The sequence below is a fragment of the Anas acuta genome, chromosome 2, assembly GCF_963932015.1.
Source record: "Anas acuta chromosome 2, bAnaAcu1.1, whole genome shotgun sequence".
Taxonomy (NCBI): Eukaryota; Metazoa; Chordata; class Aves; order Anseriformes; family Anatidae; genus Anas; species Anas acuta.
This window is the reverse complement of record NC_088980.1, coordinates 47,524,337-47,668,515: the sequence shown is the minus strand read 5'-3', so window position 1 is coordinate 47,668,515 and position 144,179 is coordinate 47,524,337. Positions and strand designations below refer to the sequence as shown.

Below are 144,179 nucleotides of genomic sequence, written 5' to 3'. Positions count from 1 at the left end.
AGTATTTTTAAACCCTGACAAGCTGAGAAGTATGACTATTTTTTTATACTGTAGATAGAAGATTTTTCTGTAGATTTTTGTTGATTGCTCACCAGCCACATTGTTGAAGCACCCCTGCACTACATGCGTAGTCTGACAAGTTGTTCCCCTGAGTTGCCCGGTCCCAGCTGCATGTCACTGCTGCATGGTCTCATGCTTCTACATCACTGCCCAGCCTCAGCCCTTGTGCTGCAGATGAGAGGAAGCCAGCAGGTCTTTCCTCAACCTGTCAAACCCTATTTGAAGATGACTTCTCCCAGTGAAGGGTGACTCCACCGCTAAGGTGGCCATGGGGCTCCTTCCAACATGTTGTGCACTGTTTTGTGCATCTGCCAACCTCCTCTGCCTCCAGGGGTAAAGGAGGATGGAAAAACAATAAGGTGTGAATAAGAGTTTGGTTCTTGCAGCTGCAAGATTGCATTGCAATTTAAAGAACAGAGCATACTATGATTTGGTGATATTATGGTAGTGCTGGGTAGGCTGGCTTGTGGGTTGTACTCGTACACATGTTGAGTGAGGAAGACCATTATTTAGCCACGGAGCTTAAATTTTCAGCAACTGAAAAGGTAAAATGGGAGACCAAAACAAACAACTAGGCTAGACTAGAGAAGAACTAGAGAACAGAGAAACAAAAACCAGTTGATTAGGAAATCAAAACTGTAGTTCACAAACCAGATCAGGATTTAATATTTCTGCTTCCTTGATTATTATAATTTAGAGAGATACAAAAATGTTGAAATAAGTTCTTATATTGCAAGAGCTATGGCTCTGTTGCAGGAGAGACCCTGGTAGCTGCAGTACCTGATGCTGCTGTGTCTGGGATACCTGAAAGGATGGCAAGGAGGCACCCTGGGAATCCCCTGCTGCTGCTTTGGCAGTGGTGAATGCGGAGCACTGCCCTTTTCCATTTCAGTCTCTTACTGTCAAAATTCTCTTACTGTCAGTGAAGGGAAGGGAAATGTTCTGTCTTCCTCACAAGGCTACACCACGTTCACAGTGCTCTTTCCAGGCTTTAACACCCCTTCCCAAAACAACTGCTCTTGCAACTTGGTTTAAGCACAGATCCCTCATTTGCTGGCCTTCCTTTTCTGGTCTCCAGATAACTCTTATGGCTTAGTTTTAAGTTAATCTGAGTCAGTGCTCAGGATCCCAGGAGTGCACAAGGGTTACACAGCTGAGTTTGCTACATCGCTCAATGGACTGCATAACCTGGGAAATCTAATTCATAGCTGATCTTTGGGAACACCCTTACATTCAAAATGCATTAATCATGTCTTGATAAGTCGTGGGACTTAATGATCATGAGATTTAATAAAAAGATAACATAGTTTTCTTTTTATTTGTTTTTAAAAATTATTTTACTTTCAGAAGCTCTTAGATCAAAGTTCTTCTTCATATCCATGAGGGCTGCAAGCAGATGTAAATCCATGACATGGAGTTTTAATTAAAAAATAATAATAATAATAATAAATAATACTGTGAGATTTGTAGTTAAAACGGGAGCACTGGCAGCCTTGAAATCACAACAATTTACATTGCTTCACACATCCCAGGTTTAAAGCAGTGCAATTTGGTGCCACCTTCTTTGGTGTTCCTATTAAAGAGTGCAAAGCCAGATCACACTACTCCCATATACCCTGAATGTGTGGTGCTTGCTGCTCAGTGAACATTTATTTCTGACAAGTCTACACTTCCAGCCTGATACTGTCTCTGCAATGTGAAGAACCCATTTAATATCTAAAATGCAGTGAACGCTGGTGTCATTCTGGGATCGCATGTCCCAGGCAGGGTATATGAAGTGTAAAATTCATTTGTTTCTGTAACTTTGAGGGAATGGACAAAAGCAAAGGCAACACAACAGAAAAACAACAGAAAACCAGAACGTTTTAAAGGGAAGGCCTCTCCCCCCCCCCCTTTGGATAGACATCTGTACCCAGAGGAACTGGAAGTCTCAGTGGTCTGGATCCATCACTGGCAGTAAGACAGGCTGGCTTATGAATCTTACTTCTGAGGTTTTGTACAAGTTAAAATTCAGCCAGGCCTTCAAATATAGCCTAATTGGGAGTTTGAATTTATGTAAAGCAACTGAATTTGGGCAGACAAGTTTCCTGGAAATTAGAAATGAGTTCAAACTCCACCATTGCAAGCCAATTTTTAAGCAGTCCAAAGTCTAGCCTAGTTGATCAGCTTCTCTTCTTCCCCCTTCCTGCCAATCTATTAAAGATTTGGCCTCTGCAAGGATGTTGTTAAAGGTAGGAGAAAACTGAGAAATGCACATTTGGAATCAGTTTTGGCTTTTGGAAACCCTGAGGTACTGAAATACTTAAACTCTCCTTGCTGAATACTGTTCACAAAACTGAGGTTTCTGATATTGGTCTGAGCCTGAAGGTTATGCTGGTGACACAGAAATATGAGCCCTTCACGTTGTTTCATCTGTGCTATTATAGTCTTGTGAACACTGGGCAGACCTTGAAGTGCTGACTCTAAAAGAGCAAATGTTGTGTATTTTGAAGTTTGTGGAGTGATGCAGAAGTTATAGGTGAAAAAATCATTTTTAAGTACTGCCCTAATGCAGGTACAAAGACTGAGATTAATTCACATGAGGAAAACAACTCATATTGAAGTGTTAGATCTGTTGTTCTGGGTTTTTTGTTGTTATTGTTGTGTTGTGTTTTTTTTTTTTTCCCCCATGGTCATTTCCATAATTGGTTAAAAAAATCAGCTTTGATCAAGGAGCATTTTTATTTGTTTTAACTATGTCCTACTTAGTGGAGATGTAATAATTCAGAACAATTACATTAAAGTAATTATATTTTAATAAACATAAGCTTGGAACTTCAGGCTTAGAACCTGTACCCTGAGCCAATTAGCAGCTGTGAGGTGAATAGGAGACAGTCGATCACTGTTGGTGGAGTGCATTTATTAAAACAGTAACAAAAAATCTATTAATCTTTCTCCAAACATCAACAACATAAAAGAGTTCCTCACCTCAAAGTCAGATGCATTAAATAATTTCACACAAACAAAATGAGACGCCAGGAGTTTGCATGTCAGGATATGATTTATAGCATGAAATTAGCTACTTTCGTTTGATTAAAGGTACAATTAAATTCCAGTGGCAGCATGTCACCACACCGAATGGCTTGGCAGAAAGCTGATCCTCAGAGCCCAGCTCACAGGCAGAAGCCTTCCTGTTGCTCGTGGCACAGGCAGGTCGGCAGCACAGCCTGGTCATTGGATAGGCTCCTTCCTACCTTTGTTATGCACAAGGGAAATGCATGGGTTTACCACAAGCAAGGCAAGCCAGAAGGTACTGTACATGCCCAGCAAGCAAAATACAATAGCCTTTGTAAAAACTGAAATATTGAACAGAAGCCATCTGGCTCAGACCGTAGAAGTATTACATGTGAAAAATGTAAAGGCAAGCAATCAGCTCAAAAAATGGCATTACTTTCTGAGAATGTCCTGCTGGTGTTACAGGAAAGGGGCTGTGTATTTTCCTTTTGTTTGTTTTCCTTCACAGCCCTTTTACTACAGCCAGATCTCCCAGTTCTCCCTGTTGCACTTGTTTTGGATGCTACAAAGGAGAGAAAAGCATCTAAAAAGCTGTGATGATCTGTAGATGACATGGAGACACAGGAAAATCCAGAGGCACTTGGCATGTCACATTTCAGAAACTACTTCTCATGTTCCCTTCCTGTTGGGCAGCATTTTGCAGTAGCTGGGGGTCATCTCTCAGGGCCCCAATGCTCAAGCTCCCAGGCTTAGAGCAGCAGTGTATTCAGACAGCCAAGGTACATATGTGAAGCTATCAAATGTTCTTATTTGCAATCTAGCTGTAAAAGTGTGATTTGTTCATCCACTTAGCATGGTGCAAGGACACAGCACTGCTACTGCTGTTAGTATTTTTAAGATTTTTATACTGATTGTTTTTAGCTCAGTAAGACTCTTAAGCTCTTTTTGCTCAGTAAGATTCACTAAGCTCTTTCATATGGCAGGCAAAAGGAAAATACCTTAAGATTGGTGATGGTGAATCATTAGTTTCCAATTTATCTGAGGAAAAAAAGAAACAAGCTAACAATAAACAACAGAAAAAAAAATGCTGGATTTATATATATGCAAGCCATATTCACTGCCATTTTCACTGGCAGCATCACTGCAAGTGATAGAGCTAAACTTCAAATTTGTTATGTAAGTAACTTTCCTACCTACATCGATTCTCTGTCTTCACCTTTCCTTCCCTAAATCCACATGCCTGTTTGATTTTCTTTTGCTCTGTTGTGCTACATAGTCTTTAATGTCTTAATTAACAATCTTACCATGTTTTTTAGGGTCTCCCTAAAAATCTATCTATTGCCCAAAGGGGTGATTCAGCAGATATGAAGTTGATTTTTAACAACCAATGTTATGGGATGTAATAATGTATGTATCTTAACCAGGAACTGGATTTGGTATGTCTTGGAAGTTAATAAAGCCCTTATTTCTGTCCTTATTAAAGTCCTTAATTCTGTGATTGTCTTATGCCTGTGTGCCATTGAATAGGGGTTGCTGGAAGAACAACTACAGCCTGTCGTACCTTCAGATGCTGATGCTAATGCATGAAATGCATGAAAGGGTAGCAAGAGAAGCTGGACAGCTACATAACGTTTTGGTTTTTGTTTGGTTGTTTGGTTGTTGTTGTTGTTTTTTTTGATTCCTGCCAAAATTCACAGCATGGATTGCTTAGTTGGGAACCTAGATTTTGAAATGTTGCTGAATATTTAACAACCTTCTCTTGGGAGGTGGAGGGGGAGACAGTTGCTGAAGAGTTTTAGGGGCTGACACGTCTTGTTGAAAGATTTGGGGCTCCCTTCAGGTTCAAGGAACGAGAAAGCACCTGGAAAAGGCAGATATGCATGTAGATTGTACGGATATGTTGTGACACACTGGTTTTCTCATATTTTTGTTTTTGAGTATCTCTGGTTTAAAAAGTCAGTTAGGTTTCTTGTCTGCCATTGTCATTGCACCTAAAACCACAGATGCTGAAGGTAAGTCAGGCACCTAAGGCTGAATCATGTAATGAAAAGGGAATACAAGCCTGTCTACATCTCAAGGGAATAGCCATCTGAGCAAATGCTGTTGAAAGGCCAGAAAGGATAAGAGGTAAAGTTAGCCCAGGAACTGTGACCAAGGCTCTCTTAATTATATACTCAAATTACAAGCCTACTGGCTTCTGGTATGAGTTGCTGGTGCCTCGTGCAAGGAAATGGCTTTGTTAAAAATGGTTGGTTTCAATGGGCAGCCAAGAACTCCACGACACAGTTTCCAAAAGGGATGATCTGCAAGCAGGAAAGAGAAGGGTTCGTTATCAAAACTGTGTGATTTTCATCTCTCTCTTTTAGGTATCATCACTTACTGGTTAAGACTTTAAAGAGTGTATAACTCAGCACTCATTGCCAGAGCTCCAAATACAAACATTACTTCTATTTTTTTAACCACAGAGGGTAAATCTTTCAAAGTTCTTTCCCCAGCAGCCTGACACTCACACACACACACACGCACCCATCACTCCTACAGTAGGGTACCTCTGCCAACTTTACTGCTGTAACTTGTAGCATAACGCTGAACCAGGCCTCTTCATCCCCAGCAGCTGCGAGCGTGGCAGCAACCATGGGGCACTGTGTCTCTGCTGTGGTTTCCACATAAGGCAAGTACACGCCAGCCTCAACAACACTCTAGGGAAAACAGGCTCACCCCGTGGCACAGTAATGAGGCCAGCAGGTCTCCATCAGTGCACTTTCTCCTTCCTCATAGTGCATGAGCTAATAGTGAACTTTTTAACCTCAAAGTTTATCAAACATTCAGCACGCTTAAAGATATTACCACAATATAACCCTTAGATCATAATGAGCAATCTAATACAAGTTACCTGTCATACATGAATCAACAAAACAGTTTAATTGGCAACCAAGCACTTTATTTGTTTACTGCTTGGGAGCAAGTCCCTCCTGATTGAGAGGCACAAGACAATGATGCCATATACGTCAATCAATATTCCAGCAAAATCCTCTGTGAAATATGAATTCTGGTGGCCTGTTACATAGAGTTTCCATCTTCTGAACTGTCAGGACTACAAGTTGCCATGAGAGGCTTCCCATGATGAAGAAAGCCAGACTTAGAATAGCACATCAACAATGCCTCATCCCATGGAAACTTTAGAGGGAAAGAGTGGTTTTAAAAATACACTTTTAAAGATTTTTGTTTTCCCCTTGCACAAAGTTTCTAATGTATTTGAATCAGACATCTGCATGGACACTTTAGCTACACAAAAAGAGTAATGTGTTAAGACTCCAGGCAATAAGAATTTTATTTCTAGGTCTGTGTCACCAGTGATAAGGAACTCTCTGCAGCTCAATTATAAACAGCATCCAATTCCCTCTGACTGCAAAATGATCTAAAGACAAGTACATACATAGTATTTACTATCTTGCAAGTTTAAATCATGTAACCAAGTTGCTTTTTGGTATTTGCTCCGGGGATTTGCTCCTAGCAGATTAAAGAGGGGTTCTTGCTACCTGAATCTGCTAATAGTAGAACAAACAAAGCATCAAACCAACCCAAAGATGATCAGAATCCAATGGCTGCTTTCCCAAATATTGCCTCTTTTTTTTCCCCAGCAGCTAGAGTTCATCATGGTGATATGGAATAAAAATCTTGCTCTGCTTTCTGGGAAGTTGAATGGCAAATCATTTAGCTGGTGAACTGTGCGGACTACGGTGATGAATGCAGTGTAAAAGCCAATGATTGACCATTTAGTGTTAGTATTGTTCTGCATCTGATTATTTCAGTTCCAGAAATTCTGACAATTTGTTTTAATTTGGACTGTTTGGAGTTTTTTTGTGTGTGTGTTTGTTTGTTTTCCACTTTACTACTTAATATTTACATCAGGTAGACACTGCTCTCTCCCTGCAATATAAACAATTAATGCAGTGCTATATTTGCATACTTTCATATACCTCTAACAAGGTTGCTGATCTCATGCCAGTGCAGTAACCTTCTTTATGTGAAATATCATCGGAAGCATCTTTTCTGTCTGTGAGCTGTTACAACCAATTAAAAGATTAAGGAATCTACGGTTGAATAAGTATCAGTGGAAATATAAGAAGAACAGAATGGTAGTTTTCAGACGGTTTCACAGAAAGTCAATAGATATCTAAAGGTCCAATTACAGAAAATGATTTTGCAGTTTGAAATAAAATTATAAGAAATAGAGAAGTAAATGAGGATGTTACAGGCACCTAGCATGCTTTTGGTCCTGGCATAATGAAGTAATTAGGAAGAATCGGCATTAAGTAAAAAAGATGAAACTCTGCCATGAGTTGCACTTCCTTAAATCTGGCATAATTTCTAAGACTTCACAGAAATCACACTGTATATATGTGAGGAACACAGAAGACTCTCAGACTTTCAAGCCAAAACGTATCATCTCTTTTGACCTAAAGCCCACCACACCCTGCCTATTTAGTGCAGTTCAGGGTCTGTTGCAGAAGCCAATGCCCCAAGTTCACACTGAACAGAGAGATAAAGGACAACATATTCCCACTAAGCTACTTCAGGGTGTCTGAGCAATGAACCAGCTTCTTTCTTTAACTGTGTTTAAAAGAAAAAAAAAAAAAAAAAAAAAAAAAAAAAAAAAAAAAGCAAGGAGGAAGCCTGCTGTTCCTCTCCTAAATTCATTTTGGGCCATATAATCTTCCTGGCTTTATGCTTCTGCACTTTCCTCTGTTTTCTTGCAGACCATGTGCCAAAAAGCCCAGCACATCTGGGACTGTAGGGTCACCCTGCCTCTCTACCTGCTGTTTCCCTCATCAGCACCATAAGTGCTGTTTGCTGTTCAGTCTCTGAGTTGCACACTTCTAGTGCTGCCAAATGTGCTTGGTAAAACCTACGGAGCCATTCATTTAAATACTTGTTAAACAGGAAACTGCTGCTGGAAAGTTGAGCACTGTTTCATATTTAAACAACTAGTAGGAACAGGCATGGGTGTCATTTTGTGATGTAGTGGAAAATTTGAATGGCTAGCATATCTCACAAGTATCCCCTTGAAAACAAGCCTGAGGGGCTGTTAAGGACCTGCTCCAATCTGTAAACTGATGGGGCTTTTGCATTGGTAACAGCAGTGACAGGGTTAACTCGTGCGGCGTTTTCACTGCAAATGTAGGCGTTAAGGAAAAGTGCTGCACACAATGGTGTAGCCTTAGTGTTTCCCTTGTGATTGAAAGCAAGTACTTAAGGTCAGCTATGCTTATTTTTGGCTGATGTGGAGACCTTTTCAGCCTGAACACTCCTAAGGAGTGTACCTAAGGTCAAGAAAGTTGCATATTTTGCAAGTGAACTAAACAAGGGAAGCAATGGTGGTGTGTTAGGTACCTCATTTATATTGGCTTTATAAGGCTAAAGCTCAAGATTTTGGTTTAGCCTCTCTCTCCTGCAAAGCTGGTTACAGGTATCATGAAGGATGCCAGCAGGATCTGCCAGCAAGATCAGCTACAGCTGTGATGTCTCCAGAAAGTCTGCAGCAGCCACTAAGATGCCAGCTTACAGAGTTAGGAAGCTCAGAGATGCAGCTGAATGGACTGTGGGTAGGAATTGTTTGGGTCTTCAAGCAGACCTTTTCCTCCTCAGTTTCCAGTGATGGTGTGATAGCAATTCCAGCGATACCAGCAGCTCTTGGGCTGTGGGGACTCCCTGGAGAGCTGTAGCCTACTGTCATTCCAGTCCCCAGTCCATGCACAGTCACTTGTGAAGCAATACATCTCTTGGTGGGCAGAAACTATTGAAACGACTGGCAGAGCAATCCTCCTGAAATTGGACTGGAAGAGGCAGAACAGTCATGTAGCTTGCTGCACTTCTGGCAAAGGGGCAAGCATAACACGCAGGCATCAGACAGGCTGAACACCTTTGTGATATGTGGTACTGCCTTTCCTCGCTCTCTTTCAGCTGTCAGAATAGAGAACTATCCCAGAATGTGGTGTTCAGCCTCAGAGTCAAAGCTGAGTGCTTACTCCTTGACAGTGATGGTCACACTATTTTGCACAGCTGATGGCATCTACTGAACTTACAGTTCTTCTAAGAATGTATCCGGACACATGCATTAGGCTATCATGGAAGCACATTTTAAAGGTCAAAGTGGGAGACAGCCTTACATGTTTCTCAAGCAACCAGCATGACTAGCAGTTCTAGTCAGTTTCCAAGATATATCACAGTATTTTTCAAGTTGTCATCATGCTCCATTTTTCATAATCTCCTTATTTGCCTCTGTCACTTCTTGCTGGCAATTGCCACATAAGCTATCTTACTATTAATAGAAATATATATGTGTGTGTATTTTTATAATGCACATATTATATAATTTATATATATTGCATATAAATTTCTATTTATAATTTAAGCTCCACAAATGAAGATGGTTATTGATGGTTCAATGCCAAGAAAATAATTTCAATTCTAATCAATTCTATTCTTCCCATTTTTTTTCCAATCATTACCTTTTGCACTTGGGCATGCATTATGATATTTTGGAAGTATGCCCTTTTCCTTCTGCCTTAAAAGTATTCATTTGACATTTCATGTATTCTTTCTTGCCTTTCTTTTTACCATGTTAGCCTGAGTTCAGAAATGCATTGCAAACTACAGGCTGAGATATTTCATAGAATCATAGAAATAGAAACATAGAACCATAGAATGGCTTAGGTTGGAAGGGACCTTAAAGATCATCCAGTTCCACCCCCCCTGCCATAGGCAGGGATGCCACCCTCTATATCAGGTTGCCCAGGGCCTTGTCAAACCTAGCCATGAACACCTTCAGGGATGGGGCATCCACAACGTCTCTGGGCAACTTGTTCCAGTGCCTCACGACTCTCTGAGTGAAGAATTTCCTCCTAACTTCTAATCTAACCCACCCGCCTCTTTTAGATTAAAACCATCCCCCCTTGTCCTGTCATTATCTGACTGAGCAAAGAGTTGTTCTCCATCTTTTTTACAAGTCCCCTTTAAGTACTGAAAGGCTGCAGTGAGGTCACCCCTCAGCCTTCTCTTCTCCAGGCTGAACAGCCCCAGCTCTCTCAGCCTTTCTTCATGGAGGAGGTACACCAGCCCTCTGGTCATCTTTGTGGCCCTCCCCTGGACCCTCTCTAACAGATCCACATCCTTCTTGTGCTGGGGCCCCCAGACCTGGATGCAGCACTCCAGGTGGGGCCTCACAAGGGCAGAGCAGAGGGGCACAATCACCTCCCTCCCCTGCTGGCCACCCCTCTGTTGATGCAGCCCAGGATGCAGTTGGCCTTCAGGGCTGCAAGCATGCACTGCTGGCTCGTGTCGAGCTTCTCATCTGCCAGAACCCCCAAGTCCTTCTCTGCAGGGCTGCTCAGTGAGTTCTTCTCCCAGTTTGTTCTCCTATCTTGGATTGCACCAATCCAGGTGCAACACCTTGCACTTGGGCTTGTTGAACCTCATTCAGTTCACATGGGCCCACTTTTCTAATTTGTCCAGGTCCTTTCAGATGGCTTCCCTTCCTTCTGTTGTATCAACTGCACCACTCAGCTCGGTGTCATCTGCAAATTTGCTGAAGATGCACTTGATCCCACTGTCTGTGTCACTGATAAAGATAATAAACTGTACCAGTCCCAGGACAGAGACTTGAGGGACACCGCTCATCACCAACCTCCATTTGGACATGGAACTATTGACCACCACTCCCTGGGTGTGACCTTCAAGCCAATTTCTCCCATTATTATTTTTCCCATTAGTGCTTTACAGCACAAAAAAATATTTTTCTGATCTTGAAAATCTGGCCTGAAAAGGGTGCAAAATGTTCCTTCATGGAGCAGGAAAGATGTAAAAGCTCGCTGGTGGCATGCTTCTGCCCGGCAGCCTGAGCAAGTGCTGATTACTTTCTACTTCAGAGCCCACCCTGGTTCCGAGATAGTCAGGTGAGATGACGCAGCTGCATTTCATGACTGACCCACAAAGGTTAGTCACTTGGTTTTTGTTGTTGTTGTTGTGTGTGTGTTGTTGTTTTTTTTCCTAAGATTTTGCCAGAACACAAAGTCAGAATTAGTGCATACAAAACACATCTGAACAATGGAACACATACAAATTAGAGTACCCACCCACAGCGCCTAATGCATAACCAGTGAGTCATGCCCTGAGCCCAGTGTGAGAAATCTGTGTAGGTGGGTTTTATTTAGTTTTCTTTTTGATTGCAGTTAAGTTTCTCTCCAGCTAATAATTATTGCACTCTAAACTAATAAACATAAGGATCTGAGCTTTCCAACATGTTCAAGTGGTAAATATTTCATTTGTGAGGCTTAAAATTTGACCCAAATGGAAATGCAGATAAATTATGTCTTAGGACCCTAAACAGACAAAACAAGTTTGACACTGACAAAAACTCTCCTCTTCTCTTTACACCTGGCATAAACACCTGAAGGCATAGCCTTGCTGAATGTTTGAGTTGAGGGATTAAAAGTGAGATATTAAACTGCAGGAATGGACTCAGTCCAAGGCAGTAGTGACTGAAACAGTCACCACTAGGAAGTTGTTCAATAACATATGCAAAATGCAAAATGAAATTAATGGTGATAGTCTCCCATGGATAAAAGTACACATCAGAAATATCACCAGCAGCACTGGCTTCTTTTTTATTCGATTCAGCAAAGATGCCAAAGTTTTCAAGAGGTGTGGAGCGTGAGCTGCCTTCTCACGCCCGGCAATGGCCCCTCCAGGTCAGGGCTGGGGCTGGCTGGCAGGGCAGCACGGGAAGCACACGTCGCCACTCCCTCCTCTCTGATCAGCCTCCGATAAACAAGGAGAAGCCCAGTCTGCAGAGACACAAATTTGGATGCACTTAGGAAACCAGAATAATGAAAGGGTGCATATAAGCTTAAGCTGTTTTCAACTGCAATTTGACTTTTAGTGATTTCATTAGAATTATTCTCAGAAACCAATTTTTCTAAGCTCCACAATAAAGTTTTGTGGGTTTGTTGTTGTTGTTTTACAATATTTAAAACAAGTAAGTCTTCTAACCAGGCCTCAAAAACTTTCTGTGTTGTAATTGTCACTGGGCACCCTATTGCCACAGATGTGAAGATTTCCAGGACATATAGTAGACTATCACTATAATTTAGTAGCCACAAGTATTGCTTGACATCATTGTTCCAGGAGAAGTTATAAGAAAGCAATGCAATTCTAAGGTGAGATTTTTTTGTTAAAGTGCTCATTACTAGCCTAACTCTGTTATTTCTACTTAATAGCAGTACTTGTTGCCATCATCAATGGGAAAGTAACTACACCTTTTTGTGGCAGTGAGGCACTTGTGAAAATACTGCCCTTAATTTACTGCTTCTGCAGTGCTTCCACTTCATTTTTCCACTTTCTTCTTTACTTCTGGTGTTTCATAAACATTCACTCCATCTCCACTTTGATATCTTCCTTGCCTTTGATCTTGCTGTCTCCGTATTTTTTACTGTCTCTCGTAGTACTGTCCCAGGGCAGTTCTCCTATTGCACTTGTTATTGTCCACAGACAATAAGGTGACTCATTCTGACCCATCATCACGTTGTGACAAGCCACAAAAACCAATACTTCCCCCCTCTCTTTGAGCCTCTTTTCACATCCTCACTTAACCTTATATTTCTGGTCTTATTAATTGTTCATGTACCCATTAGCAAAGCCAGAAAAAGCAATGCATAGCAAAGATGAAATTTTAGAATAATATGAAAAGCTGCTTTCTCAAACACTGTGCACTCCAAGGAAACTTCAGTGAATGGATGGAGTCACAGCAATTCAATACTTAATGAGATCAGACTAAGTTCAATGCTTTCTGACCTATGGAAATGCTCATGCAAGGCACACAGATAGTGTTTAGGACCCCCACAGTTCATGTTTAACATGTGGGTGAAAACAGACAAACTTAACTGCTAGTATGGCAGATGCTGAATGGTATGAGTCACTTGGTCCATGCTCCCCACCCCCAGCCCGACACTGCAAAAATGCACATTAGAGGGAAACCTTTATTTAGTTATTCAGTCTCTTGGACTTGTGTAGCTTTCCTTTCTTCCATTCTGAATAGGAACACAGCCAGGGCTGACTAGTGTTTCCGTGCAGAGTTTCCTTAAGTCGTGGTCTAGACTCACTAGTTTAGGAATGAATTGTAAATTATCCTTTACTACTCAGCCCAAAGAGGACACCACAGAAAAGAACTTGGACTTGGGAGTTTTAGTTCCAGCTGAAATTTTGATATTCCAGGACAAAAATTATTCCAGAGCAGACATCTTGCATAGCCATAGCTCTGTACTTTTTTCATTTTTTTTAACAGAGCATATGAGTTCAGTGGAAATCTGATAACTCATTTCAAGCTACAGAAGCTCCCTCTCATTGGGACACCTTTTGTGGCCAGTCTGTAACACTTTCTTCAAAGGGCAAATGCATTTTCTTCCCCTATTCCACTGTAGCTGTTGTACACCTTCCAGTCTTTTCTTGGAGTGGAAGTGTCAGGTGAAGGAAGATAAATGCTTGGCAACTTTCTCTCAGGCCGTGAGAGAGAGCACTTCTGTGGACTCATACAGCTTTTTTATTTGTGACCTGATGCACGCTGTGCATTCATAGCTCTGTCTGTTGTAAAAGCAGAAAAGCAACATATCTATTGTACTGAAAATGTCTGTTTTTTGTTTGTTTTCGTTTGTTTGTTTGTGGTTTGTTTGTTTGTTTGTTGTTTTGTTTTTGAGAGGAGAAGATATTAGTGCTGTCTGGAAATCAGAAAGGCATAGAACCAAAAAAAAAACAACGTGTATGACTACATATACCAGGTGTAGTCCACAAGTACATCCTTTATTATCGGTTGTCCTTTCAGTAACCTCTCCCTCTTGTGCACAGAGGAGTGCACACAGCACCTGCTGCTCTGAAAACAGCAGGTAATTTAGCCTCCGTGGTAGTTTTATGAAGCTCTACAGCCAATAGGAAGAGACTTACAGTCCCTAGAGTCAATGTCATCTGGAGCACAAGTCACCTTAAAACGAGGTGATAAGTGTAATGCACTGTGTATTAGACACACACACACACACACGCACACATGTGTCTTTTGCCCCACATCAGATGTTTTCCAACTGACCGCAGGAGCAAATGAAAGCAACAGGCCCCAGTGAGATTATGGAGTGCTACCAAACTCTTACGGTGAAGTGTTTTCCAGATGTGCTGAATGAGACTTTCTTTGCCACAAGCTGATGACGCAGAGTTCAGCAAGTTGTTTAGGTTCTGATGCTGCAAATGCAAAAGTCAATGGCAGTTTTGCCATTGATATACAGGGAAACAAAGTAGGTCCATATTTTCAGACCACATTCAGCTTTCAATCTGCCTTGCAACATTACTGGGTTTTAGAAGTAGTATGTCACCTGAATAATGCTCCGTCTAAATCCAGCCCACGGGGACGGGGTAGACCTGAGTCGCATTTAGGAAGAAAAAAGTAGAAGCAGTAAGTTCAGAGAATAAACCACAAGATGCCAGTGAGGGCTAGTAAGAGCTACTGCTGTGGCAAAAATGTAAGAGGAGGCAAGTAGAGGAGAATGAGCGTATCTCTAATTGTGGGTGTCTGTATCATGCAGTGACTAGTGGCAGGAGTAGTGGTGGATACACGTAGCTCTTCTGGTGCAGGACTCAGCAAAACCAGAAAATGGAAAGAGCTATAAAGGTGGGTGTTGGTATAATGTCATGTATGTGAGCACTAGTGAGGCACAGCGCCCCGAGTCCAGTAGTGCTACACAGGATGTTTGCTGTGGGTGACACTGATGTGGCATAGCTTCTCAAAAAGGCACCAAATAAAAGGTAATAAGCAGCACCAAGTACGTCTGGACTGCAGTTATCTGAAAATTAGATGCTCAGAAAAGGATCCATGGTTTTAGTAATGTCACTAGGGATATGTGATCGAACCTCTCTGTGGACAAATGCGGTTGGACAGTTCATGCACAGTTTCAGTCTGTCCTCTACCAAACCATCTTCTGATCTCTTGCACCCTTTCCAAAATTTTCTGTAGGCTGCTCTTCACTGCTGTTCTCACCTCTGCTATTTTAACCTTCACAAATCGTGCTTGGAGCCAGTGGTTTCCACTGTGATAGCTGCTGGGAGGGACCAGCAGAGCTTTTTTAACCTCTCTTCACTCATGCTCTCCCGGATGGCAGGTTTGGCCATATATGTTGCTAAGGCTGTGGGACCAAAAAAGGCTTCCCATAGTGGTTCACTGGCTGCAGAACTGATGCTGCTCAGGTGTTTCAAGCATTTTAACATTTAGCTAGGGGAAATCCTATACTCTGCCACTGTAGTCTGTCACTTTCTGTGACAGCCTGAGGTCACTTTTATTTATTTTTTTTAATCACATGAATGCCCTGCAAAATCAATAAATAAATTAATTAATTAAAAGTTATTACTTAATACTAAATGATGTAAGCTTTCCAAGAGACAGTGGCATAAAGTGAAAAGTCAAATAATGTTACTCTGCAATCTGTCCCTTTTTAGTGTTTAGGTGATCTAGGTAGCACAGTAAACAGTGATCAGTCCAGTAGGGTTATTTAGATCGTGTCTGTCTGGGGCTGCCCTTAGAGGGAGCTGTTCCGAAGAATCAGCCCCAACCATGGTGTTGAGGCAGTCTCTCGTCTGTGATCCAGTGATGTTCAAGGTTGGCGTCTGAGCTAGATGGCTGTCATAGTTAGCTACAGGAAAAACAAAACAAAACAAAATAAAATAAACAAGCAAAAACTCATATAGTCCAGAACTTTGGTAAGTCAAGATGTCAAGATGATACTCTTCCTGATGATCCTTAGAGAGAGGTTGTTGCCTCCTTGTTGTGCTTCATCCCATGACCCTGCAGAAGCAATTTTCCTAAAATTATGGAAGAAGTCACTGATATTCTATCAGTGTTGACAGACAGTCTCAGCAGCTAGCAAAGGCTGGTAAATCTGTAATGTGTAATGTGTTCACAGCACATTATTTGAGCAAGGTCACCCCTTTGGAGCCTCTAAACCTGTTGCCTCTACCAAAGGGAAAGCTACAGAGAAATTCTGAGTTAAGTTTCTTTGATTTTTCAGCCTGCTGCCCCTACCTTAGAGAAATACCACTCCTTAGTTTAGCCCTGATGGAGCAAAATTGGAGTTAGACCTTAGGGCTTAATATGTCACTTGAACACGTTTACCTGAAAACACAGGACCCTTTTATAATGTTCTTCCAGCTGTTAGTGACCATACTCAGACTTAGCTGATCCTGTGCAGAGGAACCCCCTATTTATCTGGTCACTTCCCTTCCAGGGTCCAACCAGGAGAAGTTCAGTATGAGATGTGGAAAGAGCTGGGATGAGGGAGAATTTAAATATGTCAGTGTTCTACATGTACATTTTCAAGAAGACTCTCAAGAGCCACTGAGACACCTAGACTTCATAGGAGGGAAGGATTTGCATTTGCTATTGTAGTGCAAGAAAGGAATAAGAAATAGACAAAAACTAAGGTGTGATCACTCAGTGAGAAAGTTTGGTGTCCATTGTCAGTCAAGTGAAGACTAAGAGAAAATCCTGCCACCTTTCTTGTCCTAAATCAACATTGCACATCAGGCTACCTCAGCCAGCTACATTTGCCCATGTCATGGGCATGAGGTGGCATGTCTTGGTTTTTCTCTTCTCTTTAAACATCTCAGAGGTTTTAGAAAATACAGCATTTTCTAGGTTTTCTACTGATAAAAAATGTTTTTCTTCTGCTGCAAATTAAGTAAACTTCTTGTTTCTTCTACAACCCAAGTCAAAATATTAAACAAGTCAGATGCTTCCTGGAAATTTTAGCTTGCATTTTGCTTTCAGCTGCACTGTGTCCTCCACAGGCTACTTCAATGTCATTTCTTCTAGACTATGACTCTCAGGTGGTGGCGAAACATCTTCAGTTAAGTGCCACAGAATTGGTTGCTTTTTAACCTATTTTATTTCTTTGTTTTCATGGCTGTTATTTTTCCAAAATGATTATTATTCTAGAAAATGACAATTCGTGTAACCACTGAGGGCTGGAAGCTTCTTATTTGGACAGAGTTCCTGTTCTTCATATTTAATGGAACTTTATTTAATCATGAAATATAGGATCAGGCCTGCAAAGAAATGTGTCTCTACTGTAAATATGGACTCAATTCTCCATTTAGGACAAAACTAATATTTGCCTGAGATGATTTTCACCTACAGAGAAGCTGTAGGGTTGTATTTTCTGTGTAAAATACATTAAAAGCCCCTTTTCCCTCTTATTTAATTAAAATTATTACAGTAGTCTACATTCCTTTTATCTGTCTGTTCCTCCATTGAAGGTCACTTTTTATACATTTTTCAGCTGAAATACTTGAAACTACTCTAGATAAACCTCCAATATTTTACTGATGATATGAAAAGTATCTCAAAGATGTTTTGGTTGTTAGAACTATAATCAGATAAAAAAAAAAATAAAAAAAAAATAAAAATGTAAAGAAACAGTTGCTAAATATAAAAGAATGGGTAGTACCCTGTTTGGTAGCCATGCAGTGACATATGATTTATTATTAACAAGACAAGTACAAGAGGAGACTGTCATCCCAAGTAGTTTCAGGCCAAAGTCTCTGTCATGAGATTTATTTGTTGCTTCTTTCATGTTCCGAAGGGGTGTGCAGCCTCAAGTCCTGTAGGCATTTTGCTTGCACCATGATGAGGTGACCAAAGTGCCCCAGGAATGTAGAGTAGAGAGCTTCTTCCTGCCACAGCCCTGCTCAGATTGTTTTTCTCTCAAAAATTACTAACTAGCACTTCTTAATAGCATGACTGTATGCAAGGAGTATGGAAGGGGGCTTTCCATGATATATTATTTCCTCCTGCACACCATATAGGAGAATTCAGTCCATCCTCACATTAGATAAAGTGGTCTTATTAAAATTCCTGCTAATATTTATAGTAAACTTCATACTGATTTTATGGGATATGGATCAAGTATCAGAGGCACAAGGACCTCGAACTAGCAGTAATATGACCATACCCTATTTTTGTGGTTTTGTGCATGTGTGTAGATATAAGACAGCAGAGACGACTGTTAGTCATAGCAGATTAATTCAGTCTTTACTGACACATGAAATACAGAAGTGTAGTCCTATGGTGGTGAAGGTTATTGAAAACTCCAAGACAGGCAAAATGAAAGAAAACACAAATGTAGAAAAATAAAGTCCTGGTCTGCGAGATGACTGAATGTGCATTAAGAACAACCACAGAGCACTGGAGAGCAGAACTTCCCTAAAGCTGAGGAGCAAAACACACAAAAGCATGGACAAATGCCATAAATCACTCTGACAGGCCTATCATTAGATTTGTAGGAAAGACCACCTAGAAGGCCAGAGGGAGGGACTCAACAGGGCTGCATCTTCTGCTGGAAAGCATTATGGCTGGAGCTACACTCCTTGCTGTAGAACTGCAGCTATTTTGAAAAGTGATAATAATGTTTCTTTACAGTTAGTATAAAGTGGGAATTGTTTCACATGTGAGAGTAGAACTATTTCATTTATTAGAATGGCCTCATTTATTAGAATTGGCTTTTGAAAATTCTGTTTATTAGAATAACCCAAGTACAAAGATTTATGAAGTCATTTCGTTATCACTTCAGTATCAAACTATCTTGATTATCCAGTAAAAATTATTCAATGTTTTTTCTCACAGCTTGAAAACATTATGTTTATTTTCTTTTCAAGGAGTTGGTTTGGCCTAGAGTAGAGATAAGAGTTTTCCCTGATGAGGATAAAACAGCTTTGTTAAGTCATGTATCACAGCAGCTTTCCAGCTGAATATTTAAACAGTACACTTTGGCAGAGAGAGATTCTGCCTTTTTCTTCTAGTGGCAAAGAGTGTATCTGACAAATATGTAATCCTCTTTTCCTTTTGTGTTTCATAAGGACATCTATTCTAAGTTCAGTTTGTTTATTTTCTTGCTTCTTTACTTACTTCACTAGTAGGAGTCATTTATCAAAATGTTCATTTAGGAAAATTAAAACTCTTGTAACTTGTTTATAAATGATCTATTGACAAATGGTCCTGCTTAAATTTCATGAATCATCCTAACACACTATAAATGACATGCTAGAGTGTGCCAGGAGACTATCAAGCATGAGCCGTCTTTTTTTCTTGAGGCATTTCATAAACCTTGTATTGGTTTCTCATGGTTCTTGTTAGTGGACCATGCCTGCTTATGGACACCTTGCCTCTCTCTGAAGAAGAAAACAAACTGCAAAATTAAGCCAAAGGAAATTTAATGTTAATCTGATCACTGAAAACACTAACATCATTCTTTGTGCATGGGTCATTCCTGATGCCTGGCAATAAAATTCCCCAGACCAGACTCTATATGGCTGTGCTGAATTACACCCAACATTGATGCACAGCAGAGGATGAGGCAGTGCTGAGTATTTCCAGCATCCTAACAAGTGCATTACTCAGCAATGTCTTGTCCTAGAGCCTTGTACTAATGATGAACTGAAAGAAGGGGTAAGGTAGCGTATGTTGGCTTTCTGAAGCATCAGCCTACTGGTTTAACTGATGTTTTTCCATTGTGCTAACTTCTACATTTCCAGAATAAAACAGGAATTGCATGTGACATATGTATCAAGCAGTTTCATCTAACAGTTTTAAGCATAACAAGATTTTAAGGACAGTGCTTCATAATAAAGAAAGGCTACTTTTATATTTCTTTCACCACGAGTATTGAGGGTTCTGTTTAATACCGGACATAAGCTTCCCAGCCAGTGCTGAGCCCCACGCTGCTGCAGTTCAAGTGCTAATGCTGTCACACCTATCTAATTTAAAGCTGTCTCAGGTGTTGCTGTGTTACACCAGACATCCATAGAGAGGTTAAGCGGCTGGCAGCTTTTCATGCAGGAAGAGAACTGCATCCTGCAGTCTGTAACAATCCATTTAACACCGGTATTGTGTTTGCCACTGGTTTCTGCTAAAACCGGGACACTGGGTTAGATGAAAATTTTTGTCAATAGACTAAAAAAGAAACAAAAGACACTGAATGGTTGAGTAAAACAATTTCCAGTTTAAAAAGAAAATCAATATGTGAAATAACCTCTGTTGTTGTCCCTCAGTGCTTAAAATAATGAGAATACTTGTAATGTTAGTATCATGTTGGAGAAAAATGGGCAAAATATACTAGCTTTAAGGATGTAATACCATGAAAGAAAAAAAAACAGGACAGAGCAGCTTAGACTTGGAGATCAGTGGACCAAGATGTGTCTTTTTTCATCTCTGCCACTAATCTATTACATATACCTAAACAAAACACTTATGTGAGCTATCTGCTTTTAAAAAAGAATTGATAAAACTCTCATTTGAGACACATAGAATGCATTAAAAGGAGCTCTGCACACCATAATGATAATTTCTTGAAAGTATTTTAAAGTTGCTACCCAGTTTGATGCTGTGTAAGGTTAGTTGTGTCTGTCTCAAGCACTAAAAGATGCCATTTCTTTTGATCAAAGATGAAAATGTTTCTCCTTATGACATATGCTGAATTTATTCAGGCAGATTTTTTTATTTTTTTTTCCCCCCATCTATTTGTATTCTTTCAAAATTAATGGTGGGTCTTGTATGTTCCATACTTTATATCCATTCCTATTTATCAAAGCAATAATTCGAGCTGGGGAAGGGCTGCTCTGACTTGGGCAACCTATAACACTTTTCCATAGCACATGATTCCTTGAATCAGATGAACCCCTCCTTTTGTTCCATTAAACTTGTACCTTAAGCCAAATTCTGCACATGATTAATCTCTTGTCATATGGACAATGGTTCAGATTTTCCTCCGAGCTTCACAGATGGAAGGAAGATAGGATATATCTATTTGGCATGTTTGAGGGCAACAGGGTTGAACGTGGCTGACCTGTGCAGCAGTACTGCCCTACCAGTGTCATCAGCCCTGTGTCTACCCAGAAAGGAGCTCCTTACATGCCAAATTCAATCACCTCTTTCTGTAGTGTCAACCTCTCATAATACGTTCAACAAATTCACCTGTCTTGGACAGTTGCAAAATGGCAGTAGAATGTAGGGGTTGCTACTTTGAAGTAAAGGGCAGGGCAATATTAGAAGCTGAGTGTTCATTGCTTTAAATTGCAGGGAAGCAGCTGAAACTTCTTTAAAAAAAAAAAAAAAAAAAAAAAAAAACAAAACAAAACAAAAAAAAAAAAAAAAAACTTTACTTCAGAGAGCTATCGTTGTGGGGGTTTTGTACTCCAGAGAATATCTGTTGCCAGCCACCACTTCCTATGTGTATAAAGTTAAGCTGAAATTGTCCACAGCTGCAAAAATGTGTGTTAGTGTCAGCAGGTAAGGGGAAAAAAAGAAGGAAGGAAGGAAGGAAGGAAGGAAGGAAGGAAGGAAGGAAGGAAGGAAGGAAGGAAGGAAGGAAGGAAGGAAGGAAGGAAGGAAGGAAGGAAGGAAGGAAGGAAGGAAGGAAGGAAGGAAGGAAGGAAGGAAGGAAGGAAGGAAGGAAGGAAGTGAATTGGCAGGGATGTTCTGCTTGTGACTGCAGTGGCCATCAGTTCATGCAGACCGAATTCAGAGACTTCAGAACAGCATTGAACAGCACATTCTTCTTTCCTCCAATCAGCCTGTTGCAAGAAGTGTCCTTCTTCTCTGTATTTAAAATTTTCTTCATCAAAATAAGAGCAATTTGAGATTTGCATTGTGCAGCACTAAAAAAATGGAGAATGTCAAATTTAAGACCTGCTGTCACAAAATGAACAGTAGCTGGTGAAAAATATTTCTAGCAAGTACGTAGCAAAGCTTCCCTTTCCATGCAAACACAAAGCATTTTGTTCTCTTTCTAGACCAGACCTCAATCGCACAGGGAGAATTTTTATTCCCCTCTTTTGCTCTCAGGGAGCTTTATGGCACATGTTCCACCTTTGCTCCCTGGATGTTAGATTTAGCACATTAACCCTATAGCTCAATTTCCAGTTCTGGGAAGCCAGAAGGACGCGCAGTGATGTGGCATTTGGGCGTAGTAGGCTCTCCTGCCTAAACTATTTGTGGCTCCAGCATTCTTGAACAGCGTGGGCTTTCCCAAAGTCCTGCCAGGAGTCTTCCCACCATCCATCCCTTCCTGGATGCGCGCTCACGCTTTCTGTTCCTGCTTTCCCCCACAGCACTCCAGTTCTATATGCTATAGGGCTGGCAGCCGAAAGTGTTTATCTTTGCGTACTGATCGCGGCTCTCCTCGCATCATTTTACCGCTTTCCTATCTCCGGAGCCTGTTACCCGTTGGGTGCCGGAGTGCCGCGGAGCGCAGCGGGGCCGCGGTGCGCGCAGGGCCCCTGGCGGCCGCCCCCCGCCGCTGCCACCGCCTCGGCGGCCGCTGAATCTCTGCTGCGGGAACTCAGAGATTCAGAAATCACCTCCCGACAGTTTGTTTTTTATCTTTTTTTTTTTTTTTTTTCGTTAGGTCTGATCTGCAGAAAGACATCAAAGCCGACAATGAGGGAAACCGAGAGCAGAAGGTAACGCGGTGCCCAGCAAAACGGTAAAATTCACTGCCGCCCAGCCGAGATGTGCTTCTGATAGGGAACGGCAGACACAAAACCTCACAGCTTTTCATTTCAACAGTTTTTGAACAGCCAAAGGGTACAACGTTTGAACCCGAAGCCCATCTTCCTTGAAGTTAAGAAGTGGCCGGTTAAAGCCCGTCTTTGATGTCTGAAGCCTCGCTGATGTTTTGTTCAAAAAGTTTGGTTTAATCTCATCAGCTGCTGATCGCTGCAGCCAGACCCAGCAAATCGTGTAAGTGTGTATATGCTTAACTGCAGGCACATACGCTGACCCACAGCTGGCAGCAAGAGTTTTAGAGCACACTGCAGGTTTGACACATTGGTGCATCAGCAGGCTTATTGCAGAAGTGGTGAAAGACAGGAAAAGAAAGCTAGAAAAAGGTACTGGAAATTATTATGCAGTGAGAGACAGTATTAAACTATTTTGTTTCCTCGTACCATAGGTTTTAACTGCTAACACTGTAAACATTTGGACATATCCTCAGGTGAAGGACACAAAAGGACAGAGATCAGACAGTTTGTACCAATGGAGATTATACATTTCCTGTAAATATATAATCTGCATCTTGTTTTCTGTTAACTGGAAAGCAAACTTCAGAATGAGAGGTAGCACCACAGGAGAGTGTATTGAACTTTGAGGTTGTCAATAGCAGTTTAGTTGTCTAGAAGTCTTGCTCTGGCTCATCCCACTATTTCCTTCTCTGGTTGGGCTTTTCTTTTTTTTTTTTTTTTTCCCCCTGACATATTTACTTATCAACTCTATTCTGAATCCCTGATCCAGACAGATGTTCCTGTAGACAACAAACTGGAAGCCCTGAAAAAAAAAAAAAAGAAAAAAAAAAAAAAAGAAAAAAAATTATTCCTCCTAAACAAAGTATTTAAGTACAGAATTGATACTGAATGTGTTACTAATTTCATGGGAATCAATACATCAATTTAGAAGTCATGGCCATGATTCAGCAATGTTTCTGTCTTCAGCAAAACATTTAAACACATTCTTTAAATTATATGGACTTCAATGATATTTAACTAGCTACCTAGGAACCTAGACATTTAGATAGGTTTTTCCTTCTTTCATAGCAGGAAAGACTGATGTAGCCTTTTAGCAATTTAAGATGGAAAAGGCTGTATGGTTATCACAATCCATCCCCACATGGGCATACAAGAGATTAAACTGGTAGGTGACACAGAGCTAGGATCTAGAGTGAACTCACTTTTATTTCACTGTGCTCCAGGGACAGGAATCTGAAACATCCCGAGTCTTTGTCATCTCTTTATCACCAAAACACCCCCATTTATCAAAAGGTTTCATGTGTCTCCTAAGACCTTGTAAGCAGAATTTTATTGTCAAAGCCATTTAAAGTTGAAGAAAAAATATCTCTCACTTTTTTTTATTATTATTATTTTTAAGAGGTAGATCTAATCTTTATATGAATAAAAGCAAAAAGTATTTTCCCTAGATACTTTTGAAGTTTCTAAAAATGGTCCTAACTCTTGGCAAAAGTTACTGTTGCTTAGCTTCCCCAGGAGAGCATCAAGACATGGTACTGCTATGTCAAATACTCTCACTGGCACTTACATTGGTGAGAAACCACAACATCATAGAATCAGTAAGGTTGGAAGAGACCTTCAAGAACATGTGATCCTACCATCCCCCTATTACCAATGTCACCCACTAAACCATGTCCCTAAGCAACATGTCCAAGCTTTTCTTTAACACAGGGACAGTGATGCCACCACCTAATCATATTTTCGTGGTTTTGTTGTAAAATATTTTGTGGCTTGGCCCCTAATCCTTACCTTATTTTTAAAGAAAAGGGTGTTAGGGTGAAGTGAGTTCACACAACCCCCCCTTTTTGGTATTTATTAATTTTGTTATTCTTTTTATGTTAGAAGGATCTATATTTTGAAGTTGCTTCTGCCTTCCTCACATACCTGAATAATGCCACAGAGCAACCAGGTAACAGAGTAAAATCCATAGTGATGGATTTCATATTTTTGACATAGTTAGTCGTAACTAGATAGGAGAGTCATTCTTACAAATGCTAAGGACCAGGGGATGCATTCGGTAATATCTGCTTATGATTTTCTGTAATGGAGAAACTATTTACAAGACAAGCAGTCTTTAATGCTGAGTATTATAATGTGGAAAAATATTAAGTAAATCAATACAGTAAAAGAAAAGGAGATCTCCCAGGCACTAGTATCACTGCCATCAATTTCTTTTGAATAATGTAACTTCTAATAGTAGGTAATCATTGGGAAAACTACCTCTCTGTGGCTTTATTTTCAGATATCATACTTATCCACTCCAAAAAAGTAACTTTATGAATCCGTGCTTGCATGTGAACATATAGTTATTTTTTAAGCAGGTTTTTTAAGCAATTAACATTCTAGTGTTTTTAAAGCATGTCTTTAACATAACATACTCATATAAGCTTCTGTGAATATGTAAAAATAACTTTGATTATTTGTCCATTTATTTCACCTTCACTAAGCCTCAGAGCAAAGTAAAGAACAGCAGTGTTTCCTCTTTATAGAAAATTCATGATTATTTTTTCACAGACATGATGGTCACTTAGGTAGGAGTCAGAACAAGGACTGCATATCTCCTTAGTCTTCTCAACACACAACCTGAGACAATGCAACTCATCTCCTTCAAACCATCTATACATCTTCTGAAATTGTTTCACTCTTCAATTCTGCTTCATTACAAATAGGATTTTGTTGCTTCCATGTCCTGGTTTAAGCTGGACTAGAATTAATTTTCACTTGCTTTGTATATTCTTTTATTATTATTATTATTATTATCCCTCCTTATACGCCCTATTAAGCTGTCTTTACCTCAACCCACAAGCTTTTACCTTTTCTTTTTTTCATGATTCTCTCCCCCATCCCTTTTTTTGGGGGGAATGGTGGTATTTAACTGCCTGCTGGGTTAAACCACAACAAGCTGCACCATCATAACTAGGTGCCACTGCATGCTGCAGCATGCAACTGCTACTGCTCTTTGTCTTTGAAGAAAAGCAACTTTTAGGGGGTAGAAATCCCCATTATTGCTGTCAGTTCCTGCCCTGTACAATGGCCTGAGAATTGTTTTTAACTCTGTTGCTACTTCATATTCAGGACTTTCCTTCAGTAATATGCATCAGTGCATTTTCTATTAGCACTGTGGATGGTAAAATCTAGTAGTATAGCTCGGGTCACTTTACTGCCAACATACAGATGCTTGAGTGTTCAGCCATTTCTCGTACCCAGGAGAAAACACAACGTTATTACTGGACTTTACGTTAACTAGCTTAGGTTCTGTTTTTCCACAGGCCAGGTTTGGAACAAGCACTCAGTGCTTGTCTCTTGTGTCCTGTTGACTTGATACAGACATTTCTCACTGAAGCACAGTAATTAGATTTGCTTTTTAGTACTTTGTAAGGTAAAACAGAGGTTCCACTTAAATTAATGTGTCAAGCCTCCAAGTACACTAAGCCTGCATCTCAGGTGCTGTCTGTAGGCGTATTCTAATCTCTTTCAACTATTGCAAGCTTATTTATTAAACATGGGGAAATGAGGCACACCTATACTAAGCTTTGGAATTAGCTCATAAAAGAGAAAGACAGTCCATCCCTTGGATCACCTTTCTTCAAATTCTCAAGAGAAAAAAATAAAATACCACCTTAGCAGCATGTCTGGCAATTTGTCGCAGTGAACTGCTGAGCCAGGGTGAAATTGGCAAACCATGCCCTGCTGTCCATCTTTGCTGTCCGTTGAGCTCCCACCCAAATGCCTCTGCTGATGGCTGCCTGGTAGCATGCATTATGGAGAAAGCCTGCATCCAGAGCTTTAAATGTCAAAACCAATACCTTGGATCCTGCTGGCTTCCACCACAGGTCAGAGAGTGCTGGTGTTACGTGCGACCAGATAAGCTCTGATTAAAATGTGACTGCTGCGTCCTGGGCTTGCTTTGGATTCTGAATGATCTCAAGCATATTACAGGAGACTAGTCTTGAGGTGACAAGATGGTGAAGAATCATAGCAAGTTCTGTTTAGGAGGATTTTTTATTATTCCAGTTGTATCACAAATTGTGGGGCGGAAATTAAAATAGGCACACACCTTTTGACCAGCAGCATGTGATGGCAGTTTTTGTGCATCGACATGGTCTGATGTTAGACATGCTGTGGTTGAAATGAGTAGCCTTTAGTCCTTTAGTTTTACAATAATTTGTACAAGTTAGCCCTGACCGTATGTGTCTACAGTTTCTTCCTCTGACTTTCTGATTCAGTGTCAAAGAGATTCTGATTCATGCTCAGGATGATTTGTGAATGTATTGTTTTATCTTTCCTGTCTGCAAGATGAGTATACAGAGATTTTGTTTGTATCCCAATAGCAGACTGCTACTATTGTTCCAACTAGTTAGAATAGATGCTCAGAAAACGTATTAAGTCCACTCTAATAGTCTTTCATATTTCTCACAGCAGTAGATGAGTTGCATATAAAAATGTGCATCTTATGTTACACGCAGCTTTTTTGGAATATAATATCCCACTGACGTTGGCTCAACTCCCATATTCATCAAAGGCCCCTGACTTTTACAAGATAAATGGGGATTTAAATTGTAGGAAGCAATTTGCTGTGTTGCATGAAAATTAATGAAAATCTCACTGTCACTTGCTTCAGCAGTGGTAGGAAGAGTGGTGGAAAAATATTTAGCTCTGGGACTAATTAATAAACCAAGGGATTTGAATGCATTGGGTAGAACTGAGCCAGAGATTAATATGGCCAACGTTACACAAATGAAGTGTGCATACTTTGTGTAATGAAGGACATTAAAATCCCTTAAAATACAGTGATGTAGGATTCCTACACACTCAATATACAGCTGCACCAGTTTCCAGTTCTCAAACTTGAGCCTTTTGCAGAGCTCACAGCAGAGGTATGGCACATCAATTTTGCTTTGTATTGAATTTTGTCTATGGTTTTATTTTCCACTATAACATAATACTTTATGGCCAGAATCTGCTATTCTTTCTAACAATGAGCAGTGTCTTGCTTTACTGCTTTCAACAGAACATTACACACAGCTATCACTTGAAGGCAGCATTGGTGACAGAATGTAGCCCTTAAAAAGGAACTCCAGTTAATCATAACTTAAATGTTGTTAGAAAAATTGGCAAAATGCCATTGCCAGTGTTCTTTGTCTTGTTAGAAGTGAGTTGGCGGGATAGTAACATGTTTGTTTGCTCTCAAGACCGGCCACAGTGGCAACATATCCTAGCTGAGTTGGAGAGGGAGAGGATCAGAGGCATAAAAGGAAGGGGAAGTTTTCACAAAAGCAAAAGATGATGCCAAAAATGAAGTACAGCGTTATAAGCCAAGCTCTGCAATGTAGCAGTTGCATGGCCTTAGGCAAGATCCTTTGGTTACGTCTGTGCTCATAAACTATGGGCCAAAGCATAATGCAAAATTATCTGTGGCACTTTTGGACCTGTGCCAACTAACACTCTCCCAAGCAATTTGTAAGCATGTTTTGGATATAAAAGGCTAGGAACAGTTCTTAGCAAGTAATATGAAAGTGTCCACCTTGTTTTGGCTCAAGTCTCTTACCATCTGTATGGATGCAAGATATGTTGTGTCAGTCATCCTGGGGCCAAGAAATGGGCAATGGCACATTTTGTCATCATTTTCTATTAGTATTAGTATTATTGTATACTAGTCATTCTAAGTCTATATTAATTGAATAATTAGTATGAGCATAGCCTCAAAGTCCATTCTGTCTCACTTCATTCATCCTGTAATGTAGGAATAATATTGTTTGTGTACCTAACAAGGATGCTGTAGGAATTTGTACTCTTATTAAGGGTAAACCATGTGGGGAGGAGAGGAGGACAACCCACATGGCAGGTAGGTACAACATCAAGTAGAAATTACTGCTTTTCATTAAACTTTGGCATTGCTTAAAAGTATGCTAACAGCATCCCTTCCTGCCTAACACCCAGTAATTTTTGTTTTTCAATATTAGGTGAAGGGGAAGAGCTGTGCTTAATCTTAAATGAGGGGCAATCCATTTAAGAATTAGCATTTTCACCCTGCTGCACAGCTCCTACAGAAATGACTGTCTCCAAAAAAATAAGGTTGTATGGCGGATCTGCCTCTATGAAGGATCTAAGACGTCCCATGGGCAGAGGGATAGACACATAGATATTTCAATATGCAGAAAGACCTGCTCATGGAAAGGTCAAATAACAAATATTAGCTATACAAAATAACAAGTTGGCTATCAACTGTCCCTAGAGTCTACATTCTCCAAGACCTTATGAAATCAAGTTGGCAGGATATGAAAGGTACATTGTTGCTCCCACACATCTCATGCAAAACTTCAGGAAATTGCATTCATGTTTCTTACACCAACACTCACAAATGAGATTCACTTTTTCAGTGCAAGGACACTCAGAAATACATATGAAAGAGCTGCTATCCTCATACACTCTGAGATTTTGTATTATGAAGCATAGTCTTGAACAGTAAAACCAAGAATATTGGAAAAACACCAGGAAGAAGAAGAGGAGAGGGCAATCTGTCTGCTGAAGATGAGAGAATAAGAAGAGGAGTGAGGCAGTAGGTCAGACACTCCACAGGGACTATGCAGACAGGCCCAGAAGAAAAGCCCTGACATTGTGCTTTGTTAAAGAAGAACAGGGCAGGGCCTCTCCAGGAAAAAGAAGGAAGGAATCCTAATAAGAGAAATGGTAAGTGTGTGTGCTTTGTGTAGAAGCTGTGAGGGGAGAAAAAACAAGATGGTAACATTCTAGAAAAGGCATCTTAATTTCCTATTATCATAGGAGTGCTTGAATGTGCTGTGGGCTTTGTGGGTTTTGGTTTTGGTTTTGTTGTTGTTGTTTTCCCTTTACAACATCTTATATCTACACATACTAGAGCTTCAAGGAAGAGCAAGTTGAACATTTCCCCTTCCCTACCCCCACAGATATCGCAGACAGTGTGGGGAAGAATCCCATGCGTGTACAGGATTATGTAGAATGGAGGATGCATGAAATCTGATGTGTGTCCCTTCTTTCAGGGAATCAATGCTTTCATTAATTTAATAACCATAATTTATCAAATTATCTAATGCTGATGCCACTTTGCTTATGTTTTTTATTTTGCTCTTCTAATCTAACCTCTCTAGGTAACTTTGATGGTCCAATAAGTGAGTCATATATACTCCATTTTTGGAAAGCACTGTCTGGAAATTATTAATGTTATGATTTTGTTCAGCTATGGTGTTTTTTTGTTTGTTTGTTTTTTGTTGTTGTTGTGTGTGTGTGTTTTTTTTTTCTTTCATACTGAAGAAGACTCAGAGTCCTCACATTGCCAGTGATGATACTCAGATGAGGAGCAAATGGGTGTAGAAGTTACAAACAGGTGAAGCAGGGAGGAGAGGTTAACTTAAACTGCTCAGCTGGTAAAGTACATACACTTAAACTGTGTGAAAAAAAAAGCTGAGTTTTCCACGTGAAGGTTGGTTAGAATATGGTTAGCATGTACTCAACCGAAACCGCTGTCCCAGTCCAAGGCCAACTTATACACAAGAGAATTTTATGTCTGCGACTGTCTTCTGATGTTGAGGTGGCAGCAGCTGTCAGAGTGTGATCTGGAGCATGATGTGTTCTCCTGCTGATGCTTGGAGATCTCTACATACTAGAGATGAGGTCCTAACAGTAAATGGATACTCAAGTTCAACTTGACAACATGGAGCGTAGATGAAATCTGAGATGAGATGATGACGATTGTTCCATTTACCCTTCAAAAATCTATGAACTGTAAAATTTTTCAAGCCCCTAGAAATGCTTTAAGAGATTGATTTGTCATGCAGACTCTGTTTAATGCACATGAAGTAACACACACCTCCCTTTGCTGCCATATGTTGATTGCTCAGCTCAGTCTATTGAATTGCCCGTGTCCTAAGAGAGTGCACTTCTTGTCCAGAGCATGGGTGCTGGGACAGCCATGCCCAGAAATTATGTGTTTTTTGGTGGTGGTTTTGATTTGTGGAGTTTCTGTTTGGTTCGTTGGTTGTTTTTTGGTTAATTAAAAAAAAAAAAATAATAATCTTACTGATTCAAATGCCAGGTTTCAAGTGTCACGCAGACACCTGGTGAAAAAAAAAAAAAAAAAAAAAAAAAAGAAAACACTGCTTTATACTTGTCATTTGCTGATGTGAAAGCTCTGAAACAAAGTGACAATGCTGGGTGTTCAGCCAACTGCTAACTACAGCCACGCTAAAAAGAGGCTGAACCACAAGAGCCAGGCTTAATTTGCACACTGAAGGAGACAACTGAGTAGGGTCTGAGTGGAAATCAAGAAAACAAAACTCTATGATTTCATTTCACAGCCTCATTGTAAAAGAAGTTTAAGAAGTCACTGCTGACAGTCAGCTTCACCTAGTGATTTTTTTGTTGGTGAACCACGGGCATATGTAGCATAGGGCCTGAGTGACAGGAAGAGGAAGGTTTGAAAGGTGACTCACTATCTTGTTTGTGAGCAGAGGCAAGCACTCCGTAATTATGGGGAATATGAAATTAATACCTAGACAGCCTAGTTGCTGCCTTTTAATAATAAATAAGGGTTATCTTCTTGTGGTATAATACTGTATATAGAAATAAGCTGTCCTATAAGGAGTCTACGCATTTCCCTGGTGTTGCAAAGACACTGTATAATGACCATGTAGCAATCCATGCTCTGAGCCTCTGTGCTTCCTGCTCACAATAGACACAAAAAGTACCAACGTGGACTAATTATTACTGCTAGGAATGATGAGATTCATGCCTAAAGGCTTCTGAGTGCTTAGCTCAAATATTATTAAAACAAAATTTAAAGGAAAAAAAAAAATCAGTCTAGTACAGTAAATAGAACGATCACAAATTTATTCTGTACATCTAGGTAGACAAAACTTTTCCAGAGTATCTGGGTATGCTTAAAATAACACCCTAGTAGCCTTACTACTCACAAACACCCTGCATCTCTCATAGGGAAGGAGAAAGGAATCTGGCTGCTCGTACATGTTTGAAAATGCACAGTTAAAAATTACTGGAAGTCAACTGTGTGGCTTCAGCCTCCTGTCTTCTTAGGGTGACAAGGTTCCAGGGCTGGTTCATCTTTCAACATAGCTGATCTTAATCATCACAGCAAGAAGTAGGTCAATGGCAACACCGCAGATTCACTGGACATCATTTTTGGTTTTACATGCTAAAATGGCCATGAACTGTGTTGGCTGGCAACACTATTGACAGCAGCTAGTTAGCACAGCTTTCCAAGCAGTGTTGGCATTGCTGATTCATGGCCAATGTGCTGCATATCATCATCCAGCCATGCTCTGCACTACCCATGGTCTGCAAAGACATCTCTATACCCAGTGCATTGTTCACATACTTTTGAAATTATTTACCTTCTGCCACTTGATTGCAAAAGTAAGAAATAGTTAGCACTTTCAAACCTGGTCATGGATTCTATAGTAATAAGTGACAATTAGCATGCTTTAGATAATCTGACATTTTTTCCTATCCAAAGAAAACGTGGTTTGATAGATTTTAAATTTCCAAAATATTGGAATAGTACAGAGACTTTGTAAAGTCTTTGTAAAGACTTTGTGAAGGTTCCTAACTGTGATCTTTAAAGTGCATATTTGCACTGTTGGAGTATTTGCCTACCATGACTAACATCTTGTGGCCCTATCAAAAGCTATGGAGGGTTTGGTGCAATATTGTGAATACATTTCCTTGGAAAAATCTCTTTTCTGGTTCTTCCAAAGTCCTTTTCAAGAACCTGTCAGAAATATGTGAGAAAATTAGATGGTGCTATAAGAGAGATCTCCCAATAGCATTATTGACATTGTACTGTACTGTGCATAAACAAAAGATCAGTCTTTAATGCTGTTAGCTTTAGTCATTAAAATGTTATCTAGAGGAAATTAATGTAATTGGGGAAAATATTTTTAAGAAAGAAATTTCTTGCAAATGATCAGTTCATCTGCTGGCTTATATACATGTATGTGTCTTCATTTCCTGTGATTAAGCACACCAAACGATGTAAAATTATACACCCAAATAATCACCTGCATAGCTGTTCTCCTTGCCTGATTAATACAGTTTCAGATAACTCAGCTCCACGTAAAAATGTTTCCTTTAGAATGTACATTCGCAAACTACTTTACACATCTCCATAGACTAGACTAACATGTGACATCTATGTAGTCATTAGATCTTTCTCTTTTTTTTTAATTAAAAAAAAATAATAATAAAAGGGTGTTTAAAAACCACCAGGGACTTTCCTTGTCTGAGTATTGTTTCTTCTTTTACAAAGATGTTTCAGCAACCACATAGAAAGCTATTTAAAGAAAAAAAGGAAACAGCACGTTTAAAGCAAACTGCAAATAAGCATGATTGATCTGAACTTCTCTTTTTTTTCTATTCAAGTTTGTCCTTCCCTTATTGTTCAGGAAAACAGGCCTGGGTGCTAAAGTATATGATGCCTAATTGTTTCTGAAAGTGGAGTTCATCTGTAAACACTTCAGTGGGAGAACACAATGACAAATCTCTCCCGTTACTCATCAGGAAAGAGCTCTTGCTGATCATTAGTGCACAGTTTCCTGAGGTATCACAGTTCTGTTAGTTAAAGCTGTATTTCCAGAGTACTAGGTATCTGGCTGTTTTTTTCCTTAATTTAGTCCAGAATATTTACTGCCAGTGGACGAGTATAGTCTGAGAGTGCATTTTCTTCTGCTGGCACAAAATTAGGAAAACACGGTTAATGAAAATAACTATAGCATTTAAAATTATCTAAAGAAAGCAGACAATGATATCTTTCAAATACTCTGGAAAGGCAACAGGGTTGCAGTATGTATCTCAGCCATTTTGGAGGTAATTCTGTTCTAATAGGTTTTATTATAACTCAGGCTCTCTCATTTTCCCCACGTTCACCAGAAGGAGATTAGTCTGGGTAGTGCAAGGGAGCTGACAGATGAAGATTGGCCCTGTATTAAGTTCAACTCAAGGAAAAATTGTGTGATCCAAGCTCTTGTCTGTCTAAAGATGGCTCTTACATCCAAACTTTCTCCCAAAACTCTAATTAGTGTCATAACTTGGGGGTAATATGAGTACAAGAAGGGTGGCTTCTTTCCATCTTTCCTTTGGAAATGTTCCATTTCATATAAATTATTAACTACCACTGGTCCAGAAATGGAAGTAGAGGGAAGAGAGAGGGGAGAGACAAGATGCCCTGACTCTCTAGCCCATTAGTTGGGAAATACAGCAGAGTTCAGAGTTCAAATACCTTCTCAAATAAGTACTTAATTATTGATATTAAGTGGAACACCCTTCACAGGAGAAGATAGGAGATTTATCCCCTATTAGCCAGTAGCCTGTGCACCTACACTACAAGAGATCAAGTTCAATGCCCTATCTGAGGCCAAAGATATGAGACTGTGTGGGTGAGAGGGTCCACATTCACCTAACTTCAGTTACCTAAGTTAGGAGGCTAAGTCAGGATCTAAGGGCTCTAAGTTAAGACTAAATGAGAAGTACCTAGGTTAGCAGGCACCCTTGAGAAGCTCAGCTGTTGGCTTGGTTTAAGATAGGTCTTGGTGTTATACTAGATCCTTAGCAACTAAGTAAAAGATTACTTAGACAAATACACTGTGCAGTACTAGAAACCCACTTTTTAAAACACATACCGCATGAAACATATGCAACATTAAAAATGTTAAAATGAATGTTAAATAGTACTAACTACTATGGAAGAAAAAAAAAAAAAAAAGAAGGTTCAATGGGTCAGCCAATTTTCCTGCAACTGACATCTACTAATGCTGTTCTGGGTATTCCCCTGGCATGAGGATGTAACTGTCATCTTGCTACTAAGGACATATTCATCATCCTCACTGACCACAGAAGTAAGAGTAAGACATCACTTGGTTGCCTTCATAAGGAATCTGTCTGGAACAACAACTGTATATGTATATATGTGTGTGTATGCATGTGTGTGTGTATACTTTTTTCACAGTGATTACAGAATAAACATCTATTGAAATACTTCCAAGACATGGTACTTAATAGATGCAAAAATTCAGACAACTGCATGCAGATTTTAACCTGTGAATATCTATGAGTAAGGTCTGTTCAATTGCCAACCAGTGTTCTTCTGTTAAAATATCTTTATTAAAAAAAAAAAAAAAAAAAAAAACGTAAATGTAAAAGAGGTTGATGGGATGATGTATGAATTTCTGCTCAATCCCAGTACTGAAAAAAAATGATAGTTACAAAAACCTCTTACCTTTCTCCTCAATGTGTTTGAAATTTAAGGTTAATGTAAAGAATCGGATTGCTATTGGAAGGAGACAAGAGATATACATGTTTCAGCTGATCTACGCTTGCACATAAGAAGAAAGATGAGCCAATGATAGGGAAGAGAATGAAGCTATTAGTGGATTGTCAAAGGAAAGGAAGTGCTGGAGAAGAGGTTTTGGAATTAGGAGACTGATAAACATAAATTCTGGTCAGAAAATTTGGAGAAGGGATTTCCCAGAGGAAAATTGTCATCTTTCAGCAGAGTGACAACTTCAAAATTGTGATCTACAAACATGAATGCACAAACTCATTACATGTCAGAACTACCACTTTTTCAATTCTAATCAACATTTTCCATGGCAAGCAGATACTTTTTTCAGGTCTATGCAGCATATACACAAAAAACAATTTTCCACTGAAAACAGACTTGAAATTTTTCAACCAACAATCAGGTCTAAAAATTAAACTTGATAAGAAATTATGAAGTACTTCTATTTTTCAGATAATGTGAAATTTTAGTTACACAGTCAGAAGACCTCCTCAGGAGTTGAATCAATGACATTTCTTGACTTTGTAAAAAGCAACAATCTTCATAATGACTCCTTCAGATTAGTCAGTGAAACCAACTTTTCACTTTCTGATTATCTTTCTGCCTGGCACAGAGAGAGGACAATCCAGAATCTGTCCTTTAAGTTCTTTTGTAAATTGTGTGCTTATCCCCTAACCATCACTCTAATTACTTTAGAGCAACTATGAAAGAAACGGTAAAGAAAAGGCACACCTTTTTTTTTTTTTTTTTTCAATAACTGAAGCATTTGTATATATCTCACCTATACGTTTAATATCATAAACTTGCCATTGGATCATTTAAACTTATACTTGTTTTTCATGATTTGGAGCTTTGAAAGTCTCAGTGAGAAAAATTATTATCTCAGAAGTAAGCCTTACCATTGAATCAGTACATGTTGCATGGCATGTTTTGCAAAAATGTGGCTAATGTGGGGGTGGCAGGAAGGGGAAGCAAAGCTGATATTGGTTTCTTTAATTTCTAACACAGCTCCATCAAAAAAGCCATCTTGCTCTAAAGTTTCCCCTGATGTTAATCTCCTAATAGCTTGGTTTCCCTCCCCCCCACTAATTCATTGGTCCAATCTTTCTTCAGATTTGTACAAAGAAAAAAAAATAAATACATGTTTTCTCATCTGCAGTAGAAATTCCTATGTTGGTTCTCTGCCTCTTACTATCTGAGGCCTATGGGTTAATACTTGACAAAATGGAAGAGGTAGGTATTTGTCTCTTGCCTGGAGAGAAATTCTTTGCCTCTTTGCCAGGGAAAACATCTGATCCTGTTGCAATGATTTTTCTTTTAATTGGAATGCAAAGATCTTATCTTTTTATTACCCCTTTATTGTTGATAACCACTCCACTTGCTCACTCTCCACAAATGTCCAGCTTATATACAACCAGGGAAGCAGTTCATTTTTTCTCCTTTTTAGCTTTAATCATTTGCCTAACAGCCGAATTGTGCCGGAGTGGTTCATATATCCCTTCCTGTGAAGCAGACTCTTTCTCAAATGCCTGTTCTGTGTCTGCCTCTCTCTAATTTCCAGGCACAGATCAGCCTGGTGACTACCTTTCTCTAATAACTGCCTGAAGTGTGAGAGACCACTTTATGGGAATTCAGTCACATAGGTCTATGCAAAAATAACAGTAAATGAGAAATTTGCAGTGAAAAGGGAAACATTACACGCAAGTCATACGCCCACTACTCTCTGAATTTAGTTTCTTTGTGGCTTTGCATTGCCATACCTTCTGTAATGTCAGATTATTGCATGAGGAAGTGATGGGCTTGTGGATAGACTGAGCACAGGAAATCCAGATTTTATTCTCAGCTCTGCCTGGCTCCTGCAGATGAGCTGCCCAACTCACCTGCTTGCCATCAGCCACAGAGATCTTCACCAGCAACCACTCTCCTGCTGCTCCGTGTTGGTGCTGCAGCTGAAGGAAGCTCCAGGAGTGCAGCTGTGGACACCTCCAGAGCCTCTGTGTTAAAGTATCATCTCCACAGGGCGCAGATCACAAGGTATTTGGGGCCTTCTTGTAACCAGGATGGCCACAGATGTTTTAACCCTGCCTCTTGCTCTGTGAGATAGCCTCCCTCCCTCTAACATCCATTTTCCATCAATTCTGAGATGTGTGTGAACAAGTGATTGTGAACAGGTAATACCACTTGGTCTGATGCTCTTTGATGATTGTTTTTCTTCAAGACCCATCCCCATCACTTATAGGTCTTCTGTCAATATCTTATCTCCATATAATCTATGTTTCCTGCCTTCCTCCATTCCCTTTCTTCCTCCTTTCTATTTTCCTCTTCCCTTTGCCCATTTTCAGTTTTACTTTCAACCATCTCTTCCAAACCCCTATCCAGCCCCTAGCTGCAGCTGCCAAAGGAAAACATTAGGAGATAGGCACTGCTACCTTGCTTCTTTCTTCTGTAGCACCCTCCCTTCCAAAGGGGGACAACTCAGCTCCAGCTTAAGTAATTAAAAGCATTAGAGACAATTGGCAGTGTTTGCCCATAGTTGCGGTCTGCCTCCATCTTCACTGTTTACTATCTGCACCTTTCTGACCTGGTGCTGCTGGCTCATCTGTACTGCTGATACCTATGTTGCAGCCCCCACCTGCACTACTGATCTGGGCTCTTTTGTATTTCAAATTCTCCAGAGGTAGAATAACTACTTGCACGTATGTTTGCAGGACATCATGCCTAGGGGGATCCCTTATCCTAACAGTGATTTACAAGGAGGCTGCCCCATTCCTCTGCTGCCCCCAACTCTTCCATGTAGCACCCCACATCTCCACACATCCTGCAGTGGTGACTATTTGTGCAGTGGTTTGCATGCGGCAGAACAGCTCCCTGCTTCCCTGCTCCTATGGTTTCTGCAGCCAGCCGTGTTCGGCTGCTATGGAAATACAAATCATTGCCACCAGGAGTCAAAATATTTCCGTGTGCCACAGGTTTTTGATGAAGCATACTTCCTTACGGGCTGTGTGACATGCTGAGGGTCTGTGTAGTTGTGAAACTACAGTGTCTCTGTTTTGGGAAACTGCATCTTGAAACATATGAGAGTATTAGCTGTACCACCAAAGGTTACAGTTATCTCTATATCATTAGAAAAGATGGAAAGAAAGGTCCTGAAGGAAAAAAAAAAAATCTTCTTTATAGAGATTTTACTTAAAGTTACCCTGCAGAGAAAAATACTGTATTTCAGAGATGTTTCTGATATGAGATAAAGTGTAAGACTGACAGTGTAAGAGTAGCTCTTCTATCAGATATAGCTAAGAGTGCTGGGAGCTACTAGCTATAGAAAATGTATTTTTCCTCCATTAAGTTTTCCAGTGTACACTCCCACTGCATACAGCCTGGTACTGGAGACAGCAAGATCATATCAGTCATCCCAGAAACTCTCTGAAACATAAAACTGCCCATTACTGAGAAGGGGAGAAAGCAGAAGTGCTGCCCTGCTGCAGTTATGTGAAGACGTTATTACACTTCAAACAGCACTGCTGAACTATACATTATGTTTATCTTTCAGGGGACTATTGGGACCACTAAACACATGTACATAGGCTTTAAAAAGTGGCAACACTGACACTTGAAGAGCCCCTTAACATCAAAACAAAAGCTCAAACTGTCTCCCTCCAGCAACAGCCTGAGCAAATAGGTGACAAAAGCCCATTCCCCCACTTGTGCCTTGCAGAGCTTTTGCCGAATAGAGACCAGAGCTGAGAGTGCATGGCCTTCTTTTGTCTGTGTTCAAACTGAGATCCATATGTGCCAAGGGCAAGAAAGAAGACCCTGACAACTACAGGCCTGTCAGTCTCACATCAGTGCCTGGTAGAAATATGGAGAAGATTATCCTGGGATTTATTGAAGCACACCTGGGGACAATGCAGTCATTGGTCCCAGCCAACATGGGTTCACAAGGGGTAGGTCCTGTTTGACAAATTTGATTTTGTTTTCTGATAAGATCACCCATCCAGTCGATCAAGAGAAACCAGCTGATGTGATCTTTTTGGATTTCAGTAAAGCTTTTGACACAGTATCCCATAGGATCCTACTGGACAAAATGTCCAGCATACAGCTAGACAAAAACATCATCCGATGGGTGAGCAATTGGCTGATGGGCAGGGCTCAAAGGCTTGTGGTAAATGGGGCAACATCAGGTTGGCGGCTGGTCACCAGTGGGGTCCCCCAAGGCTCCGTTTCAGGGCCAGTGCTCTTCAGTGTTTTTATAAATGATTTGGATGTAGGAATAGAAGGTGTTTTGAGCAAATTTGCTGAAGACACAAAACTTGGAGTTGTTGACTTTGTTGAGGGTGGAAAGGCGTTGCAGAGAGATCTGGACAGATTGGAGAGCTGGGCGATCACCAACCTCATGAAGTTTAACAAGAGCAAGTGCCAGGTCCTACACATGGGACAGGGCAACCCCGTCTTTACATACAGATTGGGGGATGAGACGCTGGAGAGCAGCCCTGCAGAGACGGATCTGGGGGTTGTGGTTGACAGCAAGCTGAATTTGAGCCAGCAGTGTGCCCTGGCAGCCAGGAGGGCCAACCGTACCCTGGGATACATCAAGTACAGCATCGCTAGTCAGTCAAGGGAGGTGATTTTCCAGCTCTACTCTGTGCTGGTGCGGCCTCACCTCAAGTACTGTGTGCAGTTCTGGGCACCACAGTACAAAAAAAGACATGAAACTGTTGGAGAGTATCTAGAGCAGGGCTACGAGGATGGTGAAGGTGGTGAAGGGCCTAGACAGGAAGATGTATGAGGAGTGGCTGAGGGCACCGGGCCTGTTCAGCCTGGAAAAGAGGAGGCTGAGGGGAGACCTCATTGCAGCCTACAGCTTCCTCTCCTGGGGGAGTGGAGGGGCAGGCACCGACTTATTCTCTTTAGTGACCAGTGATAGGACCTGAGGGAATAGCTTGAAGCTGTATCAGGGGATATTCAGGTTCCACATGCTTTGGAGTCTTACTGGCAGAGTGTACATTGGCACACAGGCCAAGGATGCAATTAGGACAGTAGGTCCCTGAATTCAGAAGACATTCAGGATACATCATCTTTGGAATACAAGTTGTACACTGAAAAGTAAAAAAAAAAAAAAAAAAAAAAAGTGTAAATTGATTAAATGCGTAGTCAGCATAGAAACAAAGCTGATGTGCATTTATGAAATGTGGTATTTATGGCAATACCTCACGCACAGCATTGTTTTCATATTGGCTTTGTGTTTTCATAATCCAGTTCTAGTTGACAGGAAACTACTACATCTTTGTTTTCAAAATGGAAAAAAGCACTACTGTTTTTAATTTTCTGCCTAACTATGCTGTCACACGCACAAGGCGTGCACACACAACAGCAACAGAGGCTGAAAATTAAAATCTTGCACTGCCACCATGTGTTGAAAGTTAGGAGAACATGAATTTGTCCAGCTCATGGATTGCAAGTTATCTTCTGTGAAATCTGACAGCTGTGCAGCAGAGCTGGCAACAGCTCAAGTACCAGCTCTGCGGTAATGGTACTTGGCGTCTCACTTTCTAGGAGAGGTAGAAAATTCTGTAAAGATGACGACACCCTTAGCTTGATGGTTGTGTTCCTAACAAGCAGTGCCTCCCAGGCCTTTCCACATCTTCGCTAGGGTTACAATTTTTCTGATCTCAGGGAGATTGCTGTGAGAACCTTCCATATACCGCAGGCTTTTACTGACACCCTCTTTTCACTGCTGTGCCAGAAGTCTGCTGGCTTTCTCAGACTTACACCAGGAATTGCCCCAAGAAGCAGAAAGTAAAATATCAAATACTGTTCTTTTGCATCCAGTATCTTCTACAGACCTTTCAGAAGACACGTTGTCCATCTCCAGGAATGTAGGTTCTTAAACAAAAGAAAGGGAAAATAGTCTGGGTGGTCAAATGGTGAATAATAGTAGCTGTGGTATGGCAAGCCAGGTGAGGAAAGTACAGATAGCCTGGAGCTGAGTCCTTGGGGACCACTTGGAACTAATGGTCAGCTAAAAGACAGTCTGGGGACTCTCCTGATGTTGATTTGGGCCTATGAAAAGTATAGCGAAGTTCACTTGTAAATAGGTCATAAATTCCTGCTCACTGGCTAAATGGATTTTTTTCCAGTGAATCACCACTAGGCATAAAAAGGAAAAAATGGACAAGCCAAAAGGGCATGAAGTCAGCCAACAAGGGAAAGAGAGAGATTTCATGCAAATAGTGTGCAAAATATGCAGTTGAAAAGTAAAATGTTTGCTAGAAAGTCTTGATTGTACTTGAACTCTGCATGAGGATGGTTCTGATAGGTGCTTTCACGTTCAACGCTTGCTCTTTTTACTAGACTGTGATTTCACTACAATAAAAAAAAAAAAAGTGAAGTTGGTATACTGAGCACTGTCTTCATCCTCAGCAGACACATACCCTATTCACTTGCATCTCTAAAACAGAGACTTTTTGTCAGACTGAGATGCATACAATACATACATTTGTCTAAAAACCAGTGACAGGGTACCCTGGGATACTGTGGGTTCTTAGCTCTCAGTATGTCTCCCTTAGGAAACACATAGGAGTCTTGTAAAAGACTGCATGATCTAGGACTGTGTTAATTCAGAGCTGGCTTCTCCATCTGTGTAATGTATCAAAAGCTGTAAGAAATTGGCCCATAGAGCAATGTATACTGACTGAGGCTCCTGCCTGGATCACTAAGACCTTTTTTTTTTTCTATTTAAAAACTCTATCAGCAGCATCAGGGTGAGTCCAAATTTTGCCATAAAGAGGATAGAGTATCTCTCCCACAAGATATTCCTGAAATAATGAAAAAGAAAGATCTCAGCACTATGTAGAAAGTTTTCAGATAAAGAGGGAAGAAGGACTTAACCCTCATTTTGCACACCCACATTGTTTCTGAGTGTCTCAACATATGATTATGGGTTCCTTAGCCATGAGCATGGAACTGCACTTCCACCAATCCAGGTACTTACACCTAATGTTACTGCCATAATTTATGGTTGGTTAAGCTACCACGCTTGTCTCTTATGCTAATGCAGCATATGGTATGTCTTCTTTGATTGTTTATGTGGCTGTACCATCTTCTCCCCTCCATTTCAGATGTACTTGTTTTCATCCCTGCTTTGAAAAAAAAAAAAAAAAAAAAAAAAAAAAAAAAAAAGTGGTGCTTGCCTCACCCTGTTCTCACCTGTTTGTGGCTGTTCTGTTGCCAGGCACATCTTTCCTCAGCAATGCACTATACCAAATGACTTTTTGTTATCACTTCTATTGGCAGCTCTGTTCTAGGTCACTTTTGATTTGGCCTATCTCCTTTGCCATGCTATTTTCTTTTTCCTTTGATTAAAGATCACTGCATACAGCTTATTCTGGTTTTTTACCCCTTTATCCCTTCTTGCTTTTTTGAACTTTGCTTGATCCACCACAAGCACGAATGTGTTACCTTCAATCCTCTTCTGAACTGGTTTGAACTCTACCTGATCCGTTTTACCTGCTCCTATGCAGATGAAAAAATACACTTCTTATTTCCCAGCTGAGTGGATTCTTCCCTAGTGTTCTAAATAGGCTTGTGGAGATTTTTTCTCGCAGAAATAAGAACTGTTACACTCAGTATTTTCAACTTTATTTCTCAAAGAACACGGCGGCATTTTGCTTAAGGGACAGTACAGACAAATGTATGCCACTACCGCTGCAGAAAGCAGTCCGGCTGTGCCACCTTGTGGGCACGGTGCACAGCACAAGCCGCGCTATCCAGCCTCATTGCTGCCACCTGCCCGTCTCCAAAAGATGTTCAAAACCTTTTTTTTTCTTGGGCTGAAGAGTCGTGGCAGTGGTTTTAAAGGGAAGGGAAAGGTAAAAGGTTTTGGTCACAAAACATTTCTCACATCTGTTAAAAAGGGATTTTCAACGACTTGCTGTTTTTCATCTCTGTACATTTTCCAGTGGAGGTGGGGACCCCCTAGGACATTCACACCTGTAGATTATTAGGCAGCAAAGTGTCTTTCTTAACCACTACCAGTGGACCTCAACAGGTCACAGGAGTCTGCTGAACACAGGCTGGAAATAACTGTTCTAAAGTTTTGCAGTCACAAACAGCTTCAACTGCCTGACAATTCATCTGTCCTTTCTGGCTGATGGTCTGCTCTAGAGCTTGAATGAATTTCTGATCTTACGGCACAAGAATTTCTGCTATTAGCTTCTATTCACTTTTGTCCCAAATGAATCAACAAGAAAATGCCTTGATATATTGTCCTTCTGCCGAGGAGGGAAGGGATATTGAGTTTTACATATCCCTGCTAAGGACGGGGAGAAATGATTCCAAGTCACATATTTCAAAAATCTGTGAGCTCCAAGATGTGAAGCCTGACTGTCATGGCACCAGATGAGTAGCCTCAACAAAGTAAATTATGGTTTACATTATGACTAAGGACAAATACCTGAAGGGTTTTCAAGGGCAGGACCAAAAGGATGTGTCTGTGCTGAGGTACGTATGGGTAGCCCCACTCATGTAGGTGTGTATGTGATAATCTCTCGTATGGATGAGCTGGCCTGAGCCAGTTTGTATACTGACATATAGGGCCATGCAAAAAATTTCTGCACTCCTAAAAATATACCTATGCAGATTCATCAGTGTAAAACTAACTCCTGTTGTAGAGAAGGGGCAGAGGGAGAGGAAAGTAATGAACTTTTCTTTTTTTATATCCTTTTCTTTCAGGTTGCCCAAGAAAAACAAAAATTGAGAAGCTAAATTAGCCTCTTCTATATTTCCACTGAAGAGCATAGAGCTTTGCCAAATGTATTTGCCAGAAATATCTGAGCATGAAGATTGCATTTTTCAAAAAAGAGCCAGGTGATGTAAAAGTTGGTGAAACCACACATTTAAGCTGCCTGCAAATTGATTATTGTGGTGTCAATAATTTGTATTTTCTCCTTTTGAAGGCAATTAACAATATTCATGATAGTTCAGTGTGAGTGAGATCAAGCCCCAGATGTGCATTTTATTGTATTCTTTGTGTTAAATTCATTCCTGTAGTTGCATCTGCAAAAGCCAGCAGAAAACCTGGCAGAAGGTCCTTGGCTGAGCAGTCAAGAAACTAGAAACAGGAAAGGATTGCCACAATGGAAGCTACCCAAACCTCTTTTACACAGGGTGTTCACATGGAGCAAAAGCTGCTGTGGCTTCTGATGATAAGTCCTCCAGGCTTTTCAGGAGGTTAAAGCTTAACTTTCTACTGGAAACTCTCAAAAAATAGGATGACGTTATTTCACTTCCCCAAGTGAAATCTGCCACTGGTTATCACAGTGGGTGCAATGAGGTGTCTGGATGTATATAGCACAGAAGAACTGTGAGAGCTTTTAAATATCTCCATAATTTCTTGAAATATATCAAAATGCAATACCACCTTACAAACTTCTTGCATTTAGGATGTAAATGACTATTAACTCCCTGCCATAGGGACTGGCTGATCTGTGACTCTTGAACAACGTCTGTGTAACTGCTGAGTAGTCCAGGAGTTAGTCCAATCGTGTAATTGGCAATGGGATTGTCTAGCACCAGGGTAGCTGGTTCATGCAAATCCTCACCTACAGGCAAATGAGGAGAGTGACTTTGCTCAGACACCCTGCATTGCAGCTGCATACCCCGGCTTTGGGATGGAGTGGGGTCCTCAGATTGCTGGCAAGCTGCTGTCACATCCTTCTGCAAAGCAAGCCACAGCTCTCCTAGGAACAGTGAGGTATACACTGTGTGCTTTGTGGCTCTTACCCATTTGCAGATTTCACTAAGTACATAGAATCATCGAATATCCCAAGTTTAAGGGACCCATACAGATCAATAAGTCCAACACCTGGCACCACAAAGGTCTACCCAAAAATTCAGACCATATGACTAAGAGCACGGTCCAAACGCTTCTCAAACTCTGACAGGCTCGGTGCCGTGACTACATCCCTGGGGAGCCTGTTCCAGTGTGCAACAACCCTCTCAGTGAAGAACCTCTTTCTGATATCCAGCCTGAACCTTCCCTGCCTCAGCTTGACACCATTCCCGTGGGTCCTATCACTGGTCACTAAAGAGAATAAGTCGGTGCCTGCCCCTCCACTCCCCCTGCTGAGGAAGCTGTATGCTGCGATGAGGTCCCCCCTCAGCCTCCTCTTTTCCAGGCTGAACAGGCCAAGTGAGCTCAGCCACTCCTCATACGTCTTCCTGTCTAGGCCCTTCACCACCTTTGTAGCCCTTCTCTGGACACTCTCCAATAGTTTCATGTCCTTTTTGTACTGTGGTGCCCAGAACTGCACACAGTACTCGAGGTGAGGCCACACCAGTGCAGAGTAGAGCGGGACAATCACCTCCCTCGACCGACTAGCGATGCTGTACTTGATGCACCCCAGGGTACGGTTGGCCCTCCTGGCTGCCAGGGCGCACTGCTGGCTCATATTCAACTTGCTGTCAACCACAACCCCCAGATCCCTCCCTGCAGGGCTGCTCTCCAGCGTCTCATCCCCCAGTCTGTACGTAAAGACAGGGTTGCCCTGTCCCAAGTGCAGGACCTGGCACTTGCTCTTCATGAGGTTGGTGATCGCCCAGCTCTCCAATCTGTCCAGATCTCTCTGCAAGGCCTTTCCACCCTCAGAAGAGTCAACAACTCCTCCCAGGTTAGTATCATCAGCAAACTTACTCAAAATACCTTCTATTCCTACATCCAAATTGTTTATGAAAACATTGAAGAGCACTGACCCTGAAATGGAGCCTTGGGGGACCCCTCTGGTGATTGATCATCAGCCTGATACGGCCCTATTTACCACAAGCCTTTGAGCCCTGCCCATCAGCCAATTGCTCACCCATCGGATGATGTTTTTGTCTAGCTGTATGCTGGACATTTTGTCCAGTAGGATCCTATGGGATACTGTGTCAAAAGCTTTACTGAAATCCAAAAAGATCACATCAGCTGGTTTCTCTTGATCGACTGGATGGGTGATCTTATCATAAAATGAAATCAAATTTGTCAAACAGGACCTACCCCTTGTGAACCCATGTCGGCTGGGACCAATGACTGCATTGTCCCCCAGGTGTGCTTCAGTAACTCCCAGGACAATCTTCTCCATATTTCTACCAGGCACTGATGTGAAACTGACAGGCCTGTAGTTGTCAGGGTCTTCTTTCTTACCTTTCTTGAAAATTGCTGCATGTTGCTTGTAAACTTCAGGAGGCTGGCCAACTTGTACTTTACATCCTCCCAAAGTTACTATATAACAGATATTAGTGTGGTTTAAAGATGCTGTGACAGGATTACAGCATCAAAATCTGAGTATGAAAATATTCAGCCAAGTCATCTTTAAGAGGCATTATATAATGCATTTTGAATATTTATAGCAAGAACACCCAAAGTAAGGTAACATGTTTTTTAAGAGAAATTTAGCTAAGCATGTTTCAAACATAGAATCACAGAATGGTTTGGGTTGGAAAGGACCTTAAAGATCACCCAGTTCCAACCCCCCCTGCCACGGGCACAGATGCCATCCACTAGACAGGGTTGCTCAGGGGCTCATCTAACCTGGTCTTGAATACCTCCAGGGATGGGGTATCCACAACTACTCTGGGCAATCTGCAACAGTGCCTCACCACCCTCTGAGTGAAGAATTTCCTCCTAACCTCTAACCTAAATCTCCCCTCTTTTAGTTTAAAACCATTACCCTTTGTGATAGGTCACTACACTGTCTGGTAGAGTCCCTCAACAGTTTCCTGTAGGCCCCCTTTATGTACTGGAAGGCTGCTATAAGGTCTCCCTGGAGCCTTCTCTTCTCCAGGCTGAACAGCCCCAAGTCCCTCAGCATGCCTTCAGAGGAGAAGTGCTCCAGCCTTCTGATCATGCTCATGGCCCTCCTCTGGACTCACTCTAATAGGTCATTGTCCTTCTTTTGCTGGGGGCCACAGAGCTCAATGCAGTGGTCCAGGTGGGTTCTCACAAGAGCAGAGCAGAGGGGGAGAATCACCTCCCTTGACCTGCTGGCCATGCTTCTTTTGATGGAGCCCAGGGTACGGTTGGCCTTCTGGGCTGCAAGCACACATTGCCAGCTCATGTTGAGCTTCTCATAAAGCAACACCTCCCAGGTCCTTCTCATCAGGTCTGCACTCAAACCATTCTCCATCCAGCCTCTATTTGTGTTTGGGACTGCCCTGACCCAAATGAAGGACCTTGCACTCGGTCTTGTTGAACTTCATGAGGTTCACACAGGTCTAGCTCTCAGGCCTATCCAGGTCCCTCTTGATGGCATCCCTTCCCTCTAGCACATGAGCCACACCATATCGCTTGTTGTCATTGGCAAATACGCTGAGGATGCACTCAATCCCACTGTCCATGTCACGGATAAAGATGTCAAATAGCACAGGTCTCAATAGCAACCCCTGAGGAACACCACTCGTCACTGATCTCTACTCGGACATTGAGCTGTTATCTGCAACTCTTTCAGTGTGACCATGCAGCCAATTCCTTACCCACCAAGCGGTCCGTCCATCAAATTGATACCTCTCCAATTTAGAGACAAGGATATCACATGGGGCAGTGTCAAATGCTTTTCACAGGTCCAGGTAGATACTTAAGTAAACAAACTACCAAATATCTCCTTTACCTCCTTAGAATTCAGCTGAACTGAGTGCATGTACTTTTTAAATTGCCCATCTATCACTTTCAAGAAATGCTTCCCTACAAGGCTTTATCTAAAACCCCAGTGCTTTCACTTGGCAGTTATATGAAGCTGATACCTACAGCATATGCTTTTGTTCACACAATGTATTCAAATGCATAGGCGTGTTAAAATTCTGATGTTCTTTTTGAACGGAAGTCTGGGAAAAACATCTGCCTCTTGATGGAAGTCATCTAGTATTACCAGACATGAAGTCAAGCATTTTAACACAGTGTATTCCTTAGCATTATACTTAAGGGAATTACAGATTCTTCCCCTAATGTTCTCATTATACACCATCTCAGAAACTTTCCCTTGCACCTAGCTAGGATTGATCAGTGCAATTATTTTGTAAAGCTTTGCCTCAGTGCATTCAAACTAACCAGAAACATTAATTATTATGTAGATTTCATTTGTTACTCTCCCAGCTGAGATTTTTGTCTGCACAACTACAGGTGAAGAGAAAATCACAAAATAGTTTCTGTGGAATGAGAGGCTGCAGAGGCTTTCTGAGATTAACATTGCTGTAGAAGCTGCAGTACCCCCTTGCTTTGTTCCAGAGATAAGTTAATGGATCAGTGTTGGTAAGGTGAAGTTCTTCTTACTTCATTCCTTGCCTATAATATCACCTGTTCTAGCCCTGTGTGGCTATGCACTGTTAGACTTCAAAGTCACTGAATTCTTACATACATCAAGCCTGTCAGTAAGGGATCAAATATTTTCTATCCCTATGCAACCAAGGAGGTCTGATTGGGTAGATACGATGCTGAAATACAAAGAAGCTGTGTGGTAGGCCACCTTTCAAAAAAGCACAGGTGTTCAGAAAACTGCATGAGATTAAATGTGAGTATTGGGTGAGAGAGATTAGCAGGCAAAATGAAAGCAGAGTAACCATAGGTCTGAGATATTTGTAGGGCGAAGTGACATCATTTTTATGACATGGCTCTTCTCTGCTGCCAAGACTCACATCACAACATACAATAAGGGGACATTCAGTACCGACAAATACAGTTGTTGTTTTTGTTTGTTTGGTTGGTTTTGTTTTGTTTGTTTTTAACTGAGGTCATCTTCAAACAAAGGGCAAAGATGATTATGCTCAGGGAATCTGGAGATAGTCTGCTGTCTTTTCTGGTTTCTCTAAAGAGGTTATTTCCTCTGGCAGAAATAGAAAAATAAATATATGTATTGCATGAACATGAAGCTGGTCCTTGATGCTTTATAGTATTTTAGGAGGGTCCTGCCAATAGTTACTCATTCACTGGTGGTTTGTCCAGGGATCGACACTGCGGCCAGTATTGATGTCAATGATGGGACAGAGTGCACATTCAGCAACTTTCCAGATGATACAAAGCTGGGAAGAGTAGGTGACAATCCAGAAGGACTTTGTTGGGCTGCAGAAATCAGCAGATAGGAACCTCATCAAGTTCAAGCCAAGGAAATGCCAAGTCCTGCCCTTGGGGCAGAACAACCCCACGTACCAGTACAGGCTGGGGACCATCTCTGGAAAGCAGATCCAAAGTAAAGGCCCTGAGAACCCTGATGGACACCAAGCTGACCATGAACCAGCAAATGTGCCCCTTCCAGCAAAGAAGGCAACAGTATCCTGGGCTGCATTAGAAAGAGTGCTTGCCAGCAGGACGAGGTAGGTGATCATTCCCCTCAGCGCTGGTGACACCACAAGGGCTATGCTGTGTGCAGTACAAAAGAGGCATGGGCATACTAGAGAGAGTGGAGCAAAGGGCCACAAACATTATTAAAAGACTTGGAGCATCTGTCACATGAGAAGCAGCTGAGAGAGCTGGGACTGCTCAGCATGGAGAAGACTCGAGGGATCAATGTGTATAAACACATTGAGATTGTGTTTGGGGTGGAAAGGAAGGTTGATAAAGAGAACAGAGCCAGACTCTTCTCAGTGTTGCTGGCCAACAGGAAAAGACGCAATGAACACAAACTGAAATACAAGACATTCCAGCTTTTTTCGCTATGAGGGTGTTTCAACACCAGAACAGGTTGCTCCGAGAGGCTGCAGAGATTACCATCCTTGGAGATACTGAAAATCCAACTGGTGAGCAACTGGTGAGCAACCTGCTAGTTACCCTACTTTGAGCTGAGGGATGAGGCTATTGATCTCCAGAGGTCCCATCCCGCCTCAGATACTGTTTCAGTCTTTCTTTGACTATCATGCCTACCAATCTTGATGGAACAGTTTTTTTTTGCTAGACTTGGAAGTCTATAAAGGCTTTAAGAATAGGGAAATACCTGATCAATTCTCCTGCTCCTTGAGACTCCCCCTCTTCCTTTGCACTCCTTAATAGGAGCAGTCCCATAAGGCAGGCATGGAATAATTGCCAGAGGTGACTTAGAAATTAAATTTATATTCACATTTTAAAGAAAAGGTACAGGATTCAGGAAGCTTCCAGGGTGGAGTGTAGTTGCATTCCATAGAAGTTTGCTAGGCCGCCAACCCTAGATGTTGACCATGCCAGAAGAACTTGGTGTGCTCACTCTGAGAAGAACTATACGGGGTGGAGTGGAGTGAGAAGCGGAGCCACGCTCTGTGATAAGATGGGAACTTGGTTGTTCTTGTGCACACTGAAACCAGTAAGCTCTGTATTTATTACCCTGGGCCAACAGCCTGTCATGTTTTTGACAAAATGCTGTCCTTTTGGTGAACTTTGCCCATTATAATACCAAAACACATCTCTGTCCCAAAGGCTACCCACCTCCAAGGCGTAACCACACCTCACTGTGCTTGAGCTTTAAATTTTTCGTCTATACCTTTAAAAACAAAGTGAGAAAATTTCACACCAATCATAACAAAGGTATGCATGACTAGAGTCACTCAAGCTCCACCTGACAGATGAAAAGTGATATAAATTAGCTTAAGGGAGAGAGGATGTTAGGGAAGATACCCTTGTGAAAGATACCTCCTGACTTCTGGGATCAGTTGACGGGTTGTGCCTCTCTTCCCCTCCCCTATCAGGACACCTTTGGGTAAGATTTGAGCACTTGGTTCTGCCAAGTACCTCCCCCACAAACTCAGAAATCTCTATAGACTCGCTTTGTATCTTTTAATGCGTTTGTAGCCAGGCTGTGTTACTCATACTCTAGGTATTTTCACGTGCTTTGCAAACGGTGAATTTATCACCGGCAATCCAAAGCACCTGTGTAGCTGTTCCTTCAATAAATTGCACTACTCGTTAATCTAGCCATGGTAGTTCTCATTGAACATGACCAAACTCTTTGTGTGTGCCCGTGGTAATTCATGGAATGTGACAAGACTGAGGTTGTATTATGTTATTTGTGCACCCGTAATCATGATAGTTCAGTACCCTGAACGCGACCAGACTTTTAACGATGAATTGAGCATCACTTTTAACATGACAGCAGACCTCAGCCTGCTGCCCCTGAGCAGGACATTAACAATCTGCCCCCCAAAAGGAAAAAGCCTGGATGCATGCTAAAAACATTGGCCAGTTGAGAGCCAAGGAGAAATGCTGCAAGGCAGCACTTCCAGGTGGAGCTCCCAGGTGAGCTCTAGTGACTGCCACTGGCCTCATCAGCGGTCACCGGTGGTGGTATAGATGCCAGTTTTCATGTGCAAAAGGACAACGATATGTTTCTTCAGGGCTGATTATTTTTATTTTAGATTAAGAAGTAGCAAATAGAAACAACATAGGTTGTAGAGACTACCAGACTCCCCAGTAAGAATTGTTTGGTCTTGTAGAGGAAGGAGTGGTAGGCAAAAAGGAAGCAGCTCATCTTTTATGAGGTAGCTTTACTGCATGTACATGACAACGTTAAAATAATATTATTTAGAAGTTAAGGAATTAGGAAACAGCAGAACTAAGGCTCTAAGGCTACTAGTCCAGGCAAAAAAAGAAGAGGTGGGGCTCATATCCAGCGTTCAGTTTTAACTCCAGTGTTCAGTGTGTGGCCTTATTCCCCGCTTAGTTCCCTGTGCTCAAGTTTTCTTGTAACTCCCTGGAACACTGAGCACTGCAGGGCTGGGACGCCATGTTCCCCCTCACCCTGAGGCAGGAGGACTACAACCCCCATCATGCCCCGCGCCCCCCGCCCCTCAACCAAAACCCCTCAGCCCGCCGGTGCACGCTGGGGCGTGTAGGCCGGAAGCGTGTTGCAAACGAGGCGGGGGGGGGGACCGTGGCAGGAAGGGGCGGGCGCGGGCAGCGCGGCGCGGCGGTGCCTTTAAGCCCGGCGGGGCTCGCAGCGCCCCACGCCTGCGCACGGCGGCCGCGACCTCGCTGCGTGTCGGCGCCGCCGGTGTGTGTCGGGGCGGCCGCGGCTCCCCCGCCGGGCGCGGCGTTGCCATAGCGACCGCGAGGATGGAGGCCGGCGGCGGCGGCGGCGGGGAGGAGGCCGCGGGTGGCGGTGGCGGAGGCGCGGAGGGCCCGGCGGGGCTGGTGACGGAGATCCGCGCCCCGGGCCCGCGGCCGCTGCGGCTGCTGGAGTGGAAGGTGTCGGTGGGGGCGGCCGTGCAGATCGGCTCGGTGCTGGCGCTCTGCGCCCCGCTGCCGCCCGCCGCGCGCCCCGCCGCCCCGCCCGGTGCCGGTGCCGCCACCACAGCCACCGCCACCGCCGGCAGCCCCAGGCCGCAGCGGGCCGCAGCCGAGCGCAAGCTGAAAGCCGAGCGGCCCGGCGTGGTGAGGGAGCTGTGCGCCAGGCCCGGGCAGGTCGTCGCGCCCGGGTGAGTGCCGGGGGAAGGGGGAAGGGGGCGGGCAGGGCACCGCTGTTAGCGCACCTCTAGGTGAAAGCGGGCCGGTGGTTTGCTGCCCCGCGCTTCAAGCACGCTTATTTATGTTTTTCCTCAACAGGAAGCCATCGGAAGCCTGCACTTCCTCTGTTTTATGGCAGCGAGCTGTTTTGTTTTACTGCAGGTCTCTGGTTGGTGGGTGGCTGCACCCAAACCCAAACTTTACTAATTGAAAATCATTCCTCTATGCTACACCTCTGTGCTTTTTCAAAGGGTCAGGGAAAAAGCAATTGTTTTCTTATCAATAACATAAGTTGCAGAGGAGATGTACAGGCTGCCCAGGGAGGTTGTGGAGTCTCCTCTGGAGATACTCAGCACCCATGTGGACACCTACCTTCCTAGGGAAGCTGCTTTAGCAGCAGGGTTGGACCCGGTGATCTCCTGAGGTCCCTTCCAACCCCTACAATTTTGTGGTAGGCTGCATTTTGCTTGCTACAGAGAGCATTATTCTTTCTGAGGTAAGGCTGTGGCTTTCCCACTGTGCTGCATCAGTGTTCGGCTACCACATCTGCCCTGAGATGGATGATCTTTCAACCTTCAGCTTAGCGCAAAGGTGCTGTAAATGCTAGGTCAGAATAAAAGCAGCTGGAAAAATGCAGACCAGGATTTTCAAGCAGTGCATGTGTGATGAAATTCATCTTGATAATGCTGAGTGGAGGGGGAGATAAAGTTGTCTTGTGTGTTTGTTACATTAGCTAAGCGCTTGAGGGGGGAAAATGGTCCAAGAAGATGGTTAATATGAATGATTTAAAATACGTGGGTCTGATACAGCAGCTCTTTAGGTTTAGCTTTGTGCAATGTAAACTTCAGGGCTTGAATGCACCGATTTTTGTGCGCTGCTTATGTTGGTTTGTTCGCTCTTGATTCACTTGACTGTAATTAGCAAGTGCTTCCTTTTGAAACAGTTAGAAAATAAATTACTGTTCTTTAGTACTGTCGTTCCAGGTTTCCCAAAATGCTTGTTTCTGAAACCGGTAAAAGTTAGGTTTTAGTATTGGCTATTGTCAGCCTTTACTCTTCTGGAAGTCTGAGCTTTCAGCACTGTTTCTTTATTACATGCTGTAATGTTAGTTACTGAGTAAATATAAAAGAAAACTTCAGTTGAAGAGGTGGAAAAAGCGTGACCTGAAGGGAGTAGAGCTGGTCAACAACTGGAGACATCACTGCTTTTGTTCAGTAACTTAAAAGGTTTTGTTTGGTGCATATTTGATTTCTTGTCTGTCACTTGTCATTTTGTGGAATGGAAATAATAACATAAAACTATCAGCAATATTTTGATGTATATTAAGGTTTTTTGTTATTAAAGTACTGTAGTGATTAAGGTAGGCAACATAACTGAAACTTTTTTGTTATTTCCAGAGGATACACATTTTTGTCCTTTCTAATCCAAGCTCTCTGGCTTCGCAGGTGCTGTTTGCTGCTTTCAAACAATTGGGTTTGGCCGCTTTAGCCCTGAATTCTCTGCAAACCATATGTGCAAATATTTGCCAGTCACTTAAATGCTGTAGGCATACTCTTTCTAGTCCAAATGTTTTTTTACTTTTATTTAGAAATGAAAATGTAAATTGATTAAATCTTTTTTTATTTGAGGATAAATAACATGACTAAGTTCTTACCATGTCGGTTTAGCCATCTTTATTTATGAAAATAATTGTCTTATAGCACAGTTCTCTTAAGAAGATGCATTTCTAATGTTTGGTTTGTGTTTTTTTAACCTGTCAGGCACAAGATAAAATCTTCAGGCATGTGAAAAGAGCACACCACATATAGCACTTAATTTTTTTTGTTACTTGGTTTGCTACTTGTTGGAATAGGTCATGGCTTTAGCAGTCCTCTTCAGTCTGTGTCATCCTCTCTGAGTGTTCCTAGCGTGCACTGTGTTGGAAAAAATAGTTAAAATGACTGATCTCTTGAACTTAAGAGGAAGCTTCTTCGTCAGTTTTTCAGCAGGCTCTAGTCCTTGATCCAGTCTAATGTATTGGCGTGCAAAGAGGTGTCATCACAGAGAAAGGGGATGGTGCAGGGTGACACCGACAGCCTGAGGCAGGCAGGAGGTGGCTGGTGCTTATACAAGCATAGCTAGGTGTGCATCAAACGCCAAGGCAGGGCTTGAGAGACCAAGTATGACCTGTTGGAGGACTGTAAATAACATGACAGCAAGCAGTTAATGGAAGGTCTTTGATGTTAACAAAGCATAATTTCCACCAGTGGCAGAAGCAACAAATGAAATGCCAAAAAGTGCTGCTGCGCTGCTCTGTGTATAGTTAGTGCTAGTTACCCGTCAAAGTTAACCAGTTTGGAGCTGCCACTGGCACGTCACGATTCTGGGCTGGGTCAGTATTTTATGTGAGTATTTGTGTAAATTTTTGTAATGTGAAACACTTGACCCCTTTCAGACCCTAATGATGGGATGGACTGCTGAAATTCTCTTGCATGGTTTATATTAACAGAATCTTCCAAAAGATTTATTACCAGTACATTTAAGTTGGACATTCTTCTGTCTTGCTGTATACCCCTAGTAGGTAAAATGTGTTCTTTTACAAATAAGTATATGAGAGTATCAAAGTCCTGGTTAAATGCATCTGGATTCTGATCAAGCCAAGGTTTTATCTTTTTGGAGAAGATAGCAGGAAAGAGGTGGGAATGTGTTCTCTAATTTAAAAAAAAAAAAAAAAGCCAAGTAACAGCACAATAATCTACAGTTTTTAATCTAAGAAAATCTTCCTTTGATTATCTAATGTTCCAAAGCCTCAGGGCTTCATTTACCACACAAGATGAGAAGGACTTTTAACCCTGGACCTCAATACCTTTCATTTTGCAGTCTTCAAGAGGAGTAAAATACAGATGAATTATACTTTTTGAAGTGATGGGACTTGTAACAAACTATAAGAAAAACAATTTGCTGTTTTGGTCAGATGCAATTTTTTTTCACAATATCCTGTCAAACATCTAATGAGCTTATTAGAGCCTGAAGAAAATCTCGTTACTCAGTATGGTTGAATAATACTTAACTTATTTACTATATTTACTTAGTTCCTTTCTATATTTGTATTCATTCAATTTTTTATAGTAAGTTATGGCATGCATTCTTTGCAACCTGTGTTCTGTGCATCCTTTATTTCTTTCTTATACTGTGAGTGCTGATATTAGGGAAGCTGCTTTTAATGCATCCATCTGGTGTTTGGCTGAAACTGATATTGAAAAAGGTCCAAGCTCAAAGCCAGGGGCTTCCTTGCTTTCTTCTATTCCTAGTTCTCTGGTATCCAACAAGATGGGAGCTCACGTTATAGCGAATGCCATGGGAGGGTCCTGCAGGAAGGTTGAGGGGTTTTTTATTGTTTTGTTACCATCTATTTTCACAAACTTTGTAGGACCTTTGTTATCTCAGCAAATCGGCCTGCTCAGTGGTGTTTGGTTGGAATTGGACCTCAGGTGCAGAAGTCACCAGGAGAGAGGCAGGACAATGTACCGTGTGGTTATAGCAGTGTTGTGCATGTAGTTCTCCTCAGCGTGGCTTTCTTTGCCTGTGGTTTCAGGATTTCTTCTGGCTGATGGGAGAGGTGGCTGGTAGGCATCCTCACACTTTGCTCACACTTCTGTGTGCCTCCAGCTTGCACCGAATTGTGTGTTGGAAATCATGTAGCTGAAGCTGGCTTGCCCTCCCTTCTTGCTTTTCAGCCTTCCAACCCAGACTCCTGCTAAATGATCTGTACTCATCAGTACCCTCATTTAGCTCAGTAGATGCCGTAGGAGTGTAGTATGGGGAAGGGGAGGGCAGAATTTGCTTTTCAAGCAGTAACCAGCATTTAGGTCACATCAAACTGGGCTTGTAAAAGCCATTGCAGTCCTTAAGGGGTTTAATAATAGTTTGAAATCAAGAAATATTGTTACTGAGGTTGTGTATGTTCCATACTGCATTTCATATGGTGGTCTTTAGTAACACGTTGCTTTTATGCTTACAGGGTTTCTCCCAGACCAGGGAAATGTCTGTTCTCAGAGTTCTCACTACAAGTTGGTCATCTTCGTTGGGTGCAAGGACTTTGCCAGTGTGTGTGAGCACAGGCAGAATCCTGTGGGTCAGCAGAGTGACATAGCTCATTGGACTATTTTATGCATTTCAGTGTAGATCTATAAGATGACTAGCTTTTTTCTTTTAAATACTATGTATTTGTAGATGTCTGTGCTGGAAATCTGTTTTGCTTTTTCCCGGGCTGCAGTGAATTTCTATTCAACTGCTGTCTAGGTAGTTTCTTAGCTGTATTTTTGAGCTTTGCTTCAATACCATATTTGTTTAGAAAACCAGGGTCTTTTCAAAGGCAAGCCTACATGTTGTTTCTTTCTTAATTGCAAGACAAATAGTGTCCTGAAGATAAAATGTCTGTACAAAATTTCTGACTTCAAGACTGAAATGAGACTTGAATGTTTGTGCTGTGCAATACCTGGGCCTTCGAACTGGAGGGGAGTGGAGGAAATAAAAATGAGGAAAGAAGTCAGATGAGACTTGTGCTTTGAATGTTCTCAAAAGTTTGTCTTGACCTAAAAGTTTTCTTGTTCCTTGTTTTGTTTTGTTTTTTTCTTCTTGAGAAATCTTAGTAGTACAACTTGTGTGCATGGAACTTTCTCACTTGATGACTGTGCATTTGGTGTTAACCTAAGGTCTGACCCTAGCAGGGATCCTAGCCTTTCGGATCTTTTTAAGCCAGTATTTCCCAGTGGAAGACTCTTCTTAGCTAATTTGATAAACCAAGATTTGAAGTCCATAAATAAAAATAAATATGGGTTGATGGTATTGCAAATTCTTAAACACTACTGAAAGTATATATAAATATTTCCAGTTGGGACTTAATAGCCTGAAGGTTCAGGAAAAGAACTACCAGCCTTTCATTATAGGATCTCTTTTTCAGAAGAATGAAAGATAATTCATAGCAAGTTGTCAATAAAATATCCTTATGAAAAGTTTTCTTTGTTTTGTGTAGTTAAAAATGTTAGTTTTTAATGTCTTCTAGCACATGTGAGTAGTTTAAATATGGAGAGGATGTCTTAACGTATAGGGGAGCATAGTAAAACTTCCTGAAAAGCAAGTGGTATTGTGTTACAGGTTACAGTTGAAGGATCTTGATTGCACATTCTGTTCAGGTATTGTTTTGCTGATCCCAGACCTACGGAATTGGAAATCTCACCATTGGACAGTAGTGAAAGGATATTCTTGCTAACAGGAGACATTTGCTGGTCTGCAAAGTTTGTTGGAAAGTAGAAAGGTGATCACTTTGTTGGTGTGGAGCAGTTAAGTACTGTGTGTGTAACTTCTACTATGAAACTTGGGGTGAGAATGTCTTGCTGTATCGCCTAGTATGGTGAAATGGTACTCAGCAATGATGTGTCTTATCCAGAACCTATATTCACGTATCTAATGAAGAACTGCTTGTTATCCAAAAAGATGAACTCCTTCCAGTTGGTAGAAGCTACTTCTGTTGACCTTAGAGTAGCCTTTTGGTGAGAAGGAATTAGCCTGAGTGAAATACGTAATCCATTTGTGAGAGCACACTGTATCTTTTCTGATGCTTTCTCTATCACTGGCCCTATTAAAAAGAAGGGGGGCGGGCGGGGAAGGATAGAAAGACAGAGGGTGAGAAGGCAATACTAAAGAAATAAAACCAACATACCTTCAAAACCAAGAGTGAAGACTTTTGTGATCTTTCCAGTTGTGGAATAATTGCCAGAGGTGACTTAGAAATTAAATTTACATTCACATTTTAAAGAAAAGCTACAGCATTCAAGAAGCTTTTGGGGTGGAGTGTAGCTGCATTTCTTGGAAGCTCCCTAGGCCTCCAACCTTAGATGTTGCCCACACAGGGGGTGCTTGGTGTGCTGACTCTAAGAGGAACTATACAGAGGGTGGAGTGGAGTGGAGACACCACAGCCAGGCTCTGTGATAAGATGGGAACTTGAAGGTCCATCAGAACTGATAAGCTGCATATTTGCTATCTTGGGCCAACGGCCTGTCATGTTTTTGACAAAACGCTGTCCTTATGGTGAACTTTGCCCATTGTAGTACCAAAACACACCTCTATCCCAAAGGCTACCCGCCTCCAAGGTGTAACCACGCCTCACTGAGCTTGTGCTTTAAGTTTTTCTAGTCTATACCTTTAAAAGCAAAGCGAGAAAATTTCACACCATTCATAACAAGGGTATGTATGACTAGAGTCATTCAAGCTCCACCTGATAGATGAAAAGTGATATAAATTAGCTTAAGGGAGAGAGGATGTTAGGGAAGATACTGTTGTGTAAGGGAAAATACCATTGCGAAAGATACCTTCTGACTCTTGGGATCAATCAATGGGCTGAACCTCTCCTTGCCCGCATCAGGCCACCTTTGGGTAAGATTCAAATACTTGATTTATTGGGCACTTGGACTAATTGGGCATTGCTCCCAATGACTTTAATCTTTAATGCAATACCAGTGCAATGGGAAAGGACTTTTACTTTAGTCATCTGATGTTACTGAAATAACAGGTCTAGGGTAACTTGGCTGATGTTTGGTTGACTTGTACAAGATGTCAGTCATCAGCAGTCTGCATCCAGGAGGACATTTTTCTCTCTGCACATACTGTGTAAAAAGCTTGCAGTATATCACATAGATTTCTTCTTATAGATGCGTGAAAATGTTTTTCTTAGTATGCTTTTTAAAGTTAAAGGACAGATGGGATACTGCCAAGGTATTATTTTGCTCCTAATCTTAAAAAAAAAAAAAAAAAAAAAAAGTTTTTTCTTGCCTTCCTGCAAGTGCTTTGAGAAATGCAGTCAAATACAGTAGTGGCATCAGACATGCAGAGTAGAACTGAATAATGCACGTGTTTGCATTGCAGTGCTTCCTTGTTTAAAAGTTGCATCCAAAAATTTGTAGCATTCAGCCGGTGTGTAAGGCAAAACTTCTTGGTCCAAGGTTAGCAAAGTAAACTATTTGAATTCCCATTCTCAGGAGAGGGAGTGGATGAGTGGTCCTAGCCAAAGAAGGCATTTTTAAAACAGGAAGGGAACTTAACCTTCTAGGTAACATATCTGTAGATATATGTAGTATTTCTCCCTTTTCATGCTGAATAGAGAACTGTTGCACTCTGTTTTTGGAGTTTTTGTTAGAATTTGGCACTTCCATGATGCTGTTGGTTATCCCTACACCATAGTAAGTCACACAGGTGTTCCCAGCTTAGGAACTGCTGCTCCTTGCCTTGAACAGTGCTGTGTAACCCGTGACAGTTTTGTTTGTAAACCTTTTTTAAGGGTGTTAGAGTAATTAAATTTTCCTGTATAGGGGGGTGTGTGTGTGTGCAGAAGGTTGTATCAAGATAAGAGTATCCAAAAAAAAAAAAAAGGAAAGGAGGAAGCTTTTAGACTTGAGGATTCTGCATCCTGTAATAAGCCTTCTCCTATTTTGTTTGTTGTTTGGGAATAATGGATGAAAGGACCATGATAGCTTAAGTGTGATCTTCTTGAGAAGGGAGAAAGTAGTCAAAAGTTCGGGGATGATGTAATGTTTTCTTTTAATAGATGCAGCTTTCTAAAGTAGGGGGAGAGGTATCAGAAAAAAATCTGGGATCATCCTGTGCACTGGAGGTGGGATGAGTCTGGGATGGTTGCCACTTGACTTTGCAGCAGTTTAGCTGTGACTTACCATTGTCTTGTAACTTACATGAAAGTCAATCGATGTGTGGTTCAAGAAAACCCTGTACTTGTCATCCAAGGTATTTTTAATCGATTGTTCAAGGTCTTTGCTTCGTGGCAGATATTCTCAAGAGTTTAAAAAAAAAAATCTGATGGTTAAATATCTATGGAATTAGTCTTCTGTGGCTGTTTCAAGGTGATTAAATACTTGAAAAATCCTTGGTATGAAACTAGAGTCCTATATAATAGAATCTGTGGTTGGAAGTTACAGTGAGTTGGGCTTGAGGGCTCTTTGAGGTGCTGCAGCCACACGCCACTCAACACTGTTCTGATGTAAGCTAACGAGAACATCAGTTTTTCACAAATTTCAGTGGATTAAAATGTAGAAACAGGCTTTAAGCTGAATGAGATTTCAGTTATCTGCCACTCTAGTCTTATGACAGCTAAAATACTGTGTATCACTATGTGGTCTAGATCAGTTGGACTGAGTAATTCCTGGTATTAATAATCATGAGCCTGGTGTGTATTTGCTATTTTTACCTGCTCACAATTTGTTGATAACTTTTTGAGCATGCTGCAGGATGGCGCGTGGGGTGGGGGAAGAGTTTGATTAGTTGTTCACTGGAGTCTTCTTTTGATGTATTAGTACAGTTTTACATCTGATACTAATTGCAAAATCATATGGCATCAGGTGGAGGACAGCAGCGTGAAGTGACAACATAGCGACAACTGAGGAGTATGGGACACCTGTGGTATTTCTTTATACTGTAGTGATCCAAGGAAACTCAGAAATTCCTTGGCTTTTGATAGATGGTAGTGAAATACAAGCAAGTATAAGGCAGTAGCTTTAGGACCTGTAATTGTCAGTTTTCCCACTTACACACTTGACAAATTGCCCTCTATTTTTTATGCCAGTGCTTTGTTCATTTAAGACTTTGTGAAAGGCACAGCGCAGTCTCCAGAGTGTGGAGGTGTTCCAGCTAGTCCTGAACAAACAGGGGAGGTAAATGCTAACAGCAGGGGCCTGGTCACTGTCGGCGACAGTTCCAGGAAGTGAGCTGCTGAAACTGCCTGCATTTTAGCCACGTGTTTTGGTTTGTTTACAAATATTTGCATCCTTTCCCCATCAGCAACCCTTGCTGGATTACTCTGTTGACTGCTTTGGTGCTAAACCCAGCAGCAAACCTGGACAGGGTTGGCTGGTCTCCCACCTCCCAGGTTAGTGAAGTAGTCACCTTTCTTTGGCAGAAAGCCATTAGATCAGTTGCCTGTGAAAAGGGTGCCCTGGTATAATGAAAGGCCGTGGCTAACTTACCCTCAAGTTGGAGGGGTTTTGAATAACTTAGGATAACCCATCTGTTACCACATGATGCTGAGTGGACAGACCCTTAAAGTACAGGTCTTCATAAGTTTTTCTCAGGAAAGCTGTCATGGCCATCGCCCTCCTGTGCTGGTGTTGGATGGCACCTCCACACCCCACATTGCTGCCTTCAGTTTTCATTGCTGGAAGTGTAAGATCATGCTGGGGGGGAAAAAAAGAAAAAGGAAAAAAAAAAAAGTAAAACAACAAAGCACAAAGCAAATAAAACCTTTGGGGGTTGCTTTTTCTTTGTAGTGGGCTTGCTTCAGTGATCTAGCGAACCGTTCAAACTCAGGAGTAGCGAATTGATGAAAGAACAGATACAAGAACCTTATGTGCAAACTGTCCCATTGAAATTAACCTACCTGGAACTGTAGCCCCTATTGCATTTGTTACAGACTGCTGCGTTTTTGAGTCAATGCTAGTGACCAGGCTTTACAATTAGCGAAGGCATTGACTTCCGCTGTTAATGAAAGCAAAATGCTCATATCAGATTTCATGAAAGCTTTTTTTTTCTTCCTTGTGCTTCTGATTAAAAGCAGATACAGTTAAAAGGATTGTTTTAGAAACAGACAAAATGTAGTAGTGTGGAAGTGCTGGGAGAGCAGTGATGGGCTTGAGGTCATCCGGTGCATCCTGAGGCCATTTACTAATGGTTGTCCCTGATCATGATTGTTGCAACAAAAATAAAATTTTGCTATACCGGTATCCCTAGTGTCTGTTTCTTATCTACAAGCACATCTGGAAAGAATGTGAATAAGATCTTAAAGCAGGTTTCCTTATTTACTTATTCAAGTTTTACTTCAATCACATTTTATTTTTTTTCACATAAAAGAATCAGTGTGAGCAGCGCATACTGCTGTCCTGTTGCAGTCCTTCCTATTTCAGCTTGGATATTGCAATGATCTACACCCCTCCATATTCATCACCCCAGTTTATCTGTTAATGGTCTTTGATCTTGGTCACTATATTTTGAAAATCCATCACTTCAACAGTGAAGGGAATGTTTTCACTTCTGAAATTCACAAAAGCCATTTTTCTTGAGTTCCATGGCTATTTTTCTGCAGTATACTTTTACTAAATCTGCTTTTTTAGAATACACTTAAAACATACATGCTAAAGTTTATATGGGTAAAATATTTGGATGTGCTTAAGCCTTAGAAGAAAGTGGAGGCCTGGCAGTTGTCTTTGAAACGTGAGTCTCAGTTGTACAGTGCTCATAAGTTCACAAGGGCAGAGTTCTTCCTCTGTCCTTTGACTTAAACATTATAGTGGAAATGGATTTAGGGAGGGTTTGCTATCTGACTTCTTTGTTCTAGCAAGCATCAGCAAATTAGGTGTTATACTCACATTTAAATGTGCAGGGTCAGAACTGTTATTTAGCAGTGTGTTTGAGTATGTGACCGTTTATAGAGATGCTAGTTAGAAAAAATATCAATGAATAATTTAGAACTCTCGTTTTCTTATAAGAATCTATGCTCTGTTGAGATCAAAAGTTCACGAGCTTGTGATCAGAATTTCTTGCATATCCTAATTTAACTCTTACCTCAGTTGAGGGTTACACCTGCCCCTCTGGTAGTAGGCTTGGAGTGTGATTTACCTCATGTGCCAGGTAGAGAATGTCTGAAGAGATTTTTGCTTTCTGAGGTATCATCAAAAGTTTTTGTTTTTTTCCTGAGTTACTGAAAACCAATTAAGTTGGGGTAAGCACCAATACTCCAGTCATTGTAAGGTTTTTACACATATTCCCATGGCTTCTGTTGTGTTTTGGTTTGGTTCAGTTTGTGTTTTTTGGCTGTTGACGTGTCTGTATAATTTCAGGTTCATGCACTGAACGCAGGTTAAAGATGAGCAATTCTGGCATGCTCATTAGTGTGAGCTGGTAGCCGAGGGTAGGTGAAGAAGGAGCTTAGGGATGAACCAAGGCAAAGGAGGGCAAGGCAGGAATGTTTGTAAAATGGGGAGAAAGAAGGATGAGTCAAATGATGAAGTAATGTGAACTTGGGGGGATGAGAGGGGATCTAAGTAAACAAACAACAAATTGCCAGTAGTTAAGGACCACAAAAATTGCTTGTCTCTTGTGCTGTTCCTGTGCAGATCAGCTGTCCATTACTGTTTGAGATCTATGAACGCATAGACCTTATTTATGCTTGTTTATATATTTGATTTCTATAATACTTTTATGTTTTATAAATATTTAGATATACCATACATACTCTATTTAAAAAAATGTAAAATGCTTACAGAGGAAGAGAAGGTATAATTGACAAGAAGTTGATGACTGCAATTGCAAAGGGACTGAAGCTGCCCTTTTGTAAATGAAAGTACTAGCAGTATGGTGACTTATGAAAATGTTTATTTAAATACGCCTGATCAGAATCTATCTTTCGCTTTCAAAGACAAAAATAATCCCAGCGTGTGCGTTAACTGCAGTGCTGTTAGTAAGTAATCTCATCAAACTTTTGGTCACTAAGAAATTTGTGAAGTACTGGAAGCAAGCAGCTATATGCGTTATCTGAAGAGTGGATTTCTTCTTGGAATCCTCAAATGCCTAGTAGTCAAATCAATAAATGAGAGACTTCAACAAATGTGGAAGTTTCTTTCCTGGCGTTCTTTTTATTGTAGTGTAGATTTGAAATCTAAGAGAACACTACAACTAACTTATGAATGAAAGAACATAATTTTTTTTTCTACTCCTTTTTATTTTTTTGTATTTCTGAAAAATTAGACGTTGCAGCCTGTGGTGTTGGAGTTGGGGAAACTTTGTGGTGGCTGAACTATATCTGCCTGTTTTTTTTTTATTTTCTTCTTAAAAGTCTGTCTTAAAGATTAATTCCTTTAAGTGTATTGAAGAAAATGGGAGGAGTGTCTCTCAATGACTATTCGGGTACTTGAGAGAGAAGAGATAATGGGTGTTTTCAAGACCTGAATTTTGAGAACTAAATTTGAACAAAAGAGTACTTCAGTTGGATCATTTTACTGACAAGCAGTTTTATTATTTTCTAAGCAGTTTAGAATAGTAAATATCACTCTTAACTGAAGCATTTTGAGTTCTAATTTCTGGTTTGTTTTAGACATTGGAAGAAAATAAAATGTAATTTTGCCTGTCTGTATAAAACGTGACAATCTGAAGCTTAAGCATAACAAAATTAAAATATTTTGTTGATAAGTCTAAAGAAATATGTTTATGCCATGACACAAAAAGATAAACCATGATGAAATTGGTGTAGAACAGAAAAGTTTCCATATTTGATAGTCAGTAGCATGTTAATGGGAACTGAGTCTGACCGAATGTAATCTGTTTCTGTGCTGTTCAAGCAATGCTTGTTTTGTTAATGCACTAATTTCTCTGCTAAATTAAGGTTAGAAACTGACATCATTAAATATTTTAGTGACTTTTAAGGGTAGTAAATTGAGTAATTCAAATCAAGTACTTGTGTCGTATTTTTTTCCCCCCTCTCTGTAGGGGGTAAGAGCACGCGTTAGGGGGACAGTACTTGAATAATAACCAAAATTATTATTTGAACTCTCAGTTTCCAGTCGGTAATTTCTCAGTTTCCAGTTGGTAATCTAAGTGTCTGAAATCAACAGTAGAACTAATGTGTGTTTTTTTTTTTTTCTCGCCAGGGGTGTCTTGGTGAAACTAGAAGGATGTAGCCATCCAGTTGTTATGAAAGGCTTGTGTGCAGAATGTGGCCAGGACTTGACTCAGTAAGTGTTCCAGAATTTTTTTTTCCAGATTATCATTGTTTGTGATTAGGGCTTCAAGCTCTTCCTTCTCTCATTTACTTTGCTTCTCTGTTCTGAGACTTAGTAGTTGTGAATCATATCTGTAAGTGGAATTGTGGAGGTATAGGTAATAGTAAGGAGGGAGGACAGTATTCATACTGCCTAACATAAGCAGGTCTACTCAGAGTACTCCTGTAAAGTTGAGGAGGAGTTTGCTCTAGGAGTTAAATTATAGCACAAAGCATTCTTCCTCATTTGATTTTAAAAAAATCTGTTGAGAATATCTTATGAAATTCTTGCTTAAAGTAGAGTGTCATGAATATATTAAGTCATGATCACATTATTAATAGTATGATCATATATTTTTAATGGGAAAATTGATATATGTCAGTGAGAATCGGTGTTCCTTGTGGATAAAACCAATGCAAAAAGAATTTGGCAAGATACATGCCATTGTTGCAAGCTGCTGTAATTTACTTTTACTGTTTACACAAGATACTTATTCTGTTATCCTGAAACAGACTTTCAAATGTGACCTCTTTCTCCTTATATGTCACTGTGCTTGCAGATGCATTGTTTAGTACTGTATTTACTTTTAGCTATTACAGAGATTAATAACTAGGAATATGGGTGAATAAAATGCCATGAGGGCGCTTGGATTGCAGTTCACATTACAAATTTACAACTCTATTAACTGCATACTCTTTCTGTGGAGATAACCTTAGGATAACTTACTATCTCAGAAAAAGTAAAGAGCGTGCATACAGACATGAATTCTCATCACACTATAGTCAAATTTGCTTTTTATGTGTTTATAACTGAGGTTGAGAGTTGGAAGTTGTGTCGATAGAGACTTAAGTGTGAGTTTTTTATCTGTGCAGGTGTAAATAGCTGTGAGGAAGTATCAGTATCATTCATGTGACCTTTCCTCATTTAGATGTCTGAGTGGGAGCTAGCTTGTCTCTACTGTTTTCAGTTTAAGGCTTCAGAACCGTTTTCATTTTTTGTAAAATATTCTGCCATGAATCTGAAGGAATTTAAGCCTTAAGCCAAAAAAGCAAATTTGAAGGATGATTTTATTTTTCTTTTGCTCTCGTTAGTACAGTTGGTAAAGAGAATTTTCTTATGCATGTCAAATTATTAATTCAATATCTGTTTTCTAAAATAGACTGAATGATAGAATGGATTTTAAAAATTAATGGTGCATGATCATTCAATTTGGTAGGAAGTACTTTGGTTTCTTTTTAATTCATAGTCATTATTAGGAATTATTTTGTGAACTGCATACCATAAACAAGATAAAGTGGACCAAATATTTAAATTTTTATGCTTTGCATAGCCCAGTTAATGGAAGGGTGTAACTTCTAATGAAAAGTTGATTGCTAATACTTTATAGATGAGCATTTGTCAAAACAACAACCCTAACAAAAAGGTAGCAATTGCAATAATTGCAAAATAGGGCTTTGCCAGTCCTGAATGGATATTGTCATATCTAAATATTGGTGTACTGTTATTATTTCATAAAAATCTACATGAATTCAGGGTTTGCAGTGTATTCGGTTCTCTCAGTTAAATACTACTTTGCTTCAGAGAGCATCCTCATTTTATACAAAATGGCTTACATATTTGGTATAATGTATTAGGTCTGCTGAACCTACACATCAGAAGGCAGTGGAAAAGCATCAATGCTTTTCTTGCTTGAAGAAAAGTGAGTGTAGATAGTTCACTCCCAGCATGCCAGGTGTTAACCAATGGGGCATCCTTTCCATTACACAATTCTTAGGTTCATTTGTATGGGCCAAGTGAAATACTGCTTATTTCTGGATACAGGTAGTGCTTCCAAACACTACAGTACAGTAGAAGCATATCTTCCTGTGACTGTCTTTTTCAAGCCCCTACATGGCTGAAAAATATTTTTTTTCCTCAGGATCTTGTTTGTAAACTATGCGGCACTATTTTCATGAAGTGATACATGCTGGAAATACAATACAGCCCAGAGGAAGCAGTTTAGGAGGTTCTTGGAGTTTGTGGAAGATATCTTCCTGACTCAGCTGGTTAGTGAGCCTGCTGGAGGGGTGCCCCGCTAGACCTGCTGTTCACAAACAGAGAAGGACTGGTGGGAGATGTGGTTGGAGCTGTCTTGGGCAGAGTGACCACGCAATGGTAGAGTTCTCTATTCTGAAGTAGAAGTATTCTGAACTGTTCTATTTTCCTCCTGAAGTCAGGAGGGGGGTCAGTAAAACTGCTGCCTTGGACTTCCAGAGGGCAGGACACTGGTAGGGAGGGTCTCTTGGGAGTCAGTCCTGAGGGGCAGAGGGGTCCAGGAAGGCTGGACTCTCCTCGAGAAGGAAGTCTTCAAGTTGCAGGAGCAGGCTGTCCCTGTGTACTGTAAGATGAGCCAGTGGGGAAGAAGGCTTGCATGGCTGAACAGGGAACTTTTGCTGAGTCTTCAGGAGAAAAAGAGTTTATGTCCGGTGGAAGAAGGGACAGGCAAGCTGGGGAGAGTACAAGGAAGTTGCCAGCATATGCAGGGAGAAAATCGGACAGGCTAAAGCCCAGCATGAGCTCAACCTGGCCCATGTGGTTAAAAAAAGGCTTTTTTTTTTTTTTTTTTAATGTATTAACAATAAGAGGAGGGCCAAGGACAACCTCCATCCATCCTTTACTGGATGCAGTGGGGAACATGACTACTGAGGATAAGGAAAAGGCTGAGGTTCTCAGTGCCTTCTTTACATCTGTCTTTACTAGTCAGACCACTTACCCATGGGGTACTCAGCCTTCTGACTTGGAAATCTGGGACGGGGAGCAGAATAAATCCCCCACAATTTAGGTGGAAACAGACCTGCTACTCCTTGCTTACAGGCCTGTCAGCCTGACCTCAGTACCAGGAAAGGTGACGGAACAAGTCATCTTGAATACAGTCACACAGCATATGTGGGACAACCAGGGAATCAGGTGCAGTCAGCATGGGTTTATGAAAGGCACGTCCTGCCTGACATAGAATACTGTGTTCAGCTTTGGGGCCCTCACTACAAGAAGAACATCGAGGCCACGGAGCATGTCCAGAGAAGGACTATGAGACTGGTGAAGGGTCTGGAGCACAAGTCCTGTGAGGAGCAGCTGAGGGAACGGGTTATTTAGTCTGGAGAAAAGGAGGCTCAGGGGAGGCCTTATTGATCTCTACAACTACCTGAAAGGAAGGTGTGGGGAGCTGGGGGTCAGCCTCTTCTTGCAGATAACTAGTGGTAGTAATAGAGGGAATGGCCTCAAGTTGTGCCAGGAGAGGTTTATGTTGGAAATTAGGAGAAATTTCTTCTTAGAAAGAGCAGTCAGGCATTGGAACGGGTTCTGCAGGGAGGTGGTGGAGTCACTGTCCCTGGGGGTGTTCAAGGAAAGGTTGGATGTGGTGCTTAGGGACATGGTTTAGTGGGTGACATTAGTGGTAGGGTGATGGTGGGACCAGATGATCTTGGAGGTCTTTTCCAACCATAATGATTCTGTGAGTGAAAGCTGTTTTCACTGGCTTTTATATTGGATCAACAGCCAGAGATTAAAAGAATTTTGTCCTTGGTTGGACAGGTACATGGAAAAATTAAATGATGCATGTCACATGCTGCAAAACTTGCACGGTAGTATTTTTAGTGTAGATGAACCAGAAATAATGTCTTGAATTGGGTATTACTTTGCAACAAATTTTTGTGTTAGTTGGAAGCTAGTAATACTGAAGCTATATAGAGTTACTTGGTCCATTTTCAAGGAACTTCATATTTGCATGTACGTGTGTATAGATAGGCATAATCATGTATATGAGAGGATATAATGCCACATGTCTGAATACGTATCCACTTATATATCATTCAGATGTTCATATGAGTTTGTATATATAATTCACACATAGTATACCATTCTGTGCCAAAGGGAGGCATATGTATAAGGTTTTTTGGCTGCTTTTCTTGAAGCAGCCAGTCACATGTAAGTCACTCTGCTACACATAAAGAGTAACTTTGCCTATCATTTGCATAGACTTATTTCATAGTCTGGCTTGGAAAAGAGTAGGCAATAGTTTGCTGAATGATTATGGAAAAAAAAAAAAGGAAAATAAGTTTTAACTTTAGTAGTTACACTTAACTTATAACTTTTCAAATACTCAATACATAATGCCTTTTCTTTAACCTTAGTGTCATTATACAAGGTTATATGAAGCATAACTAATTACAACAAATTTTTTGGCAAGGTTTCTATGGAGAGCTTCTTTGGTCTTTTCATCCTTTCCCCCCCCCCAGTAACCCACATTTTCAAGAATTTGAAAGAGCATATTAGTCAAAGTAGCTCTTTTTAACCATTTTTTTTTGGTGGTGACTGGTTAGGTACTACAGGTTTTAGTGTGTTGAACTTTTCCTTCTCCAAAGTTTTGCTCTTTTGATGTCTGTTTTCCCTTTGTGATTAGGATACAAAGCAAGAACGGAAAACAGAATGTACCGTTATCCACAGCAACTGTGTCTATGGTTCATAGTGTCCCAGAACTGAAAGTGAGCTCTGAGGTAAGTACTGTCATGCTTTCCTTTATTCATACCTTTCATTGTAGCTCCACTGTTGAGAAGCTTAGTTATATGAGCTTCTTCAATGTTGTATATATTTATATAAAATATTTGGCTTCCTTTTGAAGAGAAATTTGGTGATGAACATCTGTAGCCCAGGGTTTTTGTGTGTTTACCCTAATGTAGATTGATTGTATCAGGTTTTACAGTGGTTTTTTTAGGGCTGTGCAGTGAAAAGATGGCACTTCTGCGACAGTAGGTAGAAAACTTATAACTTTAATATTTCTGTCTTGAAGAATGGACAGTTGACAGAAAATTGTTTCCACTATCTGAAATATGTTCAAAGTTTGCAAAGTCTTTAATCAGGGTGGACACACGTTTCAGTGAAATTAATCCTTGAAATACAGTCAAGATACTTTGTTTACAGTTTACCTCTATTTTAAATTTATTTCATTATTTTTCAAATATTTCATTTAGATGAGTTACCAAAATATTCATGTCAAATTATTTAGAGGAAAGTGTGTTTATTTTTACGATGGGCATCCCATTCATCTTTCTTACCAACATGATGCGGACTTTTTTGTGGTGTTTTTACTTTTTATGTTGGTTGTTTTTTATCTTGTAACTCTTCAAAGCATGCCAATGAGAATAAATATGTAGATACAAGCAGCTAGAAGCCATCCCCATTGTAGAGGAGTGTTTCAAAGGGCAGTTTGAGCTTGACCCCTACTTCTTTAGAATGTTCCATTTTTATGTTTAGTTGTCTGGTGGCTAGTACTGTGGCTTGCCATTAGAAGTGACTAAAGTGAACACAGAGCTTAATGCATTACTTTGAAAGTTTCAAAAAAAAAAAAAATCAAACTTACAGGAAAATGCTTTTTAATCAATGCCTTGCTAGAACTACATGATTAAAATATTGGAAGATACATATACTTTAGGTTTAGGTTTAGAGTTACGGTATCTGTCATTAGCACCTTCAGTTTAAACCTCAACCTAATGTTGTCAACAGCATTATACTTAATGGATATTATGTTTGGCCGTTTTATAACAAAAGTTTTCAGAACTAATGATGAACATGTTTTACCCCAAAACTGCTAGTCTCCAGAATCTTGGCCTTAAATGAATTTGGTGATTACTTATTATATATAGAAAGCTAGTTATTGAGTTAATCAATTTTAAAAGTTGTTAGTATCATATAGGTTAGTATAGACCTTTGGAATATTATTTTTATAGGAAAATTGCAGATATGCCTGCCATCACTTCATTTACGTTGAAGCATTATTTCTTATGTAGTTAGCTTGTAGCAACATTTCTTAAATTCACAATGTACGGACACCAATAATCCTAGTTTATTTCTTCAAAATTAAGCTTAGCCTGTGAATATTTCATTTTAGCAAGCTGAACAATTAGGAAGAGAAGATCAACAACGACTACACCGAAATCGAAAATTAGTGCTTATGGTTGATTTGGACCAAACATTGATCCATACTACTGAACAGCACTGTCAACAAATGTCCAATAAGGTATGTATTTGGTATCTGAAGAATAACAGAAAATTAAAAACATGTCTTCTGAAATACATTCCTTTCCCCCACCCCCCATTTAAATTGACAGCTTTTTCTTCCATTAATGTGTCACTTTTCACTTTTCCATTCTAGTTGCATAAAGCAAAAAAATATCAAGGTAGCTATTTTTAATCTCAGCTTTCCTTCCTGTACAGCTCAGACTGAATACCTAGTAATAAGACTTTTTTTTCCTCTAAGTGTGAGATTCATATAGTGAATTAAAATCAGAAGTCCCTTTCTGGGTAATTCTGTGTTTTACTAGGTCTGTTAGTCCTCCCTGAATGTGTATTAACGCTTGTTTTCTTCCATGTGTTTTGTTTGCTAGTTTTCTGTTTAATTTCATTAAACACCTGAATCGATAGGGGCTCTGTTTATAGTATTTCCAACATGGAAACTTTAAAGCAAGAAGCATGTTGGAATGTGTCTTCGGTGTCTTGTACAGAAAGATGCCAATCCAAATTCCAATTCAGTGTCATGCAACCCGTGGTTGCTTAGTTCATCTCTTTTCTCCTGTCAATGTTTTATGTCTAGTAGGTAGAGCAAGTATTCATACCTGCTAGCAAAACCAAACTGTAAATGTACCTAAATGTAATTGATATGAAAGAGAATAGTGAGTATTCAGTTTAATAGCTCAAAACCCTTGGGTATTTGAAAGGTTGGGCCTTTATATATGCAAGTGCTTGGTTTTAAGAAAAGCATTTTTAAGAAGATGTTGAGACTTTTATTTGAGACTTTTTCTGCAAATTTCCTCCCTGGTTTGCTATCTAATGGTATAATTTCATAGATGTAGTATTTGTCATCCAGCTAAGTCTTTTTTTTTTTAAATTAATCTGAGTGAAGTCCATGCTGTAGTACTGTGCTACAGCACAGTACTGTGTAGTGCTGTAGTAAAGTGAGATTGTGAACTTTCTGAGAAATTTTTCAAGGAACATTTTTGAGATTGATGTGGCATAACTAAAACTTATAAATGAAAGTTATTTTGATCGTAAACACTTCAACAGTGCAGCTTCCTGAATTTGCAAAACTTTATATTGGACTGCTTTGCCTAGAGCAAAAATGTGGTTTGGATTTTTTTATCCACATAATCCTTGTGGTAGAAACTTGCTTTAGCCTAATCAAACAGAATAAAAGTAGTGGAAGTCATGAGAGGGGGACACTTCTGTGGCATTTTTGTTTGGTATTTTGATGATATTAAACATGCTTTTTCTTTTAGGGAATATTTCATTTCCAATTAGGTCGAGGTGAGCCTATGTTGCATACTCGTTTGCGTCCACATTGCAAGGAATTCCTGGAAAAAATTGCCAAGCTGTATGAATTGCATGTTTTTACATTTGGCAGCAGACTTTATGCACATACAATTGCAGGTGAGTAGTATATTATATTCAGCAGTAGCTCAGTAGTCTGCCTTTTATACTCATACAATTCATTGTCTTCCAATGTTTGTTTTCAAGTATTTGTTCTTTGGTTTTGTGAAAACATTTCCTAAATAGTCTGTCTCTAAGCAGAATTCTTGTCTTGGAATTTAGGCACTACGCATGTATGGCCAGTAATAGTCATTTTTTATTAACCAGACATGCTTTTTATTGCTTCCCTGATTAGTTAGAGACAGATTGTAGCATGACAATTACTGCCTTCCTATTGAATTAAGATATTTTGTTGATGGAATTTAATAATTATGTGCAACATTACTTATCTTAGAAATCTAAAACTACAGTTCTGTGTTGAGATTTTTACGGATCTCCTTCAGGGGAGAGGGGGAGCAGGGGAGAAACCTACTGTTTCCCTTCACTAGAGGAAGCTTGCTCTGTATCATGTTAAAGAAGTTTTGTTCATGTCCTGGAGTTGTGATGCACTTAATAGAGGGCTAAGGGAGGGGTCTAAAGGTATTTTCATGTATTCTGCTCAAAAACTCATGTTTTCTCCTTGTAACTGAAAATTTTCATTTAAATTCTAAAGTTTATAGCAGTAATAGTCTATGGTGTGGATCATTGTGTGAAATGTTTTGTTCTTCCAACATACATAAAAGCAATCTACCCTGTTATGCAAGTGTATGGATCAAGGTAATGTTAAGGGTGTGACCACTTTTAAACTTTTTCTTGAAAAAAAAAAACAAAAAAAACTTTATCTTTAGTCTTCTTGATAGAACATCATTTTCACCTCAGATTTCTCTTTATTAACAGCCTGTAACTCAGTATGATTAACAATGTTTTTAGGTTGTGGCTCTGCATGTCAACCTATACTTGCTGCTCTTCAATTTCACCTAGCTCACCCCACCCATCTACTTCAATTGTCTTTAACATCTTTTTCTTTTTGTGTCATTTTTGCCATGAGTGCAGTGAGCAATACTATCACAATGAAAAATAGCCATTGGGCAAGAAAGCAAACTTTCAAAATAGAGCTAACTATCCTAGTCAGCTTGTCTTAGGTCTTAGTAAGGAATTGTCTAATTAGATAATTCTTCATGCACGTTAAATATGCCACAGAAAATGCTTATAATAACAAATATAAGAGATTGTTATAGTCAGAAAGTAATTCCTATTTGTGGTCTCCAACTAGTTCTCCTTCTCAAAACAAAGTTCAGGAGAGTCATGTCCTCTCCTGCCCATCCAAGTGAATGTTTCTGTTATTCAATATTGACTGAGTTGTTTGAAGTTCTTCCTAAAGCTTTCCATCATTCTCACTGATGGATTATATGTTGTGTACTGCTAATGCACAGCACCTTAGTGTCTTCCTTAATGTGGAGTGTGGTTATTTCTTTTAGCAAAATTGGACTTAGTTTTTCTTATATAATAGATCTAAATACCTGATATTTAGAAAGCGGATGGCCGATCTTCTTGAAATGGACTGCTTGCCAAAATTTGCCTGTGGCATAAAGTCTGGAGATGCATACCACATATGCTTCAGACTCAAGAAAAAGAATGAAGTGTAGAGATAAGAAAGCACTTACTATTAACTAATGATTACTGTTCTCTGAATGTGTGATTTGGTTCTGTTTGCTTATTCTAATCTCTGAGCTAAAGTTTTGTTCATCCTACAGTCCCCATGCTTAACTGCATGACAGGTCTCTTTGAGGGCATCATACTCTACCTGCACCATCTGCTTCATAGAGGAAGTAGCTAAAATATGAGCACGTTAGGCTATTGTAGCTTCCTGACATCTCCAGGCTTCTGCATGCTTTCATGAAGTTGTCTAACCTCATCAGAAGCATTTGAAACACAAGTGGATTACTTTTCTTGCAGTGATAATGATACTTTCTGCTGTAATATGATGATATGGAGATACAGTTGGGGTCCATGTGCTCGCTCACCTGCATAACCAAGATGCAGTGAGAGAAATATATATGTTAATACATATGCAGACCACCTGATGGCAGTATTGGTTAAATGATTTCTCATAGGAAGCTGTAGGCTTGATATTTTACTATTATCCCCATGCTACATAAAGGAAGGACTTGTAACAAAATGCCAGGAATCTTTTTGTGAGGTCCATACTTGTTTTCTCAGCAATTCTATATATATATATTATATTCTATATGTTTTTCTGTGAACTCTGAGCTGCTGCTTCCATGTCCTGGAATGCTTTTCCCTCATTTTGAAACTAGATGACATCAAATCAGTCCTTTTCTACTACCCCCATTGACTCCTGTCAGCTGTTAAGTGGGGTTAGCAGATATTTGTAAATACAATTTGTCTGAAGAAGTCATTTATCATAAGCCCTTTCTTAATTTGACATACTTGCAAAGTGGTATCTTGTACATCCATGAAACTTCGGATTTTCAAATCCAGAAGTTCCTGTAGTATTTCTCTTCTATATGATTATTTTGACGAATTTAATTTTTTCTTCTGCATATGAGAAGTTAATTATCTTTTAATACTGACATCAGCAGCATGTAAAAGTTTATGCCACTGAATTTTGGGTTCTGTGTTGATTTCACCCCAATGCCCTAATGGGTGGCTAAACTACACTACAAGCGCTCCCCCCCACCTCCAGCAAAGGAAGAGGGGAAGAAAATCTGTTGAAAAAGAGGGCTCAAGGGTTGAGATAAGGACAGGGAGATCACTCACAAATTACTGTCATGGGCATACCACTCCACATAAGGAGATTTAATATAATTTATTGTGTATTGCTAACAGACTAGAGCAGTAAGAAACTAAAAGCAAATTAAAAACACCTTTGCCCCAACTCACCTGCTTTTAGCTCTCACCCCCAGTAGTGCAGAGGAACAAGATCTGAATAGCAGACAGTCCATAGTGTTACATGATCTGAAGATCTCAAATGCTGTTGAAAGATCAACGGTTCCTTCCTTGTTCTAACATAGGACCTAAACAGAACTGAAAGTGACTAATTTCTTCAAAAGTTCTAAATAAGATGACTTTTTAAAAAGACTTCTTCACATTTATATTGGATCTTAGTGTTACATCACTTCTGTTTGGAATTACTATTCATCTCAACCCTTCTCTAAGATTTGATACTTCCCCAGAATAAACTACTTAATTTTGAATATTTGTTGTGTATGTTGGGATTTGTTTATTTTTAACTTGTTGTTTACAAGTCTGGTTTTCTGAGGTTTATACAAAATGCAGCTTGATAAGTCTGTATGTACAGTCTGAGGTACTCGAAAACAAACAGTTGGGAGGAATAGTCTTTGCTAGGTAAGTCTACTGAATAGTCCCTAGTAATATGGTAGTCACAGGATAATGATAGGGTCTTCAACTTGTTTTCAGGAAACCTGAAACTATTTAAAAGCACACTTCCTCTATTTATCAGAATAAGTAGAAGGTCAGTTTTGATTTGAAACAGCAAGTTTTGACCAATCATTTTGACTTCTGCAAAAGGTTTTATTCTTCTAAGCATGCTTACAAACTGTAAAATTTAATTAACGTTTATCCTTCTGCTGGAATGAGTTGAGCAAACTGATGCTTCTCCAATTAAATGAAATTCAGAACTGACACTAAAGCAGCAGGCTGTGACTATAATTTTATTTTAGGATGTGGTGGTGGGAAAAGGATAGTAATAAATGCAATCAAGTTAATAGCACATCTTGGAAACATTTCTGCTATTTCTGTGTATTTGATAACTTTTCATCTTTCCCAAGTCATAGAAATTTGCAGCAAAATGCGCCCACAAAAAAAGTGGCATCTAAAAACTTTTTTGACAGTCTGCATTAACATTTCTTAAAGAAAACCACCAATACTTTGCAAGGTATTATCCATTTGAAACTTGCAGCTTTAATATTAAAGGTTAACACCCAGTATGCTGTCATCAAATTCTAAATCTTTTCACACTAAAATATTGAAAGACTTGTATTTTAAGGGTGCTAGTCTTTCATAATGGGGGTTTCCCAGTTCTTTTTGTTACTGAAAGCAGTATAGCTTTTTTTTTTTTTTCTTAAATAAAGAACTTAAGTCTTAGTTATTGTTTTATCTTAGAGGGCATGTCCACATCTATTTATTTTTAATCTAAAGTTTTTATTTCTTCAGACTTGTGTTTTAATTGGCTTATGATTGCAAATAGAAGTTAATACTTTAAATGACAGTATATGATCTAGCCACTAGGTATCATTTGCCCTTGCATAGAATAGCAATATTGAATAGCCAGTGTAGCCCATTCAAAGATTTAAAGCAGATATTAACATTCTATTGGAAAAAAAAATAATGTGCAATAAATGAAATGTTATTTGCCATTTCCTTGAAGCATGAAAACATTAACATTTGTGTTTATTGATTTGATTTGTTAAGCAACATCCAAAAGAAAACAATTTAAGACATTTAAGTTCTTTACGAGACCAGTACTATCTTTTCATATTGGTTTTGAAATATCTTAGTTTTGAAAGACCCACCTCTTTTAAGATGGGCTTAGATGTTTATGGATCTCTGGTTATGCATATTCTCAGTGTATTTTCAGTGAATTGGGGGGTGAGGAGAGGCAGAGGAATTACTACATTTGGCAAGTCTTTACTAAAGCCAACCTGGATAGCTCTAGAACACTACTTCATCAGTAATCCGTAGCAGTAAGAAGGGCTTCTGTGTTTGGAATTTCTTATTCAATTTCCATTTTTTTAAACAGTTTTTGCTAAACAACACTGCAGTTAAATGCCTCATTTTGGCTCTGCCATTTAATCAGTACCCTCCAGTCCACTTTACTGTAGGGACTCTCTCTGTATTCAGACAATTAGCAGAAGAGAATCTGGCTGGGGAGAACAGCAACTTGTATGACAGCTAATGTAGTTTGTCAAAATATCTGTGTTTACGGCAATAAATCTTTGTAGCTAATTCTCTCAATTCATTATGCCTAGGTACTGCAAGGGTCTCACTACAGGGGATGATTCTACGAGTTTGCAGCAATTCTTAAGCATAGTCGGGTGAGTTAAGGTTGAACCTCTGTCCTTAACTCGGAATTTTCTTGCTTTTATGGGTTTTAAGTTATTCCAATTCCACAGTAATATTAAATACATACAGGATCAACCTTGCAGAAGTGACTACTTTTTTTTTTTATTTTTCATCTATACCTTCTGTTTCTGAAGACCCAACTTAACGTACCCCTTGGGAGCTGGACTTCTAAAAAGGGGTTGGATGTGTGTGGAAAACCTCAAAGCTCCCTGAAAGAAAATGTGGGTCCTTAGAGTCAGTAGTAATTCTGAACTCTGCTTCTGGCTATAAGATAGCCACCATTTAATAAAATAAAAACTTAAAAATTGTTCCTAAGTAAGTATTGACTGCCTTGTATTTTTCATAAGAATAGTGAGAAGTTGATGCTTGCTTCAGAGTAAATTTGGTGAAATTACAGATCCCAGTTAGCATGCAATTATGTAGCTGTGACATCTGTTCATGAAGATAAACTTCATTATTTGAGGATAGGTTCAGAAGCATGTGCATGTGTGTTTGTACACCTAAGTCACCATTTTCCTAAATAATGGTATTTTACTTTGCTTTAAAGTCTGCTAGCACAGCTTCTCTTGTTTTTTTTCCTTTTTTAAGAGTATAGTCAGACAAGTAACAGCAATCAAGCCTAAATATTTCGAAGAATTCTGAGATATATTCATTATATGTGAATGTATTAAAGTAGTGTTAAAGGTACAACTTAAAACCTACAAATGCTAGAGCTCCAGCTAAAACCGTCCCTTAACTTGCCCATTGTGCTTAAGTATTGCAGCACACTGCCAAATCTTGTGAGACTTCTCTGCAGTCCCTAGGCATAATGAGCTAGGGAGAGCATTTAGCTTTAAAGACAAGCAAAAAACTACTATTGAGGTCTAAACGTAAGTTACAAAAAGAGTGTGTGTCTATCACCTGCTGTATCTTTCAGCCTAATCTGTTTGGATGTCACAAATTAGTTACTTTCATATCAAATTTGTTGCTACGTTGAAAGAAAATGAGATGGGATTTTTAAAATGAATCCCACTGTATTAGTTGGGAATATTTGATGTACTGTACTTACCTTTTACTCTATATATAATCTCTTACCTTAAAATTGTCTGATTGTTAAACTGCCTTTGCACAGATTAAAATAGGTGAATTATATAGAACAGTTACAAAGGAACAAGTATCTTGAGTATTGACCTTGTGCCATCTTCTTCCAAAAGGATTTCTGGACCCTGAAAAGAAACTATTTTCCCATCGGATATTGTCAAGGGATGAATGTATCGATCCATTTTCTAAAACTGGGAATCTTAGGTACGTATGCGGGTCTTATGTTTTGAACAGAACAAAGAGAGAATACTGTCAGTTTCATTAAATTTACTCCCTCTGTTCTTAGCTCGTTTATAGTGCTTCCTTATCTGCCTCTTAAATATCAACACTGCCTCAGTAAAACCAAGATGTTATGCCTTACAGCATTTCATCTATTTAATGTATTCTCTGGCACTGGAACAACAAGTATGTGAAGCAATTGCATGTTATTTTTCACTTAGTTTTTATTCTTGTAATAACTATATTGTCATTTTATTGCTTGTGTAATGACTTGTATATTGCATGTTTTTAATTACCTCAAAATTCTCAGTTTGTTGGTTCAAACATGCATATCTAGGTTTTTGGCTTTAAAATATGCTGTACATTTAGAAGCTTCTGTTCTGCAGTGGTGTTTTCTTGTTTGTTACTTTCTTTGAAATTAGGTCATCTAGAGCCCTTGAATTCATATTCTAGTCTAAACTCAGGTTCTAATCATAGATCGTTATTATCTTTATTATAGGATAAGGACTTTTCCCTAAAAGACAAATATTTATTTCATGAAGCTAGATTAAAAACAGTTGTGCACTCCTCATCAGACTGTAGCAGATGAGAAGCTTCTTTCTTTTCTTGCTATGTTTTTTCATATGCATTTATATATCTTGATCAGTACTCTCTGTGGTTGATATAAATATTAGTACTTCTTGCTTTTGTCTTGGATTGAATGGGTCTACTCTTTTAAAACTGTTCTTGTCTTTTTCCCACTTATATAGATAGCATATTATTTGTGTGATAGTTGGCTTGGGGCTGTTTGTCAATGTAAACTGTGAAAACTAGACTGAAACGTAACATTTTGCTCTTGCTCAAGCTTGTTGGTTCTTGCTTCTGGCCTTTGGGATAAGGGTTTAAAAACAGCTGTTTTTATTAACTTTAATTAGCTTGACTATTGTATTTTGATGTCTGTAACTTTAATATAGGTGATTTGTTTTGATAGGTTCATATATCTGCACATCCTGCAGACATACACATAATAAACCAAAATCTCAGCAACAGTTATTTTAAGCAATGGTATTTATTTCTAAACTGTATTCATTTTATCAACTATTTTGTCTCTTAGAGATCTCTTCCCATGTGGGGATTCCATGGTTTGTATCATTGATGACAGAGAGGACGTTTGGAAGTTTGCACCCAATTTGATAACCGTGAAGAAATACGTATACTTTCAGGGGATAGGAGATATTAATGCACCTCCTGGATCAAGAGAAATTCAAGTGAAGAAGAAAAGTAATTAAACAATTCGTAAATTGTATTTTTTTCCACTTTTCAAACATGATTAGTGTAAGTCATTGTGGTGGTCTTCATAGTGTCACTGTTTCACTCAGGTGAATAACTGTAGACTTTATTGTCGTTGACAGACTGAGTACTCGTGCAGCACATATGCAAACAGCTCAGTAGAACTGGACTATTGTTAATAGCTTTCCTTTTGGTGGGGCATTGCAGCTAAAGTGGAGTTTTGGCAGTACTATTTTGGATGTTGGCAATAGTATTATGGACAAAGTTGAATTAGCATTTGTTCAGGGGTAAAATGTATTTGAAAGGTGATGTCTAAGAAATAATTGCTTTTTGTCCAGTTTAGCCAAGTTTTTGTGTTTTTGTTTAATTTAATATTATACCATTTTTCATCTTTGAACTAGAAATATCCAGTATGGAAATAATAATAATGTAATGCAGCTGAATCAAGGCATGAAACTTCTGTCCTTGATGGGTATCGTTATTTAAAGGGCAGGGACACACACAGAAAAGAGGGACAAAGTGGGATGACTTCATCCAACATTCCTGATGAATATATGAGTGCAACTGTTTGGATGTCTGCAGCTTCTTTAATTATCTCTGTCTTCAGACATCTGATGAAGACATCGTAAAACTACTTTTCTGTTTTGAGTTCATTATACCTTACTTGCATTCCATCAGAACCTGCATTCCATCAGAACCTCAAATGAACTTTGAGCAGTATCTTTGTCTAGCTAAAACATTACATCTTTTCAGCTCTAAAAGTGCACTTATTTTGGTTATGAAAACAGGAAATGATGAAAGCCACGGGGTTCTTGTAGCTGAGGTTCTAGACCAGGGCCATCTCTAGTGAATTCTGCCCTGTTTTTTGTTGTTTGTTTTTATCCCCTCTGCAGTAGTTTCATTTCCTGTGAAATGTAGTCCAAAGTCATGCTACAAGAACATGTCTTCAATGTTTGCAAGGTTGAAAAATGATTTATGACCTCTGTGGTTAATAATAATAATAATCTGCTTAAACAGCTACCTTGCAAAGGTGGAGTTTGTTAGGCTTGCTGGTTCTAGTAATAATTGGTACATGAAATACCTTAAGAGCTTTGAGAAGTTGTCAGTTGTCATTACTGAGCATAGCGAAGTCTTAACTTTGCGTGTCAACTGTATGTTTAAGGCAGAAGGAAATTTTAAATAAAAGCTTAGTCAAGATTTAAAAAAAAAAATGAGAAAATATGTATGTCCTCTTTTTGTCTTAGTAAACCACTCTACTAAACCAGAGGCACAGGATTCAACAGTGACATCAGCAAAAGATGCTGAAGAAGTGAAGAATGTTACGTGTATAGAAGAACAAAGCAATGGTCTCAAGAAAGCTACAAAGGACACTTGCACTGCAAATGGAAATACTTCTGTAAGCAGTGAAACATCTGTGTTAGATTTGAGTTCTTGTGATAAAGTGAATGCCCGGGACTCCTTAAATGATAGCACTGATCACAAAACAGACTGTGAGGTCACTAACAATTTGTCAAGTACGAAGGAATCTCCGAATTTTTCTGAAGAAGTTGATAGGACAGTGTTAGAAAAACAGCAAACCCAAGAGAAGACAACAAGTGATTTAGACTTTGAACTCTCTAGTGACAGTGAAAGTGATGGTGGATTGGATACCAGAAAGTCGCCCGTTTCTGTATCAGATAGTGAGAACGAGGAAAAGAGAAGTTGGAAGAAATCCAAACAACCTCTGCAGGATGAAAATGTACAGCAAGGAAGTTGCCCTGATGCAAGTGAGAAAAAGGATGGTCAGGTGAACCACTCTGGGGACACACAATCTCTACCTAGTGAAAATATTCATGACAAAACTGATCTTGAAGCACAAGAAGAAAGTGAACAGGAAAGCATTTGTGATTTAGGAAATGGGTGTGCAGACAAGAAAGAAGCAGAAACAGAGTCTCAGAACAGTGAACAGTCTGGAATTACAATGGGTGAGTCCTTAGACCAGAGTATGGAGGAAGAGGAGGAGGAGGATGATACCGATGATGATGATCATTTAATATACCTCGAAGAGATCCTTGTGCGGGTTCACACTGATTATTATACCAAGTATGATAAATACCTGAAAAAAGAGATTGAGGAAATTCCAGACATCAGAAAAATAGTACCAGAGCTGAAAAGTAAAGTTTTGGCAGATGTGACCATAATATTTAGTGGACTATACCCAACAAACTTCCCTATTGAGAAAACACGGGAACACTACCATGCTACAGCACTTGGAGCTAAAATTGTGAAGAATCTAGTACTAAGTGCTGATGATCCTGACAAAGCAACACATCTCATTGCAGCAAGGACAGGTAAGTAAATGAGACTCAGGTTTTCCATCAGCTTTTTTCCTGTGAGAATCCATTCATGCTGTGTGCTCTTTTTTTGTGTAAGCTACAGACTTTAATGCAAGTGATTAAATTTTAAATTAAAGAATAGATCTTAAGTTGGCTTAAAAATTCTTAAAAGGCTTTTTTTTGCTGCTTTTTGACAAAGTATGACTATTAATTGTTGAAGGGCAGACCATCTAAATTATCTCTGTAGCATTTCTATTCTTGGTTAAGAATTGTTGGTATCAGGATCTTGACTGTTATGTACATTGTATAAAGCAACAAACTTCTATCTGTCACAAATACTAGTGGTCTTGCTATAGAGTTATAGAGGTAATTTCTTTTTTAGTTTCTCAGATTTCACCTGTAATGATTTGGTTTTGTTTTGTATGGAATACAATTTATCTTGAGTCAGGGATCTGATGATACCCTGTCACTCTCTGTATCATAGAATCATTAGGGTTGGAAAACACCCTCAAGATCATCTGGTCCAACCATCCCCCTACTACCAATGTCACCCACTAAACCATGTCCCAAAGCACCACATCCAACCTTTCCTTAAACATCCCCAGGGACGGTGATTCCACCACCTCCCTCAGCAACCTGTTCCAATGCCTGACTGCTCTTTCTGAGAATAAATTTCTCCTAGTTTCCAACCTGAACTTTCTCTGGCACAACTTGAGGCCATTCCCTCTACTCCTATCACTGGTTATCTGTAAGAAGAGGTTGATCCCCAGCTGCCCACACCTTCCTTCAGGTAGTTGTAGAGAGCAAAATGCTCTGTTCCCCGGAGCCTCCTCTTCTCCAGACTAAACAACCCCAGTTCCCTCAGCCGCTCCTCACAGGACTTGTGTTCCAGGCCCTTTACCAGCTCCGTAGTCCTTCTCTGGACACTCTCCAGGGCCTCAATGTCCTTCTTGTAGTGAGGGGCCCAAAGCCGAACACAGTACTTGAGGTGTGGCCTCACTAGAGCAGAGGACAGGGGGACAATCACCTCCCTGGTCCTGCTGGATACACTATTCCTGATCCAAGCCAGGATGCTGTTGCCCTTCTTGGCCACCTGGGCAAACTGCCGGCTCATGTTTAGGCAAGTATCATTCAGCACCCTCAAATCCCTCTTCTCTGCACAGCTTTCCAGCCACTCTCCCCCAAGCCTGTAGCACTGCATGGGGTTGTTGTGGCCAAAGTGCAGGACCCAGCACTTAGCCATGTTGAACCTCATCCCATTGGCCCCTGCCCATCGACCCAACCTGTCCAGGTCCCTCTTCAGGGCCTTCCTACCTTCCAGCAGATCGACACTTCCCCACAGCTTGGTATCATCTGCAAACTTGCTGAGGGTGCACTCAATTCCCTCATCCAAATCATCAATAAAGATATTAAAGAGGATGGGCACCAACACTGATGCTTGGGGAGCACCACTGGTGACTGGTTGCCAGCTGGATTTCATTCCATTCACCACCACTCTCTGGGCCCAGCCATCCAGCCAGTTTTTAACCCAGCAAAGAGTGTACCTGTCCAAGCCATGGACTGCCAGCTTCTCCAGGAGAATATTGTGGGAGACCATGTCAAAGGCTTTGCTGACATCTAGGTAGGCTACATCAACAGCCTTTCCCTCATCCACCAGGAGGGTCACCCAGTCATAGAAGATGAGGTTGGTCAGGCAGCACTTGCCTTTCATGAACCCATGCTGGCTGGACAGGTTAGGGTTGGGGAGCACCATGTGTATGTACGAACACATCCTGGCTTCTAATTTTTAGCAAATTCCTCACTGCCTTGAACATTTGTAGTGAATTGTCCACTGATATAGATCTTAGTATAAAATCTGTTTTAACTTTAGATTTTGATTATATTCATGTTTTACAGTATTTGAATCTAGTTCATTAATACGTGGAAAAATATTTTCAGTGCTGTTTTGAATAATAAATGAGTTGTGGCATTGCTCATATTTTTTCCAACTGTTTTACCAAGACCAGGACTCTTGTTCGGGATATTAACGTAACATTGGTCTTGCACCTGAAACTTAACACTGGAAAATCCAATCAAATATTGCAAGCTTTTAAATTAAAACTAAAATTCATCAGAATACTGCTATTCTTGAGTTGTGGGGGTGAAAAAACTTTATTGTCAGTATTTAGAAGCTGATCTGTGTCTTCTGTAAGAAAATACAAAATAAGTAACTTGGCAGCTTTTTCTGCCTAATGAGAGAGACTGTTGTCAACTTTCATTGGCACTCTGTAATTATTTCTGTAACAATGGCAGTGAAATAGGAATATTTAGAGTGAAAAAGCTATGTTCTTTGATTCATTTTCCTTGTAAGATTTTCATGGATTGCATGTGGTTTTGGTTTTGCAAGGGAGTGGTTTGTTTGTTTCAACTGAAGACCTCTGAGATGTTTGGTTAGATTGGAATAATTTTGCTGTATCATTCTAATTTCATGACAGAAACTCTGATGTTCAATCAGAGATTTTAAGGATATAAATTGTCCTGTCACAGCTGGATTTGTGATAATTCAACCGTCAACGTGACTTTCATAGCTATTCTTGTGGTGTTAGAAGGTAAATTCTGCAAGTCTGTCATTGCATGTAAGCCACACGGATGTTAAATTTCTGGCTCCCATGGTAAACACATGAAGCACTGCTTGATGTCAAGTTGCTTGTGAAAGGGTGGAAGTTTTGGGTTTTATTCACAAATAAATTTCTGAGGTACTGAAACCAGAACAGTTGTGGGGCCAACCCTACCCCATCGGTCTGGTGCTTAGCTGTCAGCAGGGTGCTTCTGGATGGCACCACTAAGAATGGCGGACTTAGGACTCAGACCAAGTAAGTTAACTTATAAGATTACTGTTCATTAGTTGCGCTGTGGCAAAATGACGTGTTCCTCATGTGCAGCAGCTGTGGGGGTGAATAGTGCTAGCTTCTGAGTTTCAAAGAAAATTTGACTTCCTTTCGTTTCCTTTGCTAATGTGAAAAGAGAGCATCCCCTCAGCTCAGACTTGGAGGGATGGGGGAGAAGGTCCCCCCCCACCAAGTGAACACATCATAGCTTGGTGTATGGAATGGACAGTTAAATAGTACCATTTGGGATTGTGTTTGCAGCATCCTTGCAGCCTATAGCAATAAATAATTTAAATTTCTTTTAGTGTGTTGGTGTGCATAGAAACTTGTTTAGTGTGCATAGAAACTTTACTGTTTCTGTGCAGACAGGCACTTAGTTTTTCTGCAGATACAGATGCATTGAATTCTAAAATAAAGAAATCTTTGTTCTTAGAGAAAAGTAAAAGTTTAATTTTCATTGTATAGGGGAGAAATACTATTTCCCTGGAATACTTAGATTTAAGAAAGCTGTTCAAATGATGAGTGACTGAGAAGGCTACCATGTATTCCTTCCCGCTCTACCTATATGATATTTCATTTTTTGGAACATCTGTACTTTGCTTTAAGCAACAGCAAACCACACTGAATGATGATTTATTTTAGCCATATACACACTTGACCGAACAGTTGCCACAATATTTCATAAACCTTGTAAGATTCCTTCCCAAACTAATGAAAGATAGTGTAGTTGGTTGTATTTTTGTGTACACGTGTTTGGTTTTACTACATTTTTGCTCTTGGAGAGCAAAGATAAAGTTGTTCAGGTCGTTCAAAAATTTTTCTGCTTGGATAGAAGGGTGAAGTTTTCAGTCAAGACCATCAATTTTTCTATTATTTTTCAAAGTATTTCATTCTGTGTCTTTTCCCATACTTTGAAAGCTACATGGGCATCACTGCCTTACTCTTGGTGACTTAGCATATGTCAGTTTCATTGAATATCAGGTTGCTTAAAGTGCCATTGCTATATGAACTACAGCTCCCATTCTTCACCCTTATTTCTGTATTTAATGCTTATGCCAGAGTCTAGCTCTGAGATGCTGAGAGAGACGAGAAAGCTGCCAGCTGTTAGGCTAACAAGACTTCAGGAATGCTGTCTTATGAACTGGTGCAAGAACTCACCCAACATAGCAGTAATGTATCTGCAGATTTTTTTTTTCCCGAAGAATCTTTCAAATGCTGTGCCAATAATATAAAACTAAAATCACTGCACTGCTCTAAATGTGGGCACTAACCAGTGAAGAGCTTTTCCTCTCACTGGCACAGCACAGTGCAGTGTTCAGTCTGTAACTCTAGACCTGCTCTCCTAACAGTGTATCTATCAGTGTTTTGTGGTCAGTTAATCCTCGTAGGGCAAAACCCTGATGTCTGTCTGGCATGTCTTAAGTCAGTGTTGTTGCAAATTAACACTCTGATTTGATCATGAATCAGGAAGGTTTATATATATTTTTTTTTTAAGTAAGTCTGAAGAGAAACTTCTAGCAGTCAAGTTTTCCAAGTGATGTTCAGTAATCTGGTTACAACCTGTAACAAATTTACATTGCCTTCATGGTATTGGAAGCAGGAGGGTTGTGAGAGCAGATCTGGTCTCTCCCTTTAGTGTGTTTTGGCTCATTGTCAAGCAGTCCCGAGCATGCACGCTCGATTCCTTTTGGATCAAAGTGAATTGGAAGGTGCAGCCAGAGAGCACTTGCCAGCGTTCAGTCCACAGGACCAGCCAGGGTTAATTTAAGACAAAACACCCTGAAATCATTATGAGGCGGACATCAGTCCTTCAGCACCTGTTTTGCTCTGCAGATTTCCCTCTTGGGCTAGGCTATTTGGTAATGAGAACATATCCAAGTAGGCGGTATAACACTTATTAGTCTTCATAAATGTACAGCCTAAGTCTCATTTATCTTTGTTGCTTAAGTGTCTTCATACTTCAGGTAAGAGAAAATAAACTGTTATAATAAAACTGTCTCCTGAAGAACATCTGTAGAAGTTTATTTTTACATTGTTGATTTTAGATACTTTTAAAGTAACAAATTGTCAAAGTTAGTAGGAGGCTTCTGTTTGTTTTTTTTTTTTTCTACCTTCTGTTTGCAAGTTCAGTAACAGAGTTGGTCAAACCCTTGCTTCAAAATAATCTTCTGCCAATATTGTGTGTTTCCAGTTGTACTCATACGTAGCTGTTTCATATGGCAGGGCATGTATGCCTTAACTTTTTGAAACAATTTTAGACTGGAATTTTAAGTAAAGAAAGATGATTACAGGAGTACTGGGGGGAGGGGAGGTAAGGAGGGAAGTCCAGAAAAAGGGAAAAAAAAAAAATCTGTAGTGATTTTTAGCTGGATGATTCAGATATTCCTACCTGTGTTGGAAGTACTGTTGTTTGGATGGATCAAAATCCTTTTTACTAGTCTAATTGTTTCTTCTTAGTAAGCGTGCTTCTGAATGGTCAAGTTGCACCAATGAGAGGGAGAAGAGAAGGCAAGGATATTCAGCACTGCAGTACTGTTTCTCCTCTCCAGTTAAACTTAGTGTTCCACCAAGTCTTGCTCAAAGAACATCATATGTGTGAAGTGTTATTTTGTCAAGATGCAGAATTGGCAGGTCTCAGTTGGTTTATAGTGGGGAAGGGACTGTGTTATTTTGTTGTTGTTGTTTTAGAAATAGGAGCTAAAAGTAGAGCAATAATGTATTTATAGATGCCCATGCACTAAGATAATATGTACAAATGAAGGAATTGCTGTGTATTTTAAATAAGATGACATTCTACTTCTAAAGGGTGGTGTTCGTTACTTATATGCTGTGTTGCTGATGGCTTCATATGGACTGTGTAGTAGCCTGCTGTGTTTAACTTTACATTCATTGTTCCCATTTGGCACTAAATAATTCATTTGTCTACTTTGAAGGTGCATCTGTCAAACAGAGGTTGAGTGAGTGGCTGGCTGTCAAGTGATAGTGTACTCTAGTATACAGACTGTGCATTAGAAAGATAGTATGGCAAATCAGTCCTAGGCTATAACAGCATTGAAGAGTCATTGCTGCTTAGACTCTGACAAATATAAATGAAGGAGATGAAATACAAAATTTGTGTGTTATTTATTTAAAGTAGACTTGTAGAGGTTTCCATACAGATTAATTTTAGTGGAATACTTCTATGATGTCAGTTCCTTGTCTAGCTTGAATGAGACAATATCATGTGTTATATAGTCTTACTTTAATCAGCTGGAATTGTTTTGGTGTTTTTTTGTATTTTAAGTTTAGTGACAAAAATGTTTTTTCTTAAAACAGTGTGTGCTTAAAACTGTCTTGTGTATGTATCTGGGAACACTGTTCTGTTTGACTTTGTAATAGGCACAGAAAAAGTACGACAAGCTCAGGACTGCAAAGACCTCCATGTTGTAAACCCCGACTGGCTGTGGAGCTGCCTGGAGCGCTGGGACAAGGTTGAGGAGCAGCTTTTTCCCTTGAAGGATGATTACATCAAAACGCACAGGTAAATGGAAGACTGGGGAAGTAGAGACCATGAAAATAGATCATTCATACAGTTACTTGAATCTGTTAATGCAGCTATAAAACTAGATTCTGATAAGCTCAGTATAATGTCCAATGAAAACTGTTTTTTGTTTATTTCTGTGCTTAAACTGAAGACTGTTAAAGGACTGATACGCAGTTCAGCAATTAACAGAATTAGAAGAATCGTGTAGTACTGCTAGTTTCTTCAGCAGTTGTGTTTTTTTAGCCATCTTCAGTTGGAGCAGTTGACTTTGTCAGTTCATCTACATGCTAATGAAGAGAATGCCACCAAGATGCAGGAGTAATAATACCAGCAAATAAATAAATAAACAAATAAAATACACGATACACTCCCATGACATGACACATTGAAGTGTTGCATATCTTTTTTCTAAGGCTTGTTCAGGAGGAATGGAGGAACAGAAAGCTAGAACAGAAGAATCTAGTGCTGGGTGGGAAGTGTAAAGGTAGAAGGAAAAACTTGAAGAAAGGGAGTATAAAAGAGAGAGAGAAAGAGAGAATAAGTTTTGGGGATGACAAAATGTGTTGAAGGAGAAGGTGTTATAAATAATCAGTGCATTAGGATGTCAGCAAATAGGAGAAAGGAATAGCCAAAAACCGTATTAACATGGGAAGTCAAAAGGCTGTTAAGGGCAGTCTTCTTTAGGAAAGTGCCATGACTAAAGTAACTTCCAACAGCATACCATAGAGCCAGCCTCTGTATCTTGGCTTGATCAATTCAGATAGACTTGCATTAATTAATAGCACCTTGCAAGCCTATCAGAGGACCTTCCCTTCCAGGTTTAAGCAGAAAGGGGCATAGCATATTATATTTTCTGTATTAAAACAGTACTAGTATGATCAAATGACTGAACAGGCTAGAGATTTGCTTTCTGAGGGCAAAACATGCCTGTGTAATGTCAAATGCCAAAAACCAGCAGAAGTAGAAACATCAAAAGTAAGGTCGCTTATCAAACAGGAGATTAGGTGGAAATCCAGGATCCCTAAAACTTAGTAAAGAGACATAGCTCACTTGTGGCTTGAGTAGAACACTTTTTTTTTTTTTTTTTTAAATTGCTGTCAGTCTTTTTTTCTTTAAATAAGACTTTGGAATGTTGATACGTGATGTGTAACTTGTCACAGAGGCCTGATTCTACTAGAAAACTTGGTGCCTGGCAGTGGACAGGAATGTGCAAGGATTGTTCTTGATGTCTAGGTGAATGTAGGACTTCCTACCTATCTAAGTTTAGTCTTTTATTTTATTGAAACATGATAATTTTTTTCCACTTTTGTTTCAAATTAAATATACTTTAATATCCTACTTTTTTCCCTAAATCTTTAATGAGTTAGACATCTATCTTGAAGCAAGTACTTCATTAACCCAAATTGTGCAACTTTTTTGGATGAAGCTGTCTGAAATAGTAATTACTGACCAAGAGCTATAAACTAAGTGAGGGTTATACTCTGAGAAAATATTTGAGTATAAAAGAGTTTACTTCATCTTTCTCCTATTCTTAAACTTGTAATTGGTTGACCTTAAATATTGATTCTACATCCAGACGACTTCAGAGATGTTGCACATGAAAGCCTATGTTAAAAGGTCCTGTGTGGCACTGCTAATATTTGTTACTACGTAATGCAATTTTTTTCTATAGTACTGGTTTCATAGTGTATAGCATACTACTTCATCTGATTACTTTTTTTCTTTAATGCTTCAATTTGCTTCTTGTGGCACATAATCATAATTGGATAGTTTGGAGACTAAAACAACTACTATGGCAGAAATGTTTTTACTAATGCTTCTAAAATTGTTCTAAAATGCAACAGGGTGATCAAATGTGATTTGGTATTTTAACAAATGAGTTTGGGTGACTGGCAAATTAATGTATGTGTTTATTTTGTCTCAGGGCCAAGCTGAAGAGTAAATATTAAGATATGATACAATAGCATGCTCTTCTCTTTGTGATATATATGCAGGTTATTGTGCTATTCTGGTTGTGTAGTTGTTCCTACCAGGAGGCAATTTCAGTGATTTTAAAACATTTCTAAGGTACATATACTATTTTTATTTTTTTTAATAATGTAAGTATGACTTTGTCTGTCTTTGCATTTTTGTTTTAATCTCAGTGAAACTTTAATGGGGGGAGAAAGGGAATGTTTCCTCAGAAATCTTCCAAAGCATTTTTTTTTCTCCAAAATAAATAAATACCCACTTCTTATGTTCTGCTTAGATAGTCCATTTCAACTTCTAAAGCGTTTTTTTTTTCTGAACTTCGTCCAACAGAGAAAATAGCCCTGCCACGTTTCCTGATACGCACAGCACATTTCAGACAGCTCTGTTTCACCCAACACCCATCCATCCCAAGTCTCAACCTGGTCCTGAAGTTCGACTTTATGATCCTAACACAGGAAAGCTGATCAGGAAAGGCTCTCAGACCCCTGGCCAGCCTGTGTACATCCAGTCTCCAGCTCCTCCCATCACCTTACCAGTCCATGGTGAACACTCGTCCTTCAGGTACATAAAGCGTAGCTAAGAGTCACATCAACTGCATTTTCAGATGATATAGTAAATTTAAGTCATTATTTTTGCTTTTGATCGTTGTCATCTTTGCTTAAGTTTTTTGTTTTCTAAAAAGAGTGGACTGTTTAAATAATTAGCAAAAGGAAATGAGTGAAACTGAATGAGTGAAAGCTGCAGTGAAATTGGGGTCATAGAATTCCAGATGCTTTTTGTGCTTTGCATAGGTGTGAGTAGAAACTTAAAATAAAAAATAAAAGAAATGTAGTGTGTAACTTGTGTGCTCAAAAAGAATATTAGAATAACTCAAATCTAAAGTGAGGCATCCTCATTTTTAACAAGTTTTTGTATACTGGATTTGTTTGTGTTTTGTCTAAAATATATCTGATAGCATTTGGCTTGTGTTTGTAAAATTTTCCTCTTGACTAATAATTCCTTCAGTTGTGGCATTAGTCCTGTTTTGTTTTGAGGAATGTAAGTAGTGATGGAAGAGGAGTGTGGCTAATAGTATTATTTAAAAAGACCATATTATTGGGTACTAGTTAGTAATCCTTAGAGCATTAAATCAAACAGGTGGAGGCCTGCTTTTTGAAGTGTGAGGCTAGCATCTGGACTTTGTCAAAACTCGTGGATTTGGTTAAGCCACAAAGGCAATGGATGCATAAAATATGTAAAATTCATTCTTAAGTACCTGTCTAAGACACACAATTTTCTGGAATACTCAGTGTTCTTAGCAAGTCTTGTGGAATCCAGTGGTACCAAAGTATCCAGCTGTAGGCCAAGCACTTTGTTTTGTAAACCTTGATCAAAATTCTTTTGTACAATGTAATCAGAATAACACAGTTACTATAAAACAGTTTATCAATCTGCTACAAAAATACAAATTGTAATCATAAATGCAAACTTTCTATCCTATCTCCTGCCTTTGAGGTGTTTCACTTGAAAATACCTTGTGTATTGTCATAGCTTGTTATATTTCCACTTTCTTGTTGCTAAATTATTTTGGCCTACTTGTGTTTTTTTTTTAGTTTTCAAGTTTTTGTAGATTTTTACTTATTTCAGCTTCATTGTTTCTGTCAACACAGCAGTTTAAGTCTCTTGTTTGTGATGGCATTGTTTTCAGTTCTTTTTAACTGTCTTTAAAGTCTGTTTTTTTCCCATTCATTTAACATGGCATAGTGAAACATTTTAAATAGTCAAGATGTAAGATGTATCCAGAGAAGCAAAAGCTTTTTTTTTTTGTTTGTCAGATCTTGTGGAAAGAGGGATCTAGAAATACTGCCAAGAACAACTATCACGACAGTTGTATACACACAATCATGATCGTTTATGTTGATCTTAATCATTCAATGCTTTAAAAAGTATAGTTCTTGATACTTGTTCTACATCTGTCCATCAACAACTTGCTGAGTAGTTGTGTCCACGACTAAACCTTTATTCTTTAATGCAGAGGTTTTTCATTTAATCATTTTATGGAAATGGAGAGAAACAGAATTGTAGAATCACATAATGGTTTGGTTTGGAAGGGACCTTAAAGATCAGCTGTCATCTTAACCGAGTTTTTCAAAGACCCAGATAGGTTGTGGGGGTGGAATGAGATTGTATCTCCTTCCCACACCCTTATTTAATTTCATTTCAGCATTTTTGACTGCCAGTGCTTGAGGCTGACATGGCTTAATTAAAGGAAGTGGATCAAGTTAGTCACTACTGTAACTTTACCACAAAACTAAGCAGCTGTAAGGAAGATTAGTGTTAAGAAGATGTATGCTGGGGGGAAAAAAAAGGCGAGGGGGAGGAAAAAAAAAGGAAATAAACACCACAGTATTTTCATAATGTCCTGGTGATTTAGTTCTAGTGATAAACTTACTGACTTGTAAACACTGATCCCTGAATTAGGGCATGTCTGTGTTCCTCAGCGCAGTTCATCTGTCTTCGATTATGACTATAAGGAATACCTTGATAAAAGCTGAGAGGAGAGAATCACCAAATACTACTTCAAGTACTTTGAATGTATAGCATGTACAATACAGGCCAAACTCCAAGGCTGTAAGTAACAGAAGGCTGAATGAACAGCTATACTGTGTTTTAACTGAGTGAAAGCTGAAGCAGAAGTACGGTATCATCACCTTTCTTTTTGAACACATCAATGCTAATTTCTAAAAAAAAAAAAAAAAGCTTCAGAGGCTATTTAAAAATTGTTGTAATATTTGACTTCAGAAAATACTACTGTAGTGCAGCAATTTCTTGGTAAAGGGCAATGCATTTTGTGTCCTTACAGACTTAATGTGCTAGTTTGTTCACATCCTACAGAAATATGTGAGTATTTGTAATTAAACTATTGAATTTAAGCACAGATAAAATTGTTTTCACTTGCAGCTGCTACTGTTGTGAAGGAGTAGTTAAAGCCTGCAATGATGTTTTTTGTTAATTTCTAAAAATCTTATCAGATCTTGAATTCTGGACAATAGGTAACAAGGCTGCTCTGATGTGCAACAAAACCACTGAGGAGTTAGTAGCCACATACAGTATAGCAGTGATATTTAATCATATTCTCTATTCTTCAAGAAAAGACCTCCTTATGCTTAGAAGATAACCTGTTGCAAGGCTACTTACTGAAAAGTGCTATGAGTTATCTGAAAACAATTTCATAAATCTTTCAATTCTCACTTTCTATTTGGATTTTAATATTCTTGTTTTAAGTTTAATTCTGAAAAGAAACTAATCTGAAGTAGGACATGATTGGTTTAAGTATCTACAAGCAATTTACAGTGAACTTCATGTGGTTCTTTTAGTCAGTGTCATCAGTGATGGGTATAGATCTTGACATTGTGCTTGGTTCTGTGAGACTCGAGAACACCTGCTTTTTGTCGTAGTTGTTGCAATCTAAATAGAAGGATAGAAAAGAATTTGTGGCTGTACTGGAAAGGATCGAAACTCGTGTTGGTTGTTCCTGAAAGCTAGCAATGCTTTTCTTCCTGTGTGAGAACAGTAAGGATAGCTCTTTAAAAAATAGGCAAAGAGCTTTGATGGTGCTTATGTATTTCAACAACTTGCACTTCCATAATGGAAAGTGTTCTACAAAAAACATAGGAAATACTGAAGCTGTAACAGCTTGTGAGATAAATAATTTAGTGTTGTCCTAGAGAAGAAATGCAGTTGACATCTTGTAATATCTTTTCTTTACTCTTGTCAAAGTTATTCTAGTGAACACTAATAATACATTCACAGGTAAGGCAAGGCTTAAAAAAAAATAGGTATAGCTTACATGTGAGAAGTTAAAATCATCATTCTGATATCAAAAAAAATGAGAAGATTCACCAAATGTTTGGTTTGAAATGGTGGCTCAAGTAGATACTGAAGTAATTTTAGGGGTATTCATATAAACTTCAATTCTGAAATTTCTTGTCTAATTTACATACTCAGTATTACATATTTTCTTATCAGTTTTTACAGCAAAAATACAAAAAGTACAAAATTCAAATGATGAATGGAACTTTTTAAAAACACTTATGATAATATTGTAGCTTTTGGCCCTGGTGCGCTGTCAAAGGAAGTATTAAAATGTTTGTTACTTCCACAAATGTTGAACCCAGCCAGCATGCAGAGGGCTAACATATTTTTGTAATTGTGCCTGTAAGACTTAATAAGTATCAACCAACCTATACTGGGTTGAATATTGTGTCACTTCTGAAAAAGTACTCTTGAATCTCATCTGATAAGAAATAAATGTAAATTCCTGCATTTGTATGTCCTTAAATTTTAGTCTATATAACAGATGAAAATGTAAAGCCTGAAAAATGTCTTTAATAATAAAAAAAAAAAAGTTTGTCACAAATCTCAAGTCTGTTTTATATTGCTTTTTGGAGTGCTTTCTTACCTAGTGTTTCTTACCTTGTAGCTGTTGGAAAATACTGGAAAAAATCTGTCAGAAGCCTTGAGAAGCTGTTACTAGTTATTTACAGTTAATATTTGTGTGTAAAATAATCTGATCAAGCATGACCTCACCCTGTATTCTTGATTTAATATTTTTAACCAATGGTGAAGTCTTCCAAGACTAACCTGAGACTTGTAATATTTTGGCATATTATTACTTCAGAATAAAGAGCTTCATAGCTATGTCAACTCTCTGGAATGCAGTAGCTCCTTTATTAAACTGTCCAAAATCGTTTTCATTTAATAATGATGGAAAATAATTCCTGCCTTGCCAACATTTGAGGTGAGGGTAATGTTCTCTAAAGTACTCGAAGTATATACATAAGAATACAATGATGCAGAAACTGCAAAAAGAGAAGCTCTTTCTGTCATCAGTATATGTTTCTTAAAAATAGACTAGATTTTTCTTCTAGTGTAAGAAAATCTGCTTGGCTGCCTGCCTGCTACATAAAATTAAGGTGTATAATACTTGGCATAGTCAAGCTTTTTTATACAGTTGTGTAAGATGCTTATACCTTTTTGTTTTGTCATTTGCTATTTTACTAAGAATGTAAATAGCATCACCACCTTTCTTCTCTTGGCTAGAGTACCTGTTAAAAAAGACATGGTAATCATATTATCAAAGACCCTTTTGGAAAATACAGTGGGGTATTGTATTTCTTCCTCTCTAATGAAAAGTATTGCCCAAGAGGAGTTTAATACCAAGGGAAAAGCGTGTAGTCTTGTAAAACAGAATTTATTTTTTTTTTTGGGGGGGGGGGGGGGGGGGGGAAGGGAACTGTTAAGCTGTGATTAAAATCCCTTAAGAATAGAACAGGTTTGGATAGTTCATTTCCACAATATCCAAGTCTTTTTTTTTTTTTTTTTGCTTCCTAAAAAATTCTAGTATATAAAATTGACAGAATATGAGGCATCTGATTTCTGCTGTGCTGCTAAGTAGTTGTTGAGCTGTGAACCTTTTGTAACATGCAGTGCAATTCTTGGCAATACAGCAAATGACTTGAGTTTCTTACCTCCACCCGTAATTTTAAAAATTAATTCACATCTCAAGTATCTGTCCATGGGATCTGACAGGAATCAGACTCCTATTTAGGAAATAAGAGTCCTCAAAATGAACTCTATTAACAGCTTCAGCTGGCTTTCAGATTTCATGCATTCTGGGACTGAAATACTGATCTGAAAGAAGTCTTGATACTTAGGATACTTAGCCTCATCAAGAAGCTGTTAAAGTTCATGACACAAGAAATGATGCTGTAGAAAATTACGTGTGACTGGATTTACAGTCTTAATGAATCTTTAGTACATGGTTGTGGTGTTTTTTGGATGGGGCTTGTACTTGTGCTCTAAAGCTGCTGCTTGGCAATGCAAGCTCAATAAGAAGCAGTCATGCTCCACTGAGACTTGCCAGCAGACACTATGCCTTCTCCTTTCTGAATTGCCACCACTGTCAGAAACACCTTGATAATGGTGTCTCATCTGGCTGCTACAACTTGAAACAGTTTCTGATTTCAGATACCTACCTACTCTTAGACTTGCTTGTGCTAATCATTCTCCACACACAAGGTCTTGTAGCTAACAAAGAATTAATAACCCATAAGCTTTTTATGACCTTGAGATCTTTGAATAGGATCCTGGATGGTGCTGAGCTGCTATAATGTGTTTGAAAATACTAGTGTGATGATAATACCAATATTCTTAGTTAAATGTACTGCATAGCAGTTCTAGCTTCTGCAAGTCTTTATTAGTTAGGTAACTTTTGCCCCCACCATTATTACCTAAGAAAGGTGGAAGTCTTCTGTTGTTACAGATATTGTCAAGCTTTTATATTACAATTATATAGCAATTCACGTGAAGTTATGATTATTTTATCTATTCTGATGAATATCTTGAGATTTTTTTATACTTAAATGTATGGTTTAAGTACAGTAACTAATAAGATGATAAAACTCAAATTAAAAGAAAATGCAACCATGTCTAAATACACTAGCCAAAAAGAAATATGGTCTGCTTTGTATCTCATCTAGACATCTAGGAAACATTTGAAGATCGAGGCTGCATATAAGAGCTTTCTACTTGCAAACCTCGTGTTTGAGAGGTTGAGAATTAGAAAGATATACTTTAAGACTGAAGAGTACAAGCATAACATAGATCAAGAAAACCTTATTAGAATATAGGGATTGTTTTATAAATGATAAATGTGTCAGATGGACAAACTTTGAAGTATTTTATGGGAAACACCTCTCCAGCTAATGAAGCTCTTAGCTTCGTGAATGGTTTGATGCTTAAATAACAATAAGACAGGAGAGTACCTTGTCAATGGCAGAATAAGACCTTAAGCTGTAAGAGTGAAAATAAAAGCAGTGTCATTGGAAGACTTCTGTTGAAGAACCCTGAAGCTTGTTAAGTAAAGTCACCAATAGTCAGTAGTCACAAAATGTGTGTAGGATTTTATTTCTAGGAAAGCTATAAATCAAGTAAATCTTTCTTATGTGGGACCCCTGAAATTTTTCAGAGTTGTTCAGCCACACCAGCAGCAGATTTTTGAAGAAGATGACCTACCAGCAAGTGGAAATGAAGAGCAGCCTGGTCCATCTAAGCGGAAACGCCAGCCAAGTATGTCTGAGACGATGCCCCTGTACACGCTATGTAAAGAGGATTTAGAGAGTATGGATAAAGAGGTGAGCTTAATTGTGACAAGTTTCTAATGTAATAATTGTTAGTTATGCATAACAGTTTAGCTTCTGTTGAATTACGCATATATGTGAACAGACCTTATATGCCACTGTAGTAACTTGAAACAAAAGCTGTAGCTGACTAAGAAGTACAGTTTGGTTTAAAACAAAACTATGTTCTACAAAGCAAACGTAACTTCAGGAACTGGAGTACTCATATGTGTAAGTAGGCCTTGAAAGCAGAAATTCATCTTAGTATGGCTTTTTATCAAGAAACAGCAGAGTTGCTGTGTGTTAAGTTTTGCGAGGTGTCACTTCAAAATAAATCTTCAAATTATTTGGACCAAGTCAGTGGCAGGATGGGAGAAGAGAGGTCAGGATATAAAGGGCACGGGCTGTAGGGAGTATCAAAGAGCCAGAGAAGAGAATGGGGTCTCATTATCCATTAATCTGTAATTGCAATGCTGTTAAATTACAGCTGTCATAGTTCTACAGATGATGGGAGCTTTCTGTTAAAGAAATAACTGTATTTTTTTAAAACACTACTACACTGTTTGAAAATTATTTTGGCCCTCTACCAGCTTTTTTCTTTTTAGTTACTTTTTGTGTGCACTTTCTTCAAATTAACTGCCTTCCTGTGTAATACGAAATGATACATAGAAGGGAAAAAAAATCCTATCATTGCATGCCATGTTTTCATGAATTCATTACAATGTACATGACTCTACTATAAAATCTAGTGACCCTGGAACTCTAATTCGTCTGTGAGCCTAGATCGTTAACTAGGGCTGGAGACAGGAGTGGATAACTTGATGGTTTCTGGCAGTAAGTTGCTTATGAGGTTCCAGCAATAACAGGCCTTCAGAGTTATCTTCAGAAAATATAATAAAAACATGGGAAGAAAACTGCACACTTTGTCAAGGAAAACATTTATGTATATAACATACCGTAATTTTGAAACATGCTGTTGTTGGAGAGATTCTAGAGGAACTTCAAGCTGATATTTTAGGGGAAGGTCAAAAAACTTTTAACTACTGCAATAATCTACCATGAATTTCATATCAGTGCTGTTAAAGCTGTTAACTCTACCTAGTAACTCTTGGAGTTGACAACTTTTGATTTCTCTTGTTTATTTGTTGCCTGTTCTATCTAAGATTTTCACAAGAAAAAGTATTTCTTCTTATCATGGTGCCAGTTCCTGAACCCAACTGTTTCTTCCTTTGGTGTTTTCAGTGGCACCTAAAGCAACTTGTTATTATGGGTAGTTTTTGTGTCTGAGTACTAATGTTTTGTAATGGTGTGGCTTTTGGAAAACATGAATGAATTGCTGTTGCAGCAATTAGCTAAACGCACTTAGCTAAAAGAAAGTTTGCATGTTTTTCATAATTGCTGCAAAAAATATTTTTTAAGATACCATTCATAAATCTTGCTAAAACCCAGAGCTTCTGGTACTGTTTGTTTTGTGATTCATTACTCTTTATTTTGCTGCAGACCAAAGAAATGAAAGTTTTTCAAGTTATCCTACAAATATAAACATCTTAAACTATGATTTATCTTAAGTTCTCATTTTATTTAGCTTGCATATTTGGAAAACTAGACTAGATGAACTACAGAACAAATCAAGCCTGATTTCCAGGGCATTGTTTTCATAGTTGACTTAGCGTGGGTTCCAAGAATGTGATTTGAGGTTATAGTTGCTGCCAAAAGGTTTTCCTTCCAGTGGTCTCTGTTCCCACCAACAATGTCTTTGTATTTCTATGATCCCCAGGCAGCTGAATCAGAAGAAACTTTCTTGTTGCTGTTGTTGGGGGTGTATGTATTGGGTTTGTTTGGTGGGTGGCGGGGTGTTTCTGGAGTAAACGTTAGCACTGACATGGAGAAAAGTACATGGAGGATGTATAACATGGAGGTTGAGCTGGAAGTAGTAGTGTCATCAGGTTGCTTCTCCTGAGAGCTGACTAGAGAGCCAGCCGGGGGAGATGAACCTTTCCAGACTAGTTTTGTCTAGTTTTGTGACTGTTACCTTCATCCTGCTGAAGATGTGTTCATGAAGAAGAAATGTAATTTAAGTAATAAAATAGGATTCAATGGTGTCATGTGGGAGTATGCTTATGAAAAAGGAGGAATATGTGTGGTAATGTAGTCTGTAAAATGTTAAAAAAAAAAAAATAAAATAAAAAAGCTTATACAAAGTAGTGTGGAAGCTGGAGAGACTTAATTCTCCAATCTAATCACTTTTTCATTTTCAGTGTGAAGCATTTATTTTCAAGTGGCTTAAAGCAAGTGACAAACTTTAGTCTTGCTGGGTTTCTTCACTCTGAGGTTAGTTTTCTGTAGAGAAATGATGATGCTGTTATGCTAGGAATCAGTGTACTGGTGCTATTTATGTTCGTAGAGCACTTGTGTTGTGAAGTGGCTGGCAGATGCAACAAGAAAAGTTGCTTGGTTTTGTAAAGAACATGTTCAGTGCTCTGTCACCCTCTGAGTAAAGAAGTGCTGTCTGCTGTCTCATACGCAGTTTGTGCCCATTCCTTCTCATTCTGTCACTGGGCACAACTGAAGTCTGATTCCATCCTCTTGACACCCTCCCTTCAGATATTTATATGCATTGATGAGAAAAGGTCAATAAGTTATCGCAGCAAAAGGCACAAGTCTACTGTGCCCCTAAGTCTCATCACCTTACTAGAAGAAATGATCATGAAAAATAATGTCAGCATTCTGTTTTCTCAACGCTTTAGGGAAGACTGAGGTCCATTGCGTTTTCTTGTTTCTAAATCAGTATCTATCCCACATCTCCTCTTCCTTTCACATCCCACCTCGCGGTTTGTTTGTTAGGCTACCTCAGACATGTCTTTGTCAAGCATATCTTGAGCAAATTTTTGCAGCCACAATCTCACCTCCATTTCCTTGATTCAAATAGGGTAAATCCTGAAACATGTCCATGTATCACTCTTTCCCACTTGCTTATCTTCCTTTGAGTGTTGTCTGCAGCTTGCTACAGTGGAAGGGAGAGAAGAAAGAAGGGAAGTCAAACATGCAAAGGAAACAGGATATCAGTTATTTCTGCTATTTTGTATATTGCTTTAAAGAACTTAATTTCCATTGAAAACAGAAACAATTCTAAAAAGTAGCTCTGCATTTTTTTCTTTATTTTAATTTTCAAAAGATGTAATATTTATTTTAAATCTGTATCAATAGTGGTCAAGTTGTAGGTATGTCATCCTGATCAGAAACATTAAGATTGACTTTTATTCAGTCAGTTGAAAGAACTCTAGAAATGTAGTGTAGCTAAAGCTAGTGGAATTAAATTATCAGCATACTTGATTATCATATCATACTTGTCTTTTTTTCAGTCTGATATTTGTCTGCAGAGTCTTAGTTTGCCCACTAATTGCATAGAGCTGGCTGTCTGATACTTTTTATGTTTATTAGAAGGACATTGTGGTCTAAACTTGTTCTAAATGTAGCAGCTTTAAGTGTTTGTAAATAGTTCTGTTTGTGTTTTTTTGTAATGTTTTACATCGAGATAACTGATTACTGAAGTAAGAAGGATTATTATCTACTTTCATATTAACTCAAGTAGACAATTGATTTTGGACTGCTTTTGTTTCCAAAGGTTGCTTAGAAAACATAATTTAAGCTCGCTTTCCCAGTCTCTGGTGTACTTGGACATCTTAGTCTTATTCCCCCGTGCAAACAAAAATTCATTAAAAAATTAAAAAAATATATTGGAACCTTTTGGCACATTCAGACACCATACTATTAATATATTAATCTTGTAGCTAAAAATTGGAGCTACCTACATGTAAGAAAGTGTTAGATGGCACTCATGAAAAAGCTGATAATTAGGTGCTACTCATTTTGCACAAGATTCTGTATAATATGATTACTCAAATTCTTGGCAGGTTAAGAGAAAATTGTTAAGAGAAAATATAAATAATGTATGATTGAGGTTGATTCACTTGTCTTATGCTCAGATATCTTAACAGGTAATTTAATCAGGAGATAAGTACAAATGGTTATGCTACAACAACAGTTATTAATGGGCTGTACTAAACAAACATTAACTGAAGAGGCAGCTGTGCTTACTTCAAAATTGACCCCTTTGAGGAATCTGATAAACTGTATGTATTGTAATAAGACTTTGCCTGAGTTTTGTCTGGATTTCCCTGGTTATTCTATTGACAATATAGTCAATGATTGAGTCAATGATTGAATGGATTTACTTAAAATAAAAGATGTTCCTGCCATCTTGTATGTTTTTCATACTTTTCTGATGCAATCAAAATATTGTTCATATCTTTTGCCATTCTTCAAAAGCTGTTCTCAAAATCGTTTTTGTAAGGAGTCTTAGCATTTCAGAGGGTTTACTTAAAGTACTGAGAAAAGTAGCTGCTTTTTATATACCACTATCATTCTAGCACTTCTGCTAAGCATAGAGTAGAAATTCTTATGCAAATGAGGTCAAATCTAAGCTCTTCACGTTTTTTAGATTTAAACAACTTTTATTGTCCCTTAAAGTTTGCCTGCTGTGTAGCAAATATTTTATTCTAATGTTACGCTATCTGAAATAGAAACTGGATCTATAAACATCTACTTACAGAATATATTTACAGAGTGTCAAAGTGAAGCTTGAATATTCTGTAGAGAAGAAAGCATTTCCATACATTCTGTGTTTGATTTTTCTGGGCAGTGCTGAATAGGTCTTTATGTATCTGCAGCCTTCTGTGTTTTGCCTTAGTAAAGAGAAGCCATAAAAGTTTTTCAACTGCTTGTTTACTGAAAATGGGGCTAAACTTCTCTAAATGTAGCTCAATAACTTCACTGGAACATATGCATCTAACTCCATATTCTAAATCAAACACAGGCTGTCAGCGCTACTTGGATTTAGTTAGAAACGAGTGGTCTGAGCAATATAAAACAATTTAGAAGCTGATCACTAACATAATTCTGAGCATTCTGTGTATAGGGTCTAACTGAGCCTCATCACATATCTGAGTATGTTTCTACACTAAAATTTTAGTTGTTTTTCCTCTGAATAAGATTTAAACTCTTCTGTTGAATTCTTGGTCCAAGTATGAACTATTTTTTTCGTGCCTATTACTTTATAAAGATGCTCTGATATTGGTATTTCAACATAAGAACAAATATTAGGCAGTATAGCATAATATATGCTAGGTATTGTGGAATACTTTTAGAAATGTGCATATTTGAGGTAAAATAGCTTTCCTTTGCTTTTGTAGAGTCTTGTATCAGCTGCTGGCATCAGACAGCAATTATATTCACTTATTAGCTTATAATGGATATAAGTGAATATAGCCATTCAGTTCTCTCTCTGTGTGCTAGTCTTGCAGTTGCAAGTGTTTTAGCTACTTTGTCAACATTATCAGGAATGTTTGCACTCTGTCTACAACTTTAACAGACTATAAAAAAATGCAGAACTACAGCTCCCTACTGATGGAAAAGATTCCATGATGTGAGGCAGTCACAAAATCAATAATTACCAAAATAACCATGTTGCTCTAAGTTTTTGGTCTACCATAGTGGTATTAATTCTAGATTTTGAGAGAATGTAATTGGTATTCTTATTGTTCTGTTTTTTATATATGAGCTTGCATCTTTTCATAACAGGGATTATAGTCAACTGTAGACCATGTTCTCTGTCACTCCGCATAGCAAGTTTAATATTGCTTTCTTTGAGATGAGCACAGGCAGCTGCCTATCTCAGATATTTGAGTGCTCTGACATCAAACTTCTTTCATCAGAGGTATTGAGAACTGGATATAGCTGGCATACCACGACACATCAATCATCTCAAAACTCGTGTAGCATGTATCACCTTCATATTGAGCCCACCACTTTTGAAACCGACCACTGTTTAGTGCCTGGACTTATCTTTTTTTGTGTCTGTGTTTGGTGGGGCTGTTTTTTTTTGTGTTTGGTGTTTTTTTTTTTATAAATATCCAGAACTAAGCATGGAATGAGTGGTCTAGCTATGCAAGGCACTTTTTGCAGATGCAGTGCCCATATCACTTTACTGCTTTGTTTAAAAACCCCATGCTTTGATTATACAGGTCAGCAGGAACCATTTCAAAACCGGCTTAGCTTCACTATCTTCTTTAAGCTTCCATTAAAGCCAATTTAGAAATAGTTTTCCTCAGTGTTCATTATTTCAGTGGCTTTATTAGCTTGAATGCAGTAATAAATGTCTGTTGGCTATTATGATAATGAGACCAATCTAATAAGGTATGCTGAAGAGGGAGGTTCACTGACAACCAGGCAGTGCTTCATGAAGCTGATGTCTGGTAATGCTAACCTCAGGTAAAATGAAGTCCTGACACATCCAAGCTGGTTATGCTTATAGATAGCTTGGATCAGGGAGGGTGTACTGGTTGGTTCATAGTATGTTGGGAAAAAAAACTTACACTGAACACAGCATATCTGTGTTTATGGAGCATGAAGTTTTGGAGCTCATAAGCCCTACCATGTCCTAGGGGATTTACAAAGTGATAATTTAGGTTCATTTGAGCTGTGATACAGAAAATCTGCACTTGCAAATACAGGAAAGCTGATTTTTGCCTGTCTTGTTTTCTTATCTTAGTATTTTGAACTTCTTAGACCATGACTTTTGAATAGCTCTTTATGATGCTCAACAAGAATATGGGGTGTGTAATCTCTGAAATGTAATAATGCTTATTTTCTCCAAAATATGTATGTAGTGATGAACATCCCCAGCTTCTGAGTGAAAGATATGCTTTCAGTATATCTTAGAATAATAAAATCTAGAACTGGTTTTAGTAGAGATTTTAAGACCTCTTGTAACAAGGATTCGTTGTAAGAAACAAGTAAAACATATGAGAAGCAAAAATATACTGTTTTCATATACATATTGTATATACCAGAACTTTTTCATTTATACCTGAATATATTTTCTTTTTAAGGTATGGATTATTTGGGTTCTCATATCTATTGGAGTAAAGTCCACAGTTATGACTATTCTTCTACAAAAGCAATGTTTTCTGGTTACTATACTGTTTAATAATGGACTGTTTCTTGGTTGCAGCATTTCAGGAAGTGTTTGTCTCCTGTGCTGAAGCACATTAGAGACTTAAATGCAATCTAAATAATCTGTAGTTCATGTTAGAGTAAATTAGTACAAATCAAGTTACCTCCCACCCTTTGATATCTTAAAATAACCGAGTAAATCACAAATGATTCTCTCAGAAGCTTTCAAGGATAATGTGCTAGGTAGTAAGTGTACTCACAGCTTTATTTACAGTATTAACTAATACCTTTGCTGATGAATTGAAAGAGAATACGTAGGTTAGTGTCCTGGTGTATTTTTCACAGCAGCTGAGAATTTGTTTAGAAGTACAAGCTGCAAAAACAACTTCATTTTCCACATTTTTTTTTAAACCTTCCACAAGTTCAGCAGATGTTGCTATATAAAACAAAATAACGAGTGCATAGAGAATACTGTAGAAGACTGTCTTGTTCTGTTTTTAAAACCAATTGGACAGACAACAAGATGGATTGATGGTAGAAACCTACCCACACCTCTACAAAACTGCCCGTGTTGAAGAACATAGTATCAATTGGACTAGAATGGTTGTGACTTCCAGCAATAGATTATACTTCATTCTAGTCTTTGTTATCTAGGAATCCTATTGTTTGTTTGTTTTTAATTTGGGTAATCAATATGTTGTCCTCTACAAAATGCTTGTGGATGTAAGCACCATAATAAATGTAGTCGTTGTCTATGGATTTTGTCATTTTGACAAAATGAATAAACGCTGTCAGAAGGCACTTGAACATTTTTTGTTGATCAAAAAATTGTTGTACAATGAAGCTTATATCCAAAGAAGAAATGCTTTGAGGGAATGATTGGAAGCAAAACAAACAGAATAAATTTTACATTGATTTGTTCTTTTTTTATAACATAATATAAAACCAGAATAGGAGCTCAGAAAAAGTATGATCCATTAATACTAAAGTCCTGTTACTGTACTGCCTTCAGCACTTCATTAGCATCTTACTACAAGTGGCTCCCTTGGTAGTGAAATATGTCAGAAAAGATCACTCAGAGCTGAGAAGCTGTGTCCCCTCAAATTGCAATGTGTCGTTTTTAGTAGTATGTTATGATATCCAACTTTGTGTTGTGTTTTGATTGTATTTAAACTCCTTTTGCAAGTGTTCTTTCATTAGCAAATTAGATTGATTTATGTTAATAAAAAAGTCATGAACCCTAGACTAGTTTTGCATGTCTCTTGGTAAATGTTTACGAACAAGAAAAATATTAAGACTTACAGCAGAGCTACGCCTTAGGTAATAACTAGATTGTTTTGAAGTTTTGCAAGTTTGTCTCATCAAAGCTTCATACCGTATGTCTGCAAAATACAGTTTAAGTAGGAAGGGTAGCTTTCAGAAAAAACTATTAACAGGTGTTTGGAAACATCAGCAGACATCTCTGTAGATTTTCTAGTCTCTGCATGTTTAGATAATGCCTTTTTTTGTATTAAAAAAAAAAAGTGCAATGGAATTTTCTACAAAGACATCACCTGTAGATTCCCTCACCAGCTCACTCCTCTAAGATGTGGATTAGTCTAAAGTCAGGAAGCTTGGTAAAGTATGGTTCTTAAGGGCATGCAGCTAAGGCTTCTGTTCCTCTGCAGGTTTTTGGGGTTTGTTTAAGATCTGTAGATATGGGAAAATCTGAAAGATTACCCAATGGCACAAATTTTACTATCCATAACATAATCAGCTGATAATGTCAGTAAGCTGCAAAAAGAGCAGATGGTTTGGTCCACCAGTTTATTGAATTCTAAGTTGTTTGAGAGAGCATGTGGCCTCTTGCAGATAGCTAGCGATAGGGCAAGAGGGAATGGCCTGAAGTTGCACCAGAGAGGTTCAGGTTGGAAATTAGGATAAATTTATTCTCAGAAAGCACTCCTTAGTTAGGCATTGGAACGGGTTGCTTAGGGAGGTGATTCAGTCACTGTCCCTGCAGGTATTTAAGTACCAGTGGGACATGGTGCTTAGGGACATGATTTAATGAGTGATATTGGTGGTTGGGGCATGGTTGGAACAGATGATCTTGAAGGTCTTTTCCAACCTTATTGAGTCTGATTCTAATGCTTTTAATGTAGGTTTTCCAAGATGTTGGTCTGCTTCCAGTTGCAGATATCCACTATTCAAGTTCTGGCTATGCATTTAACATAGATGCTTAATCAAAATCTGTAAACAGTTGTTTGTTCCTGGTGTCACATATCATTATGGCATGGATGCTTGTGTAGACATAACATAATTGTGAAATGGAACAGGGAACTTGTATAAGCAATAACTCACCTTAAAAAAAAGTACTTAGAGGTAATTAAGCTGTTAATACCACTGAAAGCTGTTAATACCATTGAGACGTAGCTTATCAAGCAATGAGATAATCCAGTCCAGCAGCAGGAAGCTGAAGGTGACAGTTCTGATTGCTTCTGGAGGTCATCTTACAAGATCAGAAAATCTGTACTTAAATTTAAACCGATTATCTAGTTGCTGAATGTGTAGTGATTATTTCACTTGGTACTAGGTATTGTGTTACACAGGGGAGCAGAAAAAAAAAAAAGGGGGGATAAAGCAAACTAAATTCCTCCTCCCTTTTGATGCAGAGTTTTCATTCAGTAGTTTTTTCTTTGGCTCTCTCACAAACACTGTATCAAACACTGAAATGGTATTTATGGTGTAAATACTTCCAAAAATGCTTCCAGTCATTAATTTAAAAAGCATGCATTTTCTGTCCTGTTGAGAACATGCTCTAAATGGAAAGGCAAAGTATCTTCTCATCTTCTGAGCTCCTTTCTTTTCGCACACTGATGCCAGTGTAGTAGTGTTAAGATTGGAAGGGATCTCAAGAAATCGTCTAGTCCAACCTTCTGCTCAGAGTGCAGACAGCATTAAATTAAGAGCAGGTTGCTTAGTTCTTTGTCCAGCTGGGTCTCGAAAGCCTTGAAAGACAGACTCTACTTCTCTGTGCATAGCTTGATCAGATGCCTGACTGATCTCATGATGAAAACATTTCCTTTCTGTCATGCTGCAACACCCCTGTTTCAGCTGGCGACTGTTGGCTCTTGCTGTGACGTGCTTCCCTCCCGAAGGAGCCAGGATTAGTTTTCTCAACAAATGTTGTCTTTGGTACTGTAAGGTTTGCACCATAAGTTTGGTCCCTCTTCTCCTCCCCTCCAAGGTTTCACTTCTCCAGGATTAATAGGCTCCAGTCCCTCAGCAAGTGCTCGCTCCCCCACTGTCTTGGTGGCCTTCAGCTGAAATAGCTCTGGTACAGTCACTGTTCTTCCTGTATCAGGGAGTTTGATACAGGAATGTATTTTATTAAAATTAAATAATTAAAACTGAATGGAGCACTCTAGCTATTATCTAACAAGTGCTGAAGAGGGATAGGGACAAGATGATTAATCACTTCCCTTAATTTGCCAGCTACACATCTGTTAGTGTAGCCTGGTATGTTTTCATCCTTGCTTGCTTCCAGGGCACGTAATCAGTGTGATTCTTCCACTTTTAAGACCGCATGTCTGTTTTTTAAAATGTTTTGTAGTATCACGAGACAAATACTAGAAACTTCTGAATGCAAAAAAAAAAAAAAAAATATCGTATTTGTGTTACACAGTAGACTGATAAGCAAAAAATAAAAAGCATATTAACCTGAAAGGAAGAGGAATATGAATTTAATACTACTTTTTAAATTATGGGTGTAAAACCACTTTCTTCTGAGGTAAATACAGGAAATATTGTTAAGCATAGAAACATGCTATCTAGTAAAGTCGTAAGATCTTAATGTCTGGATTTGGAATGGTTCAGAGAACATCTTCAATGAGGGTACAGATCTGTTCCTTCAGAGAGGAAGGGAGAGAAAGGATTGGATGAATCTTCCAAATATTTTTGAGTCCTGATCTTCTTTTTCCCCTCTAATGAGGGTGAGGAGGATGACACAGATGGGCTGTGTACAACTACATCATAGCTTAGAGAGGACAGAGGCAGACCTTTCCCAAAGGTACCTGTTAATGGGACAAGATGGCATTGACATGAATTGCAATATGGGTTATTTTGACTGTATATAAGGGAAAACTTTTCTAGCAATGAGGGTGATCAAACATCAGAACAAGTTGCTCAGAGCAATTGTAGATCTCCATATCTGGACATACTCAAAATTATTCTGTAATTCCCCTGAGAAACCTGATATAACTGGAGTGGCTTCAAGCAGTGACTTGCAGAGTTCTCCTCCAACCTAAATCATTCTGTGATTCTAGTTGGTTCCAAACGAACAAACTCTCACGTGTCCTGTAAGGTGTTGGTTTTAACAAGTATCACACAGAATTTCGCACAGAATTTCTAGGTTGGAAGAGACCTCAAGATCATCGAGTTCAAAAAAAGTAGGATAAGTGAAATTAAAAATAAATAAATAAATAAAAGCAAGATTAATACTTTGCTTCACAGAAATGCTGAACACTCAAATGGTTTCCATTTCCAACTTTTTTCCTTCAAACTCTTGAGATTGTTTACCAGTCAAATCCTGTGATTTTTCAGTAGGGAATCCAACAGAGGAGACTATGCAGTTCATGACCATGTATGTAAGGGTATAGCCTTTTCTCTAACCTGTTTTGTTTTTGCCAACTATTTCAGCAGAGTGCATTGAAATTATATGTAGTGATCCAAGACGTGAAAGTCAATATTTAAATAAACTACCTATGAAATGTCTTAAAAGATTTTTTTTCTGAGGTTTGGTGATATTCCTTAAAATGTTTACATGAAATTTTCTGAATGAGACAGTGGTAATTGTGTTGGACAACAGGAAAATCTGCACATGAAAAAAGAAACGGGTGTTGAATCACATGCATAAATATACGTGATTGTAAAAATCAAGTCCAAATCTACTTCCAACAATTTAACCTTCCAGTGACATTTTTATAGAAATAAATATTTTATTTCAAAATACCATAAGTCCAGATCTCTTAATACAGACTTTCATTGTAGGAAAGTTTTATCATTCACGCAGTGTTATAATATCGCCTCTAAAAGCATCTTAAACTCCTATCTTTTCTTGAAGATATGGGTAATAAAGTCCTGCTCAGATAATTGTTCCTAAGCATAAGAGTTCAGAAGAATATATATATATATATATATATATATATATATATATAAAATCTAATCAGTTCATTGAGACAAAGTGCAAAATCAAAAGTTTTCATACTTAAAACAGGTCTTTTACTCATTAAAAAATCAAAAAATTAAAAGATCAAAGGTAACTTACTAATCAAAGATAACTTACTAGATTAGCTACTGTATTTGGGAGGGGGGGAAATTCCAATGTCAAAATTTTTCAATGTCTTGTGGCTAAATGATACAAGTGGTGCAGAGTATGTTAAAGTATTCTAGTCCTGAGGTCTCAGTCTCTTCTACCGTGCTTTCTGTGGTCACTTGACTGAACTTGGAGAGGAGGAATATGTCTTACTTGACTCTTACTTCATTTTGCTTAATGACTGGGTAAAGTAGTAATGGGGAAGCAATGAAGGTGATGTTGCAAAACTAAGCATGACAGTATAGGAGAGTCTAACAATGTTACTACACTGACAGTGTTTCCTCCTGCGGGGAGGCAGTGTTCCTTCTGTGTTTTATGTGAGGAATGGTTGCTTTCCAAGGACACAAGGACAGCGCTCTTCATACTAGTCTCTCTTTTTTTTTTTTTTTTTTTTAACTGAAAGCCAAAACTTTAATGACTAAGGGTTAGAAACAGGCTAAAAACACATTCTTTCTTTGAAGTATAGCTGTAGATCATTTTACTTATTGTCTTTTAATTCATGTCAGAGAAGATTCCTTTCTGGAATTTTAGCCTGGGTGTTTTCAGGAGTCTATTGAAGAGTCATTGCATTTAGAAGCCAGGGATCTCTTATCTCTGTTAAGGTATTGCTGTTTTGGAAATGCTGCGACCAAAGAAATAGAGGGCTCTATCCTTTCTGCCTCTTGTAGACTCGATCTATCCTTCCTCTCCATCACAATCATAAGATAATGTGCAGTCAGAGCTGAACTGAAATGCTGGTCTTGTACATCAGTGATTCCTGACAACAATATCCTGCTAGGATAGATGAACAGCTGTATTCTGGCCATAGGTATTGCAGTCACTTTTATTTTATTCTTAGACTACAACATTTAAAAAAAAAATGTAGCTTACAAGGTTATTGCAATTTAACAACCTTTTGTCAGAGGATTTCTTCTGAAAACAGAGTAAAGAAAAGGAAGATTACAGGTATGAATGGCCTTGTAATCAGATAAAGCGGTAGTTTCCAGGCTGCAGATGTGTTGCTGACTCAGGAGACTTTGGAGAAGCTATTACACTATCTCTCTTGAGACATTTTCTCTATGGAGACTTTGAATTAAAAGATCATTGTGACTTTTACAATTAGTAACTCTTAGTCCATGGGAATTTGTGTTCCAAAAATTGGTAGTTAGGAAGGGTTTTTTTCTTTCCAACATCATGAAGTGTTGCTGCTTCAAAGCAATTTCATTATGCTAATAATAATGTTGGTGTTTAGAAGAACTGCACAGAATGCTTAAATCAGCTCTTGAGGCACCCTAATTACCAAGGCAAGACTCAAGCTCATGTTTCTTTTAGTGGTTTCAAGTGTTTGCCCTTAAGATCTCAAATTTTTACAAACTTTCTATTCAAATCTAGACATTGCTTTCCAGCTGGGAAATTCAAAGCCATTCAGGATTTCTGAATGGCATTCCTTAAAGGGCTTATCATAAACTAGGATGGAGAATGGTTACTAGCCTAGCATTTTACTAATAGTATTGTTTTGTAACCTCTGGGTAATATTTTATTTCCTTTCCAGCTTAAGTGTTAATTGTGGAGTAAAAACCATGCAGTGAATTGTACAGTTCTAGTCACAGTTACGTTACCTTTTCATTTGCAAACATTAAGTTGTTTGGTTAATATATGCAACCATTTTGTTTCATTAGTTTTTTTCCTAGCGGTATTTGCCTTGTAGGAGTATACATTATTGCCCAAGGTTGCAATTAAAATGTATGCAGGCTTTATAGCCAGTGCTGTGCATCAGTACTGTGAGCTACATCTGTTGGGACTGCTGTTGCCACTGTTCATTCCCTAGCAAGGTCCAAGTATAATCTCCGGTGACTGCCAATGAGAGCTCCTCTAAGTAACTTTTCCATAGTCCTTCTAAGTTGTTTTTCAAATTTTATCATAGCAGTAGCTGCTCTCAATGTAGAGCAAAGGCTTAAAGCTTCTTTTCTGACATAGTTGCTTTTCATCCTAAAACTGGTATGTCTTTTACTAAAGGCTGCTGTTTTTTATGTGTGAAATTTAATAACTTTAGATGGAAGGAATTCCACACCACAATGGATGGGAAGCACATGTTACAGATTCTTTTGCTCTCATTGTGAAGGCCTTAATCTTAAAGTAACTCAGAAATCTCTCTGCTACTTAAACTAAGAGAGCTATCTAGGGGTATCTACAAAACTACTTCACAGAGGAAAAAAGGCAACAACTGCCACACAAAAATATTATAGAATCATATAATATCCTGAGTTGGAAGAGACCCACAAGGATCATTGCATCCAACTCCTGTCCATATATACAATAGGATATTTAGAAAAAAAAGATATTTTAAATATAATACGTTTTGAGAAATAAGATTGCATTTATTCAGGGACTTTTGCCACTGAAGAACAAGATGGTGATGGATGGAGACTTGATTACTCAGTTAATATTGTTGTATTCAAAAAGCACAGTAAAATGTTTTAATGGTACCATGATTGTTAATGAAGAAATTCATTCTGGGGCTGGTTTTGTGGTGTTTGGTGGTGTGCGCTTGTTTGTGTTTTTTTTAAAGGTAGAGAGTCTGAATCTCAGCATACAAAGGTGACCCGACAAATATTTGAAAAACATAACAGAAAGTGTATTTACACATAAATATAAGAACCAAGAGCAGGAATAATTAACCACTATTAATATCAAGAAGAAAAAAATATAAACACCACAGTTCTATTTCTTAATTTTATACCATTCTGTATAAAAAGCCAGAATATCAACACTGATATTCAGTAACTATTCCTGTTTGTTTTTTTTTCCTTCGCATTTATTTGGTTTTAGACATGGTTCAGTACTTAACATCTGTGGGCCACAGGTTTTCACTTGGAAATTTAAAGACTTTTGATCTAGTGTTTTGAGGTTTTTTAACCTCTTATATAAAGACTTTATGCTTATTTTTGAGAACTCAGGTGTATAAGTCTGTCCTTTTTTTTTTTTTTTTTTTTTTTTTTTTTCTTTCAGTGTTTTAGGGAAGCAATACTTCTAGATAGCTTCCAGCTTTCTGTGTTTTCTAGCAGAATGCTGCCTACCAGAAGACTAATCATAGCTTTAGCATCTAGAGCCTGTCCTCACTGGTCTTTTTCTTCCTTCTCCCAATCCCTTCCTTATGTTGAATATTTTGGATGAGATGTTGTTTGATCCTTCTCCCGTATGTTCTTATTAACCTGTTCTTATTTTCTGTTGTGATTTGATATTTACACTTTGTATGTAGTTCTGTTTGGTCCTTGGTATCTAATATGTTTCTTGCTGTGAGTTAACTTGTAAATTTATTTTGAAACAGTTGTTTTAATTTTAAAACCAGTTAAACAGTGGTAGAAAATAAACTAAGGAAGGCTTCTTTTTCTTTTTAGTGCATAATTTTGCATTTTTTTTACAACTGCTACTCTAATCTGTAACCTGAATGTAGAACTCTGTTTTTTAAAAGATTTACGCAGATGGGACTCACTATTCAGGAAAAAAAAAAAAAGAAAAAAAGAATATCTGCTTGTGAGAGACATCTGTAAAATACAACTTCTTGGAGAAGTATTGCTTTAGTAATGAGGGTATGCAATTTTAAACACAAGATTTGCTGGAAAGGAGTTGTTGTAGCTGTAGATTTCTTCTATCATTTGACTGTCAATTTGTGGACATGTTAGTTATGATGAGTATAATTTTAATAAAGATATACAAATATTGTGTTCCTGCCATCCCATCTCAGAAAATGTAGTACTAGAGCACTTCAGATTTTGCATTTTCTATACACACCACTTCACACACTTCAGCAGGATTCACTGTCCACTTATCTCTAGCAGTCTTTCCAGTCTCTTTGACCATCAATTTGCATTCCATGGTTCCATATGTGTGACAAGTTTTGGTCATGGGAAAAGCAGTTTGGATTAAATGAGCTGCATTTTGTCTAATACATGAATACTGATGAACTGTATCTCATCAATAATGAGATCTGTTAATTTGATACAGCAATTCTTGCAGTTTCTACCTGAAAATGTCATCTGTGTTCAGATGCGCTAAGCTGATAGGTGGTTCTCTTTTATTATGTCTTCTCCACAGCCCTCACAATGAGAGAGCTGGGTATTAGCAATGTTTCATGTAATAAAAATGTATCAAGACAAGGGCCAATGGAAAACTGGATTATACCGTAGCTCTAAGAACCCAGTAGATTATTTTTCATTTTGTTTAACAATCATTACAACCCAGGATAGTGTAGCATTGATTTTTAAAACCAGTTTGTAAAGCTTGAGCTGCATATCCCTGAAAAAATTAAATGTTTTGAATATAAAGTTTTGATAACTATACTTTATAACAAAATGTCTTTGCTTTCTCTTATGCCGGTGAGTCTCAAAATCATCATTCTGCATCATTTCTTTTCTAACGTGCATCTATATAGATGGTTAGAATCCTCAGTGGAAAGTAGCACAAGGAAGAAAAATGTTCGGTCAGACAGGAGTAGCTGACTACTACTGGCTATGAGAATATTAATAAATCCCTCAAATCTGTTTGTTTAGCAGAGGACTGAAGACAAATGTTACATATTTTATCTTTCTGAAGTCAACAGGAGAAGTATGGTGGGAATCACCTACATGTTTGAAGTTGCCCTGTAGAGCACCTTCATTATCTTGAATCATGTGTCTTGCCTCTCTCATAGGACATTGTTAAAAACATAAAAATAGGTCTTTTGGTGATAACAAAACTGTATTTTCTATTTCCTCTCCCGTCTTGCTTGCAAACTCTCCCTTGAGTTTTCTTTGTTAAAAAATGGTATTTCATTTACCTCTACTGTATTTGAGATGGAATATTGGAAAGGCGTTGAATTTTGCACTTAGTTTAAGAAACTGAGTAGCTCTGAGTTTCCTGCCATGCATATCAAGGTAAACAAACAAACAAAAAAATTGAGGTGCATTTATGAAGCACTAGATACAATGTGACCTTTCTTACTTCATGGCTTTTGTTTGCCTTTTGGAATTTATCTATTGCAAACGGTGTAAAATCTTTTGGTCTGTGTTCATACACAGAGGTTTTCTTTGTCTTCAAAAAGCAGATGTGGCAGTAGTGAGAATTGAGACTAATGAGATGTATTTCAATTTATGCTAAGAAAAGCTGCTTTTAGGAATAATGGAATGCGCACAGTTAGCTTCTTCCCATATCCTCCTGTGGGATCTTCACCTATATTTTCTCATGATTTCTTATTTTTCTGAAGGTTGAATGCTAACTAGAAGGATACAAACTTTTGAAGCTCAGCAGGGTGGATCATGAGTATGATTTGCTTTTAGTGTTAGTTTCAGCAGTTCTGGACCTGACGGAGCAAAGTAACATGAATTTCATACTCTTCCAAAAACAATGCTAACTTCTTAGAAACAAAGGCCAAATAATTGCTTAATGAAATACATAATCATATTCATAAATTTGCATGTATTAGCATAAGCAGATAAACTGGTTACAGAAGGATTCATTATGTTCAGTTCCATTAGTACTGTAGTATTTAGGAATGCACTTACTTAGTTACATATCTATCTAGAAATATCTGAAAATATAAGAATAATTATTAGCTAGAGACTTGAATTTTCCTTGCACGAGTGGTTGTTTGTGTATGTTATAAATTATCTTATAAAATATCAATCCCTTTATGTTACAAATGCTGTCAATTTAGAAATTAATAGTTTATTGTTTTCAGCTTCAGTATTACTATAATTAACTGCAAATGCCTTCAAATGTAACTGTATCGTGTCTGTGAGTATATATACACCGATCGAGTTAGGCAGACAAAAAATATTTAATATGAATAGAATGTTGCTAGAGCTGTTATAGAAACTTCAAGCTATTTGTGTTTAATACAAATTTTCAAAGAGAAAGTCAAAAAAATTTGAAGCATATCCTTAATGATTACCTAAGAGCTATCTAGTAATTACAGAAGAATAATTATAGTCTGTTAAAGGATGCATTGACTCTTTACTCTTTGGCAGGTTGATGACATCTTAGGAGAAGGCAGTGATGAAAGCGACAGTGAAAAAAAAAAGCCAGAGAAGGAAGGTGAAAAACCTCAGATTAGTGCAACAGAGACTGTAGGAATGAAAACAGATCAGAGACCCGGATCATCATCGTCGTCATCGTCATCATCAAGTGAAAAAAGCGTAACAAGCAGTGCACCCAGGTATGAGTTTTCTCAAGTGTAAAAAGAAGCGTTAATGATGTTTCACTGTGTTCCTGCACTATTTATTGTGTTTTTTGACAATACAATCTTTGTTGTTAACCTCAGTGTGTAGGTAACTTTTCTTAGCAAGATCAGAAGTTTCTGTTCTGAAATTTGGCATCCTTGAGGTGTTAGGAGCATAACAAGGCTGAAATTATATTTAGTAATTTTCAGTTATTTCTGCTCTGTCGTATAGTCTGGAGTTGCATTTTATTTGTTACCACGAACGCCATCACCTCTTGCCACATTGAAAAAACAGGCCTATTGCAAAGGCTCACCCCAACTATTAATTATGTAAATCTACCCTTGGATTTAAATCATTGTTTCACAACTTGCTTTAATCTCCCTCACGTTCCTATTTTAGCTATTAATATGTCCAAAGTCTATAAAATAAAAATAATTTTTCAAAAATCATCAAGAATTGAAGCTTTTACCACCTTCCTTTTTGCCAAATGTGTGCATTTCACTATGTGTATTCCAAACTGGAAAATTTTTGTGTTCCCTGATGGTACAACTTAATCTGAATATAACTATAGTTCAGACAAGCTAAGAGTATCTTTAAATGGATGAATTTCCTTGCATTTCTAACACTCAGAAAGTAAACATTTTTTGTATGTAGTGTACATAGGCAACTAAAAACTTACTGCAGCTTCAGCTAGGCTTTTTTTCCCCAGAAATAATGGTGAAACATTCCAGACTGAAGTCTAGGATCAGCTTCTAACAACAAGTGCTTCTGTTGGCAGCACAACTTGCTGTTCTCACATGAGCAGGATGTTCTGCAGAACGTTAATGTCGCTTCTGTTTGGAAGTGAATTTGAAGGCTCTGAGAAGGAAGAGGCATCTGGGCATGCAAAACAATTTATTTATATACTTGACTATCAGGGAACTACCGTTATTGAATGAATTTCCAATGTAAACATTAAGTATATATTTCTATTTAAGAACACTTACTTGAAAGCTATCGTTATCCTTTTTTTTTTTCCTTAGCTCAGAAATGTGTTTCTAATACACACTTTCTCATAAAGAAAACTTTCTATTCAATGATCTATGCCCTATCCCCATCTTCACCCCAACTATTTGCGTTCTTTTGTACTAGTATCCTCAGAATAATAGTCCTAATTGTCCTTATTTAGACTTGTAATAAAATACACATGGCTATAAAACTGCCAAAATATTTCCTGATATACATGCAGTTATGTCTTGTAACCATATCTAGTAGTGTAAGGAGGTAGGTAGCAAAAAGTTGCTGTATAATTACGAAACTGCAACCTGCTTTAAAAAAAAAAAAAAAAAAAAACTTTATCATGTGGGGCAAAGATCTAAAATACTCATCTACCCAAACATTTTGCTGTTGTACTAATTAAATACACAATGCAGTCATGCCTAAAAGCATAACTTAAATTCCCAGTCCTTCTTAGATGCATTTAGCTTAAAGATCTAAAAAGCAAACTGGAAAGGAGGGAAATTTTGGAAAATAATGATTGAAGACATCTGTCTTTCCAGAAATTGTCTTCAGATAGCCATTTTAATAGGTGGGATCAGTCGCATTCAGTTGCCTGATGCTTTTTTCTTACATAACTCCACTTCAGTGGCTTGTATCATTGCCAGTCATAAACTGGTAGAGCTAAAGCACATTTAGATTTTCTCTGTATTTCACACTTCATTGCTTTTGGAAAAATTTAGTAAAAATGGTTCAGCCTCTTGAGTTGAGAAGAGAAAATTCTATTTAAACTTAAAAAAAAAAAAAAAAAAAAAAAAAAAAGCTTTTCATTATTTGGAAAGAACTTCTTGTGGCTTGTTAACCCTTGATTTTGGAGTGTTGGATCTTGGGTAACAGGTAGCCTATGGATCAAGTCTGTACTTTTTTGAGTCCCTGATGGAAGTTGACCAAATACAGTCAAGTTCCAAGTATACGTGTTTCTCCAAAAAGTTTGTTAGGCACATGTTAGGCCATCCTTATTAACACTTCATGTGATTAGTAAAGGATTTCATATCCAGTATTTCCTGCTGGAAAAACTTAAAAGTAGTCTAATTGAGAATGGACTAGGATTCTAGTGATTCTGACCTAATTTGAGTGTCTGCATATACTACGGTAAATCTCACTCCTTAATACTTCTTTGCTTCAAGGTGCAAAAAGTTATTTTTACAAGAAAACTATGCACAGGATAGCTATACTTGAAAAATGTAGTTACAGCGCATGCTCTGTTTTGTCTCTTGTTTTATGAAAAATAGATTTGATCAGAGTGAGATGCTCTCCAAACTTCTTAAGTGATTTCCTTCCCAGAGCAATCTTTATGATACAGTATATACTGACAAGTTATTTTAATGGTATCTTTACTCGTTTATTTTAAAAATGAATTACTTTTGTAGCAGGAAAGTTTCAACAATATTAGAATATAATTGCAAATGTCTAGACAAGGTGGGGAACTTAAAAAGTAGAAGAAAAAATTAAAAGCTGGAAGTCTTACTCTTAAAATTGCATCCACCTGCATGCATGCTCCTGTTCATCATCCATTTTACTATCTTTAAACTAGATTTCTTTTTCATTTTAAGGATGCCATTTGACCACAAACATACTTTAAAAAAAAAAAATCATTCTTGTGTTCCATTCTTAGAAAAAAATACAGAATAGATTTTTCATTTGCAAGTGTAAGCAATGTTGCAGTTGGCTAACCCAGTGCTCCTTTTACAGATCTATTTGAAGACTTCTAGTGCAGAAAAAATGACTATTCAAATGTCATAAGTCTAAATTTGTATGCATGTTTGCCCTAAAATATGGCTGTTAAAATCCCATTTTGATGATATGAAGGGTTACATTATACCTGTGTAAAACAGAAAAATAATCATACTAACTGCCTGAAAGACTTTTGAATTTCAAATTTGCAATATATTGCTCAGTAGACTTGAGTCATTGTAACAGCAAGCATACAGCCTTCTTAACAAATCAAGAATTTCCTCTTATGAAGTGATTTACATCATTTAAAGCTTTTCCTTGGTTTTACTTGTCATTTGTCTCTTATAAGACAGTTAATCTTTCAGTCTGTGTCTATTTAAGTACCATAACCATATGGAAGATCCAACATGAATTTTACCCTGAAGAATAACAATATTCTTTCTACTTTGCTGTGCCTGAAATGTCTTTTAGCTAACTCATTTATTTGTCTTTTCTTTGTTAGATGCGCAGAAGGAGTTGTAATGCTTCATAAATTTCTTTTCACACAAGAATTCAGAAGTGATTTCTGTGAACAGATTATACCAAATTTGCTGTGCTGTGTTCCACATAACCTTCCTAGAAAGTTTTTGCTAACAGAAAGGTGATAGTCTCTGGAGGTCCTTCTGTGGCAAATATTTGATTTTTCAAATTTTTCTCAATATTAAATTAGGTCACAAATCTGCTATAAAACTAGACGTTTTTTTGCTTCTTCAAAACTATGAGGTATAGCTATGGCATGTTATATCTAGGGGGCTAACTAAATCATACAAAAATGCTGGGTTGAGAAATAAGTACAACCTGCTTTTTTTGAGGTTTTTGCATCACTGTTTTACCAGTGTTAAGTGAGGGTGCAGAGGATTGGATTTTCTATGCCTTTGTAACCCCACAGGTAGATGAAAAGATGCTGAAAGTTATTGGTAGGTAGATGTAGTGGTAGATGTGATCTAAGGAACATAAATGTGTTGTGCTGTTTTATTTGATATTGAAGCTACCCGTCAAGAAAAAGTCAGGCATGCCTGACTAAACTGCTTGCTTAAGGAGTGTTAAATTTCTTTAAAAATAAATAAGGAAAGAAAAAGCTAACAAAATTTGAAAGAAATTATCTTGGAGACCTGCCACAAATAGTGTTATAATAGGTTTTTGGCACTGAACATTTATTTTCAGGAAGTCTGAGTAGAAAACTATATAATAAAAATTAAATCTGAGTTTTGAATTTTGTTTTTTATTGTAAGTGAAAAATACCTTTCTTCTTCGTTTGCTCTTATATACTGCCTGAGAAAACTATTCTGCAGGAGGATATTTGAGATATGAGATTGAGACATATATTAATTTGCTTGTTTTTTTAAGATAAGCTATCTTGCTATTAATATCTTAAACCTTCAGAACTAGTTTGTGTGCTTCTACCCCCACCCCCCATCTTTATTTTTTAGCTTTTGTATTTAATTTTCTTCCGTTCTTGTGGTAAAGTTTTTCATTCTATTCCTAATTTGAAGGAATTAAGTTTTATAAACTTGTATGGAAAAGTTTTTGTGGGCAAGTCTAAAAATTAATAAATCATAGTTTAAAATACTCCAACTGTCCAGAAAAAAATAGCAAAACATACGATAAAGTTGTCAGTAATGGGGCTATAACTCAATCCACAGTTGGTTTTGAAGAATCTTCTGGTTTATTTCTATATGACATTCAGCTCCAAAAAAAGGAAAATTTTGTACCACTGCTGCTTGATGAGTTATCACTTGATCTGTGCAAAATTAGGCTCCTTTATATGCCATCAAATCACATTTTCAACTGTGATTTCATTAATATAATAATCTGTATTTCAAATATACTAACATCATGACCAGCCAGCATTATAATCAAGTATAATAGTAAAATTTTGCTTTGCTCAGAAAATTATAATAGCCTTCTCTTTGTAAGGGACATTACAAAATGTAGGTTCCTTATCTCTGTGGAGCTGTTGGTCATTTTTCATTTCACGCATGGGTAGTCTCAGATGTAGTGATTTTTCTATGGTCACTCTTCCAAATTGGTGTAATCCAGAGAAGGATTAATGATGATGATGTGACTGGGTGGGGAGTAGGGATTCCTGGTGAATTAAAGCAGTGATACCAGAGTTGTGTGGATGTATTTCTTTCATTCAAATTTCTTCAAAAATAAATCAGAGAAGAAACTATAGCAAACATTTGAAAGAAGTAGTAAGAAATGAAGTAGCAATCTCTTTGTATATGGTAGGCACACAGCTCTCAGGAGGAGCAAACAGCGGTGGCAACAGTGTGCCTTGGTGCTTAAAGGTCTTAGCTACATTGATATTTTAGCTCAGGTCAGGAGCAGCGTGCCTTTGAAGCAAGTGGTTGTCACTGCTTACCATGCTTTGGTGTGTATCTCAAAGGGTCTGTCCCGTGCACAAATCAGCTCCTTTAGGTGAATGTAAGCTGGGATTTAGCTGCAAGATTTTGCCTGCTGTGCTCCAGCTGCTGATGTACATTCAATCCACAAGATGGGAATGTGGATTGAATGATAGTCCAAAGTAAAACTCTATTTCTGTATTTTCTGTCTTTAATCAGCTGTAAGGTTCATATGTAGCAATGCCAAATGTATTTCTTCCCTACGTACAATGTCAATAGGGCAACAGTAAGTCAATTCAGATACTCCATTTAAACTTAGCTGTGTGTTCAGAGTTGTGTCCTAGTTTTATCATTTCTGATAGTTACTATCAGAAGTATACAGTAACCACATTTTTGTCTTTCTTTTTTGATAATTTAAACATTCGTACATTGCAGTACATTGCTTTATTTTAAAATTTATAGTGGGAAATTACTTAAATTATGAGAGCATCGTTGAATGGTAAAATCAGCTATATAATGAAATATGCACATGGGTTAGTTTTTTTATGAGTACTCAATTAAGTAGATGAGATATTCATATGTGCAAGCTTGTTAATGAATTTAATGGCCTAAATTTTCAAGCTGTTACTAAAAATATATCTACTTGCAAGTTCTGTTAATTTCCAGGTTAAATTACAGTTGTGTTTCCAGCTGCTGATTAGTCTTGTTGGCATACAGTGTGCATGGGGGTATCAAGTAAATAGTGAGAGAAATATTTCAGAAACTAAATCTGAAATAATCAGTAAGTTGGAGTTACAAGTGGTTGCAGTTGGCCTCATGGCTTTTTTTCTGAGCAGTGCTACGATTAGCTTTACCCCTATAAAATGTTGTTGGTAAGAATTTTATTATACCAAAAAGTAGAGACAGCCTAGATCTTTGTACTTGAAAATACGCCATAGTTTATCTTTTTTTAACCTTTTAGTTGACTGAACTTGACCTTATGTGCTTTGAGGTTCTTAAATAAAAAGCATATTTACTGTATTTTCTTTAGCAGCTCTTCAAGTAATGAAAAATAGAAACTTCTTGGCAAAAATATTTTGATGGAGAGGCAAAAATTAGTTTTTTACATGACATGTTTGTCAAGCATGTGAGCACATTACTTGTCTTTTTTAAAAAAGTTTGGATTTGACATAGATAAAATCGTACTTTTTCTGTTGTTCTTAGAAAGTGATGACAGTATTAACCTCAAAGCATCCAATTACACTGAACAGATAATGTTTGTTAAAGAGCTTTCTCGTGGCTATCTGTAGCAGCCTTCAGGAAGACATAAAGGTGACCCAATCAGTTCTCAATTATTCAGAAAAATGCCACATTCAAAAGTCAGTTCTCAGTAAACTAAGTTCTTGTTTAGGATGGTTGTTTGGGAAAACAAGCAGCCCAGCAGAATTTTGATGTATAAAAACATGCTTTCATTTTCAGTTTTAATTTTGAACAAAGATGAGTTAATCTGTAAACTACTAATATTTTCTTATGTACAATATTGTTTTATGTAGGTAAGTCAAATGTTGACTTCAGTATTTCATATATATTAGGCTTGATTATAATGTAGTCTTAAAAACCTATCTGACTGCAAAGCTGCATTTTATTTCTAGCTCTGAATCAGCTAGAATATAGATCGTTCCAAGAAATGATAGGCTTGGTTTTTGGAAGGATGGTACTTTTCGCTAGTAATAAATTTACAGTGAGTACCTTTTATCTGGCTCTCTTATTACCTCTCAGACAACTCTTACTGTGACTTACGATTTCATGGACAACAGGAATACTATGTGAACATTCACATAAGAACCAAGAACAAAGCAATTCATAATTATCTTCAGTTTTAGGTACGTGAGCTGCAGCTGCACTGAAAAAAAAAAAAAGCTGGAAGTATAGTGACTCATTTATTCGCTTCTCTTACTGTAGTGTCATAGTCAGATTCACTTATTACAATAATCTCAGTGTTTTTGGTGCTGTATGTTCTTTGAAATTTAGTTTTATCCACATACGAAAATATGGGCCTGAAACTAAAAAGATGCTAGAGAAGTCCAGATGAACAAAAGAAATGTTTCACCTAGAAATAAAGCCAGTGGATGTTTGTGTTCCTTGATTTCTGTAGGACTTTGATCTGGAATCAAAGAATTTGATTCAGAATTTGATCCTGAAATCAGCCTTTCTGCCTTTTCCATGGTCTACTGGTATGGATAGTTGTGCAGGGAGAAGCGGTTCAAATTTTCAGGAGGTTTACAAAGATCTATCTGTTAGTATCACATCTTCTTAATGAATAGCCCATGTTTGTTTAGCTGTGGTTTTTTTTTTGTTTGTTTGTTTTTATACTGTGAGAGCTGATGCATCAGTCTGTAAAACACTAGAAACTATGTGATGATTGATTATGATTGGTGTCTCAACATCTGGGAAGCATGTAATTGGTTTACCTTGTGCTTTTCCATGTCCAGTTGAAAAGATAGTTTTGCTTCTCTGTGTGGTTGCTGTCACTGGAAGGATATGAGCAACAGATTAGCAGCATATTACAAATGTAATATATCGTAAAAGCTGCTTCCTTCTTCCAGAAGGAGGCTGTGGTAGCTCGGGAAAATGAAGGGGTACTAGACGGATCTGGAAAACAACAGAAAGCACCAAATAATTTTGAGTGATATTTAAGGCAATGGGTGATGAAAAGGATAGGAAGAGTAAATATTTTAGCAAGTCATTTAACTGTCTGCCCATCGTTGTGCTCTAGTACTGTTGTAAACACAGGACCAGCACGCAGCTGTTTTCTTTTTTTTTTCCAAATGATTTGAAATGTATTTGAGTGGAGAATAGGTAAGGAAGAGGTAAGAAGAGGTAAGGAAGCACCACAGGTGAATACTGCCTCCTCAGAATCTGCTGGCTCTCAGATGTGTCCCAAGGTACTTAGCACTTGGATCCCATAACAGGGAAATTGTGAATGATTTCATATCTCTGCAGGTCTAATCTAAGACTTGTTCAGCATCAGACTTTTCACTTGATCATAAGATTTCCGGTAATTGTTTCATGAAGGTGCTGAGGGAGTTGGCGGATGTGATTGTCGAGCCACTTTCCGCCATTTACCAGCAGTCATGGTCAACCAGAGAGGTCCCACATGACTGGAGACTTGCTAATGTGATGCTTATCTATAAGATGGGTCGTAAGGAGGATCTGGGGAACCACAGGCCTGTCAGCCTGACCTCGGTGCCAGGAAAGGTGATGGAACAAATCATCTTGTGTGCAATCACACAACACGTGCAAGACAACCAGGGGATTGGGCCCAGCCAGCATAGGTTCATGAAAGGCAAGACCTGCCTGACCAACCTCATCGCCTTCTGTGACCAGGTGAAATGCCTGGTAGATGAGGAAAAGGCTGTTTAAAGCAGGCAACTCTTTAGATGTGGATTTTTATTTAACCAGAAAGTAAGGTGCCAGAGAAGTACTGTAAATGATGTGTGTGCATGATTAGTCCTCTAAAATGCCACTGTCTGTGCTGTGATGGAAAGGGCTTCAGCTCAGAATAAGCTAGTTTTCAGGGAGTAATACAGCTCTTAGATTTAGTATTTTTTTCTCAAATCCCCTTTTTGTTTTATATATATATATACATACACACACACACACCCATATGTATATGTAATATAATGTTTGTCAGGACTGTATCCTGATTTTTTTCTCCTTTGTAAAATAGTTGTTCTGTGTAGAAATTTAATCAATGCCCAAGAGAACAGAATGGAAATCCATTGTGCAGAGGGATGTTCCAATACTCGAATTAGTGTTCCATTCCCACTTACAACAAAATCAAACTCTCAAAATTATCCTGAAAGATTACTGAGAAATGCAAATATGCCTTGTTGTATGTTGAGAGGTGCATAAATCAATAGGAAAACAAAAGCATGTTTATTCGTCTGTTTAAGCTGAAAGTCCTTGTTCTAAGGCTGCAAGCACACATCACTGATACGTAGCACAAGAGATACTCTCTCACCTCAGGAGAAATCACAGAAGGACATCGTTTATTTTGTCGCTGCTGCCTATAGATTCTGAACGATCAGAGGCCTGGAGCATCTCTATGGGGAGGTCAGGCTGAGAGAGTTGGGGTTGTTCAGCCTGGAGAAAAGAAGGCTCTGGGAATGCCTTTCAGTGGCACTCCAGTACTTAAAAGAGGCCTACAGGGAAGCTAGAGAGGGACTGTACCAGCAAGTGTAGTGATAGGACAAGGGGTTTTAACTAAAAGAGATTTAGATTGGATATAAGGAAGAAATTCTTTACTATGAGGGTGGTGAGGCATTGGAATAAGTTGCGTAGAGAAGTAGACACCCCCTTCTTGGAAGCATTCAAGGCCAGGTTGGATGGGACTTTGAGCAACCTGCTCTTAGTGGATGGTGTCCCTATTCATTGCAGGGGGAGGGTTGGAACCAGATGATCTTTAAGGTCCCCTCCAAATGAAACCATTCTAGGATTCTAAATACTTTGAGCTGCTAATCAATGAGGTATTTCAAAGGCCTAATACAGTATCTGTTAGTTAAAGAGAAACATGCGTTTTGGAAAGCATCAGATCGTTAACTGGATAAGAAAAAGAAGTTACAGGAGAGAACAGCGAGAGTGTAAACTTTCACACATTTACACTATTAACTAGAGCTAAAATTAACTGAGGTGCTGGTTCGCATTTAGATCATGAGACTGAAATGGGTCTTCTACTTCTCTGTTTCCTACAAGGAGGAAGTGCACAGCTTATGCATGTTTGCTAAAAGTGTCAAGCTGCTAAGTTTCTATTGCAATTTTTTTCTCCTCTAAAATAGATATCCTTATCTTTGAGTCTTTTAGAAAGGCTAATTATACAATCTTAAAACTCTCTGTCCCTCCCAAGCAAGTCTTGGTGCAGAATTAATGCACAAAGCAACTAGCGTTATACTGAGGACTGCCCTACTGCCTGGGTTAGCCTCAAGACAGTTTTATAAAGCGTAGATGGGGCCACTCCAGCAACTGTAAGTGACAAATGTGCCCGGTGTTGTAGTTCACACATCATATAACCCTGGCACTTGTCCTCAGAGGGCTGGCTGTGCTCCCTAGCCTGCAATGTCAATGCTTCCTTGGCCTCCAGGAGCAGCCTGCTCATAATTGCAGCCAAAGAATGAAATTAGCACGGGAGTATGCTGATGATTATTATTGTGTGGTCTGTGACAATGTTCTCATCCTTACAAACTTCAGTATTATCACTAGTTCTTTTTTTTTCCCCCCTGAAATCTTACATGACAGGTGCCATAGCTGAATTTCAAGCGAACTGGCAGTATGTCACTGGGTTTTGCTGGCTTCTCCCAAGACGATTCTTTTTTGAGAGAACGTCTGAATTATTTCTGTTAGATGGTATTCTTAAACAATTGTATATACGTTGCTTCTTGGTGGAATTCATATCCTTAAACATGATTTTTTTTTTTTTCAATTCAAATCTATCAAATTTAAATAGCAGCAGGATTTTTTAAAAACTTTTCTCATTTTGCTGGGAATATTCTTTTCCAAAGCAATTCTCTCTCCATATGGGTATGATACCACTTTTGCCAAGTTTCTGCAGAATTTGGTGGTTTAATAAGCAAGGTATTCTTCACTTTAACTATAACCTAAATATGGTTAATATTACATTAAGAACAAAGTATGCTGTTACAGTTCCCTAAATATTTTATTCATTATTCAGTAAAAAGCTGAACACTGGTCCTTTCAACTTGTGCAAGGCATTTTAACATGATTCTGTGCTATCTTCACATTTCTCTCTACAATATGAAGGGTTCACATCACTGCAAATTGCTAAAAGGCATGTCAACTATACAGCACTGCTTTTCTTGCAGTGCAGGCAATTATCAGTCATTGCTTTGTGTTTGTATTAGGTCACATCAGGTAGAAAGTCTGAAATTCTTTAGAATAATCAGGTTAGAGTGACCATTTGCCTCTGGCTTGTTTTACTCCCTGTTGTAATGCCTAGAAGTCATGTAGATACATTTTGTTCTTTGTTGATACAAACTTGTTTAGATGTATTATACAATAATGCAGTATTATCCAGCAAACGTCTGTCTGCAGATAATATAACCGAGGTTACACCTGTTAGTAAGTAATGATTAAGCAGTTGAGATTGGGAAGAGAAGTTTCTTTGAAAATGTGAAAAATAGCATAAACCTCTCTTATACTTAGTGTTTGCAGTAACAGATTTTAAAACTAGTGTGTCGTCTTAGTATATAGAGAAGTCATTAAAATGAACTAAAACATTGATGCCATTTTTTCTTTATGGGTTTTCCTACTTCAATACTATGTCCTATCCTTGTGAGTCTACATGACACACAAGTACCAACTGCCCTAATCCTTAGGGGAAGACGAGGTGATCTGAAGTCTTCTATCTCTTACTAGAATTAGGGAAGAGCTGTTACAAGAGATGCTTATTTTCTTGATTATTCAGTACTAAATAGGCTTCACTTAGGCATCACATAAGAAGTGTGCTAGTATTTGGAAAATGAACTGAATCTAAAGTATTTCTTTTTTTCTAGTTTATAAAGCAGCAGCAGTTTGGAACTGTAATGTAGGTTGTCAAGAATTAAGAGTATTTACCTTCTTTTCTCCTGAAGTGTTCTAATAACTGCTAAAGTGTATACAGGAATTGCTGTTATTCTTATGTTTTCTTTTTTTCGAACTCTTAACCATTTGTAATGATTTGGTCAATCTGTGTAACTTGAGTTCTGGGTGAAGTAATGAAATTGATTTATCATTAATGCTTCAATGCATTTGAAGTAAAAGTCTTTCTGTAGTCAGTGCCTTTTATCACAGCAGAGCCATTAACTAATAGCTTCTACCCTGGGACAATGGAGTGGCTAGAGCCTGAGGAAAAATATTTTTTTATAATGCATCTGCAAGAAGCACCAGTCTACAACAGCTGAATTTTGTAGAAGTAGAGTATAGAAATCAAGTATTTGTTATTGTCCTTTTAGATAGAAACAGTGAGGCCTGAAAAGTGATGAGACATTCACAAAATCAGAGAAAAAGGACAGAGAAAAGAGATGTGCTTTTCAGCAGAGGATTCTTTTTTAACTATGGAGCTAGATGAAAAAAAGTGCAAAGCATTGAAAGCAACACTTCTTCAGTTTGGAGAAGAGTCTGTGCACAGAGAGGAGGGTCTCAGCCACCTTAGAGGACCGCAACATAGAGCTTAGGGAGAATTTTAGACTAATGAGACAAAAAAATCAGGTGAACATGCCTGATTTTTATCTAGCTCAGTTTTTCTTTTGCTTCTGCAGTAACAATGAGTTTGTCTTAGAATCAAGAGCAAGTCTTGTTTACTTTAAGCAGCATATCACTGTTAAATGAACTGTAAAATGAGCATCTTTGGGGGCAGAGTTGAAGGAAAGGGTACACATAAGCTACCTGGGAGTCAGAAGAGCCCACGACAAGGACTTAGAAGCCTGCAGCAGGTGTGCATGAGGTGAAAGAGGAGTAGAACGAGTGCTGATAAGATCCCAGCGTAACCCTAACTCAAGGAAATCTGGCTATTGACACTGAGCAGCTCCCACATAGGTGGAATCCTTAATATGTAACACTACCCCTTGAGAGTCCTGTCTCTGGGATTGTTCAAAACCATCTTGCAGGTACAAGTGGAGAGTTTTCGGAACAATACACAAAGAGCAGTTAGGTGATACTGGCTCTGTAGCCAATCTGGGAGAGGTGCTACTGATGTATTACCTATATCAAAAATTTGCCAAAAGTACTGTTTATGTTTGAAGAAATGAAGGCTGCAAGAAACAAGGAAATGCGCTGAGATTTCCTAGCTTTGTCTGCTTAAGGTTTTATTGTGTTACTGTTCTGCCATCTAGTATTATCCACAGCTCTACCTTGGCTTGCCAGATTGCCATAGGAAGAGGGGGAGGACTGGAAATCTGAGTTAATTTGGAAAAAAAAAACAAAGCAAAAAAGAAACATCCTGCTTGGTGGTGAACAGCTAAATCCAGCCAATTAGACATGCTGGGGAGGAGGGCAAGGGAAGTGAAGATCTCTTGTATCATACCCTCAAAATATGTTACTTTTTTTTTTTGTATTAAAAAATTTCTGACCAGTTCTCATAACCCACCCTGAGCTCTTAATGTCTGGTCCCTTTTCACACAAGGGGAACAATAAGAAAACCATTTCACTCTATCTTATAGTTCAGAGCACTTGTGCCACAAATAGTGCACTGTTCCAGTTCTTCTGGCTGATGGTAAAAACCTCCAAGTATCAGATGGTTTTGGAGTTGGAGTTATTTCTGTTTCTCCACAGGAGCAATCAGCTGTACCAGTCTCTGGTATCCTGTTCCCACTCATCAGTGAAACAGCTCCCCAAGCACTGGACAAATATTTAAGCACTTATTATTAGCACCACCCTCATTTCAACCATCTGTGGATATTAATATTCGTTTGCAACTGTGACTTGAAAGGAGTGGTGAGAGATAAAGAAGGACATAAAATTCACGATGAGGAAAACTGGTGACATACTGCTTTAATTTACATACCAGTGAGAAAGTTGACACAAAGCCTCTGAAGAATTGCCTGGCCATAAAGTAATTTAGCCAGCATTTTTCCCTTTAGTGAAGCTGAATGCTTCACTGCAATTTATAAGCTATTAAACAATTAAGGTTTTTCCTTAGTAAAATATATGGATATTTAAATATCTCTTGAGAATAAGGAAACCAAGAAGTACATTAACAACTATTAGCAAAGGTTTTTAATCCTTCATTCCATGACACTATTAAGACTTTAGAGCATTAACATGAATATTGTGAAGGCAATGTTGTTCCAATCAGGAAAAATAGCTAATATGTTACAACCCTCTAGTTTCCCTAACGAGTTCTAAAAGTACTTTACATTTCACATAATAATTAATGTACATTAATCTTGACCCCTGACAGACTGTAATGGCTGCTAAACAGCAGTATATATCAACAATTAAAATGATTACTTAAAGCCTGTTCTGAAAACACTGAGAGAAGAAAGGCAGTGCTGTTTCTTAATGCAGCGGATAAAAAACAGAAATTAAAATGGACAGATCACCAACTTGTGAGTGGTTTCTTAATCATATGAACTCCTACTAGGCTTTTCCATTTGGAAAAACAAAGTCAGGTTTTGCAGAAAACTTGAGCTTAACATAATGTACTTCTGAAATACGCTGATTGCAGGGACTCGTCCCTGCATTGTTATCAGCCAAGCATGTGAAAAGTAAAGTGTAGATGATTTAAGTCCCCACTCCACAGAAGTGTCTTTTGCTACATGCCTCATGCATATTGCAACCACATTGTACAGAAGGATTTTTTCTCCATTGAAAGGAGCATCTCCCTTTCTCATTTTGCCACTTCTAAACTGCTGGTGTGGCTTATGTGTGCCTTCAGCTACCCCAGGAAATATACACTGAGAAATTGAATTTAATAGATGACAGTATTTGATTTGCTGGTTACAAGGAAATAGCCCTTGAGTTACTGAATTTGAATGTTCATAAAAATACATTCATGCTAGACAGGCAAGCTTGCTGTGTTCCTCTTCTAGCTTATTAGATGTTTCTATTTTAATATAGCATTGTATTTCTTAAAAGGGTTCCATTAAGATGTTGAACAGACATGACAGAATCTGCTTTTCAATTAACAGAGAGAAAAAAAATCCAACACTATTTATTTTCAACTAACTACAAACTAAGGATGACAGAAGCAACAAATACTGAACTTCCTTTCACTGCTTTGTTTCTTCCAGAGAACTAAATTTGAGTGAAAACTAAGAGAATGGAATTTTCATTTGACCTATAGTACTTTGCAGTCATATTGTAGTAATTATTCTAACAGTTCTAACAATGCATTTTTATTTTAAGCATTTTTTCATGGTTTATTTTTCACATGCATGCACCATGTTCAATTGCAACTTCATAGTTTCTTCTATTCCTTTCTTTACTTTTGGAGTACCACTAAGTGTATTTAGGGCTCACTAGCATTCTGTAGATTAAATTTTCCTAAAAAATAACTTTTTTGCATTTATAATTAAAAGTGTTTTATATTTTAATATCATCACGGATTCTACTTGATGTTTATTTAAATATGTTGCTAATTCATTTAAATACTTCTTTTCTGAAAATGCAGTTCTCTTTTAAACTGATTTCTCCATCCCAGATAAGAAAAATAAAATAATGCCTCTTTTGGTATGATTTAAAGAAAGGAGGTGAGACTTGAGAATTCTGGCGTCAGAGAGTTTAAGATGAACTGGGCCATAGGAAGGAAAGCTGTAGTCTAGAATTGTATAACTGTGGGCTTCCTAGGACTGATTATACAATGGAAAAATACTTAATGCATAGGCAATGGAAATATGACTTGTACATGTTTTTCACAGAGCTGTCAGGTATTTAAAGTTCCAAGTTTAGTCTTTTGGAAAACTTAATTGTTTGTGAAGTTAATAATACTTAGTTATTTTGTTGTTGTTGTTTAATAGAAGTCAAGCAAAATTGCATTTAAAAATACAAATCAGGCTAATGGAAACCTGTAACGTAGAGCTGAATCACACTTCCTAAATATTAAGAAGGAATTCTTTATGTGCATAACTTTTGCCACACAAAAGTGTTATGCACTATGTCTTGGAAGCTTGAAATAACAAGGAGTGGGCACAAAAAAAAAAGAGGAAAACATACATTTTATATCGTTTGTTCTCTTAATAGATATGCTGCCATGGGGATATACTGCTTTACTCTGAAGACAGTAATCATTGATATGATGTTATTGCTCTTTACTGAATTCAAAAATAATAATGAAAAAAATGCAGCATTATATTATTGATGTTATTACTCCATATTCTTATCAGAGTTAGCTTTGAGTTTTATTTCAAAATACGTATTTAGATATTTTTGGAATAACTATACAGCTGTGGTTTACAGTACACAAGTAGTGAAAGGTTTTTATATCTTAATAAGAGCAATCATTCTGGAGAGATTTTTCCTTTCTTACAGCAGAGGATTAACTCAGATGTGTTTGGTTTTTTTTCTGTTATTTTGTTTCATTCTTTTTTTTATGTTTTTTTCTCCTCCCAGACAGTGAAGAAGTTTTCTTATCTAGACTGAATAGAGTTGTCATTCTATGCTTTCAAAAGAACAAGGACTGACAAAATAGCATTCATCTTTTGCATTTCCAAAGTTGATGTTTAGTACAGCTGAATGAGGGATGGAACTATGTCAGGATGTTCCCTTAAAGTTTTCTGGAAAGTCTTTCTGTAGACTTGTACATCATCCTTAAATTAAGTAGTTAATTGAGTATTTCAGGTCCCTGTATTTTGTTGATTGTCCTCAACAAAATGTAGTTGCTGTGGCATGGATTTAAATAAAAAGGAGGGTTTGCTGCAAAGACTAGTAATTCCAAATGCTTTTCCCTTAATTTTTCAGTAAATAAACAGTTCTGTATTTTTAGGAAATAATCAACTGGCAATGAAATACTGGTTTCTTCACAGATATATTTCTATGGAATCTTTGCTATTGAGTTAGGTATGAACAAACTCACAGCATTTGCAGTATATGCTGTCAGACTACCTTTTGGTTTTCGGTTGACAGAACACCATCAGTTTCCATAGCTATACTATTGTAACAGGTAAGTATTCTGAACTGTGAATGTTGTGCTATAGTTTGCCCCCATGTCTTTATTTATCTTACTGTTTAGTTAGCACTACATGTATGCATCTGATCCACTACCTGTTAAACAACTTTTTCCTTCTTTTTCTTCTTTAATATGCAATTGGCTTTTTTCCAGCTAATAGTATCATTGATGATGAAAATAGTGCTATATCCCTGAAGGTTGAAATCATTGAGAAGTCAGCAAGTGAAACTCAAGCTCCATACGTTTATATAACTTTTAATGGAAATGTGCTAAGATTCCTTCTGACTGGGCATTTTTAGCCTAGGCACTTCTTCATCTGAACTGTGTGCTAATGCAGCCTGCATAAAAGCCACCAATATGCTTGAGAAGCTGATTTTTATTCTGTATTAGGCTTGACTTGTGTGCGCTGTGATTCCCTCATCAGGTTGCGTTTGAGTTGAGATAGCAAAACCTGCGGGAAATGCTTTTACCTCACCCCATTTTTCCTTGTTAAGAATTTGCACCCCAGATTGAATCCATAACTTGCTGGGTCATTACTCACAAAATAACTGAGTCACAAAACAGATGAGTGTGGAAGGGCTTTCCAGAAGTCAAATGGTCCAACCCCCTGGTCAAGCAGAGGCACATACAGCAAGCTACCCAGGACCTGGATGGCTTTTTTGGAGATCTCCAAGGATGGAGACTCCACAACCTCTCTGGGATACCTGTGCCAGTGCTTCCTCATATTCAGAAGGAACCTCACGTGTTTCAGTTTGTGCCCACTGCCCCTTGTTCTGTCAGTGGACTCTGCTGGCTCCATCTCATTGCATCCTTCCTTCAGGAATTTACGTACATTGATATATACATTGATCCCCTGAGCCTTCCCTTCTCTGGGCTGAATAATCCAGGCTCTCCTGGCCTTTCCTCATAAGAGAGATGCTCTAGTCCCTTTACCATCCTTATGGCCCTTTGTTTTATTAGGGCCATTGGGAGCCCAGGGCTGAATACAGTATCCCCGGTGTGGCCTCACCAGGGCCAAACAGACCTCTCTTGACTGGCAGGCAATACTTTGCCTACTTCTGCCCAGGATACCCTTGCAGTCTTATTTGTGGCAAGTGCACACTTCTGGCTCATGTTCAGCTTGGTGTCTGTCAAGGCCCCCAAGTCAATTTCTGTTAAAACTGCTTTCCATCTGGGCAGCCCCCAGCACAGGTTGGTGCCTAGGTTGCAGGGTTTTGCACCTCTCATTGTTGAACTGCGTGAGGTTCTTGTCAGGCTGGCCAGCCTGGCCAGATCCCTCTGGATAGCAGCATGGCCCTCTGGTGCCTCAGCCACTCCTCCAGCTTCATGTCATCTGCAGACTTGCTCTTACCACCATGTACTGCAGGAAAAAATAAACCTAACATCACTGTAATGAGGTAATCAGTAAAGCAGCAGCTGTGTATCTTTTGGTCCCACTGGTGCAGCATCAGGGTGCTACAGTACTGTTCTCTTACCATTTTGATTCGGACTTCCCTCCTGGCCTCACAACCCGTTGTGTCAGTTTCCTTGAAGAGCTGAGAAGGGGAAGGTCAGGCTGAGCCAGCCAACAAGACAAGTAGTCCAGGCTTCTGAGAACTAATATTTCTGGAAAAATGGCAGTAAGAATGTCTTTGTATAAATATAAATTGTTTTGTATTTCAGTTTTGCTTAGAAACTCATATTTGACTTAGAATATTTGTATTTGTTTCCTTTGGGTATATGAGGTTCAACTTGGTATTTATCAAAGGTCTTTCTTGCTGTAGTGATACATTTCTGTGCTCTTAGAAGTAGAGGAACAATGGTTAAATTGTTGTTTTTTCCAAAAAGATACTTTATTAATTTTTTGTTACTGAAAGTGAATGCATTGTTTTTAATGAAACCCTACCTGCTGCTGAAAAGGACAGTTATTTAGGAGAGACCCGCTTTGCACATATTTCTGCTTGAAATTTGATCAAATGACCAAGGAAGGATTTTTGAAGGTATTTCTACATCTCATTATGAATTCTGTTGAAAGTCTTTTATTTTTGCCTCAGAAGTGTATGTCTGATATAAAATTCCCTTTTGGCAAAGAAAAGAGATTTTAGGATTCCACAAATCCAAATTCTTTTGCTTATGGCTATGTCCCAGTTGAAGCATTAGATCTTCCTCTGAGATCTTTCACAACCAGGAATATGATTCTTTCAGCAGAGTGTGGTGCACATAAGGTTCCTGTTTAATCTGGTTAGTTCTCTGGAGATGCGAAGAAATGTGTTGTTCAGACCAGCAGTGCTAATTCAAAGAGACATAAAAGAGAAGAATCAGATCCCAGGTTTGCAAGCGTGCAAGTTTAGATGCTAATGCAGTGAGAATGGTTGATCAGTTAAGTTTTTTTTGTTGGTGGTGGTTTGTTTTTGTTTTGTTTTGTTTTTTAAAAGGAAAAAGTTATTTTGTCATATGTTTTTGAAAAATATATTTTGGTATTCTCTCATTCACATGATATATTTTTCTTTCTTTTGGTATGTGAGGGGAAAGTAAATCAAGTGTGTTGGGTGGTCTTTTTTTCTTTTTGAAGCATTATACTTTGTTTTCATTCTTTGTTTGGAGAAATGGGAGAAATAAAATTAGCAAAACTCTGTTTGCACCCACATCAGACAGTAACTAGCAGCAATTAGAAAATCAATTGTGGAGGTAGTAGTTAGACCTCTTAAAAGTAATTGCTTTACCTTTTTGTCTAGCCCTGGAAAAAAAAAAAGTGGAGTCCTTTAGTCCTGTTCTTCTTTTTTTTTTTTTTTCCTGTCATATAATAATGGTCTGAAAGAGCAAGCAGATACCTCAATTCACAGACTTTCTCTCCATCTACCCTTCCAGGGGTCACAAGCGCAAACTAGATGAAGATGATGCTGCCAGTGAATCCAGTAAAGAGTCTAGCAATGAAGATGAGGAAGGAAGCAGTTCTGAAGCAGATGAAATGGCAGCAGCACTTGAAGCTGAATTGAATGACTTCATGTGACATTCATGCAGAAGATGGAGTTTGTATTTATATTTTACTTATCATAAGCAGATCAGACTTCAGATGAGTCCCTTATGTCAGTACTCAATGTTTTTCCAAAATATGTGTGTATATTTTGCAAAGCAACACAAGAGTTGACACATTATTTTACAAAATCAGAAATAGATGTTTTTAAGGTGTTTTACTAAAGGAAAATATCCTTTTTTTAGACAAAAAAAAAAAGTATTAAATGGGACTTGGTGTGCTATGCCAAAGACATGTTATGAGCTCTGCAGAACCTTCATGTACAGTACAGTTACAAAAAAGTAATACAAAAATTTGTGATTTAACATGCAACAACTTTTCAAAATATTGCGGTTTGTGGTTTATTGGTTACAATCTTCAAAAAAAAAAAAGGGGGGGGGGGGAGGGAGATAAAGTAGATGGAATTGTCTGAGTAATACAGCAGGAACCTGATGAACTGATCGTCGTTTTCCATGAATAAATGCTATCAAATATAAGAGGATTTTTAAAAGAAAAAAAAAAGAAAAAACAATTTATATTTGTATAGAAACAGAGAATGTGATATGCAAGCTTTGTGAACTCTGCACTTGACCCACCTGTCATTCGCTTCTAAAAGAGTACATAATGATCAGAAGTCATGTTTTTAAGTTACTTTGTGAAATAGTTGGGTTCATTAGGGAAACACTTTAGTTTTTTAACTTTTCTTCTCTGTAACCAGAAATTTAGCACAGCATACTGTGTGATTCTGTACTGCCATAAGAAGCATATTCACCCATTTGTGTTCTTGGAAAGAACGAGTGCTGCTTCAGTCTAGATAGGATTTAATTTCTTTGAAAAGAGATTTGATGTAAAGTTTTTGTATATTCTATTTCATATTTGACCCACAAAACAGATTTTCTTTCATTTAATAAAAATTCATTTTGTAGATCGTTTCTCTTTCCTGCATCACAGGAGTAACAAGAGTTAATTTGCTTCTGCCAATCACAATGCCGCTTTGCACATTATTTTTCCTGTACTGTGCATGAAAATGATGAAAAACACTGAAAGTGAGTGTGAAGTTGTAGATTCAGGGAGTTAACTGAGCCAGAGAAGAGAAATACTACCTCTGAAAATTACCTTTGGTACATGAACTGTTACATTATGACACTTTCTCCTCTCTCTTTGGTTGACCTGTGAAGATACTGTAAGAGTCACTACTGTGGCGTGGGATTTCTGAGGCTAGAACTGTGGTGTATTCTCAAGGGTTAGTAACTGGAGAGACATTCTTTTAAAATTTGTTAGCAAAAGAATGCTCATTAATTCACATGTTATGGTTAAAAGTACTTTCTGGTGCAGAAATGCTTAGTTTTGCCACTTTAACGGTACAATTGAGAGAACATTTGAGTAGACTCTGCTGGTTTACAAAGAACAGGCTAGTTCCTAAAGCTTCATAATGATGATAAAAGGATGAGAGAGAAAACAGGAGAATCTTCTCAGGTTAGTACTGCTTTTCCACTTCAGAATGCAAGGTCAGCATCCATGAGATAAAAATGTTCTCAGTAATAAAATATTAAACTTCCTGGACATTTACATAGGTACCACATAACTGAAGCCTACACTGACCTGTTTCCTAAGCTTTTCATGAAAACAAGCAGGACTTCTCCAAGTGAGCTAAACTGTATAACAGAAAACAAACAAAAAAGACTGCACACACAAAAAAAAAAATCTAACAGAAGTCAAAACATTTTTTTCAGCAACTTTAATGCAGCCTCCCCAGATAGCAGAGGATGATTCCCTTCCATTAAACTAAATGTCAGGGCTGGTGGATATTTTCTGTGTTTTCTTAAATTTCTAGCTGAAATAATGTGAAGTAATACCAACTTTGGGGGTCACTGTGATGTTGCAAATGATTTCACAACATGAATTTCAGCAGGGAACCATTTTGGCTGATGGTCTCTGCCAGTGACACAGCTATGAACATAAACACAGCTAGGGAACAAAATTGGTAGATTGCTATGACTTCGGTGATGTTCTTATCTTGGTTTAAGCTGCTCGTTGGGTACCACGTTCCTGCGCAGCCAGCTGTCTCAGTGCTAAGTGGAGCAATTCCATACGCACAATTTGAAAAGCTTTTTGGTGTGAAAGGCTGTATCCTGTTCCCAGTTTTATTTTATGGCTGCCACTTTTGCTGTAACTACTATTTGCGTCTGTCTGGGCAAGAATCCTAAAAACGATCAGCCCTCTGCTAGACCCAGTATTGTCTGGGACCATTGTGCAAACACCAAGCAAGAACTCTCTTCTAGACTGTGATAGACCCCATCTATCTAGGGCTCTGGTACCAGCAAAGACTCTTCTGTCTCTATGGGTTTTACAAAAGATTACAATGAGTACCATACACAGAGGCCCCAGGGAGCAGGCAGCACACTGCCAGGATTACAGCCAAGCAGTTCCCTAATAACTGTTGCATCACAGGCAATGCTTGTTTTGACATTAATTATTCAGGTAGCTCTAATAACCCCAGCTCTTTAATCCTCGAGGTGTTGTGGGGACCGAGTATGGGTTTTTTTTGAGAGGTACTAGCACTGTTCACTGCCAGATTAATCCAGCAATTCAGCTTGCTTGCTGTTTAAAAGTAGAATTGTGCTCCTTTTGGTACCTGCTTTGAGTAAACTGGTCACCAGACTCTGTACAGACAGGGGAGAAAAATGGAAACTGAAAATTGAGTAGATAAAAAGTTGAATGCCATGGCCAACCTCCCCAAAAGAAGCCTTTCAATGTATGAAAGGCTTATGCTGCCAGGAAGGGCTCTCTCAGAGCAGACCTGAAGCCTGGGCTCCTGTTGGACTTACTGAGCACTGCTGTTTTCTAAAGGGGTACCAGGCATGGAAGTGAGCATAGAAGAGGCATACAACGCTTCATTAAGCTTTCTGTAGACATACCAGCACTGCTGACTAGGAAGGATGGCTTCTGATGTCTGACAGCTGTTTAAGAACAGGTAAAAGCAGTCAGTTCAATTTAAAGACTGACAGTTTTGCTTTTTCCTTCTAGATTTGTCCTAAGTAGTTCTTAAGAGAATGGGAAGGCATCCCAGCTCTGTGTAGGGATGTGTTGAGGACCTGTGATGAAAGCAAAAAGCATTGGGTAGTGGCCTAAGCTTTTTTTCTTTGTGCTTAGGTGCTGGAGGAGAGGAAGGGGAGGAAACTTGTCACTTGACACTGAGATGTGAAAAAACAAGTATGCAAATACTTCCCCTGTCAGGTTTTGTGCATATGTGGAGTGGGCCCTGGAGTCTTCTCGGTGTTAGGTAGTAACATCCTCTGCAGAGGGTGCAAAGTCTCAAGTTTCTTTCTTGGCACTACTGCTTGTAAAATAGGTGACTGTCTTACAAGTGTGAAAATCCACACACTCAAACTCGGAGCTGTACCTAAAGATTTCTCAGTTCTGCCTATTTTTACTACAGCGAACGCTGCAGTAGATGACAAGTCAGAGAATGAATATATAGTAGTCCTGTTAAGGAAGTGGATAATTTCATGGAGTTGAAAATTCAGCATGAGAACTCTCCCATAAATTATTAAATCAAGCTTATCCAAAATGTAAACATTCGTGAACCACTTTTAATTAAAAAGCAAAAGCACAGATTCAAAACAGGGTTTTTTTTAGGAGAAATTTTCCCTAGTAGCTAAGACTGCTAGTCAAGCTGATGCCATGAAAAGGTATGGTTATGGGCGTGGCAGGAGGGAGAGGCTCGGGCAGGGCAGAGCGCTCCCCCCCCGCCCATACGAACACCTCCTCTAATGGCGGTCTGCCACTAGCTCAGCTGCAATGGTGTACACCGGGCACAGTGCTCTCTAGGAAGTCTGTACACACCCAGACCGACTGCCCGCTCAGTTCAGGTCTCCGGGTGCAGGGAGTGCCTGAGCCTGCTGCTACCACCTGTGGGGGGCAGAGAGACTGTGTGCGTGAGGTGTGAGCAGGTGGACGACCTGGTCCGCCTTGTGGCAGAGCTCAAGGAGGAGGTGGAGAGGTTGGGGGATATCAGGGAGTGTGAGCCGGAGATAGACTGGTGGAGCAACTCCCTGTGTGGCCTGAAGGACAGGTGCCGGGGTGAGACCACAAATGGGGATGGACCCCCTGCCCTGTTGCTGTCGGGCAGAGGGAGGGGACCTGGGAGTTGAGGAGGAATGGAAACAGGTCCCTGCTTGACATCGCAGGCGATGCCCTCCCCTACCGGCCCCACCTTCCCAGGTGCCCCTGCACAACAGGTTTGAGGCCCTGGAGCTTGAGAGGCCTGTAGCTGAGGAAGAGGTGGAAAGTCTACCCAGGAGGATGCCTAGGGCGAGGAAGTCAACTCCACGCCTCAGGACTGCCTCCACCAGGACAATCTGGCTACTGCCGTCAAAGACAACAAAAAATGTTTTTACAAATACATCAGCGCAAAACGGAGGACTACAAGAATCTCCATCCTTTAGTGGATGCGAGGGGGAACTTAATTACAAAAGATGAGGAAAACGCGGAGGTGCTTAATGCCTTCTTTGCCTCAGCCTTTAGTGGCAAAACCAGTTGCTCTCTGGATACCCAGTACCCTGAACTGGTGGAAGGGGATGGGGAGCAGAATGTGGCCCTATCCATGAGGAATTGGTCAGCGACCTGCTACGGCACTTGGCTATATTCAAGTCGATGGAGCCAGATGGGATCTACCTGAGGATACTGAGAGAACTGGCAGAGGAGTGGCCAAGCCGCTTTCCATCATTTATCAGCAGTCCTGGCTATCAGGAGAGGTCCCAGTCAACTGGTGGCTAGCAAACGTGACGCCCATCTACAAGAAGGGCTGGAGGGCAGATCTCAGTGCCAGGGAAGCTCATGGAGCAGATTGTCTTGAGTGTCACCATGCGGCACTTACAGGGCCACCAGGTGATCAGGCCCAGTCAGCATGGGTTTATGAAAGGCAGGTCCTGCTTGACGAACCTGATCTCCTTCTATGACAAAGTGACACACTTGGTGGATGAAGGAAAGGCTGTGGATGTGGTCTATCTTAACTTCATCAAGGCTTTTGACACTGTTTCCCACAGCATTCTCCTCAAGAAACTGTCTGCTTGTGGCTTGGACTGGTGTACGCTTCATTGGGTTAGAAACTGGCTGGATAGCTGGGCCCAAAGAGTCGTGGTGAATGGAGTCAAATCCAGTTGGAGGCCGGTCACTAGTGGCGTTCCCCAGGGCTCGGTGCTGGGGCCGGTCCTCTTTAACATCTTCATCAATGATCTGGATGAGGGCATTGAGTGCACCCTCAGTAAGTTCGCAGATGAACCAAGTTAGGTGCGTGTGTCGATCTGCTCGAGGGTAGGAAGGCTCTGCAGGAGGATCTGGATAGGCTGCACCGATGGGCTGAGGTCAACTGCATGAAGTTCAACAAGGCCAAGTGCCGGGTCCTGCACCTGGGGCGCAATAACCCCAAGCAGAGCTACAGACTGAGAGATGAGTGGTTGGAAAGCTGCCTGGTGGAGAAGGACCTGGGAGTTGATAGTCAGCCGAATATGAGCCAGCAGTGTGCTCAGGTGGCCAAGAAGGCCAACAGCATCCTGGCTTGCATAAGAAGCAGTGTGGCCAGCAGGGCTAGGAAAGTGATTGTCCCCCTGTACTTGGCTCTGGTGAGGCCCCACCTTGAGTACTGTGTTCAGTTTTGGGCCCCTCGCTACAAGAAGGACATCGAGGTGCTCGAGTGAGTCCAGAGAAGGGCGACGAAGCTGGTGAGGGGCCTGGAGAACAAGTCCTACGAGGAGTGGCTGAGGGAGCTGGGCTTGTTCAGCCTGGAGAAAAGGAGGCTCAGGGACGACCTTATTGCTCTCTACAAGTACCTTAAAGGAGGCTGTAGTGAGGTGGGGGTTGGTCTGTTCTCCCACGTGCCTGGTGACAGGATGAGAGGGAATGGGCTAAAGTTGAGCCAGGGGAGTTTTAGGTTGGATATTAGGAAGAACTTCTTTACCAAAAGGGTTGTTAGGCACTGGAACAGGCTGCCCAGAGAAGTGGTGGAGTCACCATCCCTGGAGGTCTTTAAAAGACGTTTAGATGTAGAACTTAGGGATATGGTTTAGTGGAGGACTTGTTAGTGTTAGGTCAGCGGTTGGACTCGGTGATCTTGAGGTCTCTTCCAACCTAGACAATTCTGTGATTCTGTGATCCCCACAGAACAGATTGTTTGCTTTATTTTGCACTTTCTTTTTAACGTGATCTTACATATTATTAATAGTTGTTATTTTATCGTTTTATTCTGATTATGCCAGCCTTTCCCCTCCCCACCTGAAACATGCTATAAGAACATACAGCTCACGTAGTGCCTCTTCTTGTCATCACATCACCTACCTGTTCTCCCCATAGAAACATCAGAAGCAGGCCTATACATAAAGGTTTCCTCCCTCAGCACAGCCCCATCAGCAAGATCCTCCTCATCCTGGTGTACTGCTGCTCTCCCAGCTCCTGGTCCAGCATTGTGATCCCCAGCAGTGAACCCAGCAGATACAAAGGCAATTCTCGTTTGTGACCATGCAGGTAAGGTACTCCTGCTCGGGAGCAGCAGGAGGATGAAACCCTCAGTGCTCCACCTGTTGCACACATGGTCACTTCACAAAGCTGGTCTAGGTAAGTCTCAGTTTCTTCCAGGTGGGCAAGTACTTTCCACAGATGTTTTTAATGAAGAGTCTTAGACTATCTTTATTTTATATGTATGAACGACAGTGACAGCAGTTCAAATGTTACAGATTAGTGGAACCACTGCCTCTCTACAAATTCCTGAGCAGGGAAAGTGGAAAAGGAGCTGCTGGTCTCTCCTCCTTGGTGACCAATGACAGGACACACTAGGAACGGCACAAAGCTGTGCCAGTGGAAGTTCAGACTGGGCATTAGGAAAAATTTCTCTTTTGTGAGGGTGGTCAAACACAGGAACAGGCTTCCTAGAAAGGTGGCTGATGTCCCATGCCTGTCAGTGTTCAAGAGGCACTTGGACAATACCCTCTGTGAATGCTTTCATGTGGAGGGAGAAACGTCTTTATTCCTCAGTGTCATACACATCATTATGACAAATGAAAAAACTCACCTTGCTTCTGGTCTAGGTGCCCACCCTTCAGCTGGCTGATTCCCAGCAGCTGCACGGTCATTTTCACCAAAAACTAGGACAGCTGCTTTCCTGGAGCTCCAAGGGGAACACATGTACTGCTGTGATCTTTCTCCTCAAAGGACAAAAACTGTCTATTGTCATCAATATGTGCATATACACAGAGAAAATCACTGAACCATAGTCGTGGCTGAATTAGGAAAGGACTTCTGGAGTTCATTTAGTCCACACCCCCTGCTCAAGCAGGATCAGCTGGAGTAGGTTGCCAAGGACTCAAAACCAGGCAGGTTTTGAGTAACTCCAAGGACGGACACTCTGCAGTTTGTGTGCAGCCTGTTCCAATGCTCAGACCCCCTTCACAATAAGAAAGATTTTCTTTTTTCATGATTAATGAGGGGATGTGCAAGGGAAAAAAGAATGAGCAAGATTGTTATTGCATATATCACATGCATCTCTTAACACATTCCAGTATTTCTTCCAAAGAGGAATTATTAAGTAGATTTTAATATAATTGTGGTGGCATTTTTTGAGCCACTTGAAATTTCCATATGGGAAAACAAGTTTTGAGAAGGTTGTCAAGCATTTGGTTGGAGGGCAGAATTGCTAGAATGGTGGAGAAGCAGAAATGAGATAAAAGCTTGTGTTTTTGCATAAGCGCTGTTTCTGGTACAGCCAATTATCTATTTCACGGTA

At 38.9% G+C, this 144,179-nt stretch overlaps 1 protein-coding gene across 1 annotated transcript; it reads left to right on the top strand.

The window, feature by feature from the left end:
• The first annotated feature begins 51,899 nt into the window (after positions 1-51,899).
• On the top strand, positions 51,900-137,327 carry CTDP1 (CTD phosphatase subunit 1). Its single transcript, XM_068674689.1, has 13 exons — positions 51,900-52,426; positions 65,139-65,222; positions 69,688-69,781; positions 71,173-71,301; positions 72,557-72,707; positions 78,926-79,016; positions 80,125-80,291; positions 81,545-82,630; positions 88,861-89,002; positions 91,307-91,537; positions 97,986-98,151; positions 116,488-116,675; positions 136,258-137,327. Exons 1-13 carry the CDS (start codon positions 52,065-52,067, stop codon positions 136,397-136,399), a joined length of 3,033 nt encoding a protein of 1,010 aa, XP_068530790.1. The 5' UTR covers positions 51,900-52,064; the 3' UTR covers positions 136,400-137,327.
• Positions 137,328-144,179: the final 6,852 nt, after the last annotated feature.

What these genes read in the sequence shown, in the direction of transcription:
- CTDP1 (XM_068674689.1), top strand. Translation starts at nt 52,065, where the DNA reads ATGGAGGCCGGCGGCGGCGGCGGCGGGGAGGAGGCCGCGGGTGGCGGT. An exon ending in AACTGAAAGTGAGCTCTGAG is followed by an intron (nt 69,782 to 71,172) that starts GTAAGTACTGTC and finishes ATTTCATTTTAG; the next exon opens with CAAGCTGAACAATTAGGAAG. An exon ending in TAGAGAGTATGGATAAAGAG is followed by an intron (nt 98,152 to 116,487) that starts GTGAGCTTAATT and finishes ACTCTTTGGCAG; the next exon opens with GTTGATGACATCTTAGGAGA.